The 103,713-nt window shown below is 46.2% G+C and overlaps 1 protein-coding gene across 2 annotated transcripts; it reads right to left on the bottom strand.

Moving 5' to 3' along the window:
- Positions 1-18,175: 18,175 nt before the first annotated feature.
- On the bottom strand, positions 18,176-69,453 carry NUP160 (nucleoporin 160). 2 transcript variants are annotated; one of them, XM_058663026.1, is made up of 36 exons: positions 69,238-69,453; positions 68,889-69,000; positions 62,058-62,268; positions 61,515-61,737; positions 59,946-60,024; positions 59,435-59,549; positions 56,931-57,089; positions 55,097-55,174; positions 54,691-54,854; positions 51,702-51,786; positions 49,650-49,718; positions 47,690-47,773; positions 46,929-47,099; positions 45,766-45,865; positions 45,383-45,548; positions 44,177-44,304; positions 43,936-44,096; positions 41,844-41,977; positions 40,732-40,802; positions 39,911-40,070; positions 38,763-38,832; positions 38,131-38,229; positions 36,829-36,948; positions 33,960-34,055; positions 33,761-33,855; positions 33,570-33,666; positions 33,377-33,482; positions 29,932-30,092; positions 29,018-29,078; positions 27,782-27,892; positions 27,465-27,588; positions 24,961-25,062; positions 22,326-22,467; positions 21,463-21,588; positions 20,559-20,663; positions 18,176-18,668 (listed from the first exon to the last, which is right to left on the bottom strand). In XM_058663026.1, exons 1-36 carry the CDS (start codon positions 69,335-69,337, stop codon positions 18,579-18,581), a joined length of 4,275 nt encoding a protein of 1,424 aa, XP_058519009.1. In that variant the 5' UTR covers positions 69,338-69,453; the 3' UTR covers positions 18,176-18,578. The 2 variants fall into 2 exon arrangements, with proteins under 2 accessions (XP_058519009.1, XP_004585381.2); XM_004585324.4 differs by having other exon boundaries at positions 54,757-54,854.
- Between the last annotated feature and the right edge of the window lie 34,260 nt (positions 69,454-103,713).

The raw sequence follows: 103,713 nt of genomic DNA, 5'->3' as shown, positions 1-103,713 counted from the left end.
TAGGTTGAACTACACCCTTGCGGCTTTTAGTTTTTTGGGTTTTTTTCTTTTTCCGGTCTCTCGTCCTCCATTTTGTGACTGTTCTAGGCTCCTTTGTTTCTCCTGTTTCTTGGGCTCCTTCCCGAGACTCATTTGCTTATTGTAGCTTCCTTTGGATAAAAATTCAGCCGGTAAATAAAATAGTACGGACTTTTCAGGGTTTTACGAGGAAAAATGTCTCGTGTTGTTTTATTAGCTGGGGATTGGGGATAGGGCGGGGAAGACTGGAAAAGGCCTCTGGTTGGGAAACGCCATAGGAGCTTTCCTAGTCTGAATCCTTCCACTTGATTAACCCTCCTGTGACGCGCCCCCACTGCCACGTCCTCCAGTAACCCTCTGGGACTGTGCGAGAAGACAACCATGAGTCCAGGGTCTTGGAACTCGTGAATTGTCCTAGAAGTGAGCTCCCTAGTCTCTGTAATCCCAAGCAGTGGTGTTTATCCACGTTGAGAGCATTACCTGAGGAGGTTCTGATGGAGCAGCTTGGGAAACTCCTCTGACAGGACACAGTCCCTGCAGGTAAGCACCAGAACCAAGATAGAGAGCAGCTCGGACCAGCCCAGGGAATGGTACCCACCAGCATACATTTGGCGCAGGTCAGTGGCAGACTCACCTGGGCCAGTTATTTTAATTATGATCAGTAGGGTCATGTTTTGTCATCACTGACTCCATCTCTAGCTTCTTTTTTTTAAGATTTATTTATTTTTATTGCAAAGGCAGAGATATACAGAGAGTAGGAGAGACAGAGAGGAAGATCTGTCTGATGATGCACTCCCAAGGTGAGCGCAATGGCTGGTGCTGCGCTAATCCAAAGTCGAGAGCCAGGAAGCTCCTACAGGTCTCCCACACAGGTGCAGGGTCCCAAGGCTTTGGGCTGTCCTCGACTGCTTTTCCAGGCCACAAGCAGGGAGCTGGATGGGAAGTGGAGCTGCCAGGATTAGAACCCATATGGGATCCTGGAGAATTCAAGGCGAGGACTTTAGCCGCTAGGCTACTGTGCCGGGTCCTTTAGCTTTTTCTTGTAACAAGCTGTAATGGAGCCAAGCAATTGTCTGCTCTAGCAAAGAAGCCTGACTTGACAGTGGCTGACTGAGCCACCTTGGCAACTACATGCTGATACCCACAGAAGATAGTTTGGGTCCAAGATTTCTTCCCAGTGGTTGGTATCTGGAAGCCAGATAATGTCATTTCTGGGACAATAAATACCAATGCCTTACAACTGTTTCTTTTTTTTTTTTTTTTTAAAGATTTATTCATCTTATTACAGCCAGATATACACAGAGGAGGAGAGGCAGAGAGGAAGATCTTCCGTCCGATGATTCACTCCCCAAGTGAGCTGCAACGGGCCGGTGCTGCGCCGATCCAAAGCCGGGAACCTGGAACCTCTTCCGGGTCTCCCACGTGGGTGCAGGGTCCCAAAACCTTGGGCCGTCCTCAACTGCTTTCCCAGGCCACAAGCAGGGAGCTGGATGGGAAGTGGAGCTGCCAGGATTAGAACCGGCACCCATATGAGATCCCGGCGTTCAAGGCTAGGACTTCAGCCGCTAGGCCACGCCGCCGGGCCCATTACAACTGTTTCTTGAGACAGGTTACACCACAATTTGACTCTTTGCTCTTTGCAAGATCAAGTAAATGAAAGATGCTCCTGGAGTGGAAAAGGCCCTTTATTTTGTAGTTTGGATGTATCTAGAACCTTTGGGTATCCTTTGGAAATGGTGGTTTGGTTTCTGATACAGGAAGTCACTCCAAGGCTTAGGGAGAGTGGACTATTAGATTGACTTTATTTAAAATTTACTTACCTAGGGCTTGGTGCCATAGTTCAATAGACTAATTCCCTACCTTCAATTGCCAGCATTCCATATGAGCACCGGTTTGTGTCCCAGCAGCTCCAGCCTGGGAAAGTAGTATAGGATGGCATAAAGCCTTGAGACCCGCACTTGCATGGGAAACTCTGAAGCTCCTGGCTCCTTGTTTCAGATTGGTCCAGCTCCGGCTTTTGGTAGCCATTTGGGGAGTAAACAAATGGATGTAAGAGCTGTCTCTCCTGTCTGTAGATCTGAATTCCAATAAAAATATAGAAGTCCTTTTTTGAATCTACTTATCTGTACTGGGAGGATCCAAACATTTCAACAGTGCTTTGGGAACTAGGTTTGTAAGGGAAACCCTACCATTCCTAACGGTGCTGGAATTACTCTTCCCCATCCAAGGGGAATCCAGTCATTCAATTGGAAAATTCAAATAGTCTAATCATGGTGTTCCTAATAGAGAAATAGATAGGAAGACCTACCCAATTCCTAATTGATGCATAGAAGAAGAATTTCAGATCAGGTCAAAAAAAGTCTAACTTGATTCACAAAAATGGAATCTCAACCCCTCAATCAATTCTAAGAGAGAGAGAGACTATCAAGTCTGGAATCTGTTGCTGACCCAGTTGCCCACCCACCCGTCTGACCTTTAATCCTTTCCACCACCTGGGATGACATTGTATCACCTGGCAAAATTCCTCCTGTTCTGGGAGATAGTGCAGACATGGCCTCTTTGAGCCTATAACTCAGAGCTGGGTTACTCCCTGGTACTTGACCTCTTGCTGTCAATATTATATCCATTTCTCTGCTAAAGCAAGCTGAAGAAATAGCGATGGTGTGCTGGCTTCAGCAGCTAGCTGCGTTCCTGCTGGAGCACCCTCATGTCTGAACTGCACTTAGCAGTGTGTCAGGCAGTGTGTGCTCCAGGTGCAGAGCTGCATCTGATTCCCTGCAGAACCGTATCATGCCGCCCCCCGCCCCGCCCCACTGCTTTCCAGGGTAACAAAGCAGGGAGCTGGATGGGAAGTGGAGCAGCTGGGACATGAATCAATGCTCATATGGAATGCCTGTGCTTGGAGGTAGGGAATTAGTCCATTGAGCCAGTGCGCCAGTTCCCAGTGAATATCTTTTAATGGCTATGTACAAACTTGGGCCCCTCACGGTAGCCTAGCAGCTAAAGTCCTTTCCTTGCATGGGCCGGGATCCCATATGGGTGCCAGTTCTAATCCCAGCAGCCCCACTTCCCATCCAGTTCCCTGCTTATGGCCTGGGAAAGCAGTCGAGGACTGTCAAAAGCCTTGGGAACTTGCACCTGTGTGGGAAACTAGGAAGAGGCTCCTGGCTCCTCGCTCCCGACAGGTGCAGGTCTAGCCATTGCGGCCACTTGGGAAGTGAATCATCGGATAGAAGATTTTTTAAAAAGATTTCTTTATTTTTATTCCAAAGCCAGATATACAGAGAGGAGGAGAGACAGAGAGGAAGATCTTCAGTCCAATGGTTCACTTCCCAAGAGACCTCAACGGCTGGAGCTTACCCAATCCGAAGTCAGGAGCCAGGAACTCTTCCAGATGTCCCACGCGGGTGCAGGGTCCCAAAGCTTTGGGCCATCCTGGACTGCTTTCCCAGGCCACAAGCAGGGAGCTGGATGGGAAGCAGGGCGGCCAGGATTAGAACCGGAGACCGTATGGGATCCCGGTGCGTTCAAGGCAAGGCAAGGCTTTTAACCACTGTGCTATCGTGCCGGGCCAGAAGATTTTTTTTTTCTGTTTCTCCTCTCTGTATATCTAACTTTCCAATAAAAATAAATCTTTAAAGAATTTTTTAAAATATTGGGCAACTGCAGCCAAGTTTGGCATGGGCCACCTCACCTCGGCATTTGCCAGTGGATTCAGCACCCTCGTGGGAGACCTGGAGGAGGGTTCTGGCTTCTGGCTCTGGATGCCCTCAACTCCGGCCATAGTAGCTACTTGGGGATGGAAGATCTTCCTTTCTTTCTCTCCTCCTCTGTATATCTGACTTTCCAATTTTAAAAATAAATAAATAAATCTTAAAAAACAAAACATGAAAGGCTTGTTTTTCTTAGGGGAAACATACCTTTGTGGAGGTGTTTCTATATATCTATATATCTACAACAGGGGTTCTCACCCCTGGCATTTTATAGAATCATCTAGCCATCCTTAAGACCATATGAGACTCTAAATCAGTAGGACTAAGGATGAGAGGGCAGGGCCCAAATTAATTGTTTTCTGAACAGTTTGGAAATGGATTATCAGTCTAGCTGTCAAGATGTGAACTGGGATGCCAGCCTTCCGTATTGCAGTCCTGATCTACCCCTGATTCTGGTTTTCTGATAATGTGCACGGTGGCAGGCAACAGGGGATGACTGGAGTCACTGGGCCCTGGCCACCCACGTGGGAGACCCAGATGGAGATCCTAGCTTTAAATTCCACACTGGCCCAAGTCCAGCCAGTGTTCTGGTCCCATAGAAAGTGACTCAGTGGAGAGATGGGAGCTTTATCACTGCTCTTAGGAAAAATAAAAACTCCCTGTGTTATTTTAATATCTAGCCAGGATGGAGAACTTGGCTTTATTATTTTCCCCTAGCTGTATTAAGGGTTTTTAAAAATATTTATTTAGTTTTATTGAAAGGCAAATTTACAGAGAGGACAGACACACGCAATAAACACACACCTTCCACCTGTTGGTTCACTCCCCAAAAGGCTACAATAGCTGGAGATGAGCTGAGCCAAAGCCAGGAGCCTCCTCCAGATGTCTCATAGGAACCCAACAACCTCTGGAATGCCTGTGGCCTTCCTGGTAGTTGTGATGACATTGTTTTAGTAAAGCTGAGTTATAGGGTTGGCATTTGAAAAGTGAACCCTTTAAGGATGTCTTTGGAATAAACATGTGCCTTCAATGTTCAGTCAAAACTGCATTTGGTAGACAATGCCTTTAGGCCAGTATTGGACATTAATTTTGTTTTTTTTTTCTTTTTATTAAATTTATTCATTAATTACATTGTGTTGTAATTTCATAGGAACTGGGATTCTCCCCACACTTCCCCACACCCTCCCCCTATGGACATTAATTTTGAAAGCTGACCTTACTGACTTGAAAGATCTGGCATTGGGAATTTCAACAAGAGTGTCCCGAAACTGGTGAACTGACTGCTTACAGAAAGCCCAGCATCAGGAGGATAGGATGAGCTGTTGTGGTTTTGTCTAAATTTCAGCCTTTATTCTGTCTCACCCCAAAAATGCCAAGGTCAGTACATTTAGTCCTGGCATCAGCCTTACACTAACACAGGTGTAAGGGCTCATTCTCCAGGCCACCCAAGCTTTGGATAAGCTGTAAGTTCCAAGATCTCAACACTTTATAGGTCCACAATCCACTAGACCCATTTGCAAAATGCTTCAAAGTTTTACAATTCTAGCTTGGTCATAAGGCATACTAAATCTGAGGATTTCTAGCAGGAAGTGGAGGGTACCCTGTCCCTCCTCTGTAGTCAGTGTGTCACTGCCCAACCTCAAATGCATTTGTCACCTGGAAGCTCCATCCAGCCCTGGTGTCTGGGGTGGGCATGTTTGATGATGAAAACATTGGTCATGGAATTGGATTCAATCCCACCCTTCCAGTCTTTCCTGGGAGACTAGATTCCTGCAAAGTTTTAACCCTCTCATGACATGGCTGGTCTTTCTGGTGCCCAGTTCCATCTCGAAGTTCACCTGACAAGGATTTAAAAAAAAAAAACAAACAATAATAAATTTCTGTAACTCAAAGGTTCTGAAGCCCAGTGCCAGCAACCAGTGACTCAGATTGACATATTACTATGTCACATTATTTAACTATGTGTGTCTTTTGCACACAGCACTCATTCTGTATGGAGATTCATTTAAACCACAAAGCCTCATTTACTGCAAGGAACTTTAGTTTGTAGGTCGTTTGAACAAGAAATTGACATTTTTCTGATAAGAGCCCTAGGTACTGAGAATAAGTAATGGCAAATGAATGATTTATATCATCTAGCCCTAACTGAGAAAAAAAGGAATGGCTATAATTTGAGTAATCGGAAACTTCAGCAGAACTTCCTAAAATGCATATTAGGATCTAATGAAAAAAGTGGTATCAGGTTGAGGTAAATTAGTTTTGCCATCCAGTATATGTTCACTGATAGGTTTTTCTCCTACTGGTTGATTTTTTTAAAAAGATTTATTATTGATTTTATTGGAAAGTCAGATTTACAGAGAGAAAAAGAGGCAGAAGGATCTTCCATTTGTTGGTTCACTCTCCAAGTGGTTGCAATGGCCAGAGCTGAGCCAATCTGAAGCCAGGAGCCAGAAACTACTGTGCCTAGCACCATTGGTTGATTAAAAAAAAAAAAAAAAAAAAAAAAAAAGAGGTCATCATGGCATGATAGCCTAGTGGCTTAAGTCCTTGCCTTTCATATGCTGGAATCCCGTACGGCCCCAGTTCGTATCCTGGCTGAACTGCTTCCAATCCAGCTGTGTGTTTATGACCTGGGAAAGCAGTAGAGATGGCACAAACCCTTGGGACCCTGCATCCATGTAGAAGACCCAGAAGCTCCTGGCTCCTGGCTTCGAATCAGTTCAGTTCCAGCCATTGCAGCCATTTGGGGAGTGAACCAGTGGATGGAAGATGCTTCTCACTATAAATCTTCCTAAGAAAAATAAATAAATTGGGGGTGCCTTGGGGTGGTGGTGCTCACGGTCGGCCTTCAGGACCCCAAGCTTGGAGGCTTTTCTAACTGGTGCAGGTACACACTGCTGAGCACACTGGCTCCCTGGCAGAGGGGAGGAGGGATGCTCAGCGGGCTTCCGGGACCACACCATCCTGCAAGTTTGTTGTTGTTTTTTAAACCCACACGGATGCCTGCAGCAGGGCTGCATGGCTCCCCCCAGAAGTGCCTGTGCATCTCAGGTGTTAAAGTCACTTGGCAAAGCCCTTAGGGCCGCCCAGTGGCACACCTTCATGGTTTGAGGGGTCTTAATTTACAGGGGCAAGATAGGATCACACAGGTAGTAGTAAGAAATAACCTGGGCTTGGCAGCGTGGCCTAGTGGCTAAGGTCCTCGCCTTGATCCCATATGGCCGCTGGTTCTAATCCCGGCAGCTCCACTTCCTCTCTATCTCTCCTCCTCTCAGTATATCTGACTTTGTAATAAAAATAAAATAAAATCTTAAAAAAAAAGGTTAGAAAATTACAGCTGCAGGACCTCCATAGACAAGTCCACGACATGTGTATGTAAAAATGGGACTGACACCAAAGCGGTTTGGAGGGGAGAACAAGAGTAAGAGAAATGGGTCTGATAGCAGAATCTGTGGGGGCAATGTGGTCTCAACCTTGTGGAACTGCAATCTGATGCCTCGTCCAAGAGCTGTGCATGGGGTCAGGCCTTGCTGGGAAGCAAAAGGAACCCTGCAGCCGGGTTGGAGTTCCAACTGGTGAGGATGAGAGTAGGATTGGGGGCAGCAGGCTTGGCTGGACATAGCTAAAACCTGCACTGGTGCAGGTGTGCACTGTGACTGTGGAGCTACAGATTGGGCTAGCCTTCAGCCCTCACTAGCCCTTGTGAGAGCCAGGTTGGGTGTAGAACAGGCCAGGCTAGGTCTTGACTCCCACTGGACCATGTGAAAGCTGTGTCTGGGCAGGGACCAGGTAGCGTTGGGTTGCAACATCCAAGAACAAGGACCATAATGGGTGTGGCTGGTTGAGCAAGGCCACTGTTCTTGTCAGAACAGGGGGTAGACAATGTCAACCTGGGCCAATGACCCACTGGTATGTACATGAACTGCCACTGGGAGGAGACTCAATGGAGGAGCTTAGGAAATTCCTTCATTGGAACACAGTCCCTGCAGGTGAGTGCAAGAAGCAAGGCAAGGAGCAGCCCAGACGATGCCAGGGTACAGTACCCGCCAGCACACATGTGGGTCAGATCTGAGCCAGTGCATAACATCCACTGGCAGATTTAAGAACCAGGGCAAGGAGCAGGAGGAGCCAGATCAGGCCGCACCACCAGCCAGTTCACATTAGGACCAGGACAACAATCAGACTGGGTTGGGATAGGGTGTAGCACCCACCAGTAGGAGCTGGAACAGGGGGTAGACTAGACTAGACTAGGCTGTGCAATAAGATTGTGGATGCTGGGCCTGGCATGGTGGCCTAGCGGCTGAATTCCTCGCCTTAAATGTGCTGGAATCCCATATGGGTGCTGGTTCTAATCCCAGTTGCTCACTTCCCATCCAGCTCCCTGCTTGTGGCCTAGGGAAGTAGCAGAGGAGTGCCCAAAGCTTTGAGACCCTGCACCCATGTGGGAGATCCGTAAGAGCTTCCTGGCTTCTGCTTTTGGATTGACAAAGCTTCAGCCATTGTGGTCATTTGTGAAGTGAATCATCGGACAGAAGATCTTCCTCTCTGTTTCTCCTCCTCTCTATATATCTGGCTTTGGAATAAAAATAAATAAATTAAAAAAAAAAAAAGATACGGATGCTGAGGTGATGCGAATCATGCCAGCCTGGGCCCAGCAGGGTCATGAGTCCCAGGGGCAGGGGATCTGACAGGGCTCAGGTAACTTGGCTCATGTCATGGGGCTCACCTGGTGGCGGGGACTGCGTTTCTGAGCCCAAGCGGACAGGGGAGCGAGTGGGGCTTGGGTCTACTGTCCCAGATCCTGAGGCCCATTTTACTAGGTATGTCAGGTTTGTGAGCCTGGGGTTGGGTGATCTGGTGATAACTTGGGTCACCTGTCCTGGGTTCTGGGCCTGCCTGTGAGGTAGGTGTTGGGTTCGTGACTCCTGATGGTGGGGTATCCAGTGGGGCTTGGGTCTCCTTGTCTGGGTCCTTGGGCTTGTCTGCAAGAACATGTCCTGGGTCTGGCACAGTAGCCTAGTAGCTAAAGTCCTTGCCTTGAACGCCCCGGGATCCCATATGGGCGCCGGTTCTAATCCCGGCAGCTCCACTTCCCATCCAGCTCCCTGCTTGTGGCCTGGGAAAGCAGTCAAGGACGGCCCAAAGCCTTGGGACCCTGCACCCGCGTGGGAGACCTAGAGGAGCTTCCTGGCTTTGGCTTCGGATTGGTGCAGCACCGGGTGATGTGGTCACTTGGGGAATGAATCAACAGACAGAAAATCTTCCTCTCTGCATACCTTACTTTGCAATAGAAATAAATAAATCTTAAAAAAATAGCAATAGAGCCACATAAGATTTTGATCTTTTTTTTTATCGATAGTTCTTACGTGTAAGTGTTCAGTGAAACTGTGGGCAACACAGCCTGTGTGCTGGAGGCCATGGAATGGCCATGTTGCACTGGAGGGAACTGGAGTGGGAAAGTAAAGCTGTCTCCGAGGCTTCTCAGGTGGCTTAGAGAGCAGGCAGAGGTGACCACCAAGACGGCATGGTGCAATAAACTAGCCACAAAATCAAGTCACAAAATCTAGTGATAAACTCGTTAAGAACGGTCAATAGGAAACTCAGTGTGTCACTTACTCCAACGGAAATAACACTTGTGCTTAGTAGGCTGACAAGGCACGTGATGAGCTATATGTCTTGCTTTTTATTTTTAAATATTTATTTTTCACTTGAAAGGGTGATTTGTAGACAGAGATCTTCCATCCACTGGTTCACTCCCCAAATACCTGCAATGACCAAGGCTGAGCTGATCCGAAGCCTACAGCGGGAAGCTTCATGGGTGCAGGGGCCCAGCGACTTGAGCCATCCTCCACCTTCTTCCCAGGCCACAAGCAGGAAGATGGATCAGAAGTGGGGCAGCCAGGATATGAACCAGTGCCCAAATGGGATGCCAGAGCTGCTGGTGGAAAATTAGCCTGCTTTGCCACACTAGTCTTCTTGCTGCTATGAAACTCGTTTTTTCATGAGTCACACTTTTTCTCTGGAGAGACAGAGAGGGGACTTCCATTTGCTTCTTGACTCCTCAAATACATTCAACTTCCTGGGCTGGGTGAGGCTGAAACTAGGTGCTTGGAACTCCCACCTTGGTGATAGGGGCCCACATATTTAAGCCATCAACTGCTGCCTGCCAAGCTTTGTATTAGCAACCTGCCTCGGAAGTAGCATTGGGTGGCTGTTGTGCAGATGAACTCACTGTTTGGGATGTCCTTTTCCTGTATCAGACGGGCAGTTCACCAGTTTAAGGGTGAGACATTCCGTTATCAGTATTACTGGGAAGGGGCTGATGATGATCCAAATGTTTGGATTTTTGCCATTTGTGGGAAACTTCCATGTTGTTCTGGGCTTCTGGCTTTGGCCCTGGCTGCGGCTGGCATTTGGATGAGCACGTGAATAGAGGATCTGGGTCTCGGCTTCTTTGTCATAAGCAGAGGGCCTAGCACGATAGCCGAGTGGCTAAATCCTTGTCTTCCATGTGCCGGCATCCCATATGAATGCTGGTTTGTGTTGTGGCTGCTCGACTTCCTATCCAGCACCCTCCTGTGGCCTGGGAACAGTCTAGGACTGCCCAAAGCCTTGGGATGCTGCACTCAGGTGGGAGACCTAGAATAAACTTCTGGCTTCAGATTGGCTCAGCCCGGGCCATTGCAGACACTTGGGGAGTGAATCAGTGGATGGAAGATCTATTTATCTGCCTTTTCCTTTTCTTTTTTTTTTAAAGATTTATTTTTGTTTATTTTTATTACAAAGTCAGATGCACAGAGAGGAGGAGAGACAGAAAGGAAGATCTTCCGTCCGATGTTTCAATCCCCAAGTGACCACAACGGCCAGTGCTATGCTAATCCGAAGCCAGGAACCAGGAACCTCTTTCGGGTCTCCCACGTGGGTGCAGAGTCCCAATGCATTGGGCCGTCCTCGACTGCTTTCCCAGGTCACAAGCAGGGAGCTGGCTGGGAAGTGGAGCTGCCGGGATTAGAACTGGCACCCATATGGGATCCTGGTGCGTTCAAGGCGAGGACTTTAGCCGCTAGGCCATGCCGCCGGGCCCTATCTGTCTTTTCAATAAAATAATTTAAGAAGCAAAACATCACCGTCCCCCACCCCCCAAAAAAAACAAGTGAAGGTAGGGCTCAATTATAGGCATTGTGATGTGGGATGTAGGCATTCAAATCAGTGATTTAACTGTTAACACAATGCTCACGCAAAAGGAGGGAACCTCTGAATACTTTGTAGTCAAATTGTCAGAATTGGAATAACTAATAATGAGGGCACTGTGGACTATTAAAACATTATATGGCTAGGGCCCAGCGCAATAGCATAGCGGTTAAGGCCCTTGGCTTGAATGTGCCAAGATTCCATGTTGGCGCCAGATCTAATTCCGGGAAGCCACAATTCCTATCCAGCCTCCGGCCCGTGGCCTGGGAAAGCAGTCGAGGACAGCCCAAAGCCTTGGGTTCCTGCACCCATGTGGGAGACCTGGAAATAAGTTCCTGGTTCCTGACTTTGGATCAGCGCAGCACCGGCCGTTGTGGCTGGTTGGGGAGTGAATCACCGGACAGAAGATCTTCCTGTCTATATATCTGGCTTTTTAAAAAAAAAATAATCTTACTTAATTGATTAGGGTACAAAGGATCAAGGGATACAGGGTGAAAGTGGGTAATACCACTGTTTTCACACTAATATAATCATTTTTTTCCCCTGTATCTGGGGTCAGGGGAGAAACAAAGGGAAAAGCCCCACCCAGCCTCCCACCCATCCTAGATCCCCAATGTGAGGCAGACTCCGAGGGTCCTGCTCAAGCAGTTTTGATAGTTCGACAGGTCTGATTTGCTGCCAATCTTGCCGTTCCAATTGCGATGAAACCTATTCAGAGTTCACCGGCTGGCATAGTCTCTTCGTGGTTGGGGTTCTTAGATCAGCGGTTCAGTTGGAGGGATCTCCAAAGAAACTTCATCTGAAATGATCCCAAACCTGATTCTTTTGTGAGTTTGCCAGTGCAGGGTCCAACAGGCCAATCAGCGTATGCGCATGCTGGTCGTTGTAATTGCTGGGTCAGTTCTCCTTTCAGCCCTGTCTTTCTTGTGAACCAATGGGTGTTGTAGTCCAGCTCGATCCTACCCACTTCATACTCAGTCCTCACGCGAACCAGTGGGAGCTGCAGCCTAGCTGGGGCGACTCCCCATAACCCCCACCAGGCCTGACCCTGCCCTGGTTCCATGCATGCTACTCTGTCCCACAACCCATTTAGCTCTCGTACTTGTCAATGGACATTGAAGCCTAGTTCAACCCAACCAACCTACTATCCAGCCCACACACATACTAGCAGGTGCCTTTCTGTTTAGCCACCTTCTGTATACACCTCTCTGTAGGTCTGATTTTTCAATAAAAACAAATCTTTAAAAAAATATATTATATTGGAGAATCAAGATGGTGGAATAGGGTAAGGACACATTTAAATGGATGGAAAAACGTTTAATCAGGATGAAGTAGAGAGGACATATTCCAGGAAATAGGAAAAGACAGAACAACAGCAGAGGGGTACATGGAGACTGACAGACACAGGAAAGCAGCGGACACAACGGTGTGGTGTTGCAGTGACTGACACTCCAGTGGCATTCAGCTAATGGCCATCTGAACGCCACCAGCAACCAGGTGGGAAGGGACTTTCACTGGGAGCTTGGTAGGTAAACCCAGACAAAGAACTGTCCGTCCTGCTGGTCCATTTGATTTGACCAGGAGCAGAGACAGAGCAGCAGACCCCAGACGGGCAGTGCAAAAACAGGGTGGATGTCACAGCCCAGACAGTCCTGTAGAGCCAAATTGGGCGCCATTTTGCATAAGGAGGCAAAGGCAAGGGAAAGGACTGAGCATACGCTGAGCTGGGGGTGAACTTATTCCTGACTCAGTGAACTGCAACAATGTGGCATTCTACAGTACCACCCAAGACAGGTCTGGGTAGCCGTCAGACCTGATGGCCAGCAGATCAAGAACTCTAGTAGGTGTACGTCAGGCACCATTTTGTACACTGTGGCAATAGCTTTGGGACTTCAGGGGACAACAGTGAACTGCGCATGTGCTGAGCTCGCGAGAACTCACTGAGCTCAGTGAATTGCACTGGTCCTGCAGGAAAATAATACTGGCTGTGGCATCGTACCGGCCAAAATAGGTCCGTGTGGCACCCAGATCTAAAGTCCAACAGGTTCCAACATAATCAGCGCCACCAACAACCTAAGTATATAGGACACACACCTGGTGTCTCTCTAATCCTGGGACCTGCTCCAGAAGTGGGAGAAAGGTTGCAGAGACAACGGTGCAGCCTCAGCATGGTATCACAGGAGGAGAGGAGAGTGGTGATCCAGGAGCTGGGGCTGTGGAGACCACGGTGGAAATCTGACATAAGAACCCAGACCTGGAACTCGCTGGAGGTTGTGGCACAAGTGGCTGCAAGCAAATTGTTGTGTACCAACCGCAACAAGTAAAATCGCATTGTAGACCTGTGGGTGACACAACTTAGAAACCTGCCCCAAGGAGAAGACTCTGCTAACCAAAAGTACAATGACCAAGAGCAAAAGAAGAGACAAAGACACAATGAATATTACTGAAAACTCCCCTGCAAAGGAGCAAAACCCTTTGCCAACCTCAGAGCTAACTGAGGAAGACATCGAGAAAATGGGGCATTCAGAATTCATAAAACTCATTTTAAAGCTTCTGATAAAAAATGAGAAGCACATATAAGAGTTCAAAGAACTTAAGGAAGCAATAAAGCAAACCAAGGCAGATATATCAGAAATTAAGAACATAGTAGAGCAAATTAAAAGTACAGTGGAGAGTCTCCAAAACAGAATGAAGCAAGCAGAAGAAAGAATCTCAGAATTGGCAGATATTCCTGTCATCAGGGGGAAGCAAACAAAAAGCTGGAAGCAGAACTGAATCAGACCAAAAGAAGTATTCAAGAATTGAAAGACACTATTAAGAGGCCTAATATCAGAGTTATGGGAGTCCCAGAAGGTGCAGAAAGAGAAGCTGAGTTTGCAAATGTATTTAATGAAATCATAAAGGAAAATTTCCCTAATCTGGAGAAAGAATTGGGAAACAAGATCCAGGAGCGGCACAGAACTCCCAACAGGCTTGATCAAAAGCGATCTTCACCACAACACATGATCATCAATCTCTCTTCAAATAGAACACAAGAAAAAGATCCTTAAATGTGCACGTGAAAAAAGTCAATTGACATATAAAGGAATGCCAATTAAACTCACAGGAGATCTCTCACAGGAAACTCTACAGGCCAGAAGAGAATGGAGTGACATATTCCAGATTCTAAAAGAAAAAAATTGTCGTCCTAGGATAACATATCCAGCAAAGCTTTCTTTTGTCTTTGAAAATGAAATAAAATTCTTCCTCAGTCAAGAAAAGTTAAAAGAATTTGCCTCTTCCAAACCTGCCCTACAAATGATACTTCAAGGTGTTCTCTTGACAGAGAAGAGGAATAGCACCCACCAAAACCAAAGGCAAACAGGAAGAACATCCCAATAAAATGACAACAGAAGACTAAACCAATGAACAACCCATTCCTAAAATGACAGGACCAAAGTACCCTCCATATATATTAAACTCTGAATGTAAATGGTTTAAGCTTAATCAAGCCTCATAGATTAGTAACTGGATTAAAAAACAAAACCCATTTATTTATTGTCTAGAAGAGACACACTTCACCAACAAAAATCAGCAGAAACTATATCGCATAGGTTTTGTTGTTTTCTGTTAGTTTCATCTCTTCAAAACACTTTCTGATTAAATCATTCAATGACTTGTAGATCATACAGTAGTATCATTTTCTTCAAGAAGGTTCTTGATTTTCATTTCTTCAGCTACACGTTAGTCATTTAATAGCATGTTATTTAACTTCATGGTGTTGTTAATTTCTTTTTTCTCCCTGTTGACTCTGCTTTGTGGATTTTCATTTAAGAGGATGTTTAGTAGCTGTGTAATGGAGACTCTCATATCTAGTAATATGTCATTTAACTTCATGGCATTGTAAATTTCTGTTTTTCTTTCTATTGTTGATTTTGTATTATGACTTCATTTGATGGGATGTACAGTAGCAACATCCAGATGTGAGGATACAATGTAGTATGCATTTCTACTTCCAGACAAAGATGGACTTTCAATGAAACTGTTCACTATATCTTGACAATAGGATGTTGGACTCTCTGCCATTGTCCATGCCCGCAATGATGGACATATGACTGTGTATGAAGAGCTGTATTTTAGTAATGATATAGAGGAACTAGGTGGGAGGGAGGGAATCAGGGAGGGGATAAGGGAAATGCCAGGAGCCTATGGAACTGTATCATAAAATGATAATAATAATAAAATGTAAAAAAAATAATTATGGGAGCTCTAGAAAGGCACAGAAAGAGAAGCTGTATTTAAAATGTATTCAATGAAATAATAAAGGAAAACTTCCAAAAAATATATTATATTACTTCTCGGCCTTTTGGCTAAGATCAAGTGTAAAAAAATATATTATATGGCCCATCTGGGCCCTGTGGCGTGGCCTAGCGGCTGAAGTTCTTGCCTTGGACACGCCGGGATCCCATGTGGGTGCCGGTTCTAATCCCGGCAGCTCTGCTTCCCACCCAGCTCCCTGCTTGTGGCCTGGGAGAGCAGTGTAGGATGGCCCAGGATCTTGGGACCCTGCACCTGTGTGGGCGACCTGGAGGAGGTTCCTGGATCCTGGCTTTGGATCAGCACAGCACTGGCTGTTGCGCTCACTTGGGGAGTGAATCATCAGACGGAAGATCTTTCTGTCTTCCTCTCTGTATATCTGACTTTGCAATACAAATAAATCTTTAAAAATATATAAGATTTATTTTATTTTTATTTATATATATTATATAGCCAATCAAGCAAAATGCAGATTGAGGGACAGGTGTTTATCCTAGCAGTTAGGATGCAGAGATGGGTACTTGGGTTGAACACCTATTCTTGTCTGTGTTTTCAGCTTGCAGCCAGCAGACCCTGGGAACCAGTGAGTGAGGATTCATTTTTTTTTCCTGTAAAGATTTTTTTTTATTAAAGATTTATTTATTTTTATTACAAAGTCAGATATACAGAGGAGAGATAGAGAGGAAGATCTTCCGTCCGATGATTCACTCCCCAAGTGAGCGCAAGGGCTGGTGCTGTGCCGATCTGTAGCCAGGAACCAGGAACCTCTTTCCGGATCTCCCACGCAGGTGCAGGGTCCCAAAGCTTTGGGCCGTCCTTGCCTGCTTTCCCAGGCCACAAGCAGGGAGCTGGATGGGAAGCAGGGCTGCTGGATTAGCACTGGCGCCCATATGGGATCCTGGTGTGTTCAAGGCGAGGACTTTAGCCGCTAGGCCACGCCACAGGGCCCCCTCTGAAGATTTTATTATTATTTAAAAAACTTATTGGAAAGTGAGATATACAGAGAGGAAGATCTTCTGTCTGATGATCACTCCCCAAGGGGCCACAGCGGTCAGAGCTGGGCTAAATTCTGAGATAGGAGCCAGGAGCTTGCTCCAGGTCTCCCACACGGATGCAGGGTCCCAAGGCTTTGGGCTGTCCTCGACTGCTTTCCCAGGACACAGGCAGGGAGCTGGATAAGTGGGGCAGCTGGAACACAAACTGGCACCCATATGGGATCCCAGCGTGTGCAAGGTGAGGACTTTAACTGTCAGGCTACCACGGCGGGCTCTAAAGATTTTTATTGGAAAGGCAGCTCAGATTTATGGAGAGGATAGATTAGGACCTTCCATCTGCTGGTTCACTCTCATGTGGGTGCAGGGTCCCAAGGTTTTGGACCATCCTCTTCTGGTCTCTCAGGCCATGAGAGGGGAGTTGGATTGGAAGTGGAGCAGATATAACACAAAACAGTGCCCATATGGGATATTGGTGCTTGCAAGGTGGGGATTCAGCCACTGATCCATCGTGCCAGGCGTGAGGACTCAAGTATTTGACTTCCTGCTACAGACACGGGAAATTTATCAGTGGGTAGGAGCTCTTTCTCTCATCAATTAAAATACATAAATTATATGAAAACGCAGACCCAGAGTGTATGAGAAATGGCATTGTGATTGCAGGTATGGTGTTTCCACACACTGGAGATCCAATGAGAGTAAGACGGAATAGGCCTGGGGTGGCTCCAGCACAGGCTCTGGGCCTTGAATCCACAACAGTGAGGCCAAGCAAAGCTCATCCAGGTCCTGCCAACAGTCATCATGGGAAGCACTTCTCCGAGCAGCGGCATGGAGGGAGAGGGGTCTGGGAAAGAGCTGGTCTCTTTCTGCTTGTTGCCATCCAGAGAGGAATCTGACAGTCTTCAGACTGTGGGTTTCAAAATCATTAGGATATAACATGAGACCACAGATGGTTTTTGAGACCTTTTGATAATAACTATGGATGTTTAGAAAGCTGGAGGGCAGTGAAGGCAGAAGGTTTCTCCCAGGCCCTAACTGGACCAAACTCCTCACGGGGCTCAGGGCAGAGCTAAAATAACAGACACATGCTCACACCTCAACATCCACACACAACACCACAGGGAGACATAATTGATAAAGGATATAATGTAAATATTGACAGTATAAAAATTTAAAAAATGATGGAAAACTCAAGAAAAGCCAAATGGCACATGGCCAAATACTATACAGATTGTCTTCTAGAAAGAAAAAATTTTAATAAACAGAATATAAACCGGATTTTTTTACTTTATCCAAAATTTGTAGGTACGAATGCTTCTAAGTTTGACCAGAAGGTCTATATTTTGGTCCACTATGTTACTAGAGTCCCTCCAGGATCCAGTTTGGTTTGATACCAGAAGGTGATAACAGAATTCACCTTGAAAACCTGTCCATCTATGACAGATTTTCATTTTTGTTCTTTTTTAATTCATTTGTATTGGAAAGTCAGACATACAGAGGAGAGACAGAAAAGGAGCCCTTCTGTCCGATGATTCACTCCCCAAGTGGCCACAACAGCCAGCGCTGTGCCAATCTGAAGCCAGGAACCCGGAACCTCTTCTGGGTCTCCCACACGGGTGCAGGGTCCCAAGGCTTTGGGCCGTCCTCGACTGCTTTCCCAGGCCACAAACAGGGAGCTACACGGGAAGTAGGGCTGCTGGGATTAAAACCAGCACCCATATGGGATCCTGGAGCATGCAAGGTGAGGGCTTTAGCCACTAGGCTACCATGCCAGGCCCTCATTTTTTTTTCTTAGCTTAGAGTTTCTCAACTTTAACCTCATGACTTTAGGTTTAATACAGGCAAATTACTTATTTATATTTGTATAAGATCATACAAAAACTCCACAATAAATAATGACAAGACTATGCAAAATCATTAGCTTCTGTTTGTAATACAGAAAATACATGTTACTTCTGGATACAAAAAAATGACAGGGAAGAATGAAGACATTTACAGTGGCTGCTTCTGGCAGTCAGCCTTGGCAAATCAATAACCAGCAGCTCTTTCAGAAAGTGAAGGCAGGTTTTAATGTGTAGATAAAGAATGTCTTCAATAGTTTAAAAAAATAGAAACTCTAAAAAAGCTCGTGACTCATATACAAAAGCAGCTGAGCGCAGGGCTGAAAGTCAGAATTTGGGTTAGCACCACCAGCAAAGCACAGGATCCTGCTGGCTCGGCCTCCGCCCGTGCTCAGAATGCAGGCTCGAATGCTGTACATATCATTTACAGTCAGGACAAAGGGCTTCAGAAGCAGGCTCTAGTGGGTGAGTCTGGAGTCCCAAGAGGCGCCAAGTAGTTGTTTACAAAGGTTAGGTAGCAATCCAGATCACATGTTCCGACGATATAATAAATCCCGGGTTGCCCTGTCAACCTTTTGCTGGTAGTCCTCCAATTTGTCAAGTATTTTCTGGGACAGCTGGAAGAGAAATATACAGAATATCTTAGAGCCCAAGTCAGATTGAAGCTATTATTATTATCACTTCACCAACCAGACTCTTCACTACTCTGCTTCATGCATTCAATAGTGACATCAGCTCTGGGACTTGGATGATAAAATCAGACTTTCCTATTGCATGTAATACTTCAGTCTGGTTTGTTTCTTTCCTTCCTCTCTCCCTCCTGCCCTTTCTTCTTCTTCTTTTTTTTTTTTTTTTTTAAAGATTTATTCATTTTATGACAGCCAGATATACACAGAGGAGGAGAGACAGAGAGGAAGATCTTCCGTCCGATGATTCACTCCCCAAGTGAGCCGCAACGGGCCGATGCGCGCCGATCCGATGCCGGGAACCAGGAACCTCTTCCGGGTCTCCCACGCGGGTGCAGTGTCCCAATGCATTGGGCCGTCCTCGACTGCTTTCCCAGGCCACAAGCAGGGAGCTGGATGGGAAGTGGAGCTGCCGGGATTAGAACCGGCACCCATATGGGATCCCAGGGCTTTCAAGGCGAGGACTTTAGCCGCTAGGCCACGCCGCCGGGCCCTTCTTCTTTTTTTTTTTAACTTATTTATTTATTGGAAAGTCAGATATAGAGAGAATGAGATACAGAGAGGAAGATCTTCCATTCGCTGATTAACTCTCCAAGCGGCTGCAACAGCTGGTGCTGAGCTGAGCCAGGAGCTTCTTCCTGGTCTTTCTTGTGGGTGCAGGGTCCCAAGGCTTTGGGCCACCCTCCATTGCTTTCCCAGGCCATAAGGACAGAGGTGGATTGGAAGTGGACTAACTGGAACACGAACCAGCACTCAAACAGGATGCCAGCACCACAAGGTAGAATGCTAGTGTGCTGTGCCACTGTCAGTCCCATCAATACCAGTATTTAAAATAAAAGCATTACTATCTCTTTTCCAGCAACAGATAAGTCACAGCCCATGTCCCACAGTGACAAGCAGCTGGGATTTTCCAATTTTGGCTCTGGTGTCTGACTCCAGCTTTCTGCTCCTGCAGACCTGGGATGGCAATGGTGATGGCGCTGACAGTGAGGTTCCTGCTACCTTAGCAGGAGACCTGAACTGAGCTCCCAGGTTTCTGGCTCCAGCCTGGCACAAACCTAACTATCACCAGGCATTTGGGGCAATCAAACAGTGGGTGGGAGCCCTCTCACTTACATAGAAATTAAACAAAGCATCCCTTAGGGGCCGGTGCATTAGCTCAACTGGCTAATCCTCCACCTCCAAATGCAGCAAGCCATAAGGGCACTGGTTCGTGTCCCAGCTGCTCCGCTTTGCATCCAGCTCTGCTTGTACCTGAGAAGGCATCGGGGGATCGCCCAAAGCACTGGGACCCTGCACTTGGGTGGGGGACCTGAAGCAAGCTCTTGGTTTTGGATCAGCTCACCTTTGGCTGTTGCAGTCATCTGAGGAGTGAACCAGCAGATGGAAGCTCTTTTTCTAATAAAACAGTTCAGGAAGAAAAATATGCAAAAGTATCGGGCACTTATATTTTGATTCAGTAACTTTTGAAATCCTGTTTAGTGAGCTCTAGTAACGGCTTGTACAGATAATCCATCTAACTGGTAAACAGATAAGGGGCTCCTTTCCTGCAGCTAAGCACAGGCTACTGCATGAATCCCAGGAAACATCCACAAGTGCTGACTTTACTCAGGAGCTGGTAACTGTATTCCAAGCCCCCCTCCCATCTGGCCACCTGTTCTTAACTGGAAACCTCCTATGTCTAAAGGGGACAGGGAGGGAATAGGTAACAGGCTATAAGTGGCTTTCTCTGTGCTAAACTCCTGAGAGCTGGAGAGGAGGCTGTGAGGTACCATGGCCAGCGCAGTGGCGTACAGAAGGACTTGCAGCGGGCTTACTCACCGCCATGTTGTGACTGTTGGCACTGTTCTCGCCCAGAGCCTGGAGAAGCTGGTCAATGGAAGAGTAAGGCAGCCACACCATCGGGGCTGTTGCAGAGAGTGGAAACTGGAAGGGAAACTCGGTTGTTGAAACCAAAACAAAACAAACCTGAAAGGGGCACTGCTTCTGGGTAGCTGTACTTGTGGGCCTCTGTAACAGAAAATGCTTAGTCCTGTCTTGTAAGAAAAAGTTGCATGTGTACAAGCAGTCACACGCACAAGCACATCTGGGTCCTCCCTTTTCTCTTTTCAACTGGGGAAATTGTTCCCTCCCTGGCTAAATCAAATACATTTTGAAATTCATGTCATCTCTTATAGAAAGTACTCAACATAACATCTTGAATTGTTAATGACAGTATTTCCATTCTGAAACTGACTGTGAATTCAAACTATCTGAAAAAAAAAAAATTAGGAAAAGTTCTGAGTATTTTCCTGAGAGTTGAAGTGCTTGCCTCTGCAGCTAACCAAACCTGTTTAAACTTGGTTCTTTTATTACAATTGGAGTCTACTTCCTCATGAAGAGGAGGAGGAGGAGGATTAAAGCAGCCCCTTAAATGGCTTAGCATATTTCCTGCATATATACATCATTATTTTTATTTGCCTCCCTCCAAATACTCACTAAAGCCAGGTTATTTTAATGGAGACAATAAAATATATTCCCATTTTAAAAACAGGAAACCATATTACTTCTTGGCCTTTTGGCTAAGATCAAGTGTAAACAGGAAACTAGACTCTAAGAGTGCCAACATTTAGTTGTATAACCAGACAGTGAAGGGCAGACACACTCATTTACCATTCAATTTCTGCCAGACCCTCACCTTGGTGTGTTAATCCAGAAGAAAAAGAAAACATCTACATAGACTTACCTCAATTCCAAAGTATTGATGGCCTTTGCCCAGGACAGCATCCACATATTCTGAGACTAAGTCCACTGCTTCTTCTAAAAGGTCATAGTTTAAATACAGACGAAGCAGCTCAGCGGCGTCCACTTTCTGTAACAAGTAAGTGATTAGGGCCTGACGCCGTGGCCTAGAGGATAAAAGCGCTGGGATCCCATATGGGCGCCGGTTCTAATCCCGGCAGCTCCACTTCCCTTCCAGCTCCCTGCTTGTGGCCTGGGAAAGCAGTTAAGGACGGCCCAAAGCCTTGGGACCCTGCACCTGCGTGGGAGACCTGGAGGAAGTTCCTGGTTCCTGGCTTCGGATCGGCACGGATCGGCACGCATCGGCCGTTGCGGCTCACTTGGGGAGTGAATCATCGGACGGAAGATCTTCCTCTCTGTCTCTCCTCCTCTCTGTATATCTGACTTTGTAATAAAAATAAATCTTTAAAAAAAAAAAAAAAGAATGTCAGTGACATAAACAATTATTTCACTGTTTCACTGCTTAAAAAATGCTTATCTTTTCAGCTACCTGAAAGACAAATCTCCACTGGTTCATTCAACAAATGCCTGCAAGAGCCAGGCTCTTATAACTCCATCTGCGTCTCCCATGGGTTGCAGGGCCCCTGGTGAGCCCTCATCCACCGCTTCCTGTAATACAGGGAGCTGTATCAGAGGCTGAAGAGCTGGAAACTGAACCATCGCTCCCAAAGGGAGGCACATGTCCCAAGCTGCTGTTTAGCCCACTGTGCCACAATTACTGCCCCTTCATCACTTCCTTTTCAGCCGTACCAGAACATTATTTAGTGATACAGTGGGCTCACACTCTCTTCCTGGAATACCACTTACCTTGTAACTATTTATGAGCCAATTAGGCAGAGGCACTCCATGAGATAAAAGCTTGTTGATTACACAGTGGTGATACAAATTATTCTGGACTTGGTATTTTTCTAGGTAATTTGATAATAGTTGCCAGGCTTCATCAGTAGCACTGAAAAAGAACAGATGAGCTTCAAATTCTTAATAGTACCATAACTGATTATTCCTAATTTAGCTAAAAGGTACCTATCATTAGGGTCAATGTGACTTAGGGGAACACTATTTTATTATAAGATTTATTTATTTTTATTGGAAAGAGAGGAGGAGAGACAGAGAGGAAGATCTTTCATCTGATGGTTCATTCCCCAAGTGGCTGCAATGGCTGGAACTGAGCCAATCCAAAGCCAGGAGCCAGGAGTTCTTCCAGGTCTCCCACGCGTGTGCAGGCTCCCAAGGTTTTGGGCCATCCTCAGCTGCTTTCCCAGGCCATAAGCTGAATGGGAAGCGGGGCCGCTGGGATTAGAACCGGTGCCTATATGGGATCCCGGCGCTTGCAAGGCAAGGACTTTAACCACCAGGCTTTCGTGCTGGGCCCAGGGAACACTATTAGAAACCAGATAACTGGGGCCCAACATGGTAGTTTAGCGGCTAGAGTCCTTGCCTTGCACACCTGGGATCCCATGTGGGATACCTCCTTGTGGCCTGGGAAATCAGTTGAGGACAGTTCAAGGTCTTAGGACCCTATACCCGCATGGGAGACCCAGAAGAGGCTCTGGGATCCTGGCTTCAGATTGGCTCAGCTCCAGCCATTGCAGCTGCTTGGGGAGTGAATCAACAGATGGAAGATGTTTCTGTCTCTCCACCTCGGTATATCTAACTTTCAAATAAAAATAAATAAATCTTAAAAAAAGAGTTAATTGGATTTTTGTGTTTTGTTCCTACTTAATCACATATTTATTTTGACTATATACAATTTATCTTTCTTTTATGACTTCTAAAAAAAGGAAACTGGCTCAGATCACTGGTTTCAAAGCTGAACTACCACTGGGGTATGCGTAAATTCTGAATTAGAAGACTAGGGTAGTATCTCAACCTGTGTGGGTTTTGTGTTTTTCTCATTTCTTTGGCAGGTGGAGTGGAAATTTAGAGATCTTCCATGTGCTGGTTCATTCTTCCAATGTCTGCAAGGGCCAGAGCTGGGCTAGGCTGAAGCCAGCAGCAGAGCACTCCAGCAGGTCTCCCACATGAGTGGTAGGGACCCAAGTACTTAGGCCTTTACTGCCTTCCAGGAGCATGAGCTGAGAGCTGGAGTGTGAGAGCAGACTCCAGCTGGAGGCACTCTGAGCAGCAGCTGACCCTGGGCGCTGAGGCACCACCCCAGCGTCTGTTTTAACACAGGATTCTGATGTGATCATTTAGGGCTTGAAAACTAGTATTAGTGAATTTCTGTTATGGTCTGTGTTTTCCTTTATGGGAAAAGTAATTCTTCATGCAACAGTGTTGGGAGAAAATCTAGTGACAATCAGGGATTATGATAATAGTGCTGTCATTACAGGAATATGTTCATTGTTGTGGAGTGAATGATTACAAAAGCACGCTTGGCCCTCCTGCCCTTCTTGCCCTTCTGCCTTCTGCAAAGGGATGTCACAGTAACAAGGCCCTGCCTCTTCCCAGCCTCCCCATCCAGGAGTCAAATCAACCTGTATCGTTTACAGGACAAAGCAAATTCACAGAGCAAAGCTTACTGAGGGTCACAGTTGTCATAGGAATATCCTGAAGAAACGGATGCACATGCAGAGGACACTCATTGTGTATACTGGGAAAGCAGGTGGAGAGAGGATCTGAAGGTGTGATAGACCGAGGGGCTGATGTGGCAGACCACTAACGAGCAGCCAGAGCCGTGCTACAAGAGGACGGTGGGAGGACAAACATGCAAGGAGTGGGGGAAAAGACCATCACTCTGAACCAAGTAAACCTGGACCCTGTACCACCAATGGCTCATACTGGAGGTCTGTCACCTGTTTTTGCCTTTTTTTTTTTAATTGGAAAGGCAGATTTACAGAGGGGGGAAGGTCTTCCATCTGCTGGTTCACTTTCCCAAATGGCTACAATGCTGGAGCTGAGCAATCCGAAGCCAGAAGCCAGAAGACACTTCTGGGTCTCCCACATAGGTGCAGGGTCCCAAGGCTTTGGGCCTTCCTTGACTGCTTTCCCAGGACACAAGCAGGGAGCTGGACGGGAGGTGGAGCAGCTGGGACACGAACGAGTGCCCATGTGGGATCCCAGCACTTGCTAGGTGAGGCTTTAGCCACTGGGCCACCATGCTGGGCCTAACACTTGGCTCGGGCTCCTGCTACCCAGCTGGGTGATCTGTATTGAGTTTCTGGCTTCCAGTTGTGGCCTAATGACCAAGAGCCCTCAGTCACTTGAATAATAAATCACTTAAAAAGAAAGAAAAAGAACAAAATTATTTGTATAGGACAATTTAACCAAAGAAAGCTAAAGGGGAGGCACTTTGGTACAATAGATTAAGCTGCTACTTTTGAAAAGAACAAAAACATTCACTCTGCGTTTCAAATAAATCAATCTTAAAAACAAAAAGAAAAAAAGCTATCATTTTGAGCAGGTGAGCCCTCCCAAGAACCAGATGAGCACAACTACGCACCTGGACTCTTTAGTAGTGATGACAGAGGACAGCTGATTGGCTGCCAGCCAAGCCCAGGCTTCAGCTTGTGCGGCTTCTCCTCCAAACTGCAACTTGATGCATCTGCAGAGAACACGGTTTCCCACAAGTAAATCCACTGCTCAAACTCACGGCTTCATTTTGCTACTCAAATCAGAGACAGAAGACCACAATCATTCTAGTCAGCTTCCCAGTTTACTACCAGATGAACCCATGGCAATGAGCAACTGCTGACGATGTGAAAATCTAAATACATCTCCAATCCACAAACCAGCTGACATATAGTTAGGCATACAATGTGAAAAAGAAACATTTTTAATCTTTTTTAAAGATTTATTTTTATTGAAAGGCAGATCTACCCACAGGAAGAGGCAAGACGGGGAGAGAGCTTCCATCTGGTAGGTCACTCCCCAAGCGGCCACAACAGCAACAGCTGAACCGAACCAAAGCTAGCAGTCAGGAGACTTGACCAGGTCTCCCACGCGGGTGCAGGGTCCCAAGGCTTTGGGCCATCCTCGACTGCTTTCCCAGGCCACAAACAGGGAGCTGGATGGGAAGTGGAGCAGCCGGGACACGAACCAGAGCCATTAACGGATGTCAGAACTTGTAGATGGAGGATTAGCCTGATAAACCACCATGCCGGTCCCAAAAGGAATATTTTAATGAGGCCTAGAATGATGGCATAGTGGGCAAAACTACCACCTATGATGCTGGCATCCCATATGGGCGCCAGCTCAAGCTCCAGCTGCTCCACTTCTGATCCAGCTCCTGGCTAATGGCCTGGAAAGCAGAAGTCAAGTGCTGGAGTTCCTGCACTTACACAGGTCAGTGGGAAGAATCTCCTGACTTTCCAGCTTCCGCCTGGCCTAGCCCAGCCCTGGCCACAGCAGCCATTTGGAGAGTCAAAGAGCAGATGGACTCTCTACCACCATCTCTGCATCTCCCTGCTTTTCAAACAAAATAAAATCTTTTTTTTTTTTTTAAGATTTATTTATTTTATTACAAAGTCAGATATACAGAGAAGAGGAGAGACAGAGAGGAAGATCTTCCGTCCGATGTTTCACTCCCCAAGTGAGCCGCAATGGCCAGTGTGCGCCGATGCCAGAAGCCAGGAACCTCTCCCGGGTCTCCCACGCGGGTGCAGGCTCCCAAAGCTTTGGGCCGTCCTCGACTGCTTTCCCAGGCCACAAGCAGGGAGCTGGATGGGAAGTGGAGCTGCCGGGATTAGAACCGGCGCCCATATGGGATCCCGGGGCGTTCAAGGCGAGGACTTAAGCTGCTAGGCCACGCTGCAGGGCCCCTTTTTTTTTTTTAAAGATTTATTTATTTTGGGCCCGATGCGACAGTGTAATGGTTAAGGTTCTTGCCTTGAACGCGCTGGGACCCCATATGGGCATTGGTTCTGGTCCCAGCAGCTCCATTTCCCATCCAGGTCCCTGCTTGTGGCCAGGGAAAGCAGTCGACGACAGCCCAAAGCCTTGGGACTCTGCACCTGCGTGGGAGACCCGGAAAGAAGTTCCTGGCTCCTGATCGGCACAGTCTTTCCAATAACTGATTTTTTTAAGATTTATTTATTTTATTGGAAAGGTGGACAGAGAGGAGAAGAGACAGAGAGGAAGATCTTCCTTCTGATGATTCACTCCCCAGGCGGCAGCAACGGCCGGTGCTGAGCCAATCTGAAGCCAGGAGCCAGGAGCCGCTTCTGGGTCTCCCACACAGGTGCAGGGCCCCAAGGCTTTGGGCCACCCTCGACTGCTTTCCCAGGCCACAAGCAGGGAGCTGGATGGGAAGTGGGGCCGCCGAGATTAGAACCAGTGCCCACATGGGTTTCTGGCATGTGCACGGCAAGGACTTTAGCCACTATGCTTAGCTCCGGGCCAAAATAAAATCTTTGGAAAAAATAAAAATGGAGGGGAACATTTTTAAAATTAGAGGGGCAAATTAGACTGAATGGAATACACAAGTTATCTATGTAAAATCACATGCCAGAAAAATAAAACAAGACAAAACTAACGCTGGCTTGGGTTGTGCCAGAACCCCTGAGAGTTGATTCAAATCTCAACTACTCCACTTCTCATCTAGTTTCGTTTACTGCAGCTGGGAAGGCAGAAGATGGCCTCACTGTTTGGGTTGCTGCCACTCACATGGCAGATACAAGTGGAGCTCTGGACTCCTGGCTTTAGCCTGGCCCAGTCTATGGGCACTGCAGTCACCTGGGGAGCCAATGAGTACATGAAAGATCTCTCTCAGTTTCCCTTAGCAACTGCCTTTATGTGTTTACTGCATTAGTGCAGAGGCCCCAGTGCTAGGGCTACCTTCTGCTGCTTTCCCAGGCACATCAGCAGGGAGCTGTATCAGAAGCGGAGCAGACTGAACTTGAACTGGGACCTATATGGGATGCTGGCATTATCTTCTACGCAGCAACACCGGCTCCCAAATAAATTTTAATAAATAAAAGAAAATTAAGACAATAACTTTATACATACTTGAAAGCAAGTCCCTCAAAGACTGGTGTTAGGGGAAGCTTAAAAGTCTGGCACAGTGATATGGCAGTGTCAAAGAGGCCAGCCTGAACCAAGAGTGTCACCATTTCCTCTGCCGATGAACTTCCTGTAGAAACAGAAAAGGCTATTCAGTGTACTCAAGGACATATGCAAATTAGACTAGTGACTTCCCTTCATTGATGAATATCTCAGAACAACAATGTCATGCTTTATCAGCACCTAGCACACCAGCTCCATCGTCTGGTCCTAAAATGCACTGTAGTACCCACAGCCAGAAGCTGCACCTGCTGAACCTCTACCTGCGATGGTAACGGCCGACGGATCGTGCTGAGCCAAAGTAAGGCGGATGCGAGCCAAAGAACACTCCCTCTCCAGGTCTTCTAGTTCAAGGATTTCAATCTGCCGATTTGCTAGAAACCAAGAAAAGTATTTTCAAATCCATGAGGAAGTATCTACACTAGATTAATTCAACCTCTCTTATTGCTTCTAAAAAAAGGTTAACGTTTTATTTATTTGAAAGACAGAGTGACACAGAGACAGTGAGAGAAAGATCTTCTATTTGCTGGTTCATCCCCAAAAAGCAACAGTTAAGGCAGGGACAGATCAAAACCAGGGGTCCACTGTTGTCTCCTGTGTGAGTGGCAGGAGCCTTGGTGCTTGGGCTATTTCTCTCTGCTTTCCCAGGTCCATTACCAGGGAACTGGATAGGAAATAGAGCTGCTAGACTTGAACCAGTGCTTCCACGGAACCTGGTGTCACAGGCAACAGCTACTGTCCCGTCATTTTCTTTTAAAGATTAAGTAAGACTTTGCAAAGGCATGGAGAAAAGGAAAAAAATGACTCGATAAAAGGCAACCTAAGTAGCATCCTGCTTGACCTGTAAAACTGAGTCATAATAAAACACTAATAACACAAGTTACTTTATACCAGTAAGAAAGGAACCTGCTCATGGTGAGAATGGCAGAATGAAAAGTGTCCAAAACCAAGAGTACAGGCTCTTTGTGAAAGACTCTCAGGCACATGTGGTAACGTAAAAGGAATAGGTTTTTACAAAGTATGGCATCAAGCCAGAAGGCAACAGAACATCAGTTTTTTAAGAGCTCTTGTTTCTCATACTTCTGTACAACATTATTAAATTTCCTTTGAGAGACAAAACATGTAGGAGAACATGCTCCTCCCATCTGCTGATTCACTCTCTGTCTTACACTTGGGTGGCAGGAATCCGATTACTTGAGCTATCGCCACTGCCCCTGAGGGTCTGCCTGAGCAAGCAGCATGGCAATACCGGGGTGGGTGTCTGAATGGCTAGACCTCATAACTGTCCGGCAGACATTCCAGAAGGCAGTCACACAACCTTTAGCAGGTTAGGATGTGAAAAACTTTAAAAATTATAACTTTTTCTTTTACAATGTTAGAGAAGGTATATTTATTTGGTACACAGCAAAGTAGTAATATGTAATGTTAGAGTGTAACTAGTGCTAATTACATGTCACATGTAAAGTCCAGCCAAGGGCCAGCCTGTGACCTCGGCTCACCTGGGGCGGCCGTGCATTCTCCATCATGATTCCTCTTGGGAGACGCTCCCGGGCGATCATACTGAGGAGACAAACCAGTGATTAATGGTGAACATTAGTGATTTATTTTACTACCATTTACTTCAATTCACATCTTTCCTGCTTGAATTCTCAACAGAAATGATTTTTATTTAAACTAGCACAGTTTGTCTTACAAGATCCTACAATTATCAAAAAAATGGAGTTGTTTGCCAAGCTGACTCACTTAGCTATAAACATGTCACTGAGTCTAAGGACATGGATATACCTACCAGAGCTGTTCTCTGCTGACAACCCTGGGCAATGACTTAGGAAATGTACAAACTATTTCACAGAAGTAGCTGGGCATATGTGACCCTGGCACAAAAGGAAACACTACTGCTATATGTCCTTTACGACAATGACTGCAGTTTAAATTAACCAACACAACTGAAATCAAAGCAGCTACCACGTGCAGCACCTTCTGTAGGCCACCCATTATTTTTCACTCTAAGCAATCTACTCACATGACAGTAAATTTCATTTACTGTTGTCTAAAGGTAGGAATTATCCCTCTTGTATGCAGGAGGATAAAGGATTAGCAAAATACTAACAACACATTCATAGTGAGATTTGCTTAATTTGTCCAAAATCACTTGTAATACTTTGGTCGGGACAAAGCCTGGATCCAAGAATTCAACTCAGGTCCCCTACCATATGCAGTAGTTCTCAGGGTTTGCCTAAGCAGGAAACAGAAGTCGGGAGGCGCCAGAGCCTAGTGTGAAACCAGGCACTTGGACACGGGATACAGCTGTCTTAGCAGCCAAGCCAAGAGCCCAGGCTGAAATCACAGTTTTAAAGGGGCCAGACCATACAGTCTAAATGATCTTTAATTCCAGGACGGAACGTTCTCATACCACTGCGCCAGATGCTGGCTGCACAATCCACGCATACTCTGGACGAATCAGCCGTAAACAATTAATGGCAGCCAGGTAGCAGTTGCCTTGCTTCTCGAGTCCCCGAAGAGTTCGAACCTCTCTGCCAAGACGCATTCCATATTCAAACATCACCGTGCCAGCTGTAAGGCAACAGGACACTGGACGTCAGGACTTCACAAATATGTTCTCTAGAGATACACATACCAAATATTAAATCATCTTTGTAAAGATTTATTTATTTGAAAGCCAGAGCACCAAACAAGGAGGAAGAAAGAGAGAAGGGAGGGGAAAGAAAAGAATTTTTCCATCTGCCGTTTGACTCTCCCAAATGGTCCCAACAGCTAGGTCTGGGCAGGCTGAAGCCAAAAGCTTCATCTGGGTCCCCCACCTGGGTGGCTGGGTTCCACTGCTTTCTTAGGTGTGTTATCAGGCAGCAAAGAAATGAAGCAGCCAGGACTCCAAGCTGCACTTTGACATGGATGCTGGGGTCATGAAAATTGTGGTTTAACCTGCTATGCCATAAAGCCAGCCTCAACAGCAAAATTTGAAATAAAACAAAAAGCAAAAAATGTGTTGAAAAGGATGTGAAGAGACTGGAACCCTGTGTATTGGCATTGGGAATGTAAAATGGTCCCACAGCTATAGTAAACAGTAAGATGGTTCCTCAAAAAATTACAAAACAAACCCCATATGATCCAGTAATTCTTCTAATTATTGATTTGTTTCCAAAAGAAAGGAAAGCAGGGTCTTGAAGAGATATTTGTTTAATCATATACATACAGAGCAGCATTACAACAGTCAAAACTCAGAAGCCTTCATTGTCCACCAATGGACGGAGAGCAAAACGTGGTACAGATACAATGGAATATTACTCAGCCATAAGGAAGGGAAAAACACACATGGGAACGAAATGTAGCATAGAATTGAGGGCTGTGGTGCCTGGCCCAGCAGTTACGACGTGGCTGGCTCCCTGCTCTCCCCAACTCCAGGCCGTGGCCACTATTTTACTTCCTTCTATATGAATTCACTTGCTAGAATCATGTAGTATTTGTCTTTTCTCACTGCTTATTTCACTCCATGTAATGCCTTCAAAGTTCAACCAGTGGATGGAGGATCTCTGTTCTCCTTCTCTAATTCTGCCTTTCTAATAAAAATAAATTAATCTTAAAAAACAAAACTAAACAAAAAAGAAAGAAAAGCAGCATCAGCACAGCCTTGTTCCAAAAAAGCTAGAACAACACAAACATTGTTAAACTGGTCCTAACAAAGCTGATACAATGGGTGATAACTGTATCAGCCAACAATGAGAAGCTTCTCTACATTTACCATCTTGCAGGAGTCAAGAAAACAAAGAAGAAAGCATGTTTTCCTACTTAGGAACATAAGAATATGGCTACAAATGAACTCTATCCAGGCGCCAGCATTGCGGCATAAAAGGGAAGTCTGTTGCTTGCGATGCTAACATCCCACCCAGGACACAGGTTTGTGTCCTGACTGCTCATTTCTGATCTGGTTCCTTGCTAATAGCCTGGGAAAAGCCCAGCTTTGGGGTCTGGCTCTGGCCTGTCCGCGGGGTGGCCCTCTGGGGGCGGGGGGCTGTCAATCAGCTGATGGAGATCTTCTGTCTCTTTGCTTCGTGTGCTTCTCCTCCTCTCTGACTTTCAAATGAATAAATACATGTTTAATACTTAGCAGTCATGATGCTCTTACAAATTACTTAAAAGAAAAAATTTTCTCCACTCTGCCCCATAAAAACCAGCAAGAAATTGAATAAAAAACACTGGGTAAAAATGATAGGAAAAATATTAGGTGTTTCAAAGAGAAACTAAAATGATTATCTTATACAGTATGGTCTGGAAACAAATTTGCATTCCTTTCATTTTAGCTATACAAATAAAATGAAGAGGCATTCTATAAAAATGCCTGATCATTATTCTTCAGATGGAAAAAATCTGTCTTCCCCTCTGTTGCTCTTTCAAATCAATAAATAGAATAAATTCTAAAAAATAAACAGAAGAATTAAATGTGCAATGCATGAACCTAGATCACAGTAAAGGCAATACGGAGCAGTGTGCTATAAAAAACATGATGATGACTAGCAAAATCCCGATATAAGCAGTACATTAAGTAAAAGCATGTTACTGAAATTTTAATTTAGTAAATGAATTAGACATATTGTTACTCTGACAACTATATGAAAATATCAAGAAGAGATGTCTGAAACATTTTTGTTATGATATCTGCAATTTATTCTCAATAGATCAGTGAAGATAAGTCAATAAAATAAAAGATAATGAGAAGGAGGAATGAAAGAGCAGTAAGGAGAAACTAAAATAAGTAAATTTAGGCTAAGGGTATTATATAGTTATATGTTCAGAGGATAGACTTTTCAATTAAGAAGTTTAAGAAGGGAGTCAGCACTGTGATGTGATGGGTGAAGCTGCACTACCAGCTTCCCATTTAGGCACCACTTTGTGTCCAGGCTGCTCCTCTTCCAATCCAGCTTCTTGCTAATGGCCTACAACAGGCAGCAGCCACTCCCGATTCACGTAGGGGACCAGAGGAAGCTTCTGGCTTGACGTCAGCCTGGTCCAATGCTGGCCGCCACAGACATCCGGGGAGTCAAACAGTGGATGGAAGATCTCTCTACCCACCTATCTCTCTGGAATTCTTTCAAAATAAGTAAATCTTCATGAAGTTCACTAGGATACCATTTGATAACTATGGAATGTCCAATCTATACCTCTTTTTAAGCATTTTACCCAAAACTGAAGGAAGATTCAAGCTAGCTTATGAGGAACACCATCTACCATATCCAGATGATGAAGCAAAGTGCTGCAAGAATCGACAAAAGCAAGAGTGTCAAATGCAAAATGGCATAGGAATTGAAAATCATTTATTTTCTTCCGTCCAATGATTCACTCCCCAAGTGAGCCTTGCATGTGTCAGGACCCCATATGGGTGCCAGTTCACATCCTGGCCGCTCGACTTCCCATCCAGCTCCCTACTTGTGGCCTGGGAAAGCAGTTGAGGACAGCCAGAGGCTCAGGGACCCTGTAGCCATGTGGGGGACCTGGAAGAAGCTCCTGGCTCCAGGCTCCTGATCGACTCAGCTCTAGCCATTGTAGCTGCTTGGGGAGTAAATCAGAGGATGGAAGAGTTTTCTCCCTGTACTTTCTTTTCTTTAAATGAACAGAAGATACACCCGGAATAGATTCCCTGGAAATGCCTTGGGACTGTTCCATAATGGGAGTAAGTACATATATTTCAAGGCTTATAGATAAATCTTTAGGAGGGTGAAACTAATTAAACTAATTTTGTTTTCAGACGTAATAAAAAAAATCGCGTTAAGATAAATGCACAATATTTTTGTAGCCTGCAAGTTCACCAGCTTGCCTCCAGCCAAGACAGGCCCGTGGCTCACCCTTGCGGTAGTTGTGCCGGTAGATGTGAAAGGCATAGAGAAGCTCATAGTAGTTGTGAGTCATGAGGTCCACCGCTCTCGCGCGGGATTCAATGATTCCCACGACCTAACGGAGACACAAACAGGTGGCGGTTAGCAGCCAGCACAGCCACCACCAGAGTTGTCCTGAGCATCAGTGGGTAAGTAAAATTACTTCATTATGCAGATTGACATAGGGAAACTCCACAAGGTCCTGCAGCTGCGAGCGTTCACAAAGAACCACCACCAGTTGTCGCAAACAATCTAACTGCCTGAAAGTAAAGAAAGAAGATGTTGGGTAAGCTATCTTGGCATGTGAAGAGGGGCTGCTAAATTGCCTTCCCTCCACGAGGACTGGGAGATTACCTGCTGGCATCAGGAATCTGGGTTAAGGCCTCATATGCTTGGCTGTTGTGACCCAAATCCAAATGATGCTTGAAAATGCATGTCCTTAAGGTGGCCTACACGTCAGATTTAAATCAAATGTAAAAAAGCGCAACCGAGAGTAAAATCCACATCCACAACAAATGTCAACTAAAACAACTAAATTATAGTTCGTTCTTACTTGACTTTTCCAGTCATCACCTGCTTCAGTTATTGCTGATGTAGCCAACTGAATAACCAGCTCAGGCAAACCAATAACATCTAGTAGACGTAAAACCTAAGAGCAAACAAGAAAAAATTCCATCAAAATTAATAATAGTAATGTCAAAAACTGAATTATGTTTGTTTTTGAAAGATCTGTTTTTTTTTTAAAAGATTTATTTATTTTTATTACAAAGTCAGATATACAGAGAGGAGAGACAGAGAGAAAGATCTTCCGTTCGATGATTCACTCCCCAACTAAGTGCAACGGCTGGTGCTGCGCCGATCTGAAGCTGGGAACCAGGAACCTCTTCTGGGTCTCCCACGCGGGTGCAGGGTCCCAAACCATTGGGCCGTCCTCGACTGCTTTCCCAGGCCACAATCAGGGAGCTGGATGGGAAGTGGAGCTACTGGGATTAGAACCGGCGCCCATATGGGATCCCAGGGCATTCAAGGTGAGGACTTTAGCTGCTAGGCTGGGCCCAGATTTGGTTTTTTTTTGAAAGCCAGATTTTTGCATCTGGCATGGTAGCCTAGTGACCAAAGTCCTTGCTTCCATGTCCTGGGATCCTATATGGGCACCAGTTCGTGTCCCGGCTGCTCCACTTACCATCCAGTTTTGTCTATGGCTTGGGAAAGCAGTCAGGAACGTGCCAAAAGCCTTTGAACCCTGCACCCACGTGGGAGACCCGGAAGAAACTCTTTACTCCTGGCTTCAGATCAGCTCAGCTCCGGTTGTTGTGGCCACTTGGGGAGTGAGCCAGCATAGATGGAAGACCTTTTTCTCTGTCTCTCCTCTTCGTATATCTGGGTCTTTGTATACCCTCTGCACTTGAAAATGCAGAGGAGCTTGGTCAAGGTCACACAGTGGGCAGATTGGGATTTAATTTTAGCCTCTGGTCTTTGGAGCCTACCAGTCTATGTTTCCAGTCAATCTCGTACCAAGATGAACATTTCCTATTGTATCCTTGTGATCTGCTGTAGTCTTAAAAAACAAAAATACAGCCAGAACTTTATAGTATGATTTTTTGTGTGTACATTTGCCTGCTCTTGTTTGTAAAACCAGTCTACTTTATTACATGCAGTATTCATTTCATTGCTGTGGTGTTATTTATTTATTTATTTTTTCAACAGAGAGCAAATTTTTCATCTGTTGGTTCACTCCCCAAAAGGCTACAACAGCCAGGGCTGTACCAGGCTAAGCCAACAAGCCCAGAACTCCATTTGGGTTTCCCAAACGGGTAGCAGGAGCCCAAGCACTTGGGCCAGTCTCTGCTGCTTTCCAGAACATCAGCAGGGAGCCAGAAGTAGAACGGTGCGGACTTGAATTGGCATTTTGATATGGGCTGTTGGCATCCCAATCAGAAGTTTCACCTGCTGCACAACACTGGCCCATCTCTGCTGCTGTGCTTCACTATGTTGAAAAAACAGACGATTCACGGATCCATTCTGTGAGTGGATGCTAGGGGTGTTTCAACTACACCACCTTATGAATATGCTCCTTGGAACATAATTACATGTATCTTTTGTAAGCACGTACATCTTTCGGAATATATTTAGAAATTATTGAAAATAATGACAGTTTTCCAAAGTGATTTTCAACAAACTGTATTTCACCATGGGTGATTAAAATGCTTAACAGCTTATTTTCATAGTTTTATACTATCCTGAATTGATATTTCACACTCAAGGTTCATTTTAAAGTGGCTTTCCTGACAAATTCAATTGTGACTTACCTTACTTTTTTTTCCCCTTTTAAGATTTTTATTTGAAAGACAGATTTACAGAGAGGAGAGCTATAGAGAGTGGGTTTTCCATATTCTGGTTCACTCTCCAAATGGCTGCAATAGCAGGAGCTGAGCTGATCCGAAGCAAGGAGCTAGGAGCTTCTTCTGGGTCTTTCATGAGGGTGCAAGATCCCATGTACCTGGGCTTTCCCAGGTTGTAAGCAGGGAGCTGGATTGGAAGTGGAGCAGCAGCCGGGACATACACCAGCACCCCTATGAGAGGCTGGCAGCACAGGGAGGTCAATTAGGCCACCATGCTGGCCTCTATGTGTCCCTTCCATTCGGATCTTATCAGCGCCACCATTTTTACCTTACCAAGTGGCTGATGAAGAAACTCAACTGGAGGTAGAGTACGCTTTCCTCATTTGCTTCTACTTTCAGTCAGTATTTCTTCAACTTGCTTCATTGTGAGAATTGCTTATAGTCATATGGTGAAATTGAGTTTCATCAAATTAAGCAATAATATGCAAAGCCATTCAGTCAGGATTTCCTAAGTGGAACTGGATGGGTCATTACCCACCTGTCATCCTAACTGTGTGGCCCGCATTCTGGCCTAGTGAATGACCACCAGGCTAAAGGCTCCAGTGAAGAGCACTTGAGGCCATCCTGTATCACTATGTCTTAGTTCTTCTTTCAGTGGGTGAGGTCTAACATCTTTCATCCCCACCTTGGGGTCCAGCACTGGTTCTTACAAGTTTCTGTGAGTGAGCTCCTTCTAATAGGAGCTGTAAAGGCGTCACAAACATTTGGCCGCTATTTCAAATGGGCATTTATAGATTCTTCAAATCCATCTGATCTGTTTAAACTATCAAAACATAAGCTAATAAAATTCTAGTAACATGATATCATGATGAGAATACCACTAAAGTAAAAAATAAAAAATAGCCAAATACAAATTTTCCCCCCAATTTTCTAGGTAGACTCATCTTTTTCTTTTAGTTGGAAGTTGAAGAAGACATAACATTTTTATACTATTTTTCTTCAAAAACAGCAAAGCAGTGCACTTCATATGCATTTTGACACAGGGTGGTTCAGGAAGAGCCAAGCCATGACATAAGGTACCTTATCGTAATACTGCAGCTTGGGAGTGGACACTGTCTCCCTGTCCTCGGAGCGAATCAAGCGATCCAAGAATTCTTCCTTGCCCACTTCAGATGCTGCCTGACAGAAACATTCCAGTGCCTGAAAGAAATGAAGGATTACCAAGTGACTTCTAATAGATAACTCCGAGGCAAAGAGCTGAGAAACTGTGCTAACAAGAAGCTACAAAAGGAGAAAACAATTTTAAAGCTGCTACAGTCACAACTTCTGCCCTATTTAAATGCTGATGTTATTCCATCTACCCTGCAAGCCCACCATCCTTTTAATTTAGCCACTTTTTAAGAAAAAACAAGTAAGGTGGCTAATGGATAGACAGGTGTATAAGAACACAAGTGCAGTAACACGTTAATCAATGTAGAATTTGAGTGGTGGGTAGGTGACAGCTTACTGTATAAGTGTTGCAGAGTTGTGTCACAGAGGTTTAGGTTGCCTCTTGAGACACTGGCATTCCATAGTGAGAGTTGGTTTGAGTTCAGGATACACTGTATCTGATCCAGCTTCCTGCTGATGTGCCTGGGGAGGCAGTGATGGATGGCCCAAATAATTGGGCTTCTGCCATCAATGCAAGAAACCAGAATAGAGTTACAAGCTCCTGGTTTTAGCCTGGCACCAACCTGGCTGCTGTTGCCACTTAGAATGAACCTCAAGATAGAACCCTCTGTTGCTCTTTCAAATAGATAAGTCCTACATTTTTTACACTTTTGTTACAAAGATATTTATCTGAAAGGTACAGTTACAAAGGAGAGACAGACAGAAAGAGATAAATTCCATCCATTGGTTCACCGTCCAAATGACTGCTGCTGGTACAGCCTTTTCTGGGTCTCCCTCATGGGTGCGGAGGCTCCAGCACTTGGGCTGTACTTTGCTGCTGTTCCAGGCGCATTAGCAAGGAACTGGAACAGTAGTGACTTGAACTGCCACCCACACGGGATGCTAGTATTGCCAAGCAGAGGCTTCATTCGCTACACCATAGTACTGGCCACTCAAATAAATAAATCTTAAAAAGCATCATGAAACCAAAATAATAAATATAAACGAAACTACTGTGATTAGTAAATAAATTCAATTTACAATAAACATCTCTAAAAACACCTGACCAGGAGCAGGACAGTTTTAATGTTTTCATTTTCCTGTGTCTTACCTAAACCATAAGGAATAGGATAGGTGTATTATGATATCATCCCTTCATTTGCACTAACAGTCATGTCCCCCAGTCTAAGGGTCTCACTGAACTAACAGCTATCCATCCTTCCAATAATTTACCTTCTGTCCTTCTCCTGTAACAAGGTAACACCGTCCCAGCATAAATCGACAGGAACCAACATTGACTTGACACCAGGGATGCAGCAGTTGAATATAATCCTTTAAAAGCACAGAAAGTAACTTCTGGTTATAAAATAAGCACTTTTAAAGGAGATACTCATTTCCAAGGTCTTTCAAGATGGGGTGAAAACAGCTTTCAACTAATGTCAAAGTTTTATGGTCTGAAATCATTTCCAGATAAGTTATCCTACTAATATATTCTTATTTTGGATTAGAAATCTTCAATATTCAGCAACATACATCCTAATTTACCATCTCATTAACTATCCAGTTTCATGTATTTACCAATGTACTGACTAGATTCCAAAATGGATTTCTATGAAGACAAGGGTATTACTATAAAGAAAAACAGAACTGAAAAAGAGATATAATCCAGAAAAAAATTATGCTAGAAATGATATGATCAAGAAAGTAATAAAGAAAATCTTGGGTGATGTCTTGGTGCAGCCAAATTTAAATCATGGTTTTTATTTTCAGCCCCATTAAAATGTAGTTAACATTACAAACAAGACATTCCTGCAATCTTTATATTCCTAAGAGTGATTACACCTGTTCTGTTCAACAGAACTCACCTGCAACTGTATATACTGACAGTTTCCCATCAGGCATTCTAGAAAGAGACAACCAGGATTGCTTGGCCATCTAGTTATATTTGTTAAGGAGATATCTTAGTTTTGACAAAACCTAAACATACATATTGAGTATCATGCTTAGAAATCTATGAGATAGGGCCCGGCGGTGTGGCCTAGAGGCTGAGGTCCTCGCCTTGAAAGCCCCGGGATCCCATATGGGCGCCGGTTCTGGTCCCGGCAGCTCCACTTCCCATCCAGCTCCCTGCTTGTGGCCTGGGAAGGCAGTCGAGGACAGCCCAATGCACTGGGACACTGCACCCGCGTGGGAGACCCGGAAGAGGTTCCAGGTTCCCGGCTTCGGATCAGTGCAGCACCGGCCTTTGCGCTCACTTGGGGAGTGAATCATCGAACGGAAGATCTTCCTCTCTGTCTCTCCTCTGTGTATATCTGGCTGTAATAAAATGAATAAATCTTTCAAAAAAAAAAAAAAAAGAAATCTATGAGATAGATTAAAAAACAAACAAAAAGTGACCAAGTATTTGTTCTTTCTACATCACATTTTTGTCTCTCTATATAACATATTTGTCTGAATATTAGACAAATACAATGATCAGATAATATGGGTGGGTGGGGCGAGGTGAAGCTCCCGGGCGGGATCCCATACAAGTACCCATTCAAGCATCAAATGCTACACTTCCAATTTAGCTCCCTGGGAGCAGCAGAAGACAGCCCAGGTTCTCGGGTTCCTGCCATCCTTGGGAGACCCAGATGAAGCTCACTGCTTTGTGGCTGTGGCCTGACCCAGGCCTGGCTGTTGCCTTTTGGGAGTAAACTAGCAGATGAAGGTTTCTACCTCTGCCTTTCTCTTTCTGTAACTCTACCTTTCAAATAAACAAATATTTTTAGGGGAAACAAGAAGAAAAAATAAAAACCAAGATAAAGTCTGTATCTCAGTGCCTGGTTCATGTCTGGGATCCTCTCCTGCTAGCAAGCACACTGGACGGTGTTTAAGGAGTGAATCGGTAGATACAAGATGTGTCTTCTCTGCCTTTGAAATAAGATGAAAAAGAAAAAAACTCCTCACTACCCAGGCAGAATAAGAGTCAGCTCATTTGGATTCTTTCCAGTGCCTTTAAGTGAAAGGATACAAAAGCTGCAGTAAGTAACTGGTGATGGCGGCTATCATCTGAGGCCAGTTCAATCCGGTTTGGCCCAGAGGCGCCTTTGGCTGAGAGAAGAGATGAGAGATAATGTGCTTTCTTGCAACTTCTTGGAAGAATAACTCCACAACTGTCTGAGGGCTAGACACTTGAAAAGAAAAGGTCACGATAATAACAAGCTTGTGATAGCAACATCAACTTTGGTCTGGTCTACGAATTCATTCTATGCCTACCACAGAGAACATTTATCATTTCAAAATAACAAAGGCATCACAGATCAAGTCACTAGTGATATAAATCAAAGCAGCTTATAAACTGAAGTTCTATGCAAACACAACAACAAAAAAGCACTGAAATCAATACTGCAGCCATCTTCTCACTGATCTCATTATGCTTATACACCCTCCACAGGAATTGTACAATAAAATTCTAAGATTACAAATTCGATATTAAAACAACACAGAATTCTGTAGACCATTTTAAGCATAAAGCAGGGCTCTTTTTAAATATTCTGTGTCCAAGACAAGTTCATAAAAAATATCACAACTTAGTAAACTTTTTAAACAATGTTGCTGAATTCATCTCAGGCGCAAGACAACAGTGGGAAAGCCGCAGGTCTATGGTAGCATGCATACCGTGACCCAACATCTGACCTGGAACTGCAGTGTCAGACCCGATGCAACAGCCCCAGAAAGTGCAGCCAGGAATCTAGCCAACCTTTTCATAGCATGGGAAGCCAAAGACCACTTCAGTGACTCTGTAGTAAGTCCTCACTTTAAAATCAACCATGCCCACAGTCCACTACTTACCAAATTTATTTGCCACTAAAGTACCAGAGTCAGTCAGTTCCAGCACTGACAAGTGTTGAAGATTTGATTCCCTGGGAAAAAAAGGCGGAGTTTTACAAATTCTTCTATGGCAAACGTTAGGTCAGCTCCATGAACTGCTGACTCCACTGCAGGCATGAGGGCAACCCAAGAATATCCCGAGAGCTCTGTCGCCCATGACCCCTCCAGCTGTTTGTGAGAGGCCACAGCCCACACGGGGTTTTATCTGCTGATCACGTGGATTTTGAAATTTCCAAATTTTCTTTCTAGCTTCATCTTATTATTTTGTCTTCAATACAGTTAATTTGTACACTACAAACACACATTTTATCATTTATCCTCCAAAATAAAGGGTACTTCAAAATGTTTGTGGGAAAAAAATTACAAATTTATTTTGATGTAAAGAATTTTGAAATACAGGGCAAGCATTGGCACAGCAGTTAAGATGCCACTTTGGGGATGGGGTGAACGGCACTTGGTGGCAACACGTTATGGTGCCACCTGCAATGCCTGCATTTCACATCAAAGTGCTGGTTTGAAAGACCTTTCTGCTAATGCACCTGTGAAGGTGGCTAGGAGCTGTCCTAATTCCTTGGGTCCCTGCCACCCACGTGTGAGCTCAGGGTGGAGCTCTTGGCTGCGGACAAGCCCAGACATAGGTGTTGAGACTACGTGGAGTGAACCAGCAGGTGGAAAATGTCTCTTCAGTTTTACCTCTCCAAAAAATCTTAAAAGTAGCCCAATAAAAAATGTTTAATATTTTGAAATCCATGAATACACAAGGGTCCTCTAAAACTTCATGGAACATACAATTTATGAAAACACTAAAGACTGAATTGGCCTCAAATGATACTTTGCTGCACCATAAACATCTTTTAATTGTTTTCCCACAAACTTTCTAAGATACCCTCATTTATGCAACAGATTCTATTTTCACTCTTATATGCTACCTTAAACTTTTAGAAAACGTAACATCTAAAAGATCTCCATATCTTAAAGGCAAAATTATTTTGCAAGTTATGTCTAAAAAACTGCTGTTAAGAGAATGGAAAAAAAAGTACTATTTTAAAAACCATGAAGATAATGAAACTTACAGTGTGTCAACTGGAACATCAGTTGCCAAGGACTGACTATTCCACTTAATGAGGTAATAACATAAGAGCAGCGGGGCTGTCCGATGCAACAGGTCTTGCTGAGCCTGAAAGAGCTGACCAGCTCCCAGAACCACCTGTTCATGATGGGGTAAGAACAGAATTAGTAGTGGTAGGGCTCTCTTATTTTAATTTTAATTTAATTCAATTATTTTATTTTATTATACTATGGTAACAAGCAGCAAAACAGATTCCCTAATAGTAACAGTTGTGGGGGTGGGGGGACATACAGCTCATCAAGTTAGAGGGGCTGAAAATAGAGAAAACAATAAAAAGCTTATGGCATATGGGCACAGTGAGATAAACTGCGGGCATTGCGGCATAGTGAGCTACTTTTCTTTTTTTTTTTTTTTTAGCATTTTTTTTTAAGATTTATTTTATTTTCATTACAAAGTCAGAAATACTGAGAGGAGGAGAGACAGAGAGGAAGTGGAGCTGCCGGGATTAGAACCAGCGGCCATATGGGATCAAGGCGAGGACCTTAGCCACTAGGCCACGCCGCCAAGCCCTTTTCTTTTTTTTTTTTTTAAGATTTACTATTATTATTGGAAAGCTGGATATACAGAGAGGAGGAGAGACAGAGAGGAAGATCTTCCATCCGATGTTTCACTCCCCAAGTGAGCCGCAACGGGCCGGTGCGCGCAGATCCGAAGCCGGGAACCAGGAACCTCTTCCGGGTCTCCCACGCGGGTGCAGGCTCCCAAAGCTTTGGGCCGTCCTCGACTGCCTTCCCAGGCCACAAGCAGGGAGCTGGATGGGAAGTGGAGCTGCTGGAATTAGAACCGGCGCCCATATGGGATCCCGGGGCTTTCAAGGCGAGGACTTTAGCCGCTAGGCCACACCACCGGGCCCTAAGTTCCTAACTTTCTTATCTTGTGAAAAATAATTTTTATTTTTAATATTTCTGGTATTATTAGCATTAGTTGAGATGGATGCATGTCCATGTGGCCTCTAGGGTGGCGATAATCAAGGTATAGAGGAAGGTAAGTGGGAGGAATGTTTCAGTTATAATTTTTTCCCCATGTTCTGTCTGCTGCAGTGACAGGAACGGACCCAGCACCTAGGGACAGAGAATGGTCATTTGATGACGCCTTAGAGACTCCCATGAGGGGAAGAATGCTCCAAGAGTTCTACTTGAGTGGTCCAACATTTTTTAAATATGTGGCTTCCGTGGGCCCAGTGCGATAACATAGTGGTTAAAGTCCTTGCCTTGCACACACCAGGATCCCATATGGACACCGGTTCTAATCTTGGCAGCTCCACTTCCCATCCAGCTCTCTGCCTGTGGCCTGGGAGAGCAGTCGAGGACGGCCCAAAACTTTGGGACACTGCACCTGCGTGGGAGACCTGGAAGAAGCTCCTGGCTCCTGGCTTTGGATTGGCTCAGCTCCAGCTGTTGTGGCCACATGGGGAGTGAATCATCGGGCGGACGGAAGATCTTTGCTCTGCCTCTCCTCCTCTCTGTATATCTGCCTTTCCAATTAAAATAAATAAATCTTAAAAAAAAAAAAATGCGGCTTCCTTGCAGGCTTGTCCCACTTGAGTGAGGTCAGACCCAGGACTAATGAATAGGGCAGAGAGGCAACAGCTGGCAGGGCACAGTCAGTGACATGGGCTATAATGAATACAAGATGGTATGATTCTGGTGGCGTAGGAAGATGACTGGAAAGTAGGGTTGGAATGGAGTAGGGAGGCCAAAAATAAACTCTGCAACTTCACAACTGTGTTTCAGGGTGAGCTCTTTGCCTTCCTCTTCTCCATCGACTAAATATTAAACATTCCCAAAAGTCAGAGTGGGAACACTCTCCAACAGAACACAGACAAAGGCTAACAGTAAAGCAATCTGCCTTCCATGTTTTGAATCTGTAATCTCTGATTCACTCATTCTTAATTCAACACTCAGTTACGGAGCATCTAACTAGGCCAAGCAAGAGGGCTAAAGTAGTGTCAAAGACAAGTCTGGGCTCAGGCAGAAGAAATTCTGCAGCCGTGTACCCAGAGCTCTGAGCCAGGTCTCCCCTTGAGCAGTACTCACCGAATCGCCCAGCCTCAGTAGGAGCTGCTGAAGGATCAAAAGGTCGCGGCAGATGAGGAAGCGAATACTGGCGATTCTGAACACAGCTCTGCACATGATGTAACTTGCTGTGTTGCTCCCATAGAGCTGGGAAAGGTTCATTCGAACATTCAAAGGCTGAGCTGAAATAAAAAGAGAAACAGTTAAATGTATCACTGCTTGCTCTAAACCAAAGTGTCCCATTGGCTGCTTTGCCATTTACCTGGATCAAATCCCTTTTCCATTTCCACATCTGTTTCATAATCCATTTCCCGTATGAGAACGCCGATGGCCTGGATTGGGTTCCGAATCTCTTGTAGTTTACTATAAATATCCTCCAACACATTTTCCCTACAGGGGAAATTAGAAAACTCCTATTAGCACTGAGAATACACATGACAGCTTCCGAACGTCCTGTATACGAAATGTTCCATGAAGCAGGAAAATCAGCCAGATGACGACAGAGTGGAGATAAATGCTCTGGTATTTCAGAATATTGTGACTCCACATGGCAGTGTCCCATAAATGACAAGCAGCATCAGATTTTCAGAATCAATCATTAATAGCTATATCACAGCTTAGCAGTTGGCACATGTCAATTTCTGTCTGGATCTGGCATTGTGGCACACAAGGCAAAGCCTCTGCCTGTGACGCCCAGGTCATGTCCTGGCTGCTCCACTTTCGATCCAGGCATCTGTGCATGGGAAGGCAGAAGATGGCCTATGTGGCTGGGATACCTCCCAAGTCGTAGACCTGGATGAAGCTCCTGGCTTTAGCCTGGCCCAACCCTGGCTGCTGTACCTATTTGGGGAGTGAATCAGCAAATGGAAGATACCAGCTCCTGGTCCTCTAATAACTCTTGAGTTTCAAACAAACCAACAATACAACAACAACAACAACAACAACAACAAAAAAAAAAAAAAAAAAAGAGAGAGAGAGAGAAAATTCCCTAAAAAAATTTCTCCCCTGGGCCCGGCAGCGTGGCCTAGCGGCTAAAGTCCTCGCCTTGAACGCCCCGGGATCCCATATGGGCGCCGGTTCTAATCCCGGCAGCTCCACTTCCCATCCAGCTCCCTGCTTGTGGCCTGGGAAAGCAGTCGAGGACGGCCCAATGCTTTGGGACCCTGCACCCGCGTGGGAGACCTGGAGGAGGTTCCCGGTTCCCGGCTTCGGATCAGCGCAGCACCGGCTGTTGTGGCTCACTTGGGGAGTGAAACATCGGATGGAAGATCTTCCTCTGTCTCTCCTCCTCTCTGTATATCTGACTTTGTAATAAAATAAATCTTTAAAAAAAAAAATTTCTCCCCTAATGCTGGAAATACTTATCTAGAACCATAGCAATCAATTTTAATTTTGAGTCATCCTTTTGAACACCCTTTTACTACTGAATTTGCATCAGGAAAAGCACTTTACCCTAAACTCTCCTTACACATCAATAGTGATCAAATCTTCCAGAATCTGTTCTGCAGCCTTTTCTGGAGACTGTAGATTGTAGCAACTCATTTCCATCATAACCGACATGTCCAAATTGACTGATTCACCTATCAGCCGAAGGCATTTTATGAGACAGATGACGTCTCGAGCAACATCCACATCTGAGGAAGAGAAAAGGTAACATTGCAGTCCCAAGTCCACAGTGATCTGATTCATACTATGTCAAATGTTAAGAATTAAACAAAAAAATCTGAAGCTTTTGGGTACTGAGGCACCTTCAGTCTTCCTTGAAATATTGCCAATGTGGTCAAATGACCAAGGGGAACCAATGTCTTTTGTGTGCACCTGTAGGAGGAGCATGAACCCGGAAATCATTACCCTCAGATATGCTTGACTCATCCTCTGTCAGCAGGTTCTCCTCAGGCAGCAGGTACAAATGATCCACTAGGGATGAGGGCATAAGGAAGGACAGGTACCCCTGGAAATGGAGATCCTCTGGTTACTTTTTTAGCAGTGAATTTTTAAAGGCATAAAATAATAGTGATGTGAGCTTTATCATGAGGTAACAACAGACATACCCAGGCTGATGGACACTATTTTATAAAACTACCTGTGTAGTCTTCTGGAAAACACCAGTTCCATGAAAGACAAAGAAAGGCTGATAACAGTTCAAGATTAAGTTAATCAAGACAACTAAACATATGTAAGCCTTTCGATTGGATCCTGGATCAGGAAGAAATTATGGGCACAACTGGCAAAATCTGGATGCTGTGTCATACTAAATTGCTCAAGCCTGAAATTGTGCTGTGGCTATTAAGGAGAATAAACATGCTTGTTAAGACATGCTGAAAATTTTTTAGGATAAAAGGAAGGGCATGATGTCTACAATTTATATTCTAAATGGTCCTGGAAGAAAAACATGCATTTTTCAGAAAGAACAACAAATTGAAATTAAATGACACACCTTGGTGAAAGGTTTATAGAAATTTCTATGCTATTCTTTCAAAATCAAACGTAGAAAAGCACAGGTCAGGGTGGGCAACTGGCCTGGCCATTAAGAGACCCCTGGTGAAGTCGATTTGTGGCACAGTGGGTTAGTGGGTTGACACCTGTGACAGGAATCCTGGCAACTCTGCTTCTGGTCTAATTTTCTGCTGAAAAAATTCTTGGGGTGCTGCCACCCATGCGGTTCCTGGCTGTGGCCTAATAAATACAGATTTTTTTTTTTTGGTAAAGAGATCCTGCTCAGCAGAAACACTCTACCAGAGCGCCTAGATTTGAGGTCCAGCTTTGCTTCTGCCTCCAGCTCTTCCCTGATGCCCACTGTGGCAGGCAGCAGGTGATGGCTCAGCGCTTGGGCTCCTGCTGGGAGAGCTGATTGAGTCCCCCGTTCCTGGCTTTACACTTAGCCAGCCTCAAGCACCCTGGGCATTTGGGAAGTGACTCAGCTGATGGGAGCTCTCTTTATCTCTCTGACTAGCACACCCAGAGAACGGTGGACCGGTTCTTAGGGAGCCTGCCGCAGCCTCCGGCTACCTTACCTTTTTCAGCAGGCACACCATGTTCGTGTGGGGGTTCAGATGCAGAGCGAGAGGGTGAGAGAGGGCCTCTTGATACTGAAGACAACAGGCATAGAACTTGCACCAGAATTCCTGCTGCAGATTTCGAAACTCCTCCCGGGAGAGCTCGTACTCTGTTATACTTCCATGGAGCTGGCAAAGAAGAAACAAACCCAATTCTTGACGCCACTCAGAATCTATCACCGCAAGACATACATAATGCTTTAATCTCGTCCTAAGTTATAATCAAATGAATATCTTACGCATTACATGATGCAGACTAATCTAATATATGCCTAATTCTCTAACTAACGGGTTTATACATTTCTATTTCCTACTAATAAACTCAGGTGAAGAATTCTAACAACTTCTTAGTGTCAATATGACTTATAATTCAGAAGGAAGAAGGTTGGGGTCAGCACGGTGGCACAGCACAATAATCTTCCCCTTGCAATATCGACACCCCATACGGGCACTAGTTCAAGTTCAAGCTGTTCCACCTCCCCCTCCACCTCTCTGTGGCTTGAGAAAGCAATAGTAGATGGACCAAGTCATGGGAGACCAGGAATAAGCTCCTGACTCCTGGCTTTGGACCAGCTCAGCTATGGCCGCTGAAATCTCTTGGGAAGTGAACCAGTGGATGGAAGATCTCTCCCTCTCTCTTTTAATTCTTTCAAGTTAAACAAATACTTTAAAAAGAAACAAACGAAAAAGGCATCATTCTCTTCCTACCCCAAACTCACCTCAGCCTCAACAGCTAGAGTAACTTCTTTCTTTAGCTCATTCCAGGAGAAATCCATTTTTTTTTCCGTTCCTCTGCAGAAAATCTAAGAGAGATATTTGAGACTACTATATACAACCCAAAACCAAATGAAAAACATTTCAACTTAGACATCCTGGGACTGGCACAAAGGAAGCTAGAACGGTGATGGGGCAAGTTACTCTGTTGGGAATGAGTCTCTGAAACCACGCCATTCTAAACTTTTACCAGTGATAACAGAAACTTGGGGACCAGTGTTGTGGCTCAGTGAGTTAAACTACTACCTGTAGTTAACTCAGTGAGTTAACTACATCCTATAGGGTGCCAGCTCAGTTCCTGAATGGTGCACTTCTGATCCACTTCCCTGCTAATGTGCCTGGGAAAGTGATGAAAGATGGCCCAAGTCTCTGGGCCCCTATACCCAAGTGAGAGACCTGGATGAAGCTCTCGGCCTCTGGCTTCAGCCAGGCAGTCCTGGTAGATGGGGCTGGCCATTTTGGGAGTGAAAAAACAGATGCAAGAACTCTTTGTATTCTGTCTTTATTTCCTCCTCTCTAACTCTGCCCATCCAGAGAGGTAAAACAGAGAAGGAAAGATCTTCCATCTGCTGGCTCACTCCCAATATGGCTGTAACGGCCAGAGCTGAGCTGATCTGAAGCTGGGAGCTTCTTTCAGGTCTCTTATGTGGGGGTGGGGCCCAACAATATAAGCCATCCTCTGCTGCTTTCCCAGGCCATAAGTAGATAGTTGGATAAAAAGTGGAGCACCTGGAACACAAATCGGTACCCATTTGGGATGCCAGCACTAACAGATAAAGGATTAACCTGCCATGCCAGCCCCAAGAAATAAATTTTTGAAACAAATAAACAAACCAGAATATGAAATGGCCAGACATTAAAGAATGCATCTTGAAGAAAAGTCAGAGTCTGGAAACTGTACTAGCCAAGATAAAGCTGAGAAATTGAGTTATTTAGTCTAGAGAAGGATGACACAGAAAGATTCCTAAAATACCTAAAGGGTTGCTTTACAGCAAACAGATAAGTTTTCTATTAAGATCTAAAAGAAAGTAGTCAGGGCTGGGTGTCGTGGCTCAGGGTTTTAAGTTGATGCTCGTAATGCTAGTATGGTCTACCAGAGCGTCAGTTCCAGGCTCAGCTGCTCTGCTTCCCATCCAGCTCCTCCGCGTTAAGGCACTGGAAGGCAATGGAACACAGTCCAAAGCCTTAGGCCTGCCCCCAAGGTGGGAGCCCCAGCTGGAGGTCTTGGCCCCTGGGTGCCATTCCCGTTGCTGCCATCATTTAAGGAATCAACCAGAGGATGTAAGGTATGTCTTTCCCTTTCCGTAATTCTGCTTTTCAAATAAAAGATGCATTTGTTTATTCAATCGAAAGGCAGCACTACAGAGATAATGGGAGAGACGGATCCTTTACCTGCTAGTACAAATAGCTGCAAAACTGGGGTGGGGTCACATCAAAGCCAGCAGCCAGAAGCCTCTTCTGGGTCTCCCACGTGGGTGCAGAAGCCAAGGATTTGGGCCGTCCTCGGCTGCTTTCCCAGACATATTAGCAGGAAGCTGGATGGGTAGTGGAGCAGCTGGGATTCAAAATGGCACCCATATGGGAAGCTTGTCCCTGCTACACCATAGCACCTGCCCTGAATTTATATCATTTCAGAGTTTTGTAGGACATAAATCAAGTCAGACTTTCACTGTATTAATGCAAGAGTGAAATTACATCAATTATTCCCCCAGTACAGAGCTTATATACACCTTGTCATAAGGTATCTTTGTATAACATGAGGATTTGGACACCAATTTCTCTTCATCTAATATTCTTTACTAGCTACTGGGAAAGTGTTTCCTGCCCCCACCTCTCTACTAGGATTCTTATTTAGTGGAAAGGATATTAAAAAAATACAATGCTGTTTATTACAGTCTTGCTAACCTGTAACGCTTTACATAAAGCTGCATTTATGAAACGTCCTGGTGTAAAAAGACTCCGCAGATACACCTCCTGTTGGAACGTTAAAATAAATTAGTATTTAAAAAGGTAAAATTCGGAAATTTTTCATGAAAGAATTCAACACACTAATACAGAAGTTTCAGTTCCTGTTACAGACATTTCCCCTTTCTCTAGCCGAACAACACAGTAACACAGTTATTTTTTTTCACACTGGGATCAGCTGGGTCCACTGGCGTGCAAACGTGAGCAAGGAGTGTGCCATCGAGCTGCACAGCAGAACCTGGCTTATTAGAACATAAACTGGTAAGGAAAAACTTAAACTAAGCTGTTACTCATTCTAGCTAAGAAGCAGTCACCTGATGGGCTTACAATAAATAAATGCAAAGGTACTGGCAGAAATTAGCAATGTAATAAAATAAACAAGTTTCAATAATCTTTCACAAGGGTGGAAACGAAGTAGGCGATAAAATGGAAAATCTCATATTGTGCAAGTATTCTGAACAAATCTCATAAACCAAATTTGCCCCTAAGTAGCAAATTTGGCTTTAATTCACATTTATTTTCTTCTACTGAGGTTCTGGTGGGTGATAAAATAAGAAGGAAAAAAACAAGGATTTTTAATAATTAGCAAATGATTTTTGACTATAAGATAAAACCCAAGTACCAAGGTGTTGCTAAATGGAACAAATAATTACCACCAGTAAGCTTTCTTGGGGGCAAGCTAGAATTATTTTTTAAACATAGGGGTGACTTTGTGGCACATACGAGGCCACTTTAAGCTGTTAAGACTAAGAGAATGCAAATGTGGCCTGTATACACATAGATATTTTGACAGAAGATTCACTGTCTGAGCTTTTCTCTACACCATCAGGCACTGATCTGACCTGGACCTGGTATCATGCTGGGTCCCACAGTCATCCCTGGAATACCCGCTTCAATTATTCAGCTAGCTGTGATAGATCTGAAGCAACAAGTTGCAGAAGACAAATCACTTGGTGCTTAAGGGAAGGACTTCAGAGCTGACATCCCTGAGCTCCAAGAAGGCACCTTTGCATCTAAAATTCGGAGAAAGCAAGTGCAGAGTGGCGGCCGAGAGCTGTCCAGTGGGCATCACACATGGAATTGAGAAATGCCGCAGCAGGCACCTTGGAAAGGGCTACACTTGACTCCAGGAGTGGAAGCTTGTCCTCATTAGAATCCTGTCAGCAGGGGAGCCAGGCTCACCCACAAATCCCTCCTGGATGGAGTGCACCCAACCTGGTACCCAGGTCTTAATACCTCCCCAAGTCCCTGCCTCCGGAGTCCTCCTCAATACTCTTGATATTTAAGGTGGGAATTTTATTCCTGCCAACAGCCATTGCTTCAGACCCACAATCTTTAGTCTCCTGCTAACACTAAACACATCTACTGAAAGCCTTCTTTCAGGATAAATGGAAACATTTATCCTGTGGGTATTTCTGACAAATGGAGAGACCAGCCTCTTGTCTTCTCTACTGAATTATCCTTCAAAATCATTCTCTGCATGGCACAGACCTCTCTGAAAATTATCTGACTTCTATGCATGCACTAACATGCACAGTGGACCCCTAGCGTTTCAGCCTCCCCAGCATCTGTCTCCCACTTCATTTAATAACAAATGCTTTATTTTTGGGAAATTATCTATCCTCCACTACACACTCTCCCCTCACCTCACTAGTTCTTACAGCAGCGAGGCCCAGGCTGGAGACGTGTCATGTCAGGCCTCACTGTCCTGTTTCTTCTACTGGAATGATTCCAGGGCCTGAGACAGAGGTGCTGGCTTCCTTTCTCTGGGGTTGCTAAGTTCACAGAATGCAAACTCATTCAGGGAGAGATCCAGCCTGAGAAAAACTCAATGAGGAATGAAGAAAAGAAAGCAAGCCAGGACCAAGCCAGGTCATACTGAACCTGGCTTCTGTCAGCTCAAGGTGGGTTTGTCACCTGCAGCTCAAAAACTCCCAACATGACAGTCTCATCTTTAACCAGTGGCCAGGAGACACTGTGTGGCTTACTTACTCTGGGGTCTTGGTCGTCTCTGATGATAAGCTCCTCCTCTGGTAGAGGCTGGATAAACACGGGATTCCACTGACCTGCAACATTCCTGCAGAGACAAAAAGTCAGCGGTGTGCTTCAAACTGAAATCTATGCTGCCGACACTGGGCAGGCAGCGCCCTCTGCTACCACTGCTACAACTGTTCTACTAAAAACAATTCAGGCCAGACATGTGGCCTAGTGGTTAGCTACCTGGCTGCGTCAGCTTCCTGTTAACATACATCCTGGAAGGCAGCAGGTGACTGGGTTCGGGTCATCCACGTGGGAGACCTGGACTGAGTTTCTAGCGCCTAGCTTCAGCCCCAACTGGCATGTGTTGTGGGAATTCAGGGAGTGAACTAGCAGATGGGAGCTATTTCCCTGTTTCTCAAGTAAAACAAAACAACAAAATTAACAAAAACAAAAGGGGCTTTGTCTTGCAGATTTATTTGATGGGGACTGGCATGATGGCTCAAATGATTAGTCTGCCTACAAGTGCCAAAATCCCATACACTGTCCCAGCTACTCCACTTCCCATCCAGCTCCCTGCTTGTGGCCTGGGAAATCAGTAGAGGATGGCCCAAAGCCTTGGGATCTTGCACCTGTGTGGGAGACTCGAAGAAGCTCCTGGCTCCTGGTTTTGAATTGGCTCAGCCCCAGTTATTTGGCCCTTTGGGGAGTGAACCAGCAGATGGAAGATATTTCTTTCTGTAAATATGGCTTTCCAATTGAAAAAAAAAAAAAAAAAGTAGGACAGCTTAAATTTGCTTGACATCAATTTGCTTAAAAATTTTTTTTTTTTGCATTTATTTGAAAGGCACAGGGACAAATGAGAAAGCATCTCTATTTACTGGTTCATTCTTCAAATGCCCGTCAAGGCAGAGCTGAGTTTCCCACATACACAGGTGGCAGGAACCCCCATCCTTGGGCCAACATCTGCTCCCTCCCAGGATGCATCAGCAGAGAGCCAAGCGGACACGGAGAATTCCTATCTTACAATTCTCTAACATTCACAATGGCCCAGGCTGGAAGAGGCTAAAACTGGGAGCTCAATGTAGGTCTCCCACACGGGGGACAGGAACCCATCACTCTGCCTCCAGGTTCTGCATCAGCTGGAAGCTAATGGATATAAGCTTCGTAGCTGTGAGTTAAAAGGCCATCCCCTTAACCAAGTTAAGAAGCATCTTTCTGAAATCGAACCTCTAAACACCAATCTTCAAATAATGTGCTAGGTGCAGTTCTAGAAATCATCATGTTTGCCTTATGACAACTCTTTGAAGGATATATTAAACCCCATTTTTACAGATATGAAAAGTGAGGCTTGGGTATTTTACAGTTATACAACCAGGATTCCAATCCTGCTTCAGTTACGGAGTCTGCACTCTTTGGTCACTTTGCTTGAATGCCATCTATAAGGAAAACTTTCAAATTTTCAGACTTGTGGCTTGGGATCAATCTGGGAAACCACTCCCAGAATTCTCCCCTAGAATTTAGGATTAAGAGGGACCCCGATGACACCATGAATTCAGTGGTCCCCAAGATGTACTTCAAAGACTCTCCTGCAGATGTTTTTGGGACAGACAGTATTTCCTTCAAAACTGGGTTTAAAAAATAAATTTACAACCATTAAAAAAGCTTTCAACATCAGATACATTAAACATAGAAACCTAATGTATTTGTGAAATTATCAACATGTTAAGTGGAATTCTAACTTTATAATCACAAACCATGAGTTTTATTTTCTTAGCATCCATTTACTTTGAAAAAAGGGGCGATCTGTTTTTTAAAAAGGGGCTGGGGGCCCGGTATGATAGCCTAGTGAATAAATCCTCGCCCTGCATCTGCTGGGATCCCACATGGGCGGCGGTTCATGTCCCGGCTGCTCCACTTCCCAAGCAGCTCCCTACTTGTGGCCAGGGTCCCAATGCCTCGGAACCCTGCACCAGCACAGGAGACCCAGAGGAAGCTCCTGGTTCCTGATCAGCTCAGCTCCAACCATTATGACCACTTGAAGAGTGAAGCAGCAGAAAGAAGCTCTTTCTGTATATCTGCCTTTCCAATTAAAAAAAAAAATCTAAAAAAGAAAAAAAGGGCTGGGAGTAGTCATTTAGCCTATTGGTTGGGATAACTACATTCCTTAGAGTTCTTGGGTTCAAGTCCTGGCTCTTCTCTTGACTCCAGCTTCCTGCTAATGCACACGCTGGGAGGTGGTGGGTGATGGCTCAAGGGACTGTGTCCCTGCTGTCCATGTGAGAAATCTGAGCTTCCAGTTGTTGGCGCTGGTCCTGCTCTAGCCCCAGGTGTTGCAGGCATATGAGGAGTGAATCCATAGATGTGAGTTCTTTTTCTTTTCCTCTCAAGTAACAAAATAAATAACATAAAATTTTGGGGCCAGCAGTAAGGTGTAACAGGTAAAGCTACTGCCTGTGACACCAGCATCCTATACGGGCTCTGGTTTGGGTGCTGGTTGCTAATGTGCCTAGGAAAGCAGCAAGTGATTGCCAAAGTGTTTCGGCCTCTGTCACTCAATGTGGCAAGAGAAGAAAGCTCCTGGTTCCTGTCTGGTCCAGTCCTAGCCCATTTGGGGTGAACCAGCAGATGGAAGATATCTCTATGTAACTTTATCTTTCAAATAAACAAAATGTTTAAGTACTGCACATGTCCAATATAGTTCTCATCTTACAACAATAAAAATAAAAATATAGAGGGGTTACTGTATTTTTTGGGGGGTGGGGAGATGACTGTGGGTATCAAGAAGAAAATTCTTAGAAGTATTTTGGCTATATGCTCTCTCCAAAGTCATGTTTTCCTTTATCTTGGTCCAACTCTAGGAATTCTCATATTCTCCTAAAATCAAAGGTAAGAAATACCACAAAATGCAAAAGAAGGTACTTGAGAAAATATTAACAGAAAGAAAACCCTGAGTTGAATTCTTCAAATGAAAATCCTTGACTTCATTTCTATGTTAAAAAACCTGTTATCTTGTTGGCATGCAACTGCTTCAAGCGAGGCAGGATGACAGAGTTGAGAGTGACCGTACTGTTCAAAGTTGATGTATTTCACAATTGTTTGGTTCTCAGCATCGTGCCACAGAGCCCAGATGTCCGTGCAAGTTAAGGCAAAGTCAACCAACGTCTCCTAAGAGGAAATGTGGGAGGGAGAAAAAGAGTAAGAAAAGGTAGTTTATGACAACTTATATGTATTGGGAGGAGGGGTAAATACACCAAAAACACGGTACCACGTCAACTTGGCAAACCCAAATGAAATGGTTCCCGTGCACCAAGACATACTTCAGTTTAACCCTACAATCCCATGACAACACACCGGGGGGAGGTGCACTTCCTTCTTGTACTTGAATGACAGCATAAAATTCACCGTACCTGAGAAGTGAAGAGTGAGGAGATATGATCCAGGCTGTACCGGTTATTCTCAGTGCTCACCAACTGGAAGACACAGAACTGCGGAAACACAAGCTGATAAATTAGAGCCGGAAGTGACCGACATGCTATTTTTTAAAAAGCACTATTAGCATTCAGGAATCATTACTGAAAACTGTGATAAAATACCACTGTTAACTGCACAGTTTAGTAACACTGAATGCATTTATGCTGTGCAGCTGATCTCTGGAATTCTTCATCTTGCAAATTGTACCTCTATACCCATGAAGCAACAATTCCCCATCTCCCCTGATCCCTAGCCACCAAATTCTGCTTTCAGTCTCCATGACTTTAACTACCCTAGGTACTCACATGTAAGCGTAACTATATAGTATTTGCCTTTTGGTAAATGGCTTATTTCATGAAGTAATAACGTCTTCAATATTCATTCATTTGCAGCATATATGAGAATTTCCCTACTTTTCAAAGTGGAGTAATATTCAACTACATGTATACACAACACTTTGCTATTCATTTACTTATGAACAATGCAGCTATGCATTTGGTTGAGCAACTATCTTTCTGATATCCTACTTTCATTTCTTTTGGTTATATAAACAGAAGCATAATTGTTGGTTCACATGGTAATTCTATGTATAAATTTTGTAAAAAAAAAAAAAAGATTTATTGATTCAAAAAGTAGAGCAACAGAGAAGGAGAAACAGATGAAGATCTCCCATCTATTTGTTTACTGTCCAAACATCTGCAACAGCTAGATCTGAGCCAGGCTGAAGCTGAGGGCTAAGATCTCCACGCTGGTCTCCCATGGGTGGCAGGAGGCTGAGTACTGGAGTTCTCTGCTGTTGCTTTCCTAGGTGTGTTACCAGGGAGCCGGACTGCAAGGAGGGCATCCAAGCTGCAAACTGGTCAATGTGGGAGACTCAGGGCGAGCTCCGAGCTCCTCGCTTTGGCTTGGCCCACACCTGGCAGTTTCAGCCCCTTGGGAAGTGAACCAGCACATCTCTCTCTTCCTCTCCATCACTTTGCCTTTCAAATATTCAAATCAGAATTCATCAGATTCTCTTTAGCTATACAGCTGTGTAAGACCAGATACATATAATTAAAACAACAAAAGAGTATCTGTATGTGGAAGCAGCTTGGGTTGGGGTGCAGAAGCAGTGGGGAGAGGGCTTCCACACATAAGGGGAAACCCAGAACAAGGCAGAAATTCTGGTGAGGTGAGGAGTGGGCCAGGGTACAGTGGGTGGGGAGGGAATCCACATGGAAGCCTGCAGTGGTCTACAGAGTGCAACAGGAAGGAGGGAAACATCCAGGGCCATGAACCAGGACGGGAAGGAAAACTCCAGTAGAGTGGGAGACCTGTCTCCCAGGAATGCTCTTAGGATCAAATGAGCAATAAACGTGTAGTGTGAGCCCACAGTAAACACAACCCAGATGTTTGTTAGAATGAATGTACCCAACACAGTGCCAAACACACAACAGCAAACAAACGGCTGTTCCATATATGACCATACCATTCCGTCCTACATATCTCATCTATTAATTTATATTTTTATCTCCCTAGCCTTCCATGTTTGTTTTTAGTTAACTTCTCCTTCATATTCCTTTAAATTCTCTAATTCATTTCATTCTCGATTCCCTCCTTCAAATTTTTCTAATTTACATGTTTGCACAAAACTATCATCATCTTAGAAACAACACATGAAACATGAAGCTTGGCATAAAGAGCTTAAACAGACTCCGCGAGCCCAGAGCCACGAGGACTTCCCCTCCTCAGTACACACCGAGTAACCCGAAGTGGGTCGTTGTTTCCTACCTGTCCCCGTTTGGGCGCGTGCAGGTACGTCCCCAGGCAGAGGCCCATGGAAGGAGAGTAGGCGAGTCGCAGTTTATGTCCGGTCCCAGCAGTGAGTCGAAGGTCTTTGTTCACAGGGACATACTCCAACATGTCTGCCACCATTAGGCACATCTGGTCCTGCCCCAAGATAAGAGTTAACAAGCATATTCAAAAAAATATCCTGTCTAGAAAAATGTATTCTTTATATTTTTAGAGGATTTACATCAACCATATCCAGTACTTTCTGTAGTTTTTTTGTTTCGCTTTGTTTGTTTTTGGTAAGACCTATTTATTTTTACTGGGAAGGCAGATTAACAGAAGACAGAAAGATTTTCCTTCTGCTGGTTCTCCCTCAAATGGCTGCACCAGCTGGAGCTGAACCAATCTGAAGCCAGGCGCCTCTTCCAAACCTCCTGTGCGAGCACAGGGTCCCAAGGCTTTAGGCTACCCTCTGCTGCTTTCCCAAGCAGGGAGCTGCATAGGAAGGGGAACAAACAGGACACGAACCAACACCCACAGGAGCTGCTGGCGCTTGCAGGCGGAGGATTAGTCAAAACAACCATCATACTAGCTGCTAGGGTCTTTTATTTTTCAGGAACTAAGATGAAAAGCATCTCTTCACGTCTTCCAGTCTGATACATAAAAACATCAGCTATGCAACCAGCATTGTGGTACAGTAAGTTGAGCCACTGCTAGTGAGGTTGGCATTCCATATTAGAGTGCTGGTTTGAGCCCAGTGCATTTCTTGATCTAGCTCCCTGCTAATGCACCAGGGAAGGTAGTGGAGCACGGCCCACGTCCTTGGGCTCCTGCCTCTGACGTGGGAGACCTGGGATGGAGCATCACGGCCCTGGCTGCAGCCTGATGAGTTCTGGCCAATGTGGCCAATTGGGGAGGGAATCAGCAGAAAAAGTCTTTTACATAAAAATCTTATATAAAAACCAGCTATTCTCTTATGAATCTCAAAAACTACTTCACTAACTTGCTTCTTAAAAAATTTATCTTGGGCCTGGTGTGGTAGCCTGGTGGCTAAAGTCCTCGTCTTGAAAGCACCGGGATCCCATTTGGGCACCGGTTCTAATACAGACCGCCCCGTTTCCCATCCAGCTCCCTGCTTGTGGCCTGGGAGAGCAGTCGAGGACGGCCCAAAGCTTTGGGACCCTGCACTCGTGTGGGGGACCTGGAGGAGGCTCCTGGCTTTGGATCAGCTCAGCTCCAGCTGTTGCAGTCACTTGCGGGGTGAATCATCTCTTGTCGCTCCTCCTCTCTGTTTATCTGAATTTCCAATTAAAAAAAAATTTTTTTATCTGGGGCCAGGTGCCATAGCATAGTGGCTAAAGTCCTTGCCTTAAATGTAGTGGGATCCCATATGGGCGTCAGTTTGTATTTTAGCTCCTCCACTTCCCTTCCAGCTCTCTGCTTGTGACCTGGGAAAGCAGTCAAGGACGGCCCAAAGACTTGGGTCCCTGCATCCGCAGAGGAGACCCAGAAGAGGCTCCTGGCTCCTGGCTTTGGATCGACTCAGCTCTGGCCATTTGGCCATTTGGAGAGTGAACCAGCTGATGGAAGATCTTTCTGTCTTGCCTTCTCTCTGTGAATCTGCCTTTCCAATAAAAATAAATAAATCTTTAAAAAAATTATTTGCAAAAAGAGAGAGAGACAGACATACATAGAGATTATTCACCTGCCCGTTCAGTCAGCCAAACAAGAACCAGGAGGCCGAGCTCTGAGCCAGCTCTCCTCCACGGAGCTATGACACCAGTGTTTTCTGGGCCATCACTTACTGCACCCCAGTGACATGAACAGGGAGCTCGATGAATAGCAGCATAACAGGGACTCGCTCAGCATTTCAGTTTTGAATTTGGGAATTGCTAGCAGCAACTTATCCTGCTATAACACAAGTCCCTATCCCTCAATTTTTATTTTTAACTGATACTTAAGAATTGTATTTATGGGAGACCATGTGATGTCTCAAGGCACGTACACACTGTGCAATCTTCAGTAAACATTACCATGCCCAAAGTGTTCATCACTTTTTTGGCGTAAACATTCAAAACTCATTCTAGTTATCTTTTTGAATGCACACACAGTACATTATTGTTATCTATAGTTGCTCTACTGTGTTACAGAACACTGTAACTTCTTTCTTCTAGCAGCTTACCACTTGTTCATCGACTTTTCCCCACTCCTCCTCTCCCAACTCTCCTTTGGTAACCACCACTCCAAGTCTCCCACGTGGGTGGCAGGGACCTGACTGCGCCATCACTGCAGCATCCCAGGGTTCACATGGGCAGGACGCCAGTCAGAAGCCAGCGACAGGCACATACCTCTGACAACGAGCTGTGCATGTCAACAGGTATTTTAACTGCCAGGCCAATTTCTGACCCATGGGTTCGTAATTTCTGATGATCTCAAAGAGCAGCAGGATTTCAAATCTCACAACTTGCTATCTTCTTTTAACTTGCAGTAAATGTGCCATTTACCTTGTAAGACCACATCCGCAGTTTATGATCCTGACACAGAGCAAAGATGAACGCGTCATGCTCCACACAATGAACAGCAAGGCTGAGGGCTCGGTCCGAAGCACCCTGCTCCCCCCTGCAAACAGAAGGCCAATCGCAGAGCTCCATGGTTGCAAAGGACGTGAGCAGCAGGATTTTCAATTCAAGTGATAGAACTACAATAGTATCTGGCTTATAGCCAATGATTACAATTAATTTTAAAAGACTATATAACAATGAAATACTATACTTTTTTTTAATCTTTTTATTCTAACCACCCAATTTTTCTACCTCTAGTAAACTGGAAGGACACTATGAGAGATAAACAGGAAGCAATCACAAGTGAAGACTCTGGAGCGTGGATTTCCTCAGGTGGAGCATGATGCTCTGCAGCTTTCTCTCCCCCCATCACTGGGAGAGCAGCAAGAGACACTGACCAGGGCAAAGCCACCAACGCGGGAGCGCTCGCACCCGGCTGTCCGGTCCCCCTCACCTGATAGCCGTTGGCATCCAGCCTATGAGCAGCCGCTGCATTACTGAGCTCTGCTTCAGTTCCACAATGGACGCCACCCCTGCAACGAGACCCAGGGACCTGTGAGCAGACTCAGAACCAATGGGGAGAGCAAGGATTCCACAAGCAGTGTTGGGCGCCTACACTTCTAAGCTAACAGCTTTATCATGTATCTTACCTAATGTCACACCTACTATCACTACTGGATCAATACAAATAGCACTTTTAGAGTCCCGGGGGGCGGGGAGGGACTTTTCCCACAATGCCATTCAGCAGAATCATTTCATTCCTTCCAAAATCCTCACCGGCAAGTTTCATGAGCCTGGTGTAGCTCTAGGTGCTGCAGGCACAGCCATAAGCAAAATAACAAATACAGAATCCCTGTCCTTGTGGCGGAGACATATTAAGCAATTCAGTAGTAACGAGAGAAAAGAAAGCTGAAGTAGAGGAAATGCTTGGGGTGCCTGTGTGTGCGATGGTCTCAGTAACTGACACTGACTCACGTCCTAAAGCAGACGAAGGAATGAGCTGAGGCCAGTATTGGCTGTCCCAGGCAAAGGCCTTGACGCAGGAGTGTGCTTGGCTGTTGAGGGCATCGCAACAGAGCATGACGCTGCTGCAGACAAAAGGAGAGAACGAACAGCCGAGACAGAGGCAGCCGTGGGACACCGTAAGTCACCTGAAGGACTCTGGCATTAGGCAGAGATGAAGGACGGCTGCCGTGGGACATCTGTGACTAATGCAGTGACAAGACCTAACTCATGTTTTAAATTTCTCAGTGTGCCCGAGCACTTTCTAAAGTGCAGTTAAAAACAATTCTAGAGGGGCCCGGCGGCGTGGCCTAGCGGCTTAAGTCCTCGCCTTGAATGCATGGGGATCCCATATGGGCGCTGGTTCTAATCCCGGCAGCTCCACTTCCCATCCAGCTCCCTGCTTGTGGCCTGGGAAAGCAGTCGAGGATGGCCCAAAGCTTTGGGACCCTGTACCCGCGTGGGAGACCCGGAGGAGGTTCCACGTTTCCAGCATCGGATTGGTGCGCCCCGGCCTGTTGCAGCTCACTTGGGGAGTGAATCATCGGATGGAAGATCTTCCTCTCTGTCTCTCCTCCTCTCTGTATATCCGGCTTTCCAATAATAATAAAATCTTTTTAAAAAAACCAACCAAACAAACAAACAAACAAAAAAAAACAATTCTAGAGAGGTATTTCAGAAACTGATGCAGGAATTCAGGCAAGAGGTGGTACTGAATGGGAGTGAGGCATCAGTAAATTTGTTTCAATTATTTTAACTACAACACCTCAATGAGACGATGGACAGCTAGTCAACTCACCTTCATAACCAGACTTAGAATCAGCTATTTCATGACATAAAATCTTGCTCTCTTCAAAACACAAGATAAAGCACCCGGGATTTGTGACAGCAAATGATGAAGAAACAATTTGGGGTACTACGAACACCACTGCCTGTACTGGGCCCTGGGCTGAACTTGTAAGCTCTGTTGAAATGGCAAACTTGTGTTCAAAGCAGAATCACACCCAGTTCCCATTCTCACCAGGCATGTCGTAAGGAGGCAGTTTTAGAACAAAGAGACCCCCAGAAGCAGACGGCAGTGCAAACAGAGCCTCTCCATCGCTGCTGAGCCAGGCTGCGGAGGCGGCAGAATTAGGAGCTGGCCCAGGGACTGTTGGAATCAACTGATAGTTGCAGGGATCCCTGAAGTCAACTTTTCCGATGTCCGTGAACACCGACTGCATTTGACTTTCAACTACTAACTCCTGTGAAGGAATGAAAAAGAAAAACGTTAGATCAAAACCACTTAAACAATATTCAGTGGTTTTCAATTGTTTTAAAAAAAAGTTTCTCAAATAAGAACATGTTGAAATGAAGAAAAACTGATTTTTTTTCTTAAATGAAAACTATTTTTTCAGTTTAAAATGTGACTGGTCATTTTGAATAATAACTAGGAAAGTATGCTTGGTAAGGGCGAACAAGCCACCCATATTTCCTTGCATTCCAAAGGATACTGACTTAGCTCTAAATCTGACACAGGCGGAATAATCTGGGACATGAAAGACAAAACACTTCACCAACGTACACTCCTATACATCCGGGAAGGGTGCGGGAAAAGCAGCCTGTGCACTGTGTGACTGGTTAGTATCAAGATGATCACATGATTCTGCGTCTCAGAGACATAAACCCCTCCGGGCAAGACGCTGCAATTCTGGAATTTCAGGCGAACTGCATTATTCAACAGGTTTATATCCAATGATTCTTCCACCAGCTCCAATGTATCTCCAGAGGTCTTCCTGTAAAAAGAGAAATTTGTTTCAAACACAAAATCTGGTCATTTTTATACTCCAAATCATTACATTACGCTGAGTTACAAAACACAGCAAACAGAAATTAAGTGATCCTATTTAGAGGAAGAACTTCCAAACCGGACAGTAGTATTTGGAGTCCTACTACGTGGCATTAACTGCTACCATAATGAAAACAAACACATCGTTCGCTCATATTTGTGGTGAGATGTGACTTTAATAACTCTTCCAATCTCAAATAACATTGATCTCAATAACTGTATTCCACCAAAAACAAAAAAAAACAAAAACAAAACACATGCCCGGTGTGATAGCATAGTGGTTAAAGTCCTCAGCTGCACGTGCCAGGATCTCATATGGTTGCCGGTTCTAATCCCAGCAGCCCTGCTTCCCATCCAGCTCCCTGGGTGTGGTCTGGGAAAGCAGTGCAGGACGGCCCAAAGCCTTGGGACCTTGCACCCGCGTGGGAGACTTGGAAGAAGCTCCTGGCTTCTGGCTTTGGATTGGCTTAGCTCCAGTCGTTGCGACCACTTGGGGAGTGAATCATTGGATGGAAGATCTTTCTGTCTCTCCTCCTCTCTGTATCTGACTTTCTAATAAAAAATAAATAAAGGCCTGGCGCTGTGGCCTAGCAGCTAAAGTCCTTGCCTTGAATGCCCCGGGATCCCATATGGGTGCCGGTTCTAGTCCTAGCAGCTCCACTTCCCATCCAGTTCCCTGCTTGTGGAAAGTAGTCAAAGGTAGCCCAGAGTCTTGGGACCCTGCACCCATGTGGGAGACCTGGAGGTAGCTCCAGGCTCCTGGCTTTGGATCAGCGCAGCACTGGCCGTTGCACTCACTTGGGGAGTGAATCATTGGACGGAAGATCTTCCTGTCTGTTTCTCCTCCTCTCTGTATATCTGACTTTGTAATAAAAATAAATAAATCTTTAAAACTAAATAAATAAATAATTTTTAAAAATGCTTATTTATTTGGAATGCAAAGAGACATGACAGAGGACTTCCACTGGTTGATCACTAGGCAAATGTGCAACGCCTCGGTGGGCCAGGCTGAAGGCAGCAGCCGGAAACCCACCTCCCACCTCCCAGGTGACTGCTTGGGCTGCAAACAAGTGAGTTAACTGCACCATCTGCTCCTATATTCATACTATGTGTGTAGTATTTCCTAATAAATATTTTAAAAATACAAGCTTGGCATGTTGATTACACAAACATTTAAAAACGTGTACGCTATCCTTTAATTGCTCAAAAGCAGCTTGTTTTGCAGTCTCCTACGGCAAGCTCTGGCAAGCATAGAGACTTCAGTCACACGTGCTAAGGTGTCTTCAGCCCCAGCGCAATCCCTGGGCCGGAGCCGGCCTTCAATAAAAGCTTTTTGATACAAAGTACGTAAACTTGAAAAGAAAAGCTTTATTCAAACTCAGGAGGTGACACAGGAGACTAGCACTTTGTCTGATCTCATGAGCTCTGGCTTCAACGCAGACGGACGCTCCTGACAGCCCTCTTCCTTGTGCCTAGCCTTTACCTATGACTGAGGCTGCCATGTGATCTTGCCCTGAATTAGTTCTGACTTGTATTTGTCATCGCCCTTCCCAGAGGAGTCAGATCCTCTGCGTCCTCTTCCTGACTTGGGCGCTCCGTCCATCTAACAGTTAAACCGGCCGCCCCTTTCCTTGTGGACCTCTGTGTCTCTGGGTCCCGCATCTGTAGATCCAACCAACCACAGACAGAAAACGTGAAAAACAAAAACCTATGCCTGTAATGAACCTACCCACCGCCCCCCCCGCCTTGTCATCACTCCACTAACAGCGTAACAATCCATATAGCATGAGGGAGGGGGTGTGTAGGTTAACACAAACACTACACAATTTTACATTCCTAAGGCACTGAAACCTCCTCAGCCCTTGGAACCAGTGAGGGTCCTGAAGCTAGTCCCTGACCGACATCAGACAGGTGCACAGCTGCCCCTCCGTACCCCCTTCTCAGACCAGCTGCCACCTGGCTTTTTCTTCTTTTGCAAGGCCTGGGTGTGGGGGCCCTGCCCCAGGACACTGCCCTCCAGTGTCTCCTCCAAGGCTGGCAGCTTTCTTCACCACACTCCTGTGTCAGGTTCCCAGCATGGTGCCCATGTCCTGCTGGAGGCCCAAAGGCCATAGTCAAGTCTGCAGAGGCTTTCTTCCGGCTGAAATCCCTTGGCTTGAAGGTCAGAGAATCCAGACAGCTCTGACTCCTCCTGCACATGTCTGTTACTTACACATCTTTCTCCACGACTTCCTCCCCCATATTACTCCTGTGTCATCCTCACTGATCTCTGTACCAACGGTTTCCTAACTGAACGTCTCTCCTCTGGGCACCTGCTAGATCATTTCCCACTGCACAACGACACACTCTACCTCCTCTAGAAGTCTCCACCATTTTCCAGCTACCCTAACCTGTGTGTCTTGTAGCAATCCTTCTTGAAGGAGCTGTCCTGTACCGGGCGTTCGCAACAGCAGTGGAGCAGTTCCTGACCACGTAACCCTTTAATCTTCACAATACTACGGTCAATCTTCACTTCTCGCGTGACCTGCTACCTGCAGACTCTGACAGGTTTTCACTCACTTCCTGACATAACCCTTCAAGACATCACTTGTTTTGTTTGATTCTCATCTCAGCCCCTCCTGGGTTCCTCTACCGCCTCTGCATCTTTCCACCTGGGTTCAGTGTACATGCCTCTTCTACAGTGGGGATTCTCAACTGGGGTGATTCTGTCCCACTCCCAAAGACATTTTTCATTGTCACATCTATGGGGAGCAGGATGGAGAACAGAGAGCGGCCTCTAATACTGCTCCGTGACCTACACAGGACGCTCTCCCCAGCCCCTGCTGTCTCCAGTAAAGGCTGATCTGGTCCCAAACGTTGACAGCACAGAGACTGCGCAATTCTGATTTCCAGGATGGGCACTACGTGCTTAGGCTGCTGCCCGTGACACCAGCGTTCCTCTCAGGGTGCCAGCTCAGGTCCCAGCTGTTCTGCCTCCAACCCAGAAATGCAGGGAAAGATGAACCAAATATTAGGGTTTGTCACCAACACAGGAAGCAGGGAGTCCCAGACTCCTGGTTTCAGCCTTGCCCACCCTGGCCACTGCAGTCATTTGGGAAGAGAATCAGCAGACAGAAGATCTTCCTGTCTCCCTCAATCACTCAGGGTTTCAAATAAATAAATCCTGAAACAATAGGAAAAACTTGATTTATTTGCATTCTCTTGATTTCATTCACCGTACTGTTTATTTTTAATTAAACAATGATTAAAAAAAAAAAAGACTTATCCTGTCTTAATTTGAAAGGCAGAATTAGAGAAGAAAGACAAAGATCTTGCATCTGCTGGTTCACTCCCAAAGGGCTGCAATAGCCAGAAGTTGGCCAGTCTGAAGCCAGGAGCCAGGAGCCTCCTCCAGATCTCCCACGTGGTTGCGGGGTCCCAAGGCTTTGGGCCGTCCTCGACTGCTTTCCTAGGCCACAAGCAGGGAGCTGGATGGGAAGTAGAGCAGCCAGGACATGAACTGGGGCCTATATAAGATGTCAACACTGCAGATGGAGGTTTACCCTACTGTGTCATGGCACCAGCATCTAAACAGTGATTTTATTGCTGGAATAAATATAGACAAACCTGTGCCTTCAGAGTAGAGGCTGTGGACATTTCAATTGTTGGGGAGGACCCACCTGGTCTTGTAACACTGAGCCAATCAGTGAATTCTGCTCTCTCACACCAGACAGTATTTCTTTCTTTCTTTTTTTTTTTGGAAAGTCAGATGTACAGAGGAGAAGAGACAGAGAGGAAGATCTTCCATCCGATAAAACACTTCCCAAGCAGCTGCAATGGCCGGAGCTTTAGCTGATCTGAAGCCAGGAGCCTCCTCTGGGTCTTCCATGCGGGTGCAGGGTCCCAAGGCCTTGGGCCATCTTTGACTGCTTTCCTAGGCCACAGGCAGAGAGCTGGATGGGAAGTGGGGCTGCCAGGATTAGAACCGATGCCCATATGGAATCCCAGTGCGTTCAAGGCAAGGACTTTAGCTGCTAGGCCATGCTGCCAGGCCCATCCATACAGACTTTAACATCCTTATTTTGTTTTTGCTTCTCTCAAAGTACTTGTGAATAGCAACTGCTTTCTTAATGAAATGATGGAGAACTTCAGGCAGTTCAGCAGCAAGACCCTTTCAGGAATCAAGATCTGATTCTCGTAACACACCACAGGAGCCCCACAGGATCACACCCAAGGGTGGGTGGCAGGCCTTTTGTGGCCAGTTTGTAAATCTGCTCCTTCCCGTCATCAGATGCCGACTGCAGCCCAGTGGAGACACTGGAGCAACAGTGCAGAGTTGACTGGGAGAGGCCGCCCCAAGGGGCATGCATGTAATGGGCAGCAGAACAAGCAACTGTATCAGTTTGCGGTGCACCTGAGGCAACAGTTCTGAAACCCACAGTCCTAGTCCAATCTCCCTCCAGAACTCATGATTCCTGCTCATGTTTCCATCCAATCCGTCTCCAAACCCCTGGATCCACCAAACCAAAACACCCACACACATCCCAACATGCGGGCTTCATCTACGCTTTTCCCCAACTAATGGCATCTCTGTACCTTCCAGTTACCCCATGCAAAAGTTTGGGGACACACCCTACAACAGACTGAAGGAAGAGATTTAAACAAACGCACCTTCAAAACACCCACATTCTGAACATTTCTTACCACTTCTACCACCACCCTAGTTTAAGACGCCATCACCTTTCGTCTGGACTAACCTTACAACTGATCTCACTTCTCCCAAGTCTTCTCTACTATTCTGTATTCACAACAAAACGGACACAGCCATCCTTTCAAAACACTACTTAGGGACAGGCATGCGGCACAGTGCATGAAGCCACTGCTTGGGAGGCCCACTCACATCCTGCATCGGCATCGGGGATTAAGCCTTGGCTACTCGCTTCCAATCTGGCTTCCTGCTAAGGTGCACCCTGGTATGAAGGAGAGGAGGACAAATACTGCTGAGTTTCACACTCCTGCCTTCAGGCCATTCCAGCCTTGGCTGTTACCACTTTGCCTTTCCAATAAACAAACATTAAAAAAAAAGCAACTTCCATCACATCATTGCTCCTCTATGCAATGGCTTTCTTCCCAACTTGCTGCAAAATTCAAAGTCTTAAAATGACAGACAAAGCCCCGATCTGACTCTTAGTTTTTATTAACTGCAACATATTTGACATGGGGAAACACTTCTTAAACAAGTAAGATTTCTCTAACTCAAGTCTCTCTTCAGAGCCTCAGACGTGCACTTGTCAATGCTGGGGCCTCTTAATCAGTTATGTTCAGAACAATCATTCACATGTTTCCATCACTAGCTCGGCAAATGGCAATCTCCCACCTGGTATCAGGTTAGGCACATCCAAAACCCGGCATCATCCTTGCTCTTCTCGCCTTACCATTTCCTGCCCACACTGAACCCCCCACCCAGTCCTAGCAATTCTACCTTGCTTAGATCAGTCAGCCATCTATTTCCTTTTTCCTAGCCTCTCCCACATTTAGCCACCATTAAACTTAACTAAAGCTTTGCACTATAGCCACCAACCCAAATCGATTTTCCACAGAGGACTCTGGTCCTGACCATTTGAACTCTTAAAACCCTTAAAATTTAACTCTTCAAAAAGAAGTATTCAACGACTGTTCCAATAAATACCCTGTGATTAAACAAAGCCACCTTAAACACAGGGCGGGGGTCCCTTGCACTGTGTGGTCCCCCTGCTCTCCTGCCACTTGGCTTTACCTGCTGCCGGGGAGCCACACACACGTTCCATCAGGCTCTCCAAGGACTGCCCCGCGCTTTTGCCTGGTGACATGTGCATTCACTGGCCCGGCTTTCTGAACTGCCTTCCCTCAACTACCTGTCCTCCTGCTAGCCTGTCCTACTGCGGGTCTCAGGTCAACTGGGACGTCCTGGACATTTTCCCCTGTCTTCTGCATTACGGTCTCACAGCCCTGTACTGCAGGAATATGCAAATCTGTATTTACATATCTGTGCTGCCATCCAGTTTTTTTTTTCCTTTTCCGACACTGTCCCTTGAAGGCAGGTCCAGGTCTCTTCCTACTGCCGGCCTGATGACAACAGGGGCAGTATATGTTCATCCTTTCATCCCAGTACCTAGCACAATGCCTGCTCAAACCTGCTTCTGCAGTGAAGACAGCTAAGCACTATAAAAAATAACGGGCTGGACTGGGCACCATGACTCATCCCATCCCGTCCCATCCCATCCCATCCCAACGCCAGTTCCTGCCCAGGCTGCTCCACTTCCCATCCAGCTCCCTACTTATGACCTGGGAAAGAAGTGGAGGACGGATGGTACAGGTCGCTGGGACCCTGCACCTGCGTGAAGGGTCTGGAAGAAGCGCCTGGCTTCAGATAAGCTCAGCTCCAGCCACTGCAGCCATCTGTGTAAATCTGTCTTTCCAATAAAAATAAATAAATCTTTCAAAACAAAAATCAGTGTGGATCTCTTCCTGGCAGGACTAACCCTCGGGTCAGCAGCCACTCCCACACCCGGACTTGCAGGGGGAGGGACTGGCGGCCGCGGTACTCACCAATGAATGAACCTGTTCCTGGTGACCGACAGCAATTTGCCGCTTTCCATGTAGTAGAAACCCCCAGCGCTCTCATTGTACTTGGCGGTTCCAGCGGCCACAGTCGCCGTCCCTGCGAAATCCACGCCGTCAGTCCACACACGTGGGTCCCCGCGTGGGTGACAGGGGCAGCAGGCGCCGGGCAGGGGGTGACAGCCTGACCACCCGCCCGCGGACAAGAGAAGGTAGGGAGGAAGCGCTCCATCCCTGGACCGCAGGCATGTGGACCGAACCGGGGTCCAACAGGAGGACCCGAGGGGAGACGCCTAGGAGAGAGATGGGGCCGCACCCTCCCCGGCCCCTTCCGTACCTACGCAGCCGATGGTGAATTCCCGAAAGTGCCTCGGCCTCTCCCGCTCCGCGCCGCTCAGCTCCAAGAAGCTCCGTTCCAGGGAGCCCGCCGCCGCCATCTTCCCGCCGCCGCCGCCGCCGCGCGAGGCCCGACGGGACGGCGGAGAGGCCGCGCCCCGTCGTCACTTCCGGGGGCGGGGCGGAGCAACGGCGAAAGGTTGCTGCGCTCCTTCGCGAAGAACAGGGTCGCTCGTCGGTCGGGGCCAAGCTGGGCTTGAGTCGGGAGAACCGAGTGAGCCGGGAGGAGCCCAGCAGAGAAGCCCCAGCGCGCTGGAAGCTTCGCGGGCCCGGCTAGGGCTCCTCGGGAGAGCCGCGCCCTTTACCCGGCGGCCTCAGGGCCGGAGGCGGGACCGGCTGCGTTTCCATTTTACAAACGCGGGCGCGGGCCAGCCCGGAGGGGCGAGGCCGTTTCGGTGTCTTCCTGCAGATCTCGAGGTCTCCCGACTCCCTGTCGTTACGGTTCGGGGACGCGTGGCGGGATGTATCGCGAACATTCTCTCTGTGTCGAATCCTACCGGGTTCAGTTAAACGTTGACGCTGCCGACGTGAGCTAGATGAGGCTGCTCACCTGCGCGCGCGTCAGAGGATTTGGCCGCCTTGCGTTCCATCCTTGATCTCGCCCTGGCTTGCGGTGCAGCAGAACGCTCCTAGAGGATATTTGCAGTGGACCGCAGTGGACACTCAGTGTGTAACCTTGTTAGTGCCAGGACTGCAGCTTTGTTGCTGCGTTTCACTCATTCCCTGCCCTGCCCCCTCACACCCTCTGGGACACCAGCTGTACCAACCAGCCTTTATTATTTTTTTCATTCCCCCTACAATCGGTGGTTCTGCCACCTTTCCATCATCCCAAACTTCCTCCTGCTTTCTTGCTTCATCTTAAATTACGTTAGTCCCCGACTGACTCCCCCGTCTCTCCAACTCCAGTTAACACCACCCAGGTTCAGTTGAACATGAAGTGAAAAATAAGACACCCAGCCTGGCATGCCTCCCTCTCCCATCACGACCCCACTGGGGAGCCTGTAATGCTGCCCACATTGTATTTCCATGTCCATCTTCTGTCTCGATGAGTTATTTTTGTTTTTTCTTTGAACGGGTTACAGGGAGCAGAGACAGAGAGGGATCCTCCATCTGCTAGTTCACTACCCACACGAGGGGGATTGCGTTCATTCCTCTCCTGAGAATGGCAGGTGTCCATCACTCCTGCCTGCTAGAGTCTACCTTGGTGGGAGCTGGAGCTGGAGCTGGGAAGAGCACCAGCTGAGTGAGACAGGAACACCAGCTGATGTCCATTCATGCCCTGGCCTGGGGTTTCATAATTGCCTCCTACAAGGCCTCCTTGCTTGCCATACTCTTCTTGTACCTTTCCCAGGGTTCCATACTCCCAGAAGTGCATCCAACACGCAAGAGACATTGAGGACATGTTTGAGGAGTGAATGAGCCATCCAGGAAGGATAGATGAGGTCTGTTGTCCAACCTGTTTTGCTTTTCATCCTGAGAATGCATCGACGTCCTCTGCTGGCGGTCATGTCCCCCGTGTGCATCTCGGCGTGCTGTCGGCTGCACAGGCATCGGCGACTGAGGAGGTCCAGTCCTGGTACTTACGCTCCAAGGTCAGACCACAAATTTGTAATTTTTCCTGTGGCTGGGGCTTGAATGCAGCCATCTAGTTGGGGAGTCCTGCCAAGAAACCTCACATGGGGTGACCTCAAACTTGTGTGCACCACCAGTCAGTACAAGGTCAAGTTCAGTCCATCACCTGTGCCAGACAATGCACATACTGGTGGTTGAAGTTGCTTGGTCTGTTCCACTCTCCAGCCCCATCTCTTGTGTGAACCGATTGATGGGTGCTGTAGCTTAGCCCAGCCCAGCCCAACTTAGCCCCCCACAGTCCCAGTCCTAGTCAGGACCCCTGGCCTAGTCAGAATGACTCCCAAAAACCCCCACCAGGCCCATCCCCACCTCGTGTTCGCGTGTGCTGGCACGTGCTATGGCCCATCCCGTTCCCTCCCACATTCCATTCGGTGCACACACCCGTGAGAGCTGCAACTTAGCTCATCCTGACCTACCCTCATTCCTGGCCCATGTGGATGCTGATAGGTGCCCTGCCTTGTCCAGCTTGGGCCACCCCCAGTCCTGACTCTCATGCTCATCAGTGAGAGCTATAACCTAGCAGGGGAGAACCCAGAATTCCCCTACCAGGCTTGTTCCCAGCTCCAGACCCTGCGCTTGACAGAGATTACTGTGGTCCAGCCTGATACAACTTGCACCCAGCCCAGCCCCAGCACTTGCCAGTGGATGATACTACAGCTCTGCCTGGAGCAGCCTGCCACCAGTCCCAGCTCACTGACCCAGTTGGAGTTGCAGCCTAGCAGGGGAGGCCCCAGAATTAGCCTACCAGGCCTGTTCCCAGCTCCAGATCTTGCACATGCTGGTGGGTGTTTGGACCCAGGTATCAGTTCTCACTGGCAGCTCTCACTATCCCAACCAGGTACAGCCCACACCCCATCTTGGCTCTTGGATGTGTCAGTGGTTGCTGAGGCCTGGCCCAGCCTGGCCTTCCTCCAGACCTAGCTCACACACATGCCATAAGTGCTGCAGCTTTGCCTGACCTGATCCACCCCCAGCCCTGGCTCTCACAGCTGCAGCCCTAGCAGGGGAGTTCCCTAAGTTCCTCCACCAGGCTGCTCCCAGTCCTGAATTTAACACATGCTGGCAGGTACTGTTGCCTTGCTTGGCATAGTTTGAAAGCGGCATTATTTTGAAAAAACAAACTTCATCTTTCATTAGTGACACATCTGTTGTGGTATAAGTTATAGTCCATCACGATATGGTTGTGTGTGGCACATCACACTTGAGACTAATTATCTCCACATATGTATGAAGAGATGAGACCTCTTTCCCAAGTTCCCAGTCTTCAAGCTCAGCTGCCTCCCTAACATCACTTGGACATCCCCCAGGCATCTTGGACTCAACGTGGACAAACCACATTCATTGTATCCTTGTCCATACTGTGACAGGGACTCTGTCCATGAGGCTGCTGCCACCCCATGATCCAGCTAGAAATCAAGAGATTCTGGATTTTAAAAAAGACCTATTTATTTTGGGGTTTGGGCCTTGGGATTGGGGGCAAAAGCAGCTCCCGACAGTGTGGCGGCTGTGGGGGGGTGCCCCTGCCTGGCCGGACCCAATTTTGGGGACTCAGGCCAAAGCCACTGCCGAAAGGCAGTGACCGAGTCCTTGGCTTTGGGTGGCCAGTGCACCAAGTGGTGCCAGGCTGTGCATGCTGGCCACCTCGTGGTGAACTCTGGGGTTTTTAGGATATGTAATTGCTGCCTAGGGACACCCATTAATAAGGCCACTGTTAGTGTAGGTGAGAGATGAATTCTAGGTGATTCCCAGTGACGGGGTCATGAAACTTTCGGGCAAGCATGGGGACTGAGACCTGATGGTTTGGAGGAAAGTGTCCATAAGATCTATTAGGGCCAGACTGATTCACCAGCCCAATTAGCAATCCTGAGATGGGCTGTTAGCATAGAACATCACTGACTGCCACACACCAGTGCACACCAAAGCTATGGATGGGGACCTGTCTGGCAGGGCAAGGTACCAATACCTGACTGGGTGGTGGAATAGTGGACTGGTTACAATTGGCAGGTCAAGACACTAACCAGCATGAGAGAACTTGCCGAGAGAACTCGGACTGGGGGTAAACTCTATGGGGGAAGTGTGGGCCCAACCCTGTGGAAATACAAATCCCGCAGGTTAGCTCGTGAACTAGGGTGGTGATGGGCTGAGCTAGGTGTGATCATGCCACCTGCCATTACTTAAAAGGAACTGATAGCAGTCTGGGCAGGTAAAGGCAGCAGCAGCCAAAGGTGCATCCTAAAATAGGATATGGAGTGGGCTGGGCTGCAACTGGAAGGGGACAGACTGGACAGGGCCAAGCAAACCCAAATTCACAAGAAAAAATAGAAACCAGGAGGATGGAGCACATGTCATGCCGAATGAGGCTCTTACACCTACTGGTCTGCAAAAGCCAGGGATACTAGGCCAAAGCATCGAAAGCAAAGGTTGAGACAGGTGGGGGTCTTAGCCAATTGGGTCAGAATAAACACTGGCACGCACGTTATCTAGGGCTGGGAATAGACTCGGTTGGGGAGCTGTGAGAGTACACCCTTGCTGGGTTGAGGTTTCCACGGGAGAGTGGGGGCCGGAGTGGGGGCTGCATTCTGGTCTGGATATGACTGCAACCTCTCTTGGCATAAGTGTGAACTGGAGCTGGGCTCACCAAGCCGGTCTAGATGCTAGCACCATCTGGTGCTCTGGAGAACCTGGGTAGCTGTAGGACGGATTAGGCTGGGTCTCTGTCTCTACTGAGCCATGTGTGAGCAGTGTCTGGGTATGGATAAGCCTTGGCTGGGCTGAAACATCCAACATAAAGAACTGGAATGAATTGAAGGCCAGCAATGAGGGCTGACCCATGGAACCACCAACATGCACAAGATCTGGCATAGGGAGAGGTTCTGATGGAGGAGCTTGGGAAACTCCGCTGTCGGGACATAGTCCCTACAGGTGAGCGCAAAAACAATGATAGGGCGCAACCCAGACCAGGCCAGAGGAAGATACCCACAGGCATACATTAGGCATAGGTGGGGGGGCAGACAAGGCTGAACCTGTTCACATCACTCGCTGGTGAATCTGAGCACCAGAAGAGTGTGAGTCAGGCTGGGTTTGGTCGCTACACAAACCAGTGCACATTACGGCATGCCAAGGTGGCGTGAGCCATATCAGATGTGGTTGTAGCACCCCACACGTGAGAACCAGGGGGAGAAGGGTAGAGCCGGCAGGGGGAATGTGGGCTCCCCTGCTGGACAACTACTCCCACTGGAAAGCGTGAGTTGGGATGGGGGCATACCAGGCAGGGCTACAACATCTATGGGACTCAGGTGAACTAGATTAGGGAAGGGCCAGATTGAGCTGACTTCTGACTGGTGCAAGTAAAAGTTAGAGTGGGTGAGGGTTAGTTGGGCTTTGCCGCATCATCAGCTGGCAGATGCTGGCACTGGGAGTTTAATCTGTCAAACTCCAGAACCACCTGGAGAATACAGGATCTGGGAGTGGGAGTGGCCTAGTAGTGAGACAGTCGGCACCTCCCTCTTGGGTTACCATTCCCACTGGAAAGCACGAAAACCAGGATAGGGACAGGGGGTGGCTAGACAGAAAGGCACTTGCTAGTATGTGTGTGGGCTAGATAGTAGGGTTGGTTGGGTTGAGCTAGGCTTCAATGCCCATTGACATGTACAAGAACTAAATGGGTTGTGGGAGAGACTGAACAAGTCTGCGATACATACTGGCAAGCATGGGAACCAGGGTAGGGGACAGGCCTGGTGGGGGTTATGGGGAGTCGCCCCCAACTAGGCTGCAGCTCCCACTGGTCTGCGTCAGGGCCGAGTATGAAGTAGACAGGATCAGGCTGGACTACAATACCCATCGGTTCATGTGGAAGACAGGGCTGGAAACAGAACTGACCCAGCAGTTGCAACGATCTGCATGTGCATAAGCTAATTGGGACGACGGACTGTGCCAGACCCTGTACTGACAAGCACACACAAGAATCAGGTGTGGGACCACCTCAGACGAAGTTTGTTTGGAGATCCCTCCAACCGAACTGCTGATCTAAGAACCCCAACCACGAAGAGACTGTGTCAGCCAGTAGATTCTGCATAGATTTCGTTGCAATTGGAATGGCGAGATTGGCAGCAATTCATACCTGTTGAACTATCAAAACTGCTTGAGCAGAACCCTCAGAGTGTGCCTCACATTGGGGATCTGGGATGGGTGGGAGGCTGGGTGGGGCTTTTCCCTTTTTTTCTCCCCTGACCCCAGATACAGGGGGAAAAATGATGATATTAGTGTGGAAACAATGGTATTACCCACTTTCCTGTAGCCCTTGACCTTTTGTACCCTAAACAACTGAGTAAGATTATTAAAAAAAAAAAAAGACCTATTTGTTTTTATCTGAATGGCAGGCTTACAGAGAGGGAAGGAGATATAGATCTTCTATCTGCTGCCAGAGCCAAAGCCAAGAGTCCGGAACTTTTTCCAGATCTCACACGTGGGTGCAGGAGTCCAAGCACTTGGGGCATCTTCTGCCATTTTCCCAGGCACATTAGCCGACCAGAAGCCAAGATCCAGGAGCCAGGAGCTTCTTCCAGGTGCAGGCACCCAAGGAATTGTGGCATCCTCTGTTTCTGTGACCACAAACAGGGAGTTGGGTGGGAAGTGGAACAGCCAGTACACAAACTGGCATCCATATGGTGTGCAAGGTGAGGCTTTAGCCACTGAGCCATCATCTGGGCCCATAAATATATACATATTTACGTTATTATGTAATAAAATGCTGCTATGAACATATAAACTATTCATACCACAAATGTTTATTTCAGATGGTGATAGCCATCATAATGGTCCAACTCAAAGATGTCCGTGTCCTAACCCCTGGAGTCTGCCATCACCAGAGATATACATGTGGCTGCTGGCATTTTACATGGAAGAAAGGAGCCATTGACCTCTCAAGTAATGAGGCAGGGCCCAACGTGATAGCTTAGTGGCTAAATCATCACCCTGCATCTGCTGGGAACCTGCACAAGGGCCAGTCCATATCCTGGCTGTCCCACTTCCCATCCAGCTCTCTGCCTGTGGCCTGGGAAAGCAGCAGAGGATGGCCCAAAGCCTTGGGACCCTGCACCCATGTGGGAGACCTGGAAGAGCTCCTGGCTCCTGGCTTCAGATTGGTTCGACTCTGGCCATTGTGACCACTTAAGGAGTGAACCAGCGTACAGAGGATCTTTCTCTTTCTATCTATAAATCTGCCCTCCAATACAGATAAATAGATCTTAAAAAAGACAAGTAAAGAAAGGAGGCAGAAGCCAGACCTTTCTGGGAGCGCAGCCAGTGCTCTGACTCCTGCATGAAGCTGAAGGGCATGGCCTTGGCCTGGCTCTGGGCTCTGTCCCTGCCCCTGCTGTGGGTCAGTGCAGATGCAGAAAGGGCTAGCCGTGGGGCCCAGCGCTGTGGTCTCGCAGCTAAAGTCCTCGCCTCGCCTTGTACACTCTAGGATTCCATATGAGCACCGATTCTAATCCCGATAGTCCTGCTTCCCATCCAGCTCCCTGCTTGTGACCTCGAAGAGCAGTTGAGAATGACCCAAAGCCTTGGGACCCAAAGCCTTGTGGGAGACCCAGAGGAAACTCAAAGCTCCTGACTTTGGATCGGCTCAGCTCTGGTCATTGCGACCACCTGGGGGAGTGAACCAGTGGATGGAAGATCTTTCTCTGTGTTTCTCCTCTTCTCTGTAAATCTGCTTTTCCAATAAAAATAAATAAGTCTTTTAAAGTTATTTTTTTAAAAAAGAATCACATAACATACCGTTCACACCTAAACCAACTGGGAACCAGCTGGGAAAAATGACTCAGAAAGAGGTTAGGTGAGACCTACTTGAGATCCCTAAACCAATGACAGCACACTGGACAGAACATCAGGTAGGTGTCAGCCGACTTGGGTCAAGCTCTGCTTTAACCAGCTTCGAATGGCTTGGCAAGCCCCTTCTAGCATATTAAAAGAGGATGCATTTCTTATGTTGGAGATCCAGAAGCTCCTGGCTCTTGGCTTCAGATCAGTTTAGCTCTGACCACTGTGGCCGTTTGGGCAATGAACCAGCAAATGGAAGATTTATCTGCCTGTCCCTCCCTCTCTCTCTGTAGCTAGGCCTTTCAAGTAAGTCAGTCAGTCAGTCAGTAAATGCAGTCTTTTTTAAAAAGAAGAGGATATACTTATTGATCTTCAAGCTTTTTTCTGACGTTAAAACTCCAGGATCGGTGGCCGATCAGAGAATGGATAATCTCCACCTCCTAACTTTTTTTTTTCTTGTGGATTTATTTATTTACATTAAAGTCAGTGTTACAGAAAGAGGTCTTCTATCCACTGGTTCATTCCCCAAATGGTCACAAAAGTTGGAGCTGGTCTGGTCTGAAGCCAAGAGCCAGGAGCTTCTTCTGGCTCTCCACTTGTACGTGAGTGGCAGGGCCCAAGCACTTGGTCCATCTTCTGCTGCTTTCCCAGGTGTACTAGCAGAGAGCTGGATCAGAAGTGGAGCAGTCAGAACTTGAACTTTTGCCCATACTGAATGTTGATGACACAAATGGCAGTGCTTAAACTTGCTACACCACAGCACCAAACCCATCTTCCTAATGTCTTAATTTACTTTAATTTACTTAATTTACTAAATTTTTATGTTCAACATCCATTATAAGTCTAACAACTGAGGGGCAATTGTTAACCGCTGCCTGTAACTCTGGCATTCCGTAAGGCTTTCCAGATCTGGCTGCTGCACTTCTGTCTCCCTGTTAGCGCTCCTGGGAAATCAGTTGAGGAGGCCGAAGGACATAGCTCCTGGCTCCTGGCTTTGGCCAGGCCCAGCCCTCCCCACTGTAGCCAGCAGGAAGATCTCTGTATCATTGTGACAAAAATGAATTCCAAGAACTGAAAGGTACCTAACAAATAAGTGAGGAATGACTCAAATCCTGTTGGCAGGCTGTGGAATGAACATGAACTGTGTTAGATTGCCATCTAGTGGTTAGGTAGAGGCTTCGTTTAGCAGCAAAATGCAGACCGTGAGGAATGTTTCATTCACAAATACATTCATAAGGAAGACATTTTTACCCCTTAAAACAGTTTCCTAGAAGTGTTTTGTGAGATCAACACAAATGAGTAAGTATGGGTGACCAGTTATGTAAACTGAAGTTAAGTTTTCTAAAGTAAATAACTGTTCTTTTAAAAAATATTTATTTATGAGAGAGAGAGAGAGAGAGAGAGAGAGAGAGAGAGAGAGAGAGAAGAGATCTTTCATCTGTTTTGCTTTCCAGACTCCTTGGCCTACAGAATCCTTTTTTTCCCTTTTTTTTGTAGGACCAACAGGGATGTATTTTGGGAAACATGATTTGACTCGTCATTTTCCCTGTATGTTAAAAATATCCATGAAAGCTCAACGTTTCCTGACCACAGAAGCGTCTTTGACCTTCATATCTATGCCACAGGCAAAGCAAGCTCAAGCTGCTTTGTAATCAGTAATACCCACATTGAAGTGGAGTTTGGTTGATTTCGAGGGGACAAGCTCTCTACTGAGACTAGCATTGCTTCACAGTGAGCAATCTTTGCACAACTCACTTCCTTTGGGGCGCTGGGGATGTCTTCTGCCGTTTACACAGGGACTTGCCGTCCCTGCTGACAACAATCGCAGCCAGGAACAGGGACGCAGACACAATGAAGGAACCTCGGGGTTTTTCCCTTTTCTTTTTTAGGATTTATTTTTACTTATGTGAAAGAGTGAGAAAGAGAGATAGCTCTTCATTAGCTCGTTTACTCCCCAAATGACTGCAATAGCCCTGGCTATACCAGGCGGAAGTGAGGAGCCCTGTGCCTTAATTGACAGCAACCCAACATTGGCCCCGACACTTTCTATTTCTTTAGGCTTTTGTATTTTTAAACTTCCTCTGCATCTGCTTTATTAATCACAGCAACTGCATTTCTTCTTCTTTTTTTTTAAAGATTTATTTTTATTGGAAAGTCAGATATACAGAGAGGAGGAGAGATAGGAAGGAAGATCTTCTGCCTGTAGATTCACTTCCTAAGTGGCTGCAGCTGCCAGAGCTAAGCTGGTCTGAAGCCAGGAGCCAGGAGCTTCTGCAGGGTCTCCCACGTGGGTGCAGGGTCCCAAGGCTTTGGGCCGTCCTCAACTGCTCTCCCAGATCTCAAGCAGGGAGCTGGATGGGAAGCAGGGCTGCTGGGATTAGAACTGGCATTCATATAGGATCCCAGTGTGTGAAAGGTGAAGACTTTAGCCACTATGCTATCGTGCAGCATCCGTGTTTTTTTTTTTTAAATTTGTTTATTTTTATTGAAAACTCATATATACAGAGAGGAAGATCTTCCATTTGTTGGTTCACTCCCCAAACGGCCACAACGGCTGGAGCTGAGCTACACCCATCCAAAGCCAGGAGCCTGGAGCTAAGGCTTTGGGCTGTCCTTGACTGCTCTCCCAGGCCACAAGATGGGAAGCAGAGTAGCTGGGACATGAACAGGAGTCCATATGGGATCCTGGTGTGTGCAAGGCTAGAATTTTAGCTTCTAGGCTACTGCCCCATTGAAAAGCAGATATGCAGAGAGAAGGAAATATAGATAGAAAGAACTTCTACTCACTGGTTCACTATAATGGCCAGTGGCTGTAACAGTCATATCTGAGCTGATCCAAAGCCAGGAGTTTCCTCCAGGTCTCCCACATGGGTGCAGGGTCCCAAGGCTTTGGGCCTTCCTCGACTGCTTTCCCAGGCCTCAAGCAGGAAGCTGGATGGGAAATGGAGCAGGTGCAATATGAACCAGCGCCCCTACAGGATCCTGGCCGCTGCAAGATAAGGATTTAGTCACTAGGTTGTTGTGCCAGGCCCTGAAGAATCTTTATTTATCCTTTGTTTATTCTTCCAGTCCTGATGACACACCTTCCGTGTGTCAGGCATGGAGGTTATGAGGACCCCCCAGAGAGGCCAGCACGATGACTAGTTGGCTAATCTTCCAGCTATACGGGTGCTGGTTTGTATCCTGGATGCTCTACTTCCCTTTCAGCTCCGTGTTCATGGCCTGGGAGAGCAGTCGAGGATGGCCCAAAGCCTTGGGACCCTGCACCCATGTGGGAGACCTGGCAGAAGCTCCTGACTTCAGATAGGCTCAGCTCTGGCTGTTGCAGTCACTGGGGGAGTGAACCAGAGGATGGAAGTTCTTTCTGTCTCTCCTTCTCTCTGTAAAACTCATCTGCCTTTCCAATAAAAATAAATAAATCTTTTTTAAAAATAATTATAAAAGAAGGCTCCCACATCCTCGCTCCAGCTTTTTGCTGCCGTAGACCCTGGGAAGGGGTGAGTCCCTGCCACCTGCCACGGGATGAGTTCCCAGCTCTGGGCTCTGGTTCGGCCCAGTCTTGGCAGTTTCCCATATTTGGGGCATCAACAAGTAGGTGATTACTCTTTCTGTCTGTTTCTCAGTCTCTAAAATACATTAAAGATCAGAAAATTTTTTTATATTTAAAGGTAAAATCATGGAATAAGTGAAGTATGTCAGTGACTTCTCACTTCTCCTTTCATTATTCTTTCAGTCCACTAGGAAGGCAGCGATGCTTACACTATGCCACCAACACCTGCCACTCTTTCTGTCCACTCAGGAAAGCACCATGACTTCAGACGCCAGGGCCTTCTGGTGCCTCTGAAGCTGTTTCCCCTCCCCTGCCCTGGCCTGACCCTCTTTGGGCAGTACACATAGTAGATTTCTCCCTGTAAATTGCAGCATGTTTTAGCTGATTATTTGATTCATTAAATACTGTTTTTCTTTTATTAGTTATTTTTAAAGATTTATTTATTTTTATTGCAAAGTCAGATATAGAGAGAGGAGGAGAGACAGAGAGGAAGATCTTCCATCCTTTGATTCACTCCCCAAGCAGCCACAACAGCTGGAGCTGCTCTGATCCGAAGTCAGGAGCCTGGAGGTTATTCTGGGTCACTCAAGCGGGTGCAGGATCCCAAGGCTTTGGGCTGTCCTTGACTGCTTTCCCAGGCCACAAGCAGGGAGCTGGATGGGAAGTGGGGCTGCTAGTACCTGTGCCCATATGGGATCCCAGCACATGCAAGGTGAAGACTTTAGCCACTGAGCTACTGTGCTGGTCCCCTATTAGTTATTTGAGAGTCAGAGTTACAGAGGAAGACACAGACAGAAAGAGAAAGTGAGAAAGATCTCCCACGTACTGGTTCATTCTCTGGATAGCAACAGCAGCCAGGGCTGGGCCAGACTGAAGCCAGGAGCTAGGAGTTTTTTCCACATCTCCCACATGGGTGTCGTGGCTCAAACACTGGGATCATCTGTTGCTTTTTTAGGCCATACTAGGGAGATGGATCAAAAGCGGATCAGCTAGGACACAAACTGGTGTCCACATGGGACGCTGGTGTCACACGCAGTGGGTGCCCTGGCTAGGCCACAATACCAGCTTCAAATGCTACTTTTTTTTTTAACCTTTGTAATACTTCATACATAAGTTCATTCATGACATCAGAAAAATAATTCTTGAACTACATGCCAGTGCTGTACCATCAACACCTGCTCCAGAAGCTTAGAACCAGACAGGAAATGGTCAGCGGGGATGCACTTATACCTCACTGGGTGGGACACAAAGATTAATTACTCCTAACTGGGGTATGGAAGATTTCTCTGCACACCCCTCCTAAACATGCTCACCTAAACTGTTGACATATATCCTGTTAGAATTATAGAGTTAGACTACCTGAAAAACAGCCAGGTTCAGCGAAATCATACTTCAATGCTATGAACTGCTAAAGACTAAAATTAAAATAGGCATGAGACAGCTCAATAGCAATCTAAGCCATTTTAAGGTGTATAGAACATGGTTGAATGCAAACCAAAATTGAAATGTCTATGAAGAAGTCACAGGTTGTGGTTGAGAACCTGCATTTTCCTATTAACATATTGGTTAATCAATACCATGTCAATTAATGCCATAATGTTGTAAATGGTTGGAAATATTATGTTGGGACTTTTAATTGATTGGAATGATACTCTGCTGGCTCTACCTTCAGACCAGAGATGGTCTCATCAAGAAACCATTGAACTTACCAGGACAATAAGATGCTGGACTTTATGCTTGGTAAATACCTCCAATGAAAGAATGTCAACTGAATTTGAACTATGGAAATGCAACAAGGTAGAGCAATCCATCGTGGGGGTAGGGTTTGGGGAGGGGCGGGGGGAATCCCAGTGCATAAAAAAATGTATCACATAATGCAATGTAATTAGTTTTAAAAAAAGGAAATGCAATAAAAATATATGTTAAAAAAAAAAAAAAAAAACACCTGCTCCAGGAGCTGGAGCTGACCTTAATTCACACTTGAGGTGCTGGTGGCGTGTCACAGCCCAACAGGTGGTGTCAGGCTGCCTTCACTGATGGAGCACTACCCCACCTCCCTTTCTTGCGCATCTTCTGAGGAGCGTGACGGTCCCTTCCTCAGGAGTCCCGTATCGCTTTCAGCATCAGCTCGGACAGTTGTCATCAGTGATGGGCACTGGCACGTGCTATCTTAGGGCTCTTCAAAGTTCCACGGAGAACGTGTTATGAGACGACTGCGTGACTTTCAAAAACTTTTTGCACTTAAAATAGATTGATCCAACTTTTGGGAAAAAAAAAAACTTCACAGTTTCATCTACTTTAAAAATGTCTTTTTGGAGGGAGGAGGATGAGGGGGAAAGAAGAGGTCAAATCCCTGAGCTTAAGGAACTGTATCATGAAAAATAAAAATAAATGTCCTTTTATGTGCACATGCTGGAAAGGCAGAGCAACGGAGAGAGCGAACGAGTGAGCCAGCAAGCTTCCATCTACTGGTTTGCTCCTTAAATGCCCACAATCACCAGAACTGGGTCAGAGCCAGGTGCCCAGAACCACGTGGGTGGCAGGAGTGCAGGTACTGGAGCCAGCATCCTCTGACGCCAAGGAGCATTAGCAGAAACCTGCATCAGAAGCACGGAGCAGTCGAGGCTCTAATACGGGATGGAGATGACTCAAGGAGTGGCTTAACCCTGCAATGCATTTGCTGCTACATTTACCTTGTAGTTCACTTCCCATGCCGCTTTTGGAAGAACTCTCACGTGTAATCCACTGATCATCGAGTTCCAATGCATGAACTCTCACATCTGCAAGGAACCAGATGTGCAGCGTCTCAGTAAAATACAATATTAATCCCGATACAATTTAATCTTGATGAGCAATATCAAAGCTGATCCTGGAAAAAGATTTTATTTACATGTATAAAGCCTAGAACAGCTTTTTCACGTTGAAGCACGCAAGATCGCGAAGAAGTAGAGATTCAGGATTCTGAGTCTAGAGTCTCACTGAGATATAAACTCTTGTGCGGTCATACCTAGTTCCAACACCTCATTCCTCCACCCGTGGTGCCAGCAATCCCATATGGGCTTCGGTTTGAATGTCAACTATTCTCCTTTTTTTTTTTTTTTAAGATTTATTTATTTTATTACAAAGTCAGATATACAGAGAGGAGGAGAGACAGAGAGGAAGATCTTCCGTCCGATGATTCACTCTCCAAGTGAGCCGCAACGGGCCAGTGCGCGCCGATCCGAAGCCAGAAACCAGGAACCTCTTCCGGGTCTCCCTCGAGGGTGCAGGCTCCCAAATCTTTGGGCCGTCCTCGACTGCTTTCCCAGGCCACAAGCGGGGAGCTGGATGGGAAGTGGAGCTGCCGGGATTAGAACCGGCGCCCATATGGGATCCCGGGGCGTTCAAGGCGAGGACTTTAGCTGCTATGCCACGCCGCTGGGCCCCAACTATTCTCCTTTCAATCCAGTTCCTGCTAATGTTCCTGGGAACACAGTGGAAGATGGCCCAAGTCCTTGGGCCCCTGTGCACAGGTGTGACACCCAGAAACTCCTGGCTCCTAGCTTCGGATCAGCCCAGCTCTGGCCATTGTGACCATTTGGAGAGTGAACCAGTAGGTGGAAGATCTCTCTCTGTCTCTTACTCTCTCTCTTTGTAACTCTGACTTGCAAGTAAAATCTTTTTTTTTTTTTTTTTTAATAAGTGCTATTTCTGCCTTTGTAGTCACAAAGTCAAAGGACTGTGCCCACCTGCCCACAACTTTGTCTTCATTTGAATTCAAATCTCCATTGAAAGAATTTTGAACCTGGTTGATGCTTTTCCTCTTTCATTTGCTCCTGAAAATGGACATCCTTCAACTGGTCTCCCCTTTCTAAGAGCAAAAAACAAAAAAATTCTAATTATAAAATTATGGAATCTTTTAGAAGAACTGGTCCTTCCTCATTTTGTTGCCAGGTTTCATTTTTTTTTCTAATTTGATTTTTTATTATATTTTTTGACAATCTTTACATAGTTAATTAGGGAAAAAAAGGGTCAAGGGCTATAGGGAAGGGGTAAGACTATTATTTCCATATTATTTCCTTCATGTATCTGAGGTAAAGGGGGATATTGACGGAGAAGCCCCACCCAGTCTCCCACCCACCCCAAGTCCTGGATATGGGGCATGCTCTGAGATACTTGCTCAAGTGGTTTTGATAGTTCACCAGCTTTGAATCGCTGCCAATCTCGCCACTCCAAGCGTGATGAGGTCGTTGAAGAATCCACTGATTGACATAGTCTATCATAGAGTCTCCATTTGCCCAGTATTTCGCTGCCAACATATAGCTGAGGTGGTTGATTGGCTTGTTTTGTCTTCTGTCTTTTCTTGGTTAGGGTTCTGAATCAGCTGGTGGTTGCAATTGCCTGGTTGGTTCTGTTTTCAGTCCCAACTTCCACTGGAACCAATGTGTGTTGCAGTCCAGCCTGGTTCTGCCCAGCACATACTTGGCCCCAAAGGGAGCTGCCCCTGGATTCCAGGCAGACCTGAGGACAACTCACCACGTGCACATGGTGTCTGGCGTGTAGGATCCAGGCATGAGACGCCCCGTCCTGAGGCCCACCAGCAGCCGGGAGCTGCTGCCAGGTTTCAAATGAGCACGGGTGCTAGAAGCTGTTTATAGGCAAATAAGTCACTTTCATATTTTAGAGCAAGGATTTGGGGTGACCCTAGTCAGGGTCAAGCTTTGATTAGGAGATCAGAGGCCAATTTTTTTTTCTTTCTCTATGTCCCAGACTTGAGTTTTGTTTCAGTTTTGCCCAATCCTGCAAGAATGTCTGGAAATTAAATAGGTCAAAATGTATCGCCGCAATCTCTGGCAGCATCTCTGTAGGCAGGCCGGAGTCCGCACCCAAGGATTGTTTAGATTTGCCTCCCATCCTCCAGGATCCTGCTTACGCACCAGTTTCAGTAACAGTGTGTGGAGCCAACTCAGTCACTGTGATGTTCCTGGCCTGCCTTCTGGGGCTGGGCCTAACGTTGGCCCCAACAATGCCAGGCTCGGGAACTATTTGCTTCTGAATTGCAGCCAAGAAGTTGAACAATTCTCTCCCTTCCTTTCCACTGCCCTCTTCTTCCTTACTGCTGCCAAGTCTGGACTTTTCCTTGTCTGGAGCCCCTACGGGCAAGGAAATGAACTTTCTTGGGATACGAGAGGCCACTTGACAGAGAATGTACTCTTTGTTCTCGTTCGAATGCCTTTTCCTTGAATGACTTTTTGGTCTAAGGTTTCTGAGGCCCTAATGGCACTTGCTGCCTAATTTCTCCAAAGTTGCCATCAGAAGATTACAAAGTGCTAGATTCTGAATGCTCTGATTGGGAAGCAATGCTTTGGAAAGGGAAAAGAAATGTGCTCTGGCATTTAGTCAGACAATGCTATTAGTTGTGTCAGAATCTTTTCTTTCAATTGATTTAAAAAGCCTTCTAACTCTCAGCAACCATGCCCAAAACAAAGGGAACAAATTCTTGTGTTTCCCTATAGAAAACAGGAGGACATGGGTCTGATTCTACCACAACCTAGGAAAAAATTACTTCCTTGGGCCACACCCAAGGACACTTCAGAGGGATCACAGCCAAGAGGGATCCAGGTCCTACTGCCCAGGATTAGTTAACCCTTGACTTGGAGCAGGTCCCTTGGCTTCCCTGGGCCTCTGTGTGTTCTTTTCTGTAACCTCCCCCTGGAGTCCCCTCTGCCTTCAGGAATCTACACCTAAGGAAACACTGAGCTAGAAGCAAAGGTGGAAGCATCCTGAAAAAGTCAGTAGAACATCTCCAACATGGAAGAAACGAATCTCTGGCAGATAAAAATGTGCAAACATAGTTCGACTCAGCAATTTCACCTTTGGTGTTCTTCCGGGAAAAGCCATTAGACATCCATTCCAAGATAAGACGATGATTGTCATAGTGTCTAATTTAAAAAAAATAAGCATTTCATTTTAGAAGTTTTTTTTTAAAGATTTATTTATTTTTATTGTAAAGTAAGATTTATAGAGAGGAGAGGCAGAGAGGAAGATCTTCCGTCCCATGATTCACTTTCCAAGTGACAGCAACGGTCAGAGCTGAGCTGACCCGAAGCCAGGAGCGTGGAGCTTTTCTGAGTCTCCCACAGCAGGTGCAGAGTCCCAAGGCTTTGGGCTGTCCTCAACTACTTTCCTAGGCCACAAGCAGGGAGCTGGATGGGAAGTGGGGCTGCTGGGATTAGAACCAGCACCCATATGGGATCCTGATGTGTTCAAGGCGAGGACTTTAACTGCTAGGCCACCATGCCAGGCCCTCATTTTAGAATTGTTTTAGATTTGTAAGGCAGTGATAAAAACAGCAGGGCGCTCCCATGGACTCCATCTGCCTTCCCTATCCGTTTCCCTTGCGGTTGGTATTAGTAGGATGGGCTTGTCACAGATTATGAACCTATATTGGGGTTTTTACTAACTAAAATCCATCCGTTATTCTGATTCTCTTTTTCTCTGATGTTCTTTTTCTGTCCTGGAATTCCATCTGGGATGTGGGATTTTGCATGGATTCCTCAGGTTCTTGGGTTTTCCTTGATTTTGATGACACTGACAATTTTGAGAAGTAGTGGTCAGGTGTTTTGTAGGATGTGTCTCAGCTTGGTTTTGTGGAACCTCAAAATTTGTTATGGATACACTAGGCTTACGAGAGGAAGACCCTTACAGAAGTAAAGAGCCATTCTGGAAGCATCCTATCAGAGGTACATGATCTCAATGTGATATTTTAAGCAGGTGGTCTCCTCTCCTCCCCCTCCTTCCCTCCCCTTCCCTCCCCTCCCTTCCTCTTTCCTCTCTTCCTCTCTCTCCTCCTCTTCCCTCCTTTAGTTCATTTATTTTGAGAGTCCCAGTTAAAGAGAGGAAGGGAGGGAGAAACACAGTTGTTTCATCCACTGGTTCACGCTCTGGGTTCCCCTCTTTGCCTCTTAAATAAATCAGTAAATTAAAAAGGGATAACTTGGGCCCGGCGGCCTGGCCTAGTGGTTAAAGTCCTCGCCTTGAAAGTGCCGGGATCTCATATGGGTGCCAGTTCTAATCCCGGCAGCCCCGCTTCCCATCCAGCTCCCTGCTTGTGGCCTAGGAAAGCAGTTGAGGATGGCCCAAAGCCTTGGGACCCTGCACCCGCATTATCTGGGCTCCTGGCTTCGGGTCGGCTCAGCACTGGCCGTTGTGGTTAATTGGGGAGTGAATCATCAGATGGAAGCTATTTCTCTCTGTCTCTCCTCTCTGTATATCTGCCTTTCCAATGAAAATAAATAAATCTTTTAAAAATGGGGGGGGGGATAGCTTAAAATCAGTGAAAGAAACGCAACATAAATGAAGAATTTTAACCATCCAATTAAATGTCACTCAAAGGAAAACAGGTGTTTGTTTGCAATCCCCAGGCAGCGTACTGTTCAGCCATGTCCCGGTGCCCATGAAGGAGCTGAGCGTAGTGGTGGGCTGTCGAGGGCGTCCTCCCCACAGTCCTGCAGTTTCTAGGAAACAGGCACCATCTGGTTTTGAGTTAGAGCACTAGAGCACGGAGATCATGAGCTATGTCATTGTTACTCTCTTAACAAATTGTTTAGAGTTATGGGGGGGGGCGGGTGGGGAGGAAAAAAGAGACTAAAGAACAAAACCAAACGCACAGGATGCCAGGGTGAATGGCAGTGTTGGATCCTTTGCTTTCTCCTCCCTGGGGCTTTACATTTTGAAAACACATGTTGCGGTTTTGCTCTGATTATCTTCCCACTTCCTGTGTTCTCTCTGCCTTTCTGTGAAGTCACACTGCCCTTCCCTTGTGTCTTTCCGACTCCTCACTTTCTCCAGCCCTCCGTGGTTTATTTTTCCTAATACTCATTGGCAAGTACCCAACACATTTAAAAATTTTTTCTCAGGAGATTTTTAGAATCCCGGTTTCGAATTCTAGCTTTATCTTTCATCAGCTGTGTGACCCCGGGGAAATCAGCTAAGGTCGCTTGAGTGTCTCCGTTCAAAGATGAGAAGGATTGGAGTACTGCAAGGGTTAAATGAGGTTCAAAGCAAACATGGAGAGAATCTATCCCAGTGCTGGGCACAGGAGTCAGCTAACCTTGGACATCTTTCGCTTCCTGTTCTTCTGCAGGTTCTCTTAATACTGTATTACATCTTATCTTTTGAAAACACCAACCCATGCTAAAGGGCCCAGTCTAAACTTAGCTGACTTTCAGGGTCCTTTTTCAACCAGTACAACCAATCTTTGTGGTCTCGTTACCTTCCAGCCACATTCCATGTATGCATTCTCTCGCCACACCAAATTACAAGCTGTCGCTTAAATATATGTTCCTCTTTTTTTCCTCTGTGCCTGTTCAGACTGCTTGTTGGCTCTGGAACTCTTACCGGTTCCAGCCCAGCAAACTCTTTTGCAATGTCTTCAGTGACAGCCTGTGGTCCCCATGACCGTGGAAATTTGCTCTCATATTTATGACTGTAAAACCCCCTACATGAATGTCTGCATCATTCATGCATGTGCGACAGTACTTCAAAATGTTTGGTGGGTGGGGGAAAATAGAATTCAAAGATGATCTTATTTTGTTGCAAGAAAATGAAAGCCATGGGTAATTCTCTTCACATACATTTTTCTCTGAACTGAAGCGCTCTATACTTGGCTTTCAAAACCTTTTGCACCGAAGTCAATTTCTCTCTTAACTCCATGACCATTCAGAGGTCATCTCCCATATGTGTAAATGTTAAGCGTTGGGCGTGCCACCTCAAGCGAAGTAACACTATTTATATTTAACATTTTTTATTATTATTATTTTTAATTGGAAAGGAAGATTTATGCAGAGGAGAAACAGAGAAAGATTCTCCATCTGTTGGTTCACTCTCAAATGGTTGCAGTGGTTAGAGCTGAGCCGATCTGAAGCCAGGAGCTTCTTCTGGGTCTCCCACTCAAGTGCAGGGTCCCAAGGCTTTGGGACATCTTTTGTTGCTTTTCCAGGCCACAAGCAGAGAGCTGGATGGAAGGTGGAGCAGCTGGGACACGAACCAGTGTCCATATGGGATGCTGGTGCTTGGAGGTGGAGGGCTTAGCCAGTTGAGCCATTGTACCGGGCCCTAAGTGGTGACATCGTACGAGAGCCAGGCTCCTACCTGCTTTTAATCCTTAGTGCTTTGCCCCAGAGAAAAGTCAGCACTTGAGGCGAGTTTGTGGGACGCTGAACAAAATCAAAACGTTCTCTTCAGCCACCCCATTGAAAGTCCTAGGGCCACCAAGCGTGCCCCCCTTTGCTCTTTAATGAGAACAGCTTCCCTTCCCCAGACAGCGTTCTGTTGTGCTTCCGGGGGCTCAGAAGGCTTCCCTGGCTTTCCACATTCTCCATCTGGAACAGTTTAGGCCCTGAAGCTGATGACGCCGATGAGTCGGCCTGCGATGCCTGAAATCCTTCTCTCTCCAGAGGATGCCTCGGACAAATACCAAAGGTCACAGCTATTTTTGGGAACACTCAGTTTTGAAAGTCTTACATATATATCTGTGGAAATTTCTAAATTTGGTAATCCATACTATTGGAAAATATTTTTGAAAATTTAGGCTTGTGAGTGAACTTTGGCTTACATAGAGGCATTTGTCTCAATGCCAGATGATGCCAAATTACTGTGCTGGAGGCCAAATCAGCAAGTAATCTACAAGGAAGTCAGAGGAGAATGCCTTCTGTCTCCCATTATTATTATTATTATTATTATTGGCTAAGCATAGTTACTGCAGTGTGATTACACAGATCAGACAGGTTCACCGGGAACTACTCTTCTTTTTGAGGGGTTTTCCATTTTTTATTGTTATTATTTGTCCACATGGCATTTCCCAGCCTGAAGCACAGGAACATCTGGGCTCTGTTGCCTTGAATTCATTGGGACTCTCTTTCGCGTGTTTCCCAGGGATTGTTACAAAAATCATGTGCCAATTACAGGCTGCTGTCTTTGTGCTTCAAAGTGAAACAGTGTCTATAACTTCTGGGTAACACCAATTAAATAACGGTATCGGAGCTGAGTTTTACTGATGTCAGTGTGATTATCCAGTGGAGCTAAGATTCTTTTTCTCTAGGTGGAAGCAATTCCTGCATCTCCTGGGCTCCATCATGAGATTTAAGTTGATGAGGCCTGAGAGGAAGGAAGTTTCTTCATGTCTCAGTGAAACCGACACAATGCAAGTTTTGTTTGATGGGGACCAGCCTTGTGGTTTAGCTGATAAGCCACCATCTGTGACACTGGCAGCCCATAGGACTAATGGTTTGTGTCTAGGCTGCACCACATCCTATCCAGTTCCCTGCTCATGTACCTGGGGAAAGCAGTGGCGGATGGCCCAAAATGCCTGGTCCCTGCCACCTGTGTGAGAGATCCGGAGGAGGTTGCTGGCTCCTGTTGCCTCCCTAGATGACCATGCCAGCTGGTCCTGGGGCAGGCCAAAGCCAAGAGCCACGAGCTTCTTCCAGGTCTCCCACATGGGTGGCGGGGGCCCAAACCACTTGGGCCATCTTTTGCTGCTTTTCCCATGTCATGAGCACAGAGCTGGTTGGGAAGTAGAGCAGCTGAGACTCAAACCAGCACCTGTACGGGAAGTCAGTGTTGTAGGTGGTAACTTAACCCACTGTGCCACAATTTCGGCTCCAAAATGAATAATTAATTTCTTTCTTTCTTTCTTTCTTTCTTTCTTTCTTTCTTTCTTTCTTTCTTTCTTTCTTTCTTTCTTTCTTTCTTAGGCAGAGTGTCAGAAAGAGAAAAGAGAAAAGAGAAAAGAGAAAAGAGAAAAGAGAAAAGAGAAGAGAAGAGAAGAGAAGAGAAGAGAAGATCTTCCATTTTTTGGCTCATTCACCAAATGGTTGCAGTGGCTGGTGCTGGACCAGACTGAAGCCTCGAGCCTGGAACTCCATCTTGGTATTTGTCATTCTGTGTCTGATTTACTTAATATGATGTCTTCCAGTTCTATCCATTTCATTTCAAATGATAGAATATAATGTCTTTGGATACATGATACTGCAGTATATGTATAGGCCACATTTTCTCTGTTCATGTGCTAATGGCAATCCAGGTTGTTTCTGTATCTTTGTTATTGTAGTGGTGCAGGTGTCTCTCTGTTATGCTGACTCTACCCTCTTTGATTGCAGACTCAGAAATGGGCTGGCTGGACCAGATGATAGATCTATATTCATACGTTGTAGGAATCTGGGAAACTCTTAGATGGGTTGCTAAGACGATTAGATTTTCTTAAGAAGAGAAACTCAAGTGACCCCAAGGGTGTAATTCTTAGAGGACAAACCAGACAGCTGAAAGTGACAGAAGACAGTAAGGCATCTCTGCCGAGCAGAACCTGCAAACACGCATTCACGGCAAAGCAGCGAGTACACAAACTGTGCGAGCGAGGGCCAGCAAAGTGACTAAAATCTCAGCTGGTGAATTGAAGGAAACTTGCAATAAGGAAAAATACACCCATCTGAAAAGAAATCCAGTTCATAAGGTCAGCCCAACCCAAAACAACATCAGCGAACAGGAATTTGGTTCACTAAACAATACCAATCTTAGCCTTACCATGGCCAACTCATTCCTTTCCAGAGTGCACACAGTTCACGCCTATTTTTGTACTGAAAAATCTACAGAGAATATTTTTTTTAAAGATTCTGGACAGCCAGGAACTTGACTTTGTTTCTTGATGCAGCTGCTTGTTGGGACTTGTGCCTAGCTTAGTAGCAATGGCCAATTCACTGACCTGTCACAAATGGGGTGGAGGACTCAGCTACCCTGTGCAGAGAAACTCTCTTAGGGGAGGGTGACCATGTCACATTATGATATTTGCCCATATCTTTATTCTTATATTAAAGATTGCTTCTTTTTAGTGGAAAGGCAGATTAGCAGAGAAGGAGAGACACAGAGAAAGATTTTCCATGTGTTGGTTCACTTTCCAGATAGCCACAATGGCTGCAGCTGAGTCAATCTGAAGCCAGGGGCCAGGAGTTTCTTCTGCGTCTCCTACTTGGGTACAGGGTCCCAAGGACTTAGACTATCCTCCGCTGCTTTCCTAGGCCATGATCAGTTGAACCCGAAGTAGAGCAGTTGGGACACAAACTGGTGCCTATATGGGAGGCTGGTTAAGGGATTAGCTTGGTGAGTCACTGCACCGGCCTCTTATTTATTCTTTTGAAAGGCAGAGAGAGAAAGACAGACAGAAAGACAGACGGATGACTCGTCCATTTGCTGATTCTCCCAGTGCACTCAACCATCTGGGATGGGCCAGGCTGAAGCCGGAAGTCAGAAACTGAATCCACCTCTCCCATGTGGGTGGCCAGAACACAAGGTCTTGATCTGCTGCTTCTAAAGGGTGTGTGCATCAGCAGGAAGCTGGATAAGAGATGGAAGGAAAATTTAATCCAGGGTTTCTGCAATGAGATGTGGGACTCCTAAGAGGAATCTTAGCCACTGCACCAAAGGTCCCCACTGATACTTTACCAACAAGTAACAACTGGTGGACTGTTGATTAAGTCATTGCCTAGGACGTTGGGATCCGAAACGAGCATCAGTTTGTGTCTCATCTGCCTCACCCCTGAGCCAGCTCCCTGATAATACACCCGAGAAAACAGCAGAAGATGGCCTCAGTCCTTGGGCCCCAACTATCCATGCAGGAGATCCTAACGGAGCTTCTGGCTTTGACCTGTCCATTTCGGAAGGGAACTAGCAGATGGAAGATCCCTCTTGATTTCTTCTGCTTTTTCTCTCCCTGCAACACTGGAATTCAATATGAATATCCTTTCGAATCCTAGCTGCTCCACTTTCTATCGAAACAAGAAAACTACGTGTTTTGTTTCATTCCTCCTACCCTGTTGGAGAGGGAAAGATCCTTGCCCTAGCATTATGGTGATGGCCAACCTGTGACTCACAAAGCTAGACAGAGATCAAGGGCAATTGATCCATCACTTAACTCGGCCTGGGTCAGGAGGACATGGCACCACACAGGGCCACTGAGGGGGCAGGAGCTGCACTCAGGAAAAGAGAGAACTGCCGGGGGCTGCAGGGAGGCGGTCACTGGTTCCTTAGGGAGGATTTCATTGATATGTTTAAGTAACTCAAAACTGGCAGAGGACCAGAGCTTGCTGTTCCCAAAGTAAACTGAAATTGCACCCAGGTCATTTGATGATGAGGATCGGGCCAAGGAACCTTACGTCTAGGCACAGAGAGACTGTGTACACACATGCAGCTTGGGAAGGGAAGCACATGAACCTCTTATGAGTGAAATGGAAATAAGAGAATAGGGCTTGGCATGATGGCTCAATGGCTAAACTTCACCTTGCAAGTGCCAAGATCCCATATCAGCACTGGTTCAGGTCTTGGCTGCTTCCCTTCCCTTCCAGCTCCCTGATTATGGCCTTGGAAAGCAGTAGAGAATGGTCCAAAGCCTTGTGGGAGACCCGGAAGAAGCTTCTGGCTCCTGGCTTTGAATTCAGCTCAGCTCCAGGTGAGACAGAGAAACATCTTTGTCCATTGGTTCACTTCCCAAATGGCCACACTGGCTGGAGCTGGGCAGGTACAAGCTGGAAGTCAAGAGCTTCTTCCTGGTCTCCCATGTGGGTGCAGGGGTACAAGGACTAGAAATAGCCTCTGTTGCATCCCAAGGCCATAAGCAGGGAATGGGATTGGAAGTGGAGCAGCTGGCACTTGAACTGGTGCCCATGTGGGATACCAGCACCACAGGTGGCAGATTAGCCTACATGCCACTACGCTGATCCCTGAATACATTAAATTTGATATTTAAAAAAAAGATTTATTTATTTTTATTGGAAAGGCAGATATACAGAGAGGAGGAGAGACACAGAGGAAGATCTTCCATCTGTTGATTTCACTCCGCAAGTGGCTGCAACAGCCGGAGCTGTGCCAATCTGAAGTGACAAGCCAGGAGCCTCTTCCAGGTCTCCCACATGGAAGCAGGGTCCCAAGGTTTTGGACCGTCCTAGACTGCTTTCCCAGGCCACAAGCAGGGAGCTGGATGGGAAAGCAGGGCCACCAGGATTAGAACTGGCGTTCATATATAAGGGCAAGGACTTTAGCCATTAGGCTACTGCGCCAGGCCCAGTTTTGAGATATTTTTAAAGGATTCAAATGAAGATATCAAGTGGACATTTGGGTATTTGCTACAAACGTTTTAAAGAGTTAGTCCTGGGTAAAATAACACATTTGGGATCAGGACCGGCAGGATCTCATAGAAAAATGAAAATGAACAATTCTTGTTCAAATATTACTATTTCAAGACAGTGAGAGTGCAACATTGCACCTCTAGCACAGCTGCTGAGTAACTGTGCAGGTCATACGCCCATGGAACCTATGGACGGTGCATGGAGAAGACGGATGAGGTTACTTACAGAGAGTGATAAGGAGAAGGAAGCAGAGCCCAGGACTGGATTGGAGCATGGCATGTACATGGTGTTAGTCACACAAAGACAGATATTGCATAGTTCCACTTAGGTGAGACTCCTAGACTAGGAATCATAACGCAGAGAAACAGGAAATCAAATGGGCTGATGGGGATGGGGAGCTGGCATTCTTTGGGCACAGCTTCAGTACAGGAGAAAAAAAAAAAGGTTTGGAGATGGGTGACTAGGATGTTGATTGCACAATAGTGTGATAGGGCTGGCTCCATGGTGTAATAGGCTAAGCCTCATGCCAGCATCCCATATAGGTTCTGGGTTGTGTCCCCGCTGTTTCACTTCCCATCCAACTCCCTGCTTATGTCCTAGGAAAGTAACGGAGAATGGCTCAAGTGCTTGGGCACCTGCACCCACATGGAGAGACCCAGGAAAAGCTCCTGGCTCCTGGCTTCACATCGGCTCAGCCATTTGGGGAGTGTACAGCAAATGGAAGCTCTCCTTCTCCCATTATCTCTGTAACTCTGCCTTTCAAAGAAAAAGACATCTTTCTTTTTCTTTTTTTTTTCAAGATAATGTGACTGCACTTAAAGCTATAGAACTGTACCCTTAAACCTTGTGGAAAATGATAATTTTCATGTTATGTGTATTTTACTACAGTAAATTTGTGCTTTCCACATCAAAGATCCTAGGATGACATTAAGCAGCCATCCCCCATTCCTGGGTACTGGTATGGTTAGACTGTTAGGAATGGCTTTCTCCCTTTCTCTCCCCCTTACCCCCAGATACAGGAAGAAAACAAAAAGGAAAGCAATTGTCTGTGGGAGGTCATCCCCGGATCTCTGCCTGCCTGGTCTATGTGGAAGGTCATAGGCGCGTGGCACACCATGTCCTTAGGGGAACTCCCTAACAATGGTTTTGGCTGTGACCTCTACCTGGTCTGTTCACAGGTCATTCAGGTGAGGGCAGTGGGTTGCACCCCAGGCTCTCTTCTCTGTCCTTGGACGAACTGTGCTGGGACTTCCTTGATAAACAACTCTTAGAAGTAGGAGTGTCTCATGTTACCTGCCAGCCTACCGGTGTATATGACCCACAGTCTACCTGCCAGCCATGAGTGTTATATGTGACCTATGACATAATTGGAGGGTCTAGAGAGATAGATGTGCCTTTTCCACAATTATAGTACCATTGTTGGGTGGGAGGGCTGTTGGGAGATGCCTCCCTGCCTTCCCCTTTCATAGTCTATATAAGCTTTTGATTGCATTATGATAAACAGACACACTGAATCAGACTATTTTTTTTAAAGATTTCTTAAGCCCTTTGGCCTCATGAACCGGAATATGCAAACACAATTTAAAATGTAAAGTCTAGGGCTCAACAAAGCTGGATTCAAATTCTAGCTAGGCTGTTTGCTAGCTCTTCCACCTTCAGTAAGTCCTGTGGGTAACCTTTCCAGTCAGTTACCACAAAGAGGAAGTGGAGTTGATCACAGAGACTCTCTTAAAGGGTTATTGGGAGGATTTAGTGTAGTGCTGGAGGTGTGTCCCTAGTAAAGAGGCAGGCATTTGGGGGATGGTAGATCTGGTACCACCTCATCTCACTTCCCCAAAGAACTGGAAAGGGCTGGTAAGTATTCAGGCTTGGGAAATATACAATAAAGTATAAGGAGAGCCAGGAAAATGGTAGAACCTGGAAAGGCTGCCTTGTGGGATGGTGAGGCTCCAAAGTACACAGTAGACCCTTTGTAAGTGTGAGCTGTTTCAATGGTTATGACCATCATATGTAGAAGAGGTTGATATCATTTATTTGTAAGAGGCTGAAGACAATTATTCTTGTTTGGTTTTTGTTTGCTTTAACATATATTTACTTGAAAGGCAAAGTGACATGGACAGAGAAAGAGATCTTCCATCTTCTGGTTCATTCTCCAAATGACCTGTACAACCGGGGCTGGGCCAGGCTGAAGTCAGAAGCCGGGTGGTGCTTCTGGGTCTTCCACATGGGTGACTGGAGCTCAGGGACTTGAACCATCCTCCTTTGCTTTCTCAGGTGCATTAACACAGAGCTGGATCATAAATGGTACAGCTAGGACTTGAATCAGTGCCTATGAAGGATGCTGGCACGGTAGGCTAGGGCTTAGCTGGCTGTGCCACTGTGCTGGCCCCAGTAAACATTTTAGTTTTCAGGGGAATCTAGCAGGGCTGTGCCCCTATAGTACTTGAAGCAGTGGTTTCCCTCAATAGCGAGGTAACTGCTGACGTTAGCTCTTTGAGAGACTTCGGCTCCTCCGCTCTGGCTCCCCGTGTCCTCATCTGTGTGGTTCCCATGGGGCTATCAGCACATCTGACTTATTGGGATTGCCCAAGTTTCTGTTTCCATAAAGATAACTGTGATGTCTTGACCCAATGATGCAGACCAAGTAGAGGAGCTCAGCAACCATTCATGTGCTCCAAGCCCAGTGGTGGCACACTTAAGCAGATGCACAGCCTCTGCCACCGAAGGAGTTCCAGATCATCTCTGAGACACCCCCACTCAGCCCAAAGGAGGACTTTACACACAAGCTCAAGCCAGCCTGCTGACTGCCTCTGCTGGCTCCTCAGCTCTGCCTTTGTTAGTCTAGGGCCCATGAAGTCAGTCAATGGAGTTTCGTGGAGACCAGAGTTCCAGGAAATCCATGTGAAAGCACAAAGGGTACCCATAGCTGTCTAACCCAGCTGCAAACACCACCTGTCTTAGAGTGAGGAGCAGGACTGGAGCTGGGTGGAGATGGGAATGTAATACATTCTAACTTCCCCAAAGCAGCTCTTCTTGGGTCCACAAAGTCTCCGCCACCGTGTGATTAACAGAAGTTCAATTCTAGTCAAGGTTCAGAGAGTAAGTCAATACACTTATTCTCCTTATGTCTGTTTTCTCTTCTGTAATATGATGACGATGAATGGATCTGCCTCAGAGTCAGTGAAAAATTTCACATGAAGTACTCTGTTCACAGCCGGCGATAGATGTGAGCCATGATCTGATTCCCATTGCTATTGCTACATCCTGCATAAGCGTTTGACTACAGCAAGTATCCGAGGTCCAGCTCAGCTAGCCAGTATTTACTTTCAAAGGCTTCTGACAGCCTATGGAACTGTATCATATAACATTTTTTTAAAGGCGTCTGATGAGTAAATCGGCATTCTAGTGTCATCTCTCAGGCTTATACAGTTAGCTAAGGTGTGTCTGTCCTTAAGTGTTGGCGCATTCATATCAGCCAAGCAGAGGCATGCTCTCACTCAAGTAACAGAGACAAGAGGTTTAATGGGAATAAGGCCAACCTCTCCATCTCTATAAGAGACCTGGTAACAGACAGACAGACAGGCACACACACACATACCCCTTCCATCTGTTACTGGTTCACTCCCCAAATGTCCAAATGTCTGCAATAGCCAGGGCTGGGTCAGGCTAAAGCCAGGGCTTGGAACTCTATCTTTGGGTGGCAGGGGCCCAGGATGCAAGCAGGAAGCTGGATCAGAAAGCAGAATACCTGGGACTCAAGCAGACATCGCACACCTGGCTGCTCATATCCCTGCCAGAGAAGGATGGGGATTAAGGAAAATGGAACCTACTATTTTGCTATCTCTCGTCTCAGGCCTTTGAGCTCTTTTTTCACTCCTTGCTTGAGTCTATGGGCCTCCTGTTCTCTCTTTCTGCCAAAATTTAAAACTAAGGAAAAAGGGATCCAACCAGCAACTTTGAACCAGGTTGGCATAAACTGTGGCCCTTATTTTTTTTTAAAACTCTAAAATAACAGAGATAACATACACAATGGATTTTCTGATTTGCCGCTTTTTCCTTATCCTTTTTTTTTTCTTCACTTTGTGAGCCTAAGACATTATGTTCTTTCATACAATTCCTCAAAAACAAAACAAATCCCTGTGGCCACTCCAGTTCCCTGCTGCCCTGCAGAGGAACAGACTCTATCTGATCTCTCAGCTGCAGGCTGGGTGGCATGTCTTTCCAAGGGGGTGGGGACTTCCTCCATGCTTTGAAAACACACCCCTTCCCAAAAAGCCGCCCTCCTGGGCAAGCAGCACAAAGGGAGCAGACCTGGCTCTGGGCCTCAGCAAATGCCCACATCCCTTCCTTTTCCTTTTACACCCAGTGCCCTGGGAATTGGCACAAGAGTGAAGAGAGGAAAGCCACCCCACGGTAGGCCTGGGAGTGACCTTGTTCTTATCCCTCCTCTTTCTTGGTCCACCCAAGAGCCAGAGATGAGTTTCCTGAAACTCATCATCATTTCATTCCCTCTATTTGAGAACTTGCCGTGATCTTCTGACCTCCAGCAAAGGTTCTCCGGTTCCAGCCTGCAGCCTCTGTGTGATTAGTTCCAGGAAAATCTGCTTCCTAAGAGGTGGATTTCAGAATTCAGGACAATTTCCGAACATCTGTAATATTAGTCTGGAGTTTCTAGGTTGTCAGGGACAGTCACTTTAAAAGAGTTTTTTTTTTTATTTTAAAGATTTATATATTTTTATCGGAAAGTCAGGGAGAAAGATTCTCTGCACTGATTCATTCCCCAAGTGGCTGCAACAGCCGGAGCTGATCTGATCTAAAGCCAGGAACCAGGAACTTCCTTCAGGTCTCCCACATGAGTGTAGGATTCCAAGACTTTGAGCCACACTCAACTGCTTTCCCAGGCCACAAGCAAGGAGCTGGACAGGAAGTGGGGCAGCCAGGACAAGAACTGGTGCCTATATGGTATCCCGGCAGATGCAAGGTGAGAACTTCAGCTACTAAGCTACAGTGCCTGGCCTACTGAACCAGTTTAAGTCTAAAAGAAAGCCTTCATTCACTCTGGCAGGTAGTTCATGGGGTATTAACCATGCTCTAGCGTTTTGCTTGTCTTTGAGAGAGATAGCTAGGGAACCTAATGACCGGTTTACTCTCCCAGTGGCCATGATGTCTGAGTTGAAGTTGGGAGCCAAGAACGTAAAGCAGTTTTCTCACAAGGGTAACAGGAGCCAAACACCTGCTCCTTTGCTATAGTTTGAATGTGTTTTGTTCTCTCCTAGCCTCATTTGGTTGCCATGGTGGTGGTGCTGGGAGGTGAGGTCATTGGGAGGTGATTGTGTCTTTAAGAGGGGTTGTGTCTTTCTCTTGAGACTGGATCAATTACCAAAAGAACAGGTTGGCATAAAGCGAGGCCAGGACCCAGGAACTCCATCTAGGTCTCCCATATGAGTGACAGGGACCCACGTATGTGAGCCGTGGCTTTCGCCGCCCAGCGTGCCCATTAGCCCGAAGCTGGAATCTTGAAATGCAGCTGGGACTTGAAACCAGACATGCTAGTAAGGCATGGAGGCATCCTCAGCAGCATTTTTTTTTCAATTGGAAAGGCAGAAATATATAGAGAAGGACACAGAGAGAAAAATCTTCTGTGTGTTGGTTCAATCCCCAGGTGGCTGCAATGGCCAGAGCTGAAGCAACTTGAAGCCAGGAGTCAGGAACCTGTTCTGGGTCTCCCATGAGAATACAGGGTCCCAGGGTTTTAGGTCATACTCTATTGCTTTCCCAGGCCACTAGCAGGGAGCTGGCTGGGAAGTAGAGCAGCTAGGACACGAACCTGTGCCCATATGGGATCCCGGTGCATGCAAAGCGAGGTTTTAGTTACTAGGCTATCGCACTGGACCTAAAATAAATAAATCTTTAAAAATGAGAGAGAAAAGAAAAGAAATAAAAGCTCAAACTTTATACAGACTCACTGTTTTGTAACCAATTTTCTCAAACTTAAAACTGGGTATCTTGCAGGTAGCTAGTTACAGAAATTACTAGACCACATGCAGCCAGTTTATAAAAATGGCCTTGGGACAGACATTGTGTTACAACAGGTTAGGCTGTCGTTTGGTATACCTGCAGTCCATATGGAAATGTCTGGCTTCAAGTCCTCGCTCCTCTTCCAATCCAGCTTCCTGCTAGTGTGCACTGTGGGAAGCAGCAGGTGATGGCTCAAGGACTTGGATTCCTGCCAGTTAGAATTCTTGGCTCATGGCCTCGGGCTAATCTGACCCAAGTTATTGGAGGCAGGTGGAGAGTGAACCAGTGGATAGAGGAAGATCTTACCATCCTCTGCTTTCCCAAAAAGCTTAAAACAATAAATGACCAGTGATACTCAATTATCCTGAACAGTACAGGAATGTCCTCAGAATATAAAAATAGGCATTTATGAGAGAAAAAATCCCAAATATTTCTTTTGCTTTGCTTAAGCAATTTCGATTGCTTATAATAACTTGGGTCAAGTACAGCTTTCTGTTTGTCTTAAAGCTCCTTTGATTTGGGCAGGAGGTGTAACATTGAGCTTTTGGATACTGAGAGGCCAGCATGTTAAACATCCCTAGGACCCAAGAAAAAACAAATGAACAGGGAAGGGCCATTATTCTTTCAATAGCAGAACATTTATACAAGGATTCATCCCTTAAAAACCCTCATCAGACCAGGTAGGGAATTATCTCACATACACTCAATAAAGGCCTATTCTGCAGTAGGCACACCTGTTAATCCCAGGTGAAAGGCATGGTTCCTGCTGTCAGGAGCACAGAGTGAAAGGGATACACCCCTCTGTTTTAGGACAGGGTAACCACAGGATACTCTGGAGACTCTTCATTCTTCCCAAGGGGCTAGAGGAAGCTCCCTAGAACAGGCATCCTTGGACTGATGAGTGAGTGCAGAGAGAACAGCAACTACAGGGTAGAGAGGTGGCTGAGAACCGGGTAGAGAGGTGGCTGAGGACCAGGTAGAGAACTAAGCAAGACCGGATCGCAGCAGGTGCCTGGGAGGCTGGGTGGAGTGCTGGAGCTGGCGGCAGGATGCAAGGTAGCCTTTGCGGAAGGAGACCAGTTGGGAGGCACTAAATGAAGCCTGTGTGGACGACGAGTTGTTCATTCGCTGGTGCTTTAGAAGTGACGCCCATTTGGAACGACCTTTACTCTGGAGAAGGCACCGCGTCCAGAAACCACTGGCATCACCCCAAACTGAAGCTTGCATCTGATTTCATGCCAGGGCTTACTGTCCTTCCCCCCCATCCTAACCCCCCCCCCCCCCCACACACTTGGAGCGTAACGGCCTCATCTTTCTCTGAAAGACAATAAAAGTCTCAGTACTGGCACTTTGGATGTGGAGTGCATTTGATCTGGTTGATTCAGGAAACAGATGCATCCTCTTGTTCTCAGCTCAAATCAGGGGTTTCTTTTTGGCTGGTCCTGCTGCAGCCAGATCTATGGCTGCATCAGCATGGAGGAAAACAGTAATTACCCAAGTATTAGTGTGATTATTGTTTCCTGATACGAACAGCGACATTCCTTACTTGTGGCAGGCTCTCTCCCTGGGCCCTGGTTGGACATGGTAAAAATAAAGTCTTCTTGGATAAAGCCTGTGTTAATTGTTTTTAATTAATTCTTTGCTTGCTCTGGAGATCCCTTGGAGCCTTGCACGTGAACTGTAAATCTTCTACTCAGCCATGTCTCTATTGTCCCACTCCCACAACAGGGATCACAGTGCCAGGATGGTCTCCAATCTTTCCAGGTCCCAAGGAACCCTTAAGGAATCCATAGCCTTGGGATTAGAGGCCTCAGCCCACATAGTCAGATATTAAATGGAAGCATGGCTTGTTGAGATGGGGCCATGCCCACTGTCTACTAATTTTGGCAGTGTATTTTAGGAAGCCAGAACAAATCTCAGTTGCACTTGCCACGTCAATTGCTCAAGTTTCTGCCGCAATGTTGACTCAGCAGTCCCAGCCCCCTCCTTGTGAGAACCCGGACGGGAGCGAAGGACCCAGACAGAGGAGGAGGAGTGAAAAGTCGCTAGGGACTTCACGCTTATTAAAAAAAAATTTTTTTTGCTTACTTATTTTCATGTCAATTGAAAGGCCAACAAAAAAGAGACAGACAGAGGTCTTGCAACAGCTGGCTCATTCTCCAAACACCCGCAAGAAGCCAGGGCTGGGCCAGCCCAAAGCCAGGACCCTGGAACTCAATCCAGGTCTCCCATGTGACTGGCAGCAACCTGAATACTTGACCCACCACCGGCTGCCTGCCAGGGTGCACATGAACAGGATGGAAAACAGGAGCTGAGAGTAGAACTAGACACTCTGGAGTGGGATGTGGGTCATTCAAGTGGCAACTTCACCTGATGCACAAAAGTTTCCCCAGAAACGGGATTTCTTTAAAAATATATTTATTTAACTTGAAAAAGTTGCAAAGAGAGAGATCAATCTTCCATCTGTGGTTCACTCCCCAGAGGCCTCAGTGGACAGAGCTGAGCTGATCCGAAGCCAGGAGGCAGGAGGTTCTTCTGGGTCTCCCATCTGACTACAGGGGCCCAAGGCTTATGGCTTTCCCAAGCCATAAGTAGGGATATGGGTCAAAAAGTGGAGCAGTTGAGACTCAAACTTGCACCCATATAGGATGCTGGTGCCACAGGTGGAAGAATAAGCTGATATGCCATTATGCTGATCCTCAGACAAGGGATTTTTAAAAACTAAAAAGAAAGGCATGGTGTCTGCTGTCAGGTTTCGTGGTACAGTGGATTGAGTCAACACCTGAATGCCCACATCCATACCAGGGTACCTGGACTCCAGTCCCACCTTCACGTCTGCATCTGCTGCTCTTCCTGCTAATGTACCTGGGAGGTATGGATGATGGCTCAGGTGCTTGGGTCCCTGTCACCCACCTAGGTGACTGGATAGAGTTGCACTCTGGGCTCCTGCCTTTGTCCTGGTCTAGCCCTAGCTGTTGTGGGTGTCTGAGCAGTAAAGCAGTAGGTGGGAGTTCCCTCTGACTCTCAAATTTTGAGCCACACAGAAAGCAGAAAAAGAGCAAAAACCAAACCAAACCAAACCAGAAATAGTAACAGAAAACAAGCAATTGAGCATATTTTGAACCAAATTAACGGGGCTGGCATCCTGGCTCAATTGACTGATCCTCTGCCTGCAAGCACCAGCATCCCACATGGGTGCTGGTTCTAATCCCAGATGCTCTGCTTCTGATCCATCTCCCTG

This window comes from Ochotona princeps, chromosome 4 (genome assembly GCF_030435755.1).
Source record: "Ochotona princeps isolate mOchPri1 chromosome 4, mOchPri1.hap1, whole genome shotgun sequence".
Lineage (NCBI taxonomy): Eukaryota > Metazoa > Chordata > Mammalia > Lagomorpha > Ochotonidae > Ochotona > Ochotona princeps.
Note: the sequence above shows the minus strand (reverse complement) of the source record. Positions and strands in the feature narration are given on the sequence as shown.

What these genes read in the sequence shown, in the direction of transcription:
- NUP160 (XM_058663026.1), bottom strand. Translation starts at nt 69,337, where the DNA reads ATGGCGGCGGCGGGCTCCCTGGAACGGAGCTTCTTGGAGCTGAGCGGC. An exon ending in AGCTGCAGTATTACGATAAG is followed by an intron (nt 34,056 to 36,828) that starts GTACCTTATGTC and finishes GTTTGCTCTTAG; the next exon opens with GTTTTACGTCTACTAGATGT. An exon ending in ATCAATACTTTGGAATTGAG is followed by an intron (nt 20,664 to 21,462) that starts GTAAGTCTATGT and finishes TTTCCCTTCCAG; the next exon opens with TTTCCACTCTCTGCAACAGC.